The sequence below is a fragment of the Cyprinus carpio genome, chromosome B12 (genome assembly GCF_018340385.1).
Source record: "Cyprinus carpio isolate SPL01 chromosome B12, ASM1834038v1, whole genome shotgun sequence".
NCBI classification, from domain to species: domain Eukaryota; kingdom Metazoa; phylum Chordata; class Actinopteri; order Cypriniformes; family Cyprinidae; genus Cyprinus; species Cyprinus carpio.
In genome coordinates this window covers 10045289-10161821 of record NC_056608.1, presented here as the reverse complement: position 1 = coordinate 10161821, position 116533 = coordinate 10045289, and the positions used below count along the sequence as shown (strand labels likewise).

General features: G+C 35.9%; 4 protein-coding genes and 1 long non-coding RNA gene across 12 annotated transcripts; 3 read left to right on the top strand and 2 right to left on the bottom strand.

The window, feature by feature from the left end:
- Window positions 1-10659: 10659 nt before the first annotated feature.
- On the bottom strand, window positions 10660-26563 carry LOC109059050 (kinesin-like protein KIF20B). 5 transcript variants are annotated; one of them, XM_042735263.1, is made up of 30 exons: window positions 26413-26563; window positions 26094-26206; window positions 25904-25993; window positions 25575-25694; window positions 25325-25463; window positions 24852-25036; window positions 24691-24748; window positions 24361-24558; window positions 24088-24199; window positions 23927-23998; window positions 23689-23838; window positions 23392-23554; window positions 23022-23297; window positions 22799-22935; window positions 22425-22554; window positions 21895-22099; window positions 21758-21819; window positions 21527-21646; window positions 19843-20900; window positions 19502-19640; window positions 19273-19395; window positions 19123-19183; window positions 18894-19016; window positions 16081-16184; window positions 14751-14921; window positions 14422-14616; window positions 13101-13175; window positions 12854-12992; window positions 12605-12741; window positions 10660-11049 (listed from the first exon to the last, which is right to left on the bottom strand). In XM_042735263.1, the coding sequence occupies exons 2-30, from the start codon at window positions 26193-26195 to the stop codon at window positions 10942-10944; spliced, it is 4752 nt and encodes a 1583-aa protein (XP_042591197.1). In that variant the 5' UTR covers window positions 26196-26206; window positions 26413-26563; the 3' UTR covers window positions 10660-10941. The 5 variants fall into 5 exon arrangements, with proteins under 5 accessions (XP_042591197.1, XP_042591200.1, XP_042591201.1 ...); XM_042735266.1 differs by having other exon boundaries at window positions 14422-14613; XM_042735267.1 differs by having other exon boundaries at window positions 23037-23297.
- A 93-nt stretch (window positions 26564-26656) lies between these two features.
- On the top strand, window positions 26657-35638 carry LOC109059051 (ribonuclease P protein subunit p30-like). Of its 2 annotated transcripts, none has more exons than XM_042735268.1 (12): window positions 26657-26885; window positions 27303-27358; window positions 27437-27493; window positions 27574-27639; window positions 27729-27797; window positions 27929-28018; window positions 28408-28524; window positions 28606-28635; window positions 28727-28764; window positions 28867-28946; window positions 29153-29244; window positions 35149-35638. In XM_042735268.1, the coding sequence occupies exons 1-12, from the start codon at window positions 26804-26806 to the stop codon at window positions 35173-35175; spliced, it is 804 nt and encodes a 267-aa protein (XP_042591202.1). In that variant the 5' UTR covers window positions 26657-26803; the 3' UTR covers window positions 35176-35638. The 2 variants fall into 2 exon arrangements, with proteins under 2 accessions (XP_042591202.1, XP_018931798.2); XM_019076253.2 differs by lacking the exon at window positions 35149-35638 and adding an exon at window positions 30434-30593.
- Window positions 30459-31464, bottom strand: LOC109059064. The gene is made up of 3 exons (XR_006156069.1): window positions 30856-31464; window positions 30595-30693; window positions 30459-30501 (listed from the first exon to the last, which is right to left on the bottom strand). It is a non-coding gene; the product is annotated as an uncharacterized LOC109059064 (long non-coding RNA).
- A 7197-nt stretch (window positions 35639-42835) lies between the features above and the next one.
- Window positions 42836-62993, top strand: LOC109059065 (polycomb group RING finger protein 5-B-like). Of its 3 annotated transcripts, none has more exons than XM_042735262.1 (9): window positions 42836-43051; window positions 50732-51002; window positions 53666-53762; window positions 54290-54345; window positions 54438-54497; window positions 56665-56831; window positions 57526-57624; window positions 58099-58188; window positions 59138-59197. In XM_042735262.1, exons 2-9 carry the CDS (start codon window positions 50891-50893, stop codon window positions 59156-59158), a joined length of 702 nt encoding a protein of 233 aa, XP_042591196.1. In that variant the 5' UTR covers window positions 42836-43051; window positions 50732-50890; the 3' UTR covers window positions 59159-59197. The 3 variants fall into 3 exon arrangements, with proteins under 3 accessions (XP_042591196.1, XP_042591194.1, XP_042591195.1); XM_042735260.1 differs by lacking the exon at window positions 59138-59197 and adding an exon at window positions 61254-62993 and having other exon boundaries at window positions 42840-43051; XM_042735261.1 differs by lacking the exon at window positions 59138-59197 and adding an exon at window positions 61254-62993 and having other exon boundaries at window positions 42862-43051; window positions 56686-56831.
- A 9472-nt stretch (window positions 62994-72465) lies between these two features.
- Window positions 72466-99999, top strand: LOC109053069 (probable E3 ubiquitin-protein ligase HECTD2). The gene is made up of 21 exons (XM_042735259.1): window positions 72466-72950; window positions 78369-78495; window positions 79309-79447; window positions 79532-79634; window positions 80179-80268; window positions 80362-80426; window positions 80544-80589; window positions 81600-81709; window positions 81959-82107; window positions 82226-82349; window positions 83203-83299; window positions 83680-83787; window positions 84074-84206; window positions 85388-85476; window positions 87658-87816; window positions 95020-95094; window positions 95254-95341; window positions 95452-95558; window positions 99114-99229; window positions 99318-99461; window positions 99545-99999. Exons 1-21 carry the CDS (start codon window positions 72873-72875, stop codon window positions 99663-99665), a joined length of 2268 nt encoding a protein of 755 aa, XP_042591193.1. The 5' UTR covers window positions 72466-72872; the 3' UTR covers window positions 99666-99999.
- Window positions 100000-116533: the final 16534 nt, after the last annotated feature.

Sequence of the window (116533 nt, the reverse complement as noted above, 5' to 3'; positions counted from 1 at the left end):
AGATACATTTTTTAACATCACTTCATTCATAATATGTGCTGTGATTTGTAACAAGATTTGTTTCATGAGAGGCTTTATTGCAGATTTGTAATTGATTCATTTAGATAAGTAATTAAGAGAAGAAATAGGTTAATAGTGGTTCGCTGATTGTGCTGGGGCGAAATTAATGTGAAACTGTTTCTATTAAAATCAATTACCCTGAAGTGCTGAGAGACCCATTTCATATGGCCACTGGTTGAACCAAAAACATTATGAAACTGGTTGACATGGATGTCACTGGTTGACATGGATGACATTTGAGGTTGCAAAACTAAAACTAATTCTCAGTAACAAAATGTAATAATGTTCATGCACAAGAACAGTGTGGCAGACAGCCACAGACTAATTCAGTTTCAGCATTCCCTATTAGAACATATTCCCTATTAAGTCTTCTTATTGATTTGTATCTGTTTGGTGCCATTACATGGAAAAAAAATACTTTGATATGCACGTTAGCTAACAAGAACAAATAGTGCCATATCAGCACACAGCTAAAGAGACTTGTGCCATAAATTATTTACAGAACAGGCCCATGGTGCTTCAAAAGTCTTCTTAAAAATGTGAAATTCCATTTATGGTTTATAATAATTATGTAAGGATAAAATGCATTCTTGTGCTAAAACAGCCCCCCTGCCACATTAATCACAGAGTTGGTATTTCTTCTGTAGGTCTGAATCAGACCTAGACCTTAGATTTGGAGCAGCCAATATACACTTATGAGACATTAAGTCCCACCGTGCTCATTCATGCCCTTGTAAATCAAAACAAAAAAAAAAACAACACAACAATTACAACATTTCAAAAAAACATATCATCAACCATAAAAAAAAACACTTATAAAAATAAATGCATCCCAGATTTAAAAAAAAAAAAAAAGGTAGAACGTGGACTTGGTTCCACCCATAGTGTGTTGCACTCAAAAATGGAGGCAGGCAAACAGAATGTCCCGTAATGACATTTTAATTAAACATTAAATGGCTGAATAAAAAATAAATAATATAAACATGCACAGATAAATTACTGTATTACCAAGATCTCTTACATGAATTTAGAAAATAGATGCTGAAATAGACATTCTGTCTTTAAGGAGCAGTCACATTACTGACATTTCTGATAAATTCAAGGTCAAAAAATCCTTTGCAGCTTTCTATTGGTCAAAGTGACAAAAATCTGTGAAAACAATGTGTGGGGATATCTTTTGCACTCACACAAAATTTACAAAAGCATGGATTATTGATATGACTGGATTTTGACAGAAATTGTTCTGAAAGTGATTACAGCAATATCATTCTTCCATGTCGTTATCATTATAGTTGAGGTGCAAACAACCTTATTCTCATACAATTAGAACATTCATTAAAACCCAATGGTTATAGTTATCATCCTTGGTGTGAATGGGCCTTAAAGGGAGAGTTAACCCAAAAATTAAAATTACCCCATGATTTACTCACCCTCAAGCCATCCTAGATGTATATGACTTTGTTCTTTCAGATGAATACAATCAGAGTTATATATATAAAAAAAATGTCCTGGCTCTTCCAAGCTTTATAATGGAAGTGAATAGTGGTCAAGATTTTGAAGCAAAATTAAACATAAATCCATCATAAAACGTGCTCCACATGGCTCTGGGGGGGGGTGAATAAAGGTAAATTTCTGAAGTGAATTTATTTACCTGTGTGAGAATAATATCACTAACAGACTTGCTTGTTTGGTATTGCCGTTGCTTGAGCAAGAAGAGATACTACTAGACATCCAATATGCCACTGCATTTAAAAAGCAGTTTGCCACGGGAATGATGAGCTGCTTGTTTTGCTGAGGGATCTTGCGGTAATTTAGAGTTGTTGGGGTGGTGCAGTGACCCTTCTGATAAGAGAGTAATGAAGCTCAATATGGCACTCCTGAAAACGCTCAGAAGGCTGCTGGAAGGAGTATGGAATTTTCACTCTGAAACAAATGAAGCAGAAAATGAAACCTGACATGCTTCCACCAATTTCAATATTTAATGCCACTTTTAATAAGTCATTTCGCCTGCTGCTGTCTCTAAAATCGGACACCATCAGTGTTTACATTAGAGCACCTATGTGCCTCATCCATGAAATTACTGTGAGTCCACAATACTGTTTACTCCTGTCAGACTTAAAGATGTAGATGAGCTTTTAGTCCTAATAGTCAAAGCCATTTCACTGAATGAATGTTTTTCCCTAATATTTATCACCCACAGGCAATCAAAGATATAACACAATACCCAATGTTGCTTGAAATGATTGATGATCTTTGGCTGAAATTCCCAGCTAGGAAATGCACACTGACTTTTATATCATTTAAATTAAATAAAATTAGGTCAGACTAGATTGAAATGAGCTAGCGGCCACCAAATTTATCCCTCAACCTTCAAATGACCATATTAGCACACGGCACCATGCAGCGTTGCCCCCTCTCTGTTCAGTGATACAGGCAAAGAGTGGTCAAAAACATAAGCACATTCCCTTAATGGACCACTTGCTGCCTAGAGAGTGAGCTGATGAACTGCGATGACACAGTGAAGATGTCAATCAATTCATCACACTGTGGCAGGGGCAGAGACCAAAGCAAAGCCTGACCAATTAAAATCCACTTCTTGTGTGTGATAGTGTTAAACTTAATACAACAACACAGAGCATTGTAATGACATTTACACTAAAACTCATGTTGCATCGGAACTAAATTAAAGTTGCCATGAAATGAAAATTCATCCTGTCTGTTTTCTAAATGCATGTCATATATCTTACTCTGAACAATTCATCCGTGCATGTTATCGTAATAAGGTGACTGGAGACATAGTTCAGTCAAGTTAAGTCAAGTCACATTTATTTATATTCAATTCAATTCAATTCAAGTTTATTTGTATAGCGCTTTTTACGATACAAATCATTACAAAGCAACTTTACAGAAAATTAAGTTTCTACAATATTTAGTAGTAGCTTATCAGTGGTGACTCAGTTCATGTGCATATGGCAGAAATGTTCAGAAAAATCAATAAAAGACGTAAACAAACAGACGATTTACACTATTAACAGCAATTATGCAATCAAACTTAGAGCAAAATGTTGTCTCTGGGTTAGCATCATCTGAGGTCCTCTGAGGGGCTGGCATCATCTCTTCTCAGGTGTTCTGGATCCAGACTGGAGCTTGTGTAAATCCTAGTTACCACGGGATGTAAATCCCGTGGCAAATCAGAGAAACAAATAGAGACATAATTAGCATAGCTGCTGTTCCAGCCAAGTAAAATTAATTAGTTTAACCCAAGCTAAAGAATAATAATGCACATTTGATCAGATATAACTGCAGTCCAAAATTATGAGATGCATTATTTGAATGCTTGGCCAAAGAGGTGTGTTTTTAATCTAGATTTAAACAGAGGAAGTGTGTCTGAACCCCGAACATTATCAGGAAAGCTATTCCAGAGTTTGGGAGCCAAATGCGAAAAAGCTCTACCTCCTTTAGTGGACTTTGCTATCCTAGGTACTACCAAAAGTCCAGTGTTTTGTGACCTTAGGGAGCGTAATGGGTTGTAGCGTGGTAGAAGACTAGTTAGGTACGCAGGAGCTAAGCCATTAAGGGCCTTATAAGTAAGTAATAATATTTTGTAACTAATACAGAACTTAATAGGTAGCCAGTGCAGAGACTGTAGTATTGGGGTAATATGATCATATTTTCTTGACCTGGTAAGGACTCTAGCCGCTGCATTTTGGACTACCTGTAGCTTGTTTATTGAGGATGCAGGACAACCACCTAGCAGTGCATTACAATAGTCCAGTCTAGAGGTCATGAATGCATGAACTAGCTTTTCTGCATCAGGAACAGGTAACATGTTTCGTAGCTTGGCAATGTTTCTAAGATGGAAGAATGCTGTTTTTGTAACATGGGAAATATGATTTTCAAAAGACAAGTTACTGTCTAATATAACACCCAGATTTTTTACAGTAGAGGAAGTAACATCCATCTAATTGCAAATTGTAATCTACCAGATTCTGTGTAATGTTTTCTGGTCCAATAAGTAATATCTCTGTCTTATCTGAATTTAATAGGAGAAAATTATTGGTCATCCCAATCTTTTACATTTTTAACACACTCTGTTAGTTTAGATAATTTAGAAGTTTCACCTGGTCTTGTTGTCAGCATAACAGTGGAAACTAATCCCGTATTTTCTAATGATATTACCAAGGGGCAACATGTATATTGAAAATAGCAGAGGACCTAGGACAGATCCTTGTGGCACTCCATATTTTACTGGTGATAAATGAGATGACTCCCCATTTAGATAAACAAAGTGGTAGCGATCGGACAGGTAGGATCTAAACCATCTTAAAGCCTGCCCTTGGATACCTGTATAGTTTTGTAATCTATCTATGAGTATGTCGTGATCTATCGTGTCGAAAGCAGCACTAAGATCAAGTAAAACTAGCAATGAGATGCAGCCTTGATCTGAAGCAAGAAGCAAGTCATTTGTAATTTTAACAAGTGCAGTTTCTGTGCTATGATGGGGCCTGAAACCCGACTGAAATTCTTCATAGAGATCATTTTTTTGCAGGTAGGAGCACACTTGAGCAGACACAACTTTTTCTAAAATTTTAGACATAAATGGAAGATTTGAAATGGGTCTGTAATTTGCCAGTTCACTAGGATTTAGTTGTGGTTTCTTAATAAGAGGCTTAATAACCGCTAGCTTGAATGGTTTTGGGACGTGACCTAAAGATAACGATGAGTTAATAATATTGAGAAGCGGTTTTTCTGCTACAGGTAACAACTCTTTCAGTAATTTAGTGGGTACAGGATCTAATAAACATGTTGTTGGTTTAGATGCAGTGATAAGTTTATTTAGCTCTTCCTGTCCTATAGTTGTAAAGGACTGCAGTTTATCTTTGGGTGCGATAGATAAAACTAAAGTATTAGACGCTGTAGAATCTACATTTGTTATTGTATTTCTGATGTTATCTATTTTATCAGTGAAGAAATTCATAAAGTCATTACTATTTAACTGTGAGGGAATATTTAGATCGGGTGGCGTCTGGTTATTTGTTAATCTAGCCACTGTGCTAAATAAAAACCTTGGATTGTTTTGGTTGTTTTCTATGAGTTTGTGGATATGCTCAGCCCTGGCAGTTTTTAGAGCCTGTCTATAGCTGGACATACTGTTTTTCCACGCAATTCTGAAAACTTCCAAGTTCGTTTTTCTCCATTTGCGCTCAAGACTACGAGTTTCTTTCTTGAGAGCGTGGGTATTACTGTTGTACCATGGCACAGTACGTTTTTCTCTAACCTTTTTCAATTTGATGGGGGCAACAGCTTCTAATGTATTAGAGAAGATAAAATTAAATATGATACGAAATACCACTGCCTCCTTTCGTTTTCATTTAAACATAATAATATGTAAGAAATGTACTTAGTTCAGGGAAATGTGTATATATACAGCCATTAAAATAAAACGAAATATTGTATCAATTGCCTCTTTTTATTTTCATTTTAACATACAGATAAATTGAATACAGACCAAAGATTACCTGTTAGATTTACCCAAAACAAATTATATTTTTTGTTTAACCATTAAAGAGACATCAGAGCCAGCGGCAAATGTCAGAAGAACTAGGCGAGTTGAGAGTGCTCTAGGCAGATACATGAGCTCTGAGCTCCTGCTGATCGCGTGGAGCTGACCGTCTCCGAAATGGGCGAAACATATTTTTAAATAGGCGCTGTCTTTATAAATAAACCACAGATTTGAGTTTTAAACAACTACATTCTCGCCTGAAATACTTTTAAAAGTACATTTCATGACACAATAACAGTAATATTTAGAAAATGATCCAAATAAATGGTGGTTGAAATCACAATGCTGTGTGAACTCAACCAATCAGCATGTTTAGCACCCAAGTCCTGCCCCCAAAAGTTCCGGAACTTTGAAAAAGTACTACCTTGCCAGGAGGGACTTTCTCAGGGGCATTTTTTTTACCCGGAACTTTATTTAGATCCTGGTTCCTGCGGTGGAAACACACCGAGTACCAGCCCAAAGTCCCTAGTTCCTGGGTAAAGTTCCAGCGTTGGAAACGCGGCTTAATTAATGCAACCTAAAGATTTGGATATTAGAAGCATATTAGTGTGTTATTTGTAAGCCAGGTTAAAGAGATAGGTCTTTAACCTAGATTTAAACTGCAAGAGTGTGTCTGCCTCCCAAACAATGTTAGGTAGGTTATTCCAGAGTTTAGGCGCTAAATAGGAAAAGGATCTGCCGCCTGCAGTTGACTTTGATATTCTAGGTTTTTATTCTAGGAGTTTTGAGAAAGCAGCGGACGTGGAGGACTATAATATAACAAGAGCTCGTTCAAATACTGAGGTGCTAAACCATTCAGGGCTTCATAAGTAATAAGCATAATAAGATTTTAAAATCTATACAATGTTTGATAGGGAGCCAGTGCAGTGTTGACAGGACCGGGCTAATATGGTCATGCTTCCTGTTTCTAGTAAGAACTCTAGCTGCTGCATTTTGGACTAACTGGAGTTTGTTTACTAAGCGTGCAGAACAACCACCCAATAAAGCATTACAATAATCTAACCTTGAGGTCATAAACGCATAGATTATTATTTCTGCATTTGACATTGAGAGCATAGGCCATGATTTAGATATATTTTTGAGATGGAAAAATGCAGTTTTACAAATGCTAGAAACGTGGCTTTCTCAGGAAAGATTGCTATCAAATAGCACACCTAGGTTCCTAACTGATGACTAAGAATTGACAGAACAGCCATCAAGTCTTAGACAGCGTTCTAGGTTATTACATGCAGCGTTTTTAGGTCCTATAATTAACACCTCTGTTTTTCCAGAATTTAGCAGTAAGAAATTACTCGTCAACCAGTTTTTTATATCGACTATGAATTCCGTTAGTTTTTCAAATTGGTATGTTTCACCAGGCCGCAAAGAAATATAGAGCTGAATATCATCAGCATAACAGTGAAAGCTAACTCTGTGTTTCCTGATGATATCTCCCAAGGGTAACATGTAAAGCGTGAAGAGTAATGGCCCTAGTACTGAGCCTTGAGGTACTCCATACTGCACATGTGATTGATATGATACCTCTTCATTTGATATGATACCTCTTCATTAGTTCGCCCGGGGTCCCCCCAAGTTCAGCAGCATCCGCTTCACAACAGTGAAGGAGGCCAATGCTCCTATCTTGATCCAGTCCTACTGGTGAAGGACAAGATAGAGCCGGTCCCTCCAGCCAATATGAGGACGGGGTTTTACAGCCCTTACTTCATTGTACCCAAGAAAGGCGGTGGGTTAAGGCCAATTTTGGACCTGCGAGTTTTGAACCGGGCCCTTCATCGGTTACCGTTCAAGATGTTAATGCAGAAACACATCTTCAGGTGCGTCCGTCCCCGAGATTGGTTTGTCGAGATTGACCTGAAGGACGCATACTTTCATGTGTCGATCCTTCTGCGCTATAGACCATTTCGAAGGACGGGCATATCAATACAAGGTCTTGCCCTTCGGGCTGTCCCTGTCTCCCCGTGTCTTCACGAAAGTTGCGGAGGCGGCTCTTGTTCCCCTCAGAGAGCAGGTTGTTTGCATCCTCAACTATCTAGATGATTAGCTTATACTAGCACAGTCTCGGAATCAGTTGTGTGAGCACAGGAACCTGGTGCTCAAGCACCTCAGCCTGTTGGGTCTTCAGGTCAACCGGGAAAAGAGCAAACTTTCTCCGTCGCAGAGGATCTTTTCTCGGTATGGAGTTGGATTCGGTCGAACAGACAGCACACCTCACAGAGGAACGTTTGCGGTCGGTGTTGACCTGCTTGAATTCGTTCAAGGGCAGGACGACAGTCTAACTGAAACTATTTCAGAGGCTCATGATCTAATCTAATCTAATCTAATATGGCAGCTGCAGAGGCACTTACACCACTAGGGCTATTACATATGTGACCACTTCAGCACTGGCTTCATGGCCGAGTCCCGAGGTGGGCGTGGAAGCACGGCACTCACCGGGTCCAAGTTACACCTCCTCACAAAAAGTATTCTCGTAGCTTTATATAATTGCAGATGAACCACTGATTTCACATGGATTATTTTACAGATCTCCTTCCCAGGGTTTCTTAACAGTGATCTACTCTGATTGGATAGTGAGCTTTTGATGGACAGGTGCTCTCTGACCGGGAAGTACAGACGCCACTCAGTGTCGCGCATATTGGAAAGCTCTCGCGGTGATTTGTATGACTAAATATGTAAATAATATTTGGCCTTCGATCGTCTCAGTCTGTAAAGATGAGCTCTTGTCCTTCAAGGCAGCTTAAAGTAAGCTTGTGTTACTGAATGACAATAATAACCCACAACGAACTGCTGCACACTGTAACATGAATAAAACTTGTATCGATGTTATTGCTTACTTCAGTAACACAAGCTTACTTCAAGCTGCCTTAAAGGACAAGAGCTCATCTTTACAGACTGAGACGATCGAAGGCCAAATATTATTTACATATTTAGTAATACAAGGCACGATGTACTGCATACAAATCACCGCGAGAACTTTTTTTTTCTTTTTTATTAATGCAGAGAACAAAAACATACAAAAGTATAAACATACATCACATAATATCAACCACAAACAAACAAACAAACAAAAAAAAACAGTAAAAAAGGAAAAAAAATAAAACTAAAGAAAAAGAGGGCCAAAATCTAAACAAAATTACACAAGGAGATCAAAGGCAGAGCAAATTCTAACAGTCCTTATAGCTTTCTTATTAGTAGATACTGAGATTACATTCAAATAGTTTTCCATTTCTTTTAGGAAAACAGAGAAGACAGGTTTACAGTTGGAGAATTTGCATTTGTGAATCTGAAATTTGTTTAGGAAAAAATTTAAATTAATAACAAAACTGATACTTTCGTTTGTGGGGTCAGAGTCATAATACCCAAATATAATGTTTTTCATATGTACTGAGAAGCCTGGGAAAATCTTACTTGACAAACACACCAATATCATCCCAAAGTTTCTGAGTGTAGTGACATGACCAAAATAAGTGTCCCACAGTTTCTTCAGAACTCAAACAAAAAGAACTTGTAATATCAATGTCAGATTTAAATCTTTGTATAAACTTCTTTACAGGGTAGAACCTGTGTATGAGCTTAAAATAAATTTCTTTCACTTTGTCTGTGAAAAATAATTTTTGAGGTAGAGACCAGATTTAATCACCGCGAGAGCTTTCCAATATGCGCGCCACTGAGTGGCGTCTGTACTTCCCGGTCAGACAGCACCTGTCCATCAAAAGCTCACTATCCAATCAGAGGAGATCACTGTTAAGCCCGCCCCCACGAGAGGTTTGTGTCAAAACACCAAATGAAATTCTGCGAAGCATAAGCAAAATCTGTGGCAATGCATTCAGAATCCACGATTAGCGAAAACGAATCTTTGAAAAACATTAACAAAGAATGAAGCATATTTGAAGAGCCTGTTAAATTTGTGCGACTGAGATCATTTTTTTCATTTTCATTGTATTTTTCTTCTTCTGTAATGGCATATTTTTGATAGTTTCTGAAAAAGTTACGTTCAGTTTTATAAAGTTACGTTCATTTTTATTGAACCAAATGTAATTCCATATCTATGCAGGGTCAGACAGCTCACAGATTCCATCAAAAATACCTTAAATTGTGTTCCAAATTTGAACGAAGGTCTTACGGGTTTGAAACGACATGAGGGTGAGCAATTAATGAGGGAATTTTCATTTTTGGTTGAACGAACCCTTTAATTGGGTTCTAGACTCATTTTGAGCACAAATGCCTGCAAATGTAATTGTTCAGTTGATTATTTATTCACATTGGGGTGTACTTTGATGATAGTGATGATAATGGTGCTCTGTTCTCACCCAGGTTAAGTTTTTCATAAAGTAGCAGTAATCAGTGGCTTCCAGCCTACTATACTTGTGAAAATAATCACTGTACGATTGCTGCGGTAACCAGAAGGTTGTGTTTGTCAGATTTTTGCAGGTTATTGTTGTCATGCTATAAAATGGAGACATTTCAAGAGATGGGACACCAAAAACTGGGACTGTCCCTAGAAACTCAGAACATCTCAGAGTACATTTATCAAATGTGTTATTGAGTACATTAAGGACAGCATACTTTTACAACCCAGTTCCACAAATGAACTTGCAAATGCAAGCAACCATAGCCGCTACAATGATGACATGCAAACACACTCACATAAAAAATTTTTTTTTTTTCAATGTCACATTTATCTCACCTCGCAAAGTGAGGAGTGTATTAGTGCAGGTGTGACCTGTGTTTGTGTAGACTATGCAATGCTAAAGATCAAGAGGTGCAGGTAAAATGTATTACTTACTCTTCTCTGATGACAGCCACCCTCCATTTACTGACAGAGAAAATAAATGACTATCATACAATAAGTTGACCCCAAACATTCATCTGGAACATTTTCTTCATCCCATTCACCTTGATTGTTTGGAACTGCTTTCCTCACCAGAGGCTTTTTTTAAAGGATATAATGATGGGAAATCTAACATCAAGGGACAGTAATGTGTTGTGCATACTGAGCTTATATTTCTAAGCATAAGAAATGCACCCCAAACAATATCTTCGTTTAAGATTTTTTTTTTTTAATGAACAGCATTTTGTTTGTCACATTTTGTCATATAATCACAGGAAATCAAAAGCCGAATAAAAAAAAATTACATTTAAAAAAAACAAAATGGTTTTGAGTTACATTTATAAAATATTTACAAACATTTCCAGTGTTAATGAAACAAATATAAAAACTTCAACATTCAGATATTAAACAAAATGTATGATAAACCATTTATATGGAGAGAAAAAAACAAAACAAAACAAACAAAAACAAATTATACTTGGCCATCAAATTAATTTTTGGACCATCTCTGGACAGTTCTTGTTCTGAGTTTTCTCTTGATTATGAGATGATCGCTCTCTTTATTATCAACATCATCATCATCACTGCCTCCAATGATCTGTAAAATGATTTAATGAATTTAATACACATTCACCTGGCAGCATTGATGCATGGATTTTTAGTCCTGAACAAATACATTTTAAACTGTACCGCCATACCACAACAAACAAACACACATCTCAAAATAAATAATGTATCACTGATTTCTTTTACTCACATTCAACAAGGCTTTAGAACTTCAATTATTTCTACATTTCAAACTTAAATATATTAAAGAATGATTTTTCATAAATATATTAATGTAGTTTTTTCCTCAAAGCGTGACGATACCAGGGTAATGTCAGTGTTTCAATAAAGCATTAAACTTTTCAGCAAGTATTGTTTATGTATGATTTTAACATTTTTAGTTACATCTAGTGCCTAGGTGCTCAGGTTACTTAAACAACAGTTTACAGTTTTACAGTTTACAGTTTTACTGTTTACTGTTTTTTACCATTTACCATAACTGTTTAGTTAATTTTTCCTATTTAGTTTTTTTTATGCTATTAAAAAAAAAAAGAAGAAAAAAAAAAAAAATGCAGTACACTTCTGTATAGGACTGGAAGATTTGAACAAAAATTCATATCTCTGTATTTTTTGGCTGATTTGCTGTATATGGTAGCCTATATATCTCGGTCTTTTGTATTTGGATTAAACAAATAAAGTGAATGTAAGCATGTAGGCATATATTATGTGCAAAAAACGGGTTAAAAATCACATTACATTGTAACATTGCAATCTAAAAACAAAAATAAATATTTTTAAAGCAGAAGTTAAAGTTACTAAACTAAAAATGAAAATAATGAAAAGCACAGATTGAGTAAAAAGGCTATTTTGATTACCCCTTTACACTTTACAGTTAGTGCTATCATACAAATACTCTTACTTATAGGTTTAAAATTCTACATATGCCACATTTATTATCCAACTACAAATATTTCAGCAAAATGTATATTTTACTCTGTTACTGAGCTCCCATTTCATTGAGCGCTATCTGTTTGGTGTGCATGCGTGCGGCAGCGCTTGTTCTAAAAGAAGTCTTTGGAGTTTAGTGGAGAATCGCTAAAGCAGAAACTCATGCACTTCTGACAGCAAAATATTTCCATGGCTTTTTAACATTTACAGATGGAGAATATACCTGTGAAATGTAAGTTATGCATTATGGAAAACATCTCAAACACATTAAACAGCGCGTCTCTGTCAGTCTCACATGCAGCCTTTCTGTCAGAGCATCTGACGGGGCGAGCGCAAGCCATTTTGAACTGAACCTATAAACTATAGGCTACTAAAATGCAAAAATTATTTAAAAGCAAAACAAACAAAAAATGCTCTGATTGGTTGAACTCTTCCTCTTTTTATGTTGCTTGTTTTGAATACTGCGCGTGGACAGAGGCGTCACTAGATTTTTGCATAGTTTAGAGTGACAAATCGTACCAGCGTACTTTGAGGTCAAAATGCATAGCCGCTACGCAAAATGCGTACAGGTTGGCAGGTCTGATATCATTTTCATTGATTTATTCATACATGCTTATGATTCACTCTCATGTGACTAACGCACAGGAAACACTACTTACAGGATGAGAGGGTATGTCCAGCGGGGAGGAAACCTGAGTCTTGAAGAGTTTTCGTTTGGATTTCTTGGGTTTGTTGTTTTCAGAAGGATTCGGCGGGTCTGGGGATTTAACATTCACCATGCTCATGATCTTTTTAGCTGAGGACGGAGTTAAAAGTTAGGTCATGCTGAGATACAGTATAAAATACTTTTGGCAGAGAGCTCTAATCGATGCCATTGACTGAGTGTAAAATTAAGAGGCAGAGCTGACCTTTGCTCCCAAAGAGGGTTGGAGAGCTCTGGATAAAGTCACCAATCTTCTGCAGGGCTCCGTCTTTTTTACCTTTCAGGCTGGCAGGAGAGTCTTTCTGCTTTAATTGACTCACCTTTTTCCCTTGCACTGTGGGAGTCTGGTAAGGTGCAAAAATACAAAATACAATTAGCTCAGTGTATTATCGAATAAACATTACAGAGAAAGACGTGAGATGTCACAGGTGTATTAATGGACAGAAAGTCACCTCAATAGATTGCATGTTTTCCTTGTTGTTCACCTTCAGCCGTCGTTTTTTTCGATTTTCTGAATCCACAGAGTTCTAGAATAAGAAACACATATACCATATGTTATATGCATTATATGTACGATGACCAGGTTGTTAGCACATGATTCATGTTTTCATTGTTCATTTTTTTTTTAAATTTCTCACAATCTGACAAGAATTTCTAAAAATGGACCGGAACCTTCAGAGTTTACTACAACAAACTGTAGCTGCAATTAGGCATGGGCCGATTACCGGTTTCAAGGTATACCGCGATTTGAAAAGTCACGGTTTCAAAACCACTCATATTTTCCATTATACCGTTCCTGCGGTATGTGCTGTTATGCGCCACGAGCCCTCTTGATGACGAAAATAACGTAATGCCAACGGTGCGCGGACGGCCGAAATATACTCTGGCCTTTATGCGATCGGCAACCAGCCATTTTTTGCCTTATTGCAACTCTCTGTTCTGCACTTGCACAAACTGCCTTGCAATGCAGTTATTTTCCAAAATGTCATTTATGTGAAAATATGAGGTCTGTTAACGCCCGTTAATACAGGCCAGAGACGCTGAAGATGGACGCACACACGCACAGAGAAAAATACTGTAGCAGGCAGATCATTCACAGTTATAATTTCACAAAGCTTGTCAGAACATTCTGTTTTTGCTTCAAATTGGGTTATAATTAAATCAAATTATGTGTATGATTATTATTATATAACTAAATGATATGAAATTATATAAATTATATGTAGCCTATATGAATTATATAATTAAAATTAAATAACTGTAATTACAGATTTAGGTTAAATAAAGATGTCAGTCTTTATTTTTTCTTTTTAGGAAACAAATCAAAGAAAAAAATTAATTAATTCTACTGTTTCTAATATTATGTATGTTGCTTAAAAAAAAAAAAAAAATTGTGTCCAGTGGGGAAAATTTTTTTTTTTTACCCAGTCATTTAAAAATAACACATTTTAGAGCTGTAACAACAATAACGTGATACCGTGAAACCATGATATGTTTGCTTAAGGTTATCATACCGTCAAAATCTCATACAGGCCCATGCCTAGCTGCAATACATGTTTAGAATTAATCATATTTATATATTTAATCAATATTAATATTTAAATTAAACTAATCTAAACAATAAAAAAATGTAGAAGTATAGACTATAGAAATTTCCATCACATTTCCAGATGTAAAAACAAACACTTTTGAAATTCCCTGACCATGGGAACCTGTATTATTTTCAATTGTTTAGAAACCACAACAAAGTGTTTAGCTATAGTGTCTGTATACCTCCATCTCTGGGCTCCTTCTCTTTCTGGCTGTACGTCGGAGTTTTATCATGACAGACTCTGCTTCTCCTGGTTTCCTGACATTCACTCGGTCAGGTTTCAGTGGTGTAAAGCTGATTTCTAGCTCAGGTTTGGGGAAGCGCTCTTCTCTTAGACTCTTTGTGGACAGGATAGAGGAGTCATGTACTGCCACCTGCTTTGAGTGATAACCAACACATTATATATCCACAGTAACCAATTATCATACAGACCAGAGCTATTCCCATCTTTGTATTGCTTTAAGGCTTCTTATAAGCTCTATGCATTTTGCATTAATATCACTCTACTGACCTCTTGTGTTGGACTAAAAGAGTTGCCTTTATTCTCTGTCTTCACATTTGATGTCTGTTTGGAACTACCAACTTTCTGGGTATCAGATTTATGAGAAGCAGCCAAATCTTTTTCCCTTTGTAATTTCACAGTGGTATCCTGCTTCTCAGCCAGCTGCTGCTTTAATATTTCCTGTAATCAGTATGCAGCAAAGTGAAAAAAAAAAAAAAAAAAAAAAAATGTACTTGTATTAAAATGTTTTAAGATTAGCACTATCATAAAACATCATTACTGATGTAAAGAATTTTAAAATTCTTCAGTTTACTCTCATTTGCAATGGCCTAATAAGTGAAAGTGAAGTGACATACAGCCAAGTATGGTGACCCATACTCAGAATTCATGCTCTGCATTTAACCCATCCAAAGTGCACACACACAGCAGTGAACACATACACCGTGAACACAGACCCGGATTGATGCTGCAGCGCCCGGGGAGCAGTTGGGGGTTCGGTGCCTTGCTCAACCACACCTCAGTAATGGTATTGCCGGCCCGAGACTGGAACCCACAACCTTAGGGTTAGGAGTCAAACTCTCTAACCACTAGGCCACGACTTCCCCCAATAATTCTACATCATAACTACTGATAGGCTGTTACACTGGTTAGGGTGATCAATAAGGCAATATTTAGTTATTTAGTTTAGCTATATATTATTAGGTTTGGGCCAATAACATTCCTCAACTTGCTAAATAAAAATGGTCATTCCACTTAGTGTCAGTTCTAAAATACAAAATCTGGGTAGTGCAAATTGACAATTTTTGGTGGATTTTGAGCAAATACTGTGTAAAAGAAGTGTAATGAATTAATGATTGTGAAAGGAATTATTAGGTTCGCACATTCTATTTTTCTGCAGTGATATTAATATCCTGCTGTAGTCCTGTCATTCCTCACGTTGGCAGGTCACTTGGACCACAAAAATGATATTAACTCAGAAACCTGCTGCGTAAATAAATTACTACTCGGAGCTAAATCCCACACACAAACAAATAAAAAATATGAGAGCGAGAGAGAAAGAAAGAGAGAGAGAGAGAGAGAGAGAGAGAGAGAGAGAGAGAGAGAGAGAGAGAGAGAGAGAGAGACTGATCCTATTAACAGCTCCAGCTTGTCCTGTTGGTCACCCTCTAGTCGCCTTGCTACCTGAGTCACTTTCCCTACAGCTGCATCCAGCCCCTTTTCCTGCTTATCTACTTGCTCCTCATTAGGCTGCTGAAACATCAAAATAAATAATTTTCTACTGCTGGATAAAACCCAGTTATGGAAAAGTCGGAAGGATCAAAGAGTTCCAGGTTCTTACTTTTGTGTTTTCTGCAGGTCTGCAAGCTCTCCGTTCTTCCTGCTGAAGTTCATCAGAGACACCAACACTTGGTTTCCGATACACCTCCTGGAGTTTTGTAAGATCTGAGAAAAACAGATGTCTGAGGTTAGCTTCAGTTACAGGTGAACTGAACAGTGTGACCAAAGCAGCATTACCATGGTACCGGAATTTTGTTAGATGACACCAATACCAGTGAAATTTTAGGCTTCAGTATCACATAACATTTCAGAAATCATTCTAATATGCTGATTTGGTGCTCAAGAAACATTTCTTATTATCAATGTTGATAAATGTGTTGCTCTTTAATATTTTTGAGGATATTCAATTCTGGCACTTGTTTTTTGATGAATAGAAAGTTAAGAAGAAAAGAACAGCATTTATCTGAATTTTTTTTTTTTTAATATTAAATGTATTTACTAGGGCTAGGCGATAAATCGATTTTATCGATTAACTCGAATGTGTAGTTTACATCGGTTTGTTTGAATGAAAATCGGTTTTCTTTTTAACATCCACCGACGCTCCACTCAGGGCTCCCGTTGTTCCGATTGGGCTCAACCCTCCTCTGTGCATTTGCCATAAAGACATGCTGCCGAGCAAAGTATGTTTCTCCGGAGCCGCGGAGTAGAGCGGTGTGATTTTGACTGGAGCGAGGCGCGGGTTTTTTTAAAAGTCAGAGCGTCGTGGTTTTCACTCGCTCCAAGAGCACTCCTCCACTGCTCCATCACGAGTACAATTCATGCCAACGGCCCGTAATATAACTGCATATTTAGCAATAATTCACATGCTAAAACATATTTAGCTATAGCTTGATACAGATGAATCTCTCAAATCAGAAGATTATAATGACGGCAATAACCGAGCGGGAAGTTATAGGCTAGTTCTCAAGGAGTTTGTCTTTTCTTTTTTACTGAATATTTCTGGGTTAAAGCATGATTTACAATAATGCATTTCAATAATTCACTTTCACAATAATGCATTCAAACAAATGTAATCTTACAATACTTCATCTTTATCTGATTTTGAAATCTGTAAGAAATGCATCGATCTGTAGATAAAATAACTGACGAAAATGAACTGCTATTTTCATTACAAACAAAATTTGCACAGCAGAAAGCAGCAATTATACCTTTTTAATGCTGACAATGTTATTAGTTTGGCATGTGATAGGAAAAAAAAGTTTGCACACAATAGCCTAAGCCACTTTGAAACTCTACTGTTATTTTATTTACTTTTTATTTTAATATAGGCTATGTTATTAACATAACATTTCAAACATACTGAAATACTTTAGCCACGGAGCGAAGGCGGAGCGGTGTTTCTGGTATCAGTGAGCATGGAGTGATTATTAAATGCTCGGAACGCGGAGGGAAATAGTTGGTGAGAGAGAAGTTTTGCCCTACAAAATGAACAGGACCACAAAAGAACAACCATACAAAAAAAAAAACACCACCAAAGCACAAGCACAGCATATCAAACAAAAAAAAAACATCATCAATGCTCATTGCACGGCTCACCAAGCTTTACTTTTGTGGCTCGCATGGCAGTAAATAATACGATGATATGATCATGCAGTCAATACAGATATTTAATACAAAAATTAAAAACAAGCACAGGGCTGTAACATAACCCATTTAAAAACGCATGCAATGTCTACACCGGGCATGAGTGGTGCGATCCGACAAAAGACAATAGAACCCAGTGATGTTGTCTAAACTGGACGCGGCGTGATGCGACACGATCCCCATCAGTAAACTGATGCTCGTTCTATTTATGACAAAATGTTCTGACACTACGTTCAGATGATTTGCAACTGTAATGTGAGGTCAAGTTTAGACTTTTAGCACAGCGGGGTGCAGCACGACAACTCTCGCGTCCAGTGTAGACACAGTTAGACAGTGTCTGCTCTATTTACAAATAATTTAAATAAGAAAAAAATGACTCGCTGGGTAGTTGCCAATTTTAATTTTAACAGTTCTTAACGCCGAGTGGATGATTAGATGCATGATGGGCTAGTATTAAATAAAAAAATGTAAAAAATCATCTTCTCAGTTATAAATTTGACTGGTAAATAATAAATAATGAATTATATTAAAACGTGTTTTGAACAATTTCTTTGTCATTTGAATATTGTAGGGGGGGCAAAAAAATAGATTTAAATCGTAAATCGGATTTTTGGTGAAAAAAATCGGGGATTTTTTTTTTTAGGCCATATCACCCAGCCCTAGTATTTACTGTAAGTTTTGATAAATTTAATGCATCTTTGCAGAAAAGTATTACTTTCATCCAAATAAATAAACAAAGACATAAAAATAGAAAATAGTACTGTATATATTTTCAAAACAATATCAAGTACTTTAAGTAAACAGTAAGCAAAGAACAAAGAAATAAATTATTATTATAAAAGCAGTGTTTTTTCTTTTCCTTGTAAATACTGCTGTTTGATTAGCATTAAATTTAGAAATAAAATTACAGAAATAGAATGTGTTCATATAAATTAATGCATGTAATGATGCATTATAAAATAATTGAAATAGAAGACTAAAAAGTCAATAATGTTGTTTAATTAATATTAACACAGTAGATTAATATGACTAATAAATTAGTAGATTAATATGACTAATAAATTAATACTGCAGATACTGGAAAAAGACTGGCATATTTTTATTCTTGTATCTACTTGGTATTGAAGTAACTTCACGCTTTGAATCCCCTAAACTGAATATTGCTGACTTCTCACAGTATGATGTCTAGCAGAGATTTATACAAATTACAATTAGAATAGACTCAGCCACCTTCAGTTATGGAGCCAATCTCATTCAGTCTGGGCTCCGGCAATTCCTCCTCATCTGTCTGTGTGCAGTCTTTATTTAAGTTCACACACATCTTCTCAATCAGCTTCTGCTCTGCCAAAAGATCTGGAAACCAAATCAATCTTACTGAGGACATTACGCAAGCCGTTTTTGTTAACACCAATTGATACTGCAGAAAAAAAAGTTTTAAATGAAAAGACATATAGGTTACCCTGACAGGTTCTTTGGAAATTCTGAATGTTTTCTTCTTCTATGGCATGGTTAGACTTCACCTGTGAGTGAAAAGACATGGAATAATCCAGCATTTAAGACCTGATAACATCACAAACTGAACAAAGCTGAGAGAAAGAGCAGCACTCACAGTTTGTGGTGGCTCAACAGATTGCTCTGTACAGCTCAAACTGTGTCGAGCCTGATCCCTCATCTCATTTGCTTCACATAGTTTCTGCTGAAACATTTTCTTTTCTTCAATTAAGATCAAAATCTAAAGGAATAAAAAATATAAATTATAAAACAAAAATAATAAAAATAAACTGTTTAAATCACTTTTACAACACTAACAAAAAGACAAAAGCAGTGATTTTTCCAACCTGTTTCTCTAACTGTTTTTCCTGCATGTTAGCCTCAGATAACTGATCTCTGACATCAGATCGCTCTTTCTCCACCTGCTGCAAATCACAACTCATGGTCTTGATTTTATTAAGTCCATCGTTCACAAGTTCTCTCAACCTACAAAGAGACCAAAAGACCGGACCAGCTGATGTTTATCGCATAATTTTTCTCCGTTACATGTTTAAGCAACTATGAATAAATAGTTTAAGAGAATAAGCAGTAAAATCTAGTGCATCCAAAAAAAAAGACACAGACTCAACAGAAATTAGGATGTACTCCTCAACTTATCAAAAAGTTTGGATGAGAAATGAGAACTTACTTCGAAATCTCTTGTGCTTTAGTCTCTAATTTTGCATCTTTTTGAGCCAGATCTTTCTCCATCACAGTTATTCTCCTCTTGGCCTCATCTCTTGCCTTAGAGATCTCATTCTCTACAATCGTTCTCACTATGTTCAGAACTTCCTCATTCTGGTTCAATTTGCTCAGCATTTGAATGAGTTTGTCCTGCAGAGTTTTCCAGCAATCATCTCTGGAGACTTGCTCTTGTTCTTCTATCCTTCCCTGCTGATGTTTCAGAGCAGTCAGTTCTTCCAGGAGCTCAGAGTTGCTTTTTATTTGGGTCACAACAAACTTTTGAGCTTCATAACGGCTCAGTAGGCTCTGATACTCTTGTGCCTGGTCATCACGCTCATATTTAAGCTGATTGCAGAGCTCCTCCAACTGGCACATGTTTGCTCTGGTCTGGCTGATCTCCTGCTCCAGGTCATTGATCTGTCGGCTCTTCTCATGAGATAACTCCACCATCTTCTCACATTCAGCCTCCTTTTTGTCACGCGAGAGCTGACAGGCATGGAGTTCCTGATGCAAATTATCTGCCTCTGACATTAATGATTCAATAGTTTTGGACTGACTGCTAGACTCTGCTTGATGTTCCTTAATCAAAGCTTTGGCTGCATCAAGTTCTTCTGAAAGCTCATTAGCAATCTTTGTCTGAGTGTTCAATTCTATCTGCAGAGTTTTGAGCTTTGAGCTCATCTCATTGACTGCCTGCTGAAGTTCATTTAGCTCATTGGCAAGAGTCTTGTTCTCATTTGTGACTTTGTTGACCTCTGCTCTCTCCATCACCACAGTGGCTTCATGTGCATGAGTCAGCTCTGCCAGTCTATCCGAGAGATCACACACTTTTTTCTCAAGTGAACAACGCTCAAGTTTAAGTTCATTCAGCTGCTCCTCTTTCATTTTCATTTCTTGCAAAAGTTCCTGAGTTTCCTGACTTGTCATTTCCTCCCCTCTAGGTTTACCATCTTCTTTCAGCATACACTTACAGTTGTTTCGGAAATGTAGGATTTCTTCTTTGATATTATTAATGAAGGCCCTCTGTACATTGGGAAATAAAAAAAAAACCACGAGCCATTACAGTCCAAATGTATAACTAAATATATGTGTACCACACCACTACACCACTCTCAATCAGAGATTATTCCATAAGGACAAACCCTAACTGAACTGGAATCTGTAAACATGAACTACCATTCAGATATCTGGGGTAAGTATGAAATTTTACTTTTGAAAGAAATTTATATTTTTATTCATCAAGGAAGCATTAAATTGACAGTAAAGAGATTTGTGTCACAAAACATAATTCAAATAAATTATATTGAGAACTTCTATTCATTAAATAATCTGGGAAAAAAACATGATTTCCACAAAAATATTAAGGAGCATGACTGTTGTTAATAATAATGTATTTGAGCAACAAATCAGCATATTAAAATGATTTCTGAAGTATCAGGTGACACTAAAATCTGGAATAATGGCTGCTGAAAATTCAGCTTAGCAATCACAAGAGTAAAATACATTTTATAATACATTAAAATAAAGAATAGTTATTTAAAATTGTAATAATTGCATAATATCACTGTTTTACTATATTTTGATCATGTAAATAAAGCCTTGGTGAGCATAAGAAACTACTTTTGAACAGTATTGTATTATAAACTTACATCTTTAGTAGCTGCCTCCACATTTTGGTCCAAAGCAGTCTGCAATTTAGAGACCATGTCATCTTTCTCCTGGCAGATTGACATAAGTTCCTGACATCTCAGTTTCTGGTTTTCATAATTCTAAAAAAGACAAACAAACAAAAATCAACACAACAGAACCCAGACAGTCCATCTAAACAATCTATTGACAATAACCTTAGACATTTAAAAGAAAACTTTAGTTCAAATTACTCGATTTGTTTGAAGAAGCTGGTCATTTGATTCCTGCATTTGAACACACATTGCTTCAAACTCTGAAATTAGAAAATATAATTAGACTTATGTCATAAAACACAGAGCTTTCCCCCCTTCATGATAACTCAACACACCTTTAGTTTTAAGACTGAGATGTTGTTGGCTTTTGAGAAGCTCCTCTCTCATCTCCTCCAGCTGTGTTCTCAGATTACTAATTGTTCTGGGTGATTCAGGAACATTTGTCAAGCAATTCTGTACTGCCTCTGCATCTCCTTTTATCTTAGCTAAATCATCTCGCATTGCCTCGATCATGTTGTCCAAAAGCTCAATCTTAGCCTCCTAGAATGGTGCGGAGAAGAAGAAAAAAAATACATATTTTCCAATGGCATTTTAATGTCAAATGTGTGCCATGATACATATATGATAGAATTCGCTATTTTTCCCTTGTGCCTATAAAATGCATCAAGATTAATCTAATTTAGTCTATCTAAAGTCATAAAATCACAATGAATACAATGAAGCTAAAAGTTTGTTACTGAACCAATTTTTTTTTTTCAAAAGACAGCAGAATTAACAGCTATATTCACATAGGTTTTAACAGTGGACATAAATGGCACTTGATTTCGCCCTCTTTTTCTTATTAAAGGAAGCCCTCCGCAATTACCTTTGCAGCATTCTCATCACTGCTAACAGCAGCAATTTCACCGACAGTTCTGTTGACCAGATTCTTCAGTATCTCAAGCCTCCTTTCTGCTCTTTCCTCAACAATTTCTTTCTCTCTTTGAAGACGTTCACTGAAACATTGGAAAAAAGGCAACATACATTAATGCATCAAAAATAAATATAAGAGAAATTAACAAAAATTAATTGCACCCACTGACTACTGTGTTGTGTGCACTGTTATAGTGTCAGATTCACTAAAAGAATTAAAAGAGGCTCACAAAAACTACCCAAAAAAATCTGTGCTGATCACAATTTGAATGAATGAATGAATGAATGAATGAATGAATGAATGAATGAATGCATTGTTTGACTTACTTGTAGTCTTTTTCCATATTAGAAAACAGCTCCATAAACTCTGCAGTGACTTCCTCACGAATACGAGATTCCATAGTTAATTTTTCAGACTCTTCTTTGGACAGCTTCTCTTGGAGCTCTTTAATTTTCCATTGAAGCTGTGTCCAATGTATCATATTAGCATATCATATAGTCTAAAATAACATTGAAAACTAAAACACAATTATTGAAACTGAAAAAACACCTTAGCCTGGAATACCTCACACAGCTCTTGACTTTCTGTAGCCTCTAGGACAGTGTTGTCCTCCATGCTCTCACTGTCACTCTCCTCATCGTCATCCTCACCCATTTCTTCATCATCTTCATCCTCCTGCACATCCTCTAGGCTCATCTCCCAGCCCATGAGCGAGCTTCTCCTGGTCCAATCCTTCTTGTCAGCATTATTGATTATCATGGACACATCTCTGGCAGATCTCTTGAGTGCAAAGCTAGGAGCTGGTTTAGGGTTGAGGACCACCACCTATAAGGTCAAAAGGTAAAACAACAAAATGAATAAACAGCAAAGAGAGTAAAAATGCCTGATAATTCAATATCAAATAAAGGTTTCTGCAAACCTTCTGAGCCACTGCTGAGAACTTGAGGACATTCAGGGTTTCATCATATACTGAGGCACACTGGTTTATATTGATGATCATGCAGGCTTTTCCACGGCCACAGAAAAAACCCTGCAAATAATGTGTGAGTTTGCTCTCTCTGAAGGGGATATGCTGATGAAACCTGTGCAAAAAGACATATAAGTTGCGTTCTAAGTCCCAATTTCAACGGGAAATTCAAAGGACTAACGAAACAGAAGAAAAATGCATCTAATGCAGCCCGCAAATTAGTTGTTTTAAAAGTGGACATTTTCTCACTTGGTTTGCGTTTGGTTGAGCCTCAGAGCACTGATGCATTTCCCTAGCGTTAGCAAGGAAGTGTTGATGTTTCCAGCTTCTTTTAAGCGGTCTCCTCGGTTCTGAGTCTTTGCACATCGCTCAGATCCAGCCAAATCACATAATGACAGCCTTTAAAAACAAGTTAATTAATGAATAAATCAGTGGTTCCATGTTAAAGCATTGTTAATTGCAAACAGTTAGTATTGAGGTCACCTACTCGCTAATTGTCTGAACCCGAGGAACACCCACATCTTCAATACGCAAGATCCGAATGGAAAATATACTGTGGCTATGGAGAAAATGTATGTTATATCATTTCAAAACATAATAAAGTGATCAAGTTAAATATTAACACTACAGTGATTTAAAATCAAGCACCTTCTGCTAGAGACAATGTTGAGCTTGGTGGATGAAAAACTTTGATTTTTCCTTCCGATTTTCACAACTTTTAATGCTTCCTCTGCACTGTTAACTTGAACCCATTTTAGATCTGGAAGAAAAAAAAAATCAGACTAAAATGTATAAATAATAAAAGATGTACTTATTATAAAAAACTATATGCTGATAATTCATAAAATATTTGTATAAAATATTTAAATGTAAACATTTATTCAATTATTATTATTTTCAAGTCAGAAAACAGTTGGTTACCTTTGACAAAAGCATTGCCTTTAACATCTTGGGCTAGCCGCAAAACATTCCTTCTGTGAGAGCCATTTGGAACAACATCAAGCAGATCATGGATGTTTTCATTGTAGATTTCACAAAAGGAGACCCACACAGAGAATTTAACATAAGAAGACTCATCCAAACAGACACTGTCCCCATTATTGTCACTAGAGGTGGAGCCTGGCGAAAAAATAAATAAATAAATAAATAAATAAATAATTGTAAAGCGTTTATGCTCATATTTACTGACAGAATGCTCAAAAACTATTTCAAAAGCAGAGTAAAAGACATAAAACATTCAATAATACTTACTTTCAAATGATGAACAGCTGGAGCTGGACATGCTAGACAGGGTTTTCTGGGGGTCAATCTGATAAACATAAACAGTCGAGATGCGAGTGTTAGTACTTACTTTTCTGTGCTAAAAAAAACTATTTTGAGAAAATAGGAAATATATATAAAAAATAATTTACATCTTTAAATCGGCGAAGAAGGTTTCTCTTATTTGTAACTTCCTCATCCTGCTGCTCTTTGGTAAGTCTTATAAAGTCGACCCATCTGTGAGGCTTGATGTTGTTTTGAGAATAATTTCTGCCTTCTATGCTGTTAAAGATCACATTTAATGACCTGGGCAGAATTCCACCATCAGAATCAGGGCCTACAACATAAAAAAGACTTAAATGTATGTATATATAGACAGCTGAAAGTAAAGTGACATGTGGCCAAGTCATATTTGCTGCAGCGCCCGGGGTCTCCCCTCAGTCGTGGTATTGAAGGTGGAGGAGAGGGGAGGTTTTCCCCCCACCTACAATCCCTGCCAGACCTGAGACTCGAACCCACAACCTTCAGGTTACAAGTTGGACTCTCTAACCATTAGGCCATGACTGCCCCACCAATAAACATCACATACAAAATACAAAACAAACATCTCACACAAAATTTTTACCAAAAAAAGTAAACGTCTTCCCAGCATTAGTAACTCCATACGTAAAGATCAAGGAATTCCCTCCATCCAAGACTTCTTTCACAAGGCTTTTGGTTGTTCCATCAAATATCTCTCTTTGTGTCGTTTCTGGACCGTACACCTAAAACATGAATTCAGCAATCATATTACAGCAAAAACACACTTGATAACATTACTGAAGTCTGTTTGCAATAAATGACAATGCCACAGGTGACTGTGGCTGTCCTTATACCTGTGAGAACTGAAATCGTTGTGCCAGCTGTGACCCAAATCTTTCACTGTGTCTGGCTGTCAGAGATGCTCTAGGTGCCTTCAGAATCACGGTATCTGGAGGCTCAATTGAGATGCACCCCTTTTTGTAGAGATTACAGGCATAACAAATTGCATTAAGCACATTAAAAGTATAGTTCACCACAAAATGAAAATTCATCATTCACTTTTCATCCTCATGTTGTTTCGAACCCATATCAATAATCAATAAAAAAGCGAACACATGGGTTATGACAGTTATATTTTTTTTTTTATAAAAATGTATGAAATATGGTAGAATTTTGCTGGCACCTGTGATTCTCCTTCTGTTCTCTCTGCAGTAGTGAATGGGCGGACACGGAGATAGACCTGCAGATGCTCTTTTTCCAGCAATACTGAGTCCTGTCGAAAACAGAAATATGAAACATGAAATTCAACTTTACAGCCTTAATTCGAGGGCTATAAAACATGAAATATGTTTGATAATAATAAGTAACGTTACCCTTGATAATTTGGAAAACTCGACGAAAAGATCTTTCCTGAGGTCCTCAGCCGTTATAGAGCCAACTCTCCCGGGCTTATGATTTAAACACGATTCCATCATCTTGACGAAGCCTATCAATACGTTTAGCTAAAAATGTTATCGTATGATAAAACAATTTAAGTGGCTACAAACAAACGTGAAACAACAATAACGCATCGACTATTGAACGAGCTATTGTCTGAGATCGTTTCCAATTCAATTAAGCAACAATTTTGGACAACATGTAAAAACGTAAAATTATCAACTGTGTGTTTTCATTCTCGCCAATTTCACTTACTTTTTTGCTTTATTGTTATATAACTGTATCCCGTTTACATCGATAACATGCTTCTTTCCTGCCTGCCGTTCTCTCTGTTCAAAATCACCCTTCTCTCTATTCAAATCGGACCAATCGGAGAGTTCGCTACGACGTAGCTTCGCCCCCAAAGCGGAAGTAAATTGTACTGTAGTTCTAGTTGACCGAAACGATAAGCGATACCAACGAAAAAATGGCATATGCGTACTACATTACCCATAAACACAATTAACGTGGTCCATGCTTCTGGTTCAAGCGTTAAGGTGGAATGTGTTTGGGCATGTGGGTCTCAGTACATTCGTTGAAATGGTTTAGATTTTGGTGATAAGAAGTAAATTCTATATAGATTTGCGTTTGTAAAAACAGTGGGAAAATGTCTGTGTTTATGGATCTAAACATAATCAGCAGTAATGATAAAAACAGACTCAAAAGCATCATAGAGACAGCAGCTCACCGTAAGTAGCAGTAATAGTAGTTATATTTGCTGGAATTATGGTTAACACCAGTAGGTTAACTATCTAGTTTAGTAATTATTAATAAGATGTTCTTTAAAAATGCATTTTGATTGTGAAGGCTTAACCCATACCTTGCCAAACAAGTTAACGTTTTTGGAAATCCAGTAACTGTTAGTTCTGTTTTGGATGGGGTCTTCTAACTGGTCTAAGATGGTACTTTAGCTGGTTGTTAGTTTGTGTGAGCTTGCTCTAGCAACAAAACAGTTACCAGTCCAGTTGGTCATACCAGGTCTGCTAGCTCATGACCAGCTTGGCCCAACTTTGATCAACTAGAAGCAGGTTAAACAAATGCATAGATCTGATGTACTACTGACAAAAAAATAATTCAGTTATAAACTTTCACTCTTTATATTTTAGTTGGCTACTCAACAGTTGCAATAAACTATGTGGTTGAACCACAACAGAAGAAACAGGTATGATATAAAGTAGTTAGACTAACCTGTACACTTTAAGAGTTCATGTGATGATGCTCTTCGTTTCTTGTATTACAGGAAATTCCTAAGCCACAGAGTGTGTCAGACATATTTGATAAATTCCCAATAGTACAGGTAAATTACTTTAGCATGTTTCTAGATCATACTTTACCATAATGGATACTGTTAATGGATATGGTGTGCTTTTTTTATAGGGCAAATCTTCTCCCATCAAAGTACTGAATCGATTGACCATCATAGCCTCTGATGCATCTCATTTTGTAAGTTGCAAGTTTATAATGAAGAAACTATTAAGAAATTTACTAATGTTTTATTTATATAGTGACTTTTTTTATGCTATTTTCTTCAGAGACCAACCAATGAATACAAAAGCTTCGACCTTGTGGCAGTGTACCCCAAGACAGAAAAACTCTTTCATGTAAGGGAAATTGAAATTCTGAATTAGCTTGATTCTATTCCATTTAGTATTATTTATTTTCTTTATATTTCTGATGAAAACCAACAGTTGTGATATTAAAGTTTCTGTATATTTAACTTTGTCTGTGTCAGGCAGCCTGCATGACTTTTGATGTGGACATTATCTGCATTGCAGTGGCTGAAAAACAGCCCTTCCATTTTAAAAGGGCTCCAGTTAATGGGGTGAGTTATAGTATTTTATATCCATACCTGACAGCACACAAGGTGATTTTTAGCGGTACTGCGGCATTTATAGAACTTGGTAATAAAATAAGTAAAATTACAGTTGTGAATATGAGGTCCTAAAGAAATATTCCACATCAAAATTAATTAAAATTAATGTCCTTGCAAAATGTTGAGTTGCATGGACCACTTTAATGATATTATCATGGTGTTTTGCATTCTTTCCATAACTTGACAGCACAAGTCTTTCACTTTTTTATTATATGTTTAAAATGTCACCTTTTAATACAGGTTTGAAACAACATGATGGTTAATAAATAATGGTAATTTAGGGGTGAACTGTCCCTTTAAATTATGTATCATCACTGTTATATTGTTGATCACTTCAGGCTATTGACAGGGGGGTTTTCTTTGAGACCTGTTATGCGGCAGCCATCAGAGACACCACTATGAGGAGATACACCATTGCCAATGCCATCAGCCTCATGGAAGTCTGTAAAGGAAAAGTCTGTTGTCCCTTTTTACACACAAACACCTTTAAAATGTGTTAAGCTAGTTCTGAAATTAATTTCTTTTTTCTCTCACAGAATGTCATAATGTCCAGTGGAGCAGAAAGGGTAAAAAGTATTTTGTAAATTGATAAATAATTTTAGTGTTACTTTATTGTATAGTCAGTATGACATTGTTGTTTTTTGTTCTTTTCCTTAGCCTCTTGAATTGAGGGGTCCGTATGACATTGCCAATTTGTATCCTTTTTTCTAATTTGTGTATGAAGAAATCATATGAATATGCCATGTTACTTCTTAAAGGCACTGTATCTGTGTTATGTTCCTTCATTGAGGTTTCAGAGGGCTTGTGTTCAGCCTGTCTGAGGGAGATGCCAAAGCTGCTGTTTCTACTAACTGTCGAGCTGTCTTGCTTCATGGAGGTAAATGACTGGAAAGAGCTCAGCTATTTCCCATTTCTCCAGTACAGGCTTAATTCTATGCCACGTGGTCTTGTTTGTTGTTAGATTGCTAGCTGACTTTCTGAGTATGCATTTATACTGATGGGCATTTCAGTCAGTCTCTTTGATATTAGTTGTAAAGTGTTATGTGAATGTTCATTGGTAATTTTCATGATTCTTCATAACAGAGACGAGAGCCACTGCATCTGGTGTTGTTTACACCATGAAGAAACCAAAAACTCCCCAGAAGCAAGAAGAAGAATCTCCAGTATCTAAAAAGGCAAAAACTGAATTATCATAGCCAGTATTTCAGAATTCATGTGTATTATTTTTTTTTTAATTGAAGATTAGAATGCCTTGAAATCCTTTTTTCTCAAAATCTTGCAATCCACTTTAAATTGAAAGATGATACAGATATTTTAAAAATAACATTTTAGTCAAGCTTAAAAACAATTGCAAACAAAATGTACAGATAAATTAATCTAATACAAAATTGCCCATTTCACATTAAGTGCATTCTGACATAAAATATGATTTAGATTATCAAAAAAGTCCATCAATCATGCTCAGACTGAATCTTATCTTAGCAGTAGAGCTATTTCAGGCAATGCATTTCCATGTGAAGAGGAAGCTCTATGTTCCATTAAGTTTCTTATTCCTTTCTGCCTTATCTGTGGTTTAATAAAAAGTTAAAGTATTGTGCTTCAGTTTCCAAAACTCTTGTAAAACTTTCACATAACTTTTCGTTTTGCAAAAGGCATAATGTCATGCAGGGCTCAGTATACCTTCCTTAGATATCAGATTCTAATATGCAGACAATCTAAAAATGCAGGTTTTTGAGTGTATTATAGCCAAAGCGCACCTATGGTGATCAAGTATTGCATCTACTTTTTTCCATCCTTAAATTTTTCAAAGATGGTTTTAGCTCCATTCTGCCACTCGCAAACACTGTCCATCGGTGCCTTTCCCTCCTGGAGAAGACAAAGCAACAGTAACCAAACAATATTGATCCTAAGCCTTTACAAAAACGTCTTGGCTACTAAAACTTATTTTAGAGGGCTGTTTCCACACTAGCAAAAGTAATAAGCTTACATAAGTACCAGAAGATGGTACTGTACACAGCTTAAATAAGCATCCTAATGAAATTTAGTGAGAATTGATTTTCTACATAAGTTACCATTTATTAGTATCTGATAGCATCCTAATACATGAACAACAAGATAAGTTTATAGGCTAAGCATTACATTTAAGAAAACTTACACAATTCTTGAGTTTTAAGTCACCTCCGTGCAACAGAAGAAGATGGATGAGCTTAAAGCGATTCAGTCTGACCGCATCATGTAGTGGTGTGTCACCCTCCTGATGCAGAATGACATTTAAAGTTACCATTAAAATGTTAATTAACTGTATTTAATGACTGTGTTGCCAAATTTCTTACTATGTCTTTTGCATTGACCTCTGCGCCACAGTGTATGAGATGTTCAGCACATTCATGGTGTCCTGTCCTGACCGCTACATGAAGGGGGGTGCTGCGAAGCTGAGGACATCAAGTGTAACCAATAGAGACAGTATTTCAGACCACACCAGCTGTATTATTAAAACAGATTTGCTGTCAAATAATTGCTTTTACCTTGTCTCTGGAATCCAGTTTTGCCCCATGATTAAGTAGTGCTTCCAGCACAGGCAAACTGCCACCACGACAAGCCCAGTGAACTTCATTTGCTTGAAGCTAATTAAACATCCAAAGAATAAGATGATCCATTCTTATTATGCAATTTAGAAGTATAGCAACCGGTGTTTTTTATTTTATTTTATTTTTATTTTTTTGTAACAAAAAAAAAAAACTTAAAAATAAGGCTTTTATGAAAACACTGAATATAAAATTGCTTACCAACACACAAACCAATCACAATTGGGCTAAATTGGGCTAAAATAGAAAGCTCAGAGTGATACTAAATAAAGAACCATTTGGGAGCTGGAAGAGCCGGCTCTTCTAAGGGAGACGAGCCGAACTTCCCGTCACTAGAAGGTCATGCAGATATATCCATTTTGCTGTTAGGAGTGGGCGAGGCTTAAGCGAGTGAAAAAGCGCTGCTGCGCGCATGCGCGCTAACCAGATGAAACGCAATAGAATAATTGCGCAATATAAAATATGCATTCTGCTCAAATATTTGTTGTTGGACATTAAATGTGATACATGTAGAATTTTAATCCTGCATACAAGTTAATTTTTATCATAGCAGTAAATGTAAGCTGCTAATACAGCCCTACTATCTCAAATGTGTTAATATGTGTGTTTCTCTTATCAGTTAAATGTAGTCTGATTTCTATTATTTATTTTCATTTTTAATTCAGTGATTTAAACTTTTAATTTAGTGTTTTAAATGATTTAAAGAGCAAATTTAGATGGTTATTTAATGGTAATGGTAAACTGCTGATCAACTGAACGGGCAAGTAGCAACTACAGGTCCTTCTCAAAAAATTAGCATATTGTGATAAAAGTTCATTATTTTCCATAATGTAATGATAAAAATTAAACTTTCATATATTTTAGATTCATTGCACACCAACTGAAATATTTCAGGTCTTTTATTGTTTTAATACTGATGATTTTGGCATACAGCTCATGAAAACCCAAAAATTCCTATATCAAAAAATTAGCATATCATGAAAAGGTTCTCTAAACGAGCTATTAACCTAATCATCTGAATCAACTTATTAACTCTAAACACCTGCAAAAGATTCCTGAGGCTTTTAAAAACTCCCAGCCTGGTTCATTACTCAAAACCGCAATCATGGGTAAGACTGCCGACCTGACTGCTGTCCAGAAGGCCATCATTGACACCCTCAAGCGAGAGGGTAAGACACAGAAAGAAATTTCTGAATGAATAGGCTGTTCCCAGAGTGCTGTATCAAGGCACCTCAGTGGGAAGTCTGTGGGAAGGAAAAAGTGTGGCAAAAAAACGCTGCACAATGAGAAGAGGTGACCGGACCCTGAGGAAGATTGTGGAGAAGGACCGATTCCAGACCTTGGGGGACCTGCGGAAGCAGTGGACTGAGTCTGGAGTAGAAACATCCAGAGCCACCGTGCACAGGCGTGTGCTTTTGAACCAGAAACAGCGGCAGAAGCACCTGACCTGGGCTACAGAGAAGCAGCACTGGACTGTTGCTCAGTGGTCCAAAGTACTTTTTTCAGATGAAAGCAAATTTTGCATGTCATTCGGAAATCAAGGTGCCAGAGTCTGGAGGAAGACTGGGGAGAAGGAAATGCCAAAATGCCTGAAGTCCAGTGTCAAGTACCCACAGTCAGTGATGGTCTGGGGTGCCATGTCAGCTGCTGGTGTTGGTCCACTGTGTTTTATCAAGGGCAGGGTCAATGCAGCTAGCTATCAGGAGATTTTGGAGCACTTCATGCTTCCATCTGCTGAAAAGCTTTATGGAGATGAAGATTTCGTTTTTCAGCACGACCTGGCACCTGCTCACAGTGCCAAAACCACTGGTAAATGGTTTACAGACCATGGTATTACTGTGCTCAATTGGCCTGCCAACTCTCCTGACCTGAACCCCATGGATAATCTGTGGGATATTGTGAAGAGAAAGTTGAGAGACGCAAGACCCAACACTCTGGATGAGCTTAAGGCCGCTATCAAAGCATCCTGGGCCTCCATAACACCTTAGCAGTGGCCACAGGCTGATTGCCTCCATGCCATGCCGCATTTAAGCAGTCATTTCTGCAAAAGGATTCCCGACCAAGTATTGAGTGCATAACTGAACATAATTATTTGAAGGTTGACTTTTTTTTGTATTAAAAACACTTTTCTTTTATTGGTCGGATGAAATATGCTAATTTTTTGAGATAGGAATTTTGGGTTTTTCATGAGCTGTATGCCAAAATCATCAGTATTAAAACAATAAAAGACCTGAAATATTTCAGTTGGTGTGCAATGAATCTAAAATATATGAAAGTTTAATTTTTATCATTACATTATGGAAAATAATGAACTTTTATCACAATATGCTAATTTTTTGAGAAGGACCTGTATGTTAAAATGTTTTCATATATCTTTAAAAAAAAAAGTCATTACATTTTGGGCACAATACATTAAATATAGTTGGTTGTAGCCTATTTTTTATTTATTTGATTATTTAAGTTGCATTTTCTGTATACTTTTATTTTTGGACTAATAATAAAGTCAACTAATTGAAGCCTTTGTGAGAGAGTCAGTGGTATATCAATGCATTCCTATTGGTCAGTGTTAGAGGACCTCAGCTTAGCCTGACAGTTAGCCTGCTCCAGGCCAGGTTAGTTTCGTAGCATAAGTTGCCACAGTGACTGAGGTTGAGCTATGGTAATTTTGCTTTATGAAATCAAATCAAGTGAAAATAAGTCAGACTAAGTGAAATGAGCCTGGCTTATTAGGTAAACTTGTTTCATGAAATAGCCCCCAGTTGCATTTTCAGTTTAAACGTTTCTTGAAAATGGTATAAAAGAGTATATTTCTGTATTAGAATTGGCACATGAATTTGAAGCTTAGGTTTAAAATATTTTCTTTGTCTTGATCTTGTAGACATTTTCTCAAGTATTAATGTGTGTTTGTATTCATAGAAAAACTAAATACACTTAAGTATTATGTAAACATTATTCAATACCTTGTCCTTGTTTTCAATTGAAGCACCGGCCTCCAGCAGCGCTTGCACAATCTCCACGTTTCCTTGTGAGCAAGCTCTGTGCAAAGCTGTTCGGTTGAACTAGTAAAACAAAACAAAAAATCCTTTAGATTTAATTACTGTCAGGTGCCTTTTATTCAATATGTTGGGTAAACACTCACATTATCACAGACGTTTGGGTCTGCACCTCTGGCGAGGTAACTTTTGATCATTGGCAATTTGTTATCTAGTGCTGCCTTCAGAAAGTCATCCTCATCAACAAAATCATTCTGTGAGACAATGAGATGATTACTTGAGGGGTTCAAATCTCATTAATAATAATTGCTTTGAAGTATGCTTACCACTATCTTTTGTTTAGGCTGTGTTTTGTAGACTGGTGTGCTTGTTTTTATCTTCTGACTTTCTGTAATGTCCTGGAGGTCATTAGTACTGTTGTTAGTCTGCAAAATCATTCAAATATGGTAAAGAAAATGCACTTCTAATAACATATGCTTCATGAGGTATACAAATGAATGCTTAAAAACCTATATCTTACATTAAAACCATTTAAAATGACTTCACTATCACACTGAAGATTATAGGCTTTCAGATGATGTTCAACAGAGCTTTTGCATTCTTCAGAAGGATGCTGTGCCACAGTGTCATCCTGCTTTTTGTTTCCACTTGACATGTCTGTAACCTAAAATAACAAAATTAGAACACACATATTTTGTAGACCAAAGAAATAACCACTCAAAGCGATAGTTTACCTAAAAATCATATTCATCTTCATGTCATTTCAAACCTGTATGACTGAATTTCTTTTGTGATACACACAAAAAAAAAAAAAAAATGAATTGAATGATAATCGAAAAAAAAAAGAAGATATTTCCAAAAATATTTTTTTGTGTTCCACCGTAGAAAGGCCTATGCAGGTTTGGAATAACATGAAATTTTTGGGTGAACTATCCCTTTTAAAACACTAGTGGCCATTTTAAAACAGCAAAAGTTTTGTATAAATAGCCAAAAGAGGTTTTATATGTATATACAGTCTATCTCTATTCACATTTATTTACCTATCGAAGTAGTTTGAAGAGGATCTTGTTTTTAAATATTTCAAATAATATAATAAGTAGGCCTGGTATTATCTGTTTTTAAAGGTAACAGAAGCTCAGGACCTAAAAATCCAAGATGCACAAAATAAACTGAAATCTTGAGCCCAAAGCATTAAATGAAACTTTTTAAAATGCATAATGGAAATCACTAAATCTGCTTTTTAAATAGACATTTAGAAATAGACATATAAGCCCTTACCAGCTCATCGTCCTGTAGGATTCCCATGACTTTCCTTGAAAATTCTTTGTGCCAAAATTAAGACATCCAAGCCAAGCATCACTTATATATGTGGTGGTGACAGTTGGAGATCATGCTCCTGTTGTTCAACTGACTCCTCCCACCTCTGAGGTTTCCACGTCACTGTGATGTCAGATGCATTTCGAAGGGGTCTGAGGGTGAATTTTTCTTTTTTTTTTTTCAGAAGTCAGATGCCTTTGGGAACATTTGAAGGAATGGAAATTAAACCTGGGGGAACTTGATGTGCCGTCATAGAGCCCCAGTCTATCCAAGGGTGACTTACTGCTGACCACGGAGCCCAAGACACAGAACAACACTCCACATCACACACAAAGATGACAGGAATAATTTATGAAGTGATATGAAGACTTATAACATCTTAATCAGCTTCGACTGTCTCATTTATTAAGGAAGTTGTCTTTGTTTATGAGGCTATTTTCTTCTTAGGTTTCATCACTTGCATTACTTCTGTTACGAGAGCAGGTAAAATTGTCGCACCCTGTGACTATTTTTAATTGAGCAGCCCATGAATCACTTACAGTAATGAGTCACATGAGTGGTTGTCTTGCATGGCAGCTGCTATTTTACTAGTTTTCCACATGTCTAGGGCCTATAAAACTATGAAATGAGGCAGTAAAGATGTGAAGAATTTATCTATTAAAATTAATATTGGTAGCATTGTATCATGTCTAATTGAGTGTCATTTTCAAGGCTTTCTTAAGCACTGAGAGATGATACATACAGCATCTTTTAACAAGCAGAATGTTACACCGGTGTTAGACAGAGAGAGATTTCCCTCCATAAAATCGAATATTTGTTTGCAGCATTAGCACCAAAAATGAAAATATATTGCCAATGGTGTCTTACATGCAACATAAGGGTGTATTTGTTCAATTCTTAATTGAAACTTCACTAGTATCAAGAAGTCAAGTTAGCAGTGTTGCATTTAGTGGCTTACAAAAACAGAAGTTAAAGAACATTTTCTCATTAACATGTTTCTAATTAAATAACTATTAAGAAAACAACTGGATGGATATATAAAATTATAATGTTTGTTAGATGGTTTTCAATCTGGGTGCATCAGTAGGGTTTACAGAAATTTTGAGAAAAAAAATAAATTATAATTAACATTTTAGGGCTGCCAAAGGCTGTAAAACTGCTCTGGGATTTTGGATTTTGCAATCAATATAAATTGTAACCTGATATTTTGTCAAAAAAGAGGGTTGATAATTACGTAATCCTGTAAATACACTTATAAAAATACATAATGGAGACATTAATCAAAATAATTTTATTAATGACTCAAATAGAATTTTCCTAAGCAAACGTTCATGAATTGTGAACCTCCTGCACTATTAGGGATCCAAGCATCTACAGCCTTCCAATTCGGTCATTTATGATTAATGGAAGAATTATTTAAAACTGCATTTTAAACAGTTTAATCATAATACGTGCATTGCATCTCTCCGAACGGGTCAAATACATTGATATGGGAATTATTCTAATGAGATAATAATGAGACTTTCTGCATTGTAAATGTATCTTGTTAATGTATTTAGACCATAGGTCAGTAGGATATCTGATATGTGAAGCTTCCATGTTGTGTTTTTATCTGTCCTCTTAGTAAGAGTGTTACGAAAGTGCTTGTAAAAGATGATCTGTAACGAAACACATTGCCTGAATATCTATCAACCATTTCTAAAGCTTGTAACAGCCTCTACTTGCTCTTTTTAGACCTCAGGTCTGGCAGTCACATGCAATCTCTTAATTTTTTTTTTTTTTTTTTTTTAGTAAAGAGACCACTTAAACTTATCTATGGCTTAAAAAATTTTAATCAGTATTTTTGTCTGTAAAATATATAAATATAAAATATGTAAATATGTTTGAAAACCAAACCTTATTTTAAACATAACATTTTTTTGCCGTGTTGAGTGTGCCTCTAATCTGAAGGTATGTATCACATGTTCATGCTTTGAGTTTCAGTCAGGTGGTACTGTGACTGATTTATCTACTAAATGGCACGTGTGTGTTGAACTTGTCACCACACAGGTCTGGTACAGCATACCGTGAGCAATATTAATATGCAATATGAAATACTAACCTTGTGCTGACACATTTTTATGCACTAGGTCTACATCAAAGATGTGCCAAGCAAGTTTTCAAACCTTTCATCACATTGAGTGATAATATCATATGAAAAATTACTCAGTGTTGATGCATGAAAGCTTAGCAGTCATATTACAGGAAAAAAAAAAAATTGAGCATTGAAATAATTGGCAGTGCAATTCATCTGCAAGCATTCAGTGTCCTTTACTACTCTCTTAAAACACTTTTCATGCTCTTGCTAGTAGTATAATTTATCTAATAACAATGTATAACAGAATGAACAATATTTTTATGGCTAAGGCTACTTTTTATATATAACATTATCCTAAATACATAAATACAGCTAAATATTATTTCACTCTTTTTGTGTAATTTTCACACATTAATAAATAAAACTGACCCTGGACCACAAATCCATAAGGGTTAATTTTATGAAATTGAGTTTTATACATCATCTGAAAGCTGAATAAATAAAGTTTCCATCGATATATGGATTGTTAAGATTTGAAAATCTGGAATCTAAGGGTGCAAAAAAAATCAAAATATTGAGAAAATTGCCTTTATTAAGGCAAATTTACCAAACGAAGTCCTTAGCAATGCATATTAATAATCAAAAATTAGGTTTGGATATATTTATGGTGGGAAATTTACTTAATATCCTAAGAATTTTTGGCATAAAAGAAAAATCTATAATTTTGACTCAATACATATTGTTGCCTATTGCTACAAATATACCTATGCTACTTATGACTGGTTTTGTGGTCAAGAGTCACAACTGTGTTTTTGGCCTGTCCCACCATAGAGGCCTTGACCTTCTCGACTGTTTCCAGCGATTAAAATCATACCACAATTTCAAAATTGAGACAGTCTATTGAACTGATATTTATATTTAGCTGTGTACCACATTTTGCATGCAACCATTTTACAGCATTTATTTATTTGCCTATTGGTCTGTTTCCTGATATTAACATGTTTGTTAGATTGTCTGTTTGTTTATTTATTTATTTATTGGTTAATGTCTTTTTTTTTTTTTTTTTTTTTTTTTTAACTGTGTTTTTATTAAATATATAAACTTTTTTCCTTTTTTTAAAAAAAAAAAAAAAAAAAAAACAGCAAAAAAAAACCCCAATAACAACAATTAAAGTTAAAATAAATACACAAATCCTTGACAGCACTTCAAAGAATACACCACGTAGCAGTACATTCACTGCATTGTTCAAGCATTAACATATATTAAGTTCATTTATTTCCAGCAGATTTTCTATTAGTGTCCACCTCTGTCGAAAAATGTCCGATTTCAACTGCAAGTCTGCTGTCATCTTCTCAAACATGTATATCTGTTTCAGTCTATGTGTCCATTCTGTCACAGTGGGCTCACGCACCTTCATCCAGTTCACAGTGATTATCTTCCTAGCTGCCATTAACAAGATATGCAATACAAATAAGTGGGATTTACTGAACTGATCTGAGGGGAAACCATCAAGCAAAAAAAAATCTGGATGCATCAGAATATCTCTTTCTAAAACTTTACTGATTTCTCTTTTAACACCTTGCCAATACTCTTGTATTTTGGGACATTCCCAGAATATATGCACATAGTCCGCCACCATCCCGCAACCTCTCCAGCATTGTGATAATGTCGAAGTACTGTCAAATTTGGCAACCACCAGTGGAACTCTAAAGAATCTCATTTTCATTTTCCAATCAAATTCCTTCCACATTTGACTGCTGATACCCTTATGGCAGCTAGCACATATATTTAACCACATCTCATCCTCTATTACAGCATTTAACTCTAGTTCCTTTTGATATGAAATGTGTCATCAGATTGGTCCTGCATTAACTTCCCATAAATATGTGCTATATGATTTTTAGTGGGTAGATCATGTTCAATAATATTGATAAAATATTTTTCAATATTTGTTGTAGATCTTTTAATGATGTCCCAGTGTTTATGAGTTGTGATATAGTGCCGTAATTGTAAATACCTAAAGAGATCATTTGATCTCAATGTAAACTTGTCACGTAATTGAGAAAAAGATCTTATGGTTTCTCCATCAAAAATTTTATTAATTATCTTTAAACCATTCTTTTCCCATCTATTAAAGGCACTATCCCATATAGAAGGGAGAAAATCTGGGTTACCTTTAATAGGTATTGCACGTGATAGGGTAATGTTTTGTTTTGAATCATATGGAAAGTGCCCTGTAGTTCTTTTATAATAATATGTACGTAAATTGTATAATGTGCCTCAGATTTCTCATTTAAGCTTTTCTATCTTTTATGTAACCATAATGTCAAAATTGAGACAATCTATTGAACTGACATTCATATTTAGCTGTGTCCCACATTTTGCATGCAACCATTTTACAGCATTTATTTATTTGTTTGTTTGTTTCCTGTCATTCATTCATTCATTCATTCATCTTCTTTTGAACCATATTTATGGAAAGTGACCTGTAGTTCTTTTATAATAATATGTACAAGAACATTTGCATTGTATAATGTGTCTCAGATTGTAAACCTGCTTTTTTATGTTTTATGTAACACGTATGTACATATTCACGCTATCCGCTGGATGTAATTGTATTTTCATAGTGTGATCAGTGTGACTGATGTGAGGTGCTGAGTGAGCAGACAGCAGTGGGACTGGAATGTGTGGAATGCCTCCTAATGAGCTGAGTCGCTGTGAATCCAGTACATCCGAACCTTCTCCACAGAGTTAGTTAGAAAGAAACATTTGCTAATTTTTCTTTACAGCTTGTTAATCTACCTGAAAATTTTCATCATTTCTAACTGTTCAGATCCTGAGATTTGATTATAGTTAATACTTAACATTCAATTAAAATTGCGTGAAATTATTCGTCACTACAGCTATTTTATTATAGTTTTTCTCGATTGCTAACATAAAATAAAACGAAGGGGGTGAGGTCAAATTTCATTTGTTCCTGATGAAACACAAAGCACTATAGTTGACAGTGTTCCTCTGCATGGACTGACCATGAGGTATGTTGGCCTACAGGCTCATCTAAAAGGTTTCAATAATACTTACACAATACACATACAAATACAGTACATAGCAGCAGAACTTCAGATGAGAGAACTTTCATTATTCTATGTACAGTAAATACTGTAGCACATGCTGTACAATACACCCTCAAACTCATTACTGTTGGATTTATTTGTAGCCAAGTAGTCCTTACATGTACTCTATTTATGCAGAACTGAGAGACGACTGTCTAGGGGAGGCAGAGAAGTCTTTTGTCAGAAGACTAATAAACTTATAAAAAAAAAAAATACAACAAAAAAACTAAAACAAAATTTTACAGAATACACAAAATAAAAAAAAAAAAATATTTATTTATTTACAGTAACTGACAGTATACTCCAATGTATTTTCACTGTATATTCTGTTGTGGTTTTTGAACTTTTCTGTTGTAGTGCTTTTCATCTACTGTAAGATCACTTTAGAGTAGTGTAATGAAAGTAAATTTTTCTTAAAGTTTATTGCTGAATTTAACTGTATCTGCACCCCTCTATTTATGCTGCATACTGTAACAGACATTCGCTAGCAAAAGGATTCCTATTTCCCAAAAGGAGGTTTGTAACAGTGTTTTGACTTGATCTCACTAGTGTTCTCTAGGCATGAAAGTAGTCTGTGTATTTCACAGGTTTGTGTGTCATCTGAGGCCAAAGTTTCAGTCTGACAAAAGAGAATATGCTTTTGACTAAAATGCTTGACTTTTCAAGTGAACTTGCCAAAATTGTCAAGTCATTAAGTTCAAGCACTGATTGTAATTTTTATAAACTAGAAAATGACAGCAACATGTTGTTACAAATGTAACTTTATATGGTGAGATGGGAGAAGAAGCCCCCTTAAGAACAATTCGGATTTACTTTTAAATTAAAATATTAAAAGAGGGACAAGTTTACGCCCCCCATCTCTTAGTTTTGCATGAGTTCCTCATTTGTCCTCAGTGTTAAAAGATGGATTTTGGAAAGGGATCAAATATGCAGAAGATGCTGGAAAACCAAAGAAGTCAAAAATTAGTCGGAAGTGTACAAGCCCTTGGTTTGAATAACTTCAGCACATCTGTGGCCACAGGACATCACAAGTCTCTCACACTGTGCTGGTGTGATCTTGGTCCACTCTTCTTCCAGTCTCTTCCACAGATCAGTGACTGTAGTGGGTTTCTTCATTACTTTGTCACCAAGGATTATCCAGAGATCTTCTATCAGCTTTAGATAAGGACTTTTGGCTGGCTATTTTAATATTTCAATGCTTTCAGCTTCAAGGAACTGCTTTACCCAACGATGGAACCATATGTTGCCACAGGAAGTTCTGATAAACATTTGCATTCACTCTGCCATGTAGCTGTAAAAGAGGCACAACTTCTGCTGCAGAAAACATCTCCCAAACCATGACACTTCCTCCTCCACCTTTCACTGACTTATTTACACATTTTGGGTTCAGGCTTTCCCCAGTTTGACGACAAACATGTTTCCCATCGGACCCAAATAAATTAAACTTGCTTTCATCAGTGAAGTGAAGTTTGGACCAGTTCTCCTTTGTCCACACAACATACTCCTCAGCAAAGGTTAATCTAGCCTTTTGATTCTTTATGTTGATGAGAGGTTTGATCACTGCAGAGTGGGCTTTCAGTACAAATTCTCTTGAACGCTGAGACACTATATGCCAAGACTAAACTTACCCTGTTCAACTCATAAATAAACACCAATACCAGAAATATTGTTTAAACAAAATAACCTCGAAATTTAGGAAATTGTAAGTTGTTCTCTATATTTGATCTCCACTGTATTTATTTATAAACTCTTCTATTTGAAATTTTGTTTTGACAAAATATTAAATAATATCCCTATGCATTATAATTAGTAATACATTTTAAAATAATGTTTCTAGTAACAACATGCTACTTGGGGCCTTCGGTGCCAATTAAGCTAATCTTACCACAAGGGTCTAATTTGATCTTTTTGCTTCAAAATAAAAACTTTAATTTTTACTTAACATATCTAAAACCACTGATGTGTCCGCAGACACCAAAATGTTTGGTATTGAACATAATAAACTGTTGTAATTAACCATTTTTCAGAGACACAAAATTTTATAATTTAACCAAATCTCACAAATGCTGATATTCAGATGAAATGACAAAATTAAAATAGCGTAGACATTCATCAAACATGCTGACATGAGATTTTGTGCAAACTATGGTTAAGAGAAAAAAATAAGGTGGGGGGGGGGGGTCATCTTGCCCCAGGCTGCATCTTACCCTATCTTAACCTATTTCCACTTTTTTTTTTTACAGAAATTTTTATATTTTTCTTTTACCATCATTAATATTGTTTATTTAAAACTTAATATATATATATATATATATATATATATATATATATATATATATATATATATATATATATATATATAAAACACCAACCTCATTATTCCAAACATATGTTTATTTTTCTTTGTTTTTCTACATAACATATAACATAGCCTACTGATTAGTCATTTGAGGGAAGATGTTTGTGCATCATTTTTTAATGTAACATTATCATTCATGTCGCTCCTTATTAATGCAATCCTGTCTGACATGAACTGCAAGTCACATGTTAACAGCAGGTACCTGTCTTGAATAAGTCCATAATAACGAACAGAGCTGCCTGCCACACTTGTGTCTTCATTGATAAACTGGTTCTAAACTGTTACTTGACTAGCTGGTAATTGAAAGTTGCGCCCTAGTTTGTGTCCAATCAGAGACAATCAGCCATGAAATGAATAAAACAGCAATGCGTAAACAAGAACTGGAAAGTCCTCCGCCCCCTTCCCCATCCTCTCAAATGAAAGCAGTTCCGTATTCCGTGCCGCTACTACAACCATCACTTTCGACAGCCCAAAATCGTTCAAGCCTGTTTGTAAAAATCAGTGCGCATCATCAACATGAACCCACGATGTGTAGAAGGTAAGAGATGGTCGTTACTGTCTGACTGCAGCTGTGTGTCGTTTTCACGTTATCCCCTCATCGTAAAGTTTCGGGTGGGATGGGAATGCGGTCTCGTGTCATATATCAAGTTCGTCAGCATGTCTGTGTCTCAGTAGGATACTAGTTGTCAGGGTAGGGTACAGCTGGTTATTTAGTACGCTCTGGTGAGCGATAAAACACTCGCCTCTCGTTTACGGAAAGTGACACTTGTACAAATGGCAGCAAGTTAAAACGAGTGCGGCACTGATCGCACGTTATTCATTATTGAGGTATGTGCAGCACAGGGTTTTACAGGAAGATGACGCCCAGAATGACAGACGATGGCCAAGAAGGGATAAACAAAAAAATAAAAAATTATATTTTTCGCGATAAGCGACGAAGCTGATGAGGACCAACTACATTTTAACAAAAGATAAATATTGAGGATTTCGCGATAAGCGACGAAGCTGATGAGGACCAACTACATTTGGAGTATAGATCACATATAACAAAGCCACATTGGATCTGTTTGTCAACGCCTTTCATTTAATCTGATTGTAACATAAGATAAGGGACGTTATAAAAACTAATAGCCTATAGAATAAGACAAAATGCTCTTCACAGGCCCAAATTTTGTGTCGGCTGATAGCTACTTATAATACGATTCCCCCACTTTATACATAATTTTCTTTCTTTCTTTTTTTTTTTTTTTTTTTTTTTTTTTGTAACGATAAAAGTAGTTACACATTTATTGAAAGAGTTATATATGTCATTTTCGAAGCCGCTGTACTTTAACCCAATGGTTTCGTTTTGAAGATCGTGGGCGGGGCTTAACACGTATGTGTCATGATGCACCTGTAGACAAGTTCAAGTTTCTGAAACCTTAAAGGTACACTCAATAAATATCTCTAATAGTAATATATAAACTTTCATCAAGTGCTCTATACAAAACATAAACATAAAAGCATCTAGGAACAGCCAGACGATATGTGACCCCGGACCACAAAACCAGTCATAAGTAGCACTGATATATTTATAGCAATAGCCAACAATACATTGTATGGGTCAAAATTATTGATTTTTCTTTTATGCAAAAAATCATTAGGATATTAAGTAAAGATCATGTTCCATTAAGATATTTTGTAAATTTCCTAGCATATCAAAACATAATTTTTGATTAGTAATATGCATTGCTAAGAACTTCGTTCGGACAACCTTAAAGGCGATTTTCTCAATATTTAAATTTTTTTGCACCCTCAGATTCCAGATTTTCAAATAATTGTATCTCGGCCAGAAATTGTCTTTCTTAAAGGGATCATATGACGTTGCTAAAAAGAACATTATTTTGTGTATTTGGTGTAATGCAATGGGCCTCATTCATGAAACTTGCGTAAATATATGAGTAAATTTGCGCGTAAAACAGACCTTCCCGAAAACTCTCCTCCAGATTCACAAACTCTTTATAAACATCACATTTGATAGCTAAACATGTGTATGTTAATGAATTCCAGTCATTCGTAAATAGGGCGCTCGTGCACGCTTATTCACCATTAGCACTATATCCACATATGAATTACAGCTACGCAAATTGCGTGTCCAGGAACGCAGTGAAATATTCTGTTCTATTATCTCAGGTTTGGCTCCAGTATATTGCATAAATGCAAAAAAGACTAGGCCATGCACCTAACTAATAATAATATTCAATAATGTGTGACCACCAAAGAGTTTTTAGCCAGCTGAAAAGTGTAAGGCACTCTTCTTAAAACGACCTGCTGGTGGCGCTTGAGAATGCTATGGTGGCACAGCGTTTTTCCAGCTGAGAAAATTCTAATTTTTAATAATTTTATTAAATATAATAAAGCAGTAACCAGTAATATTGACTTCTCAATCATTGTAGGCAGACAGTCGTTGTACAAGTAGGATGTTTATGCTCCATTCCAGTCAGGTTTTTGAGGCCGATAGTCACGACTTCAAACGTCTCATAAATTTGTAGCGTTCCAGACAAGTCACGCCAAACTGCCTGAGCGCAAGGAATTTTAGCTAGATTATTAATTTTATTGCAACGTCATATTGTCCTTAAGTCTATTTCTTACCGTGTATGACTTGCATAAACACTGCATCCATAGGCAATATTATCCATAGGGGATGCCATTGTTGTTTCGCGGGCTATGTAACGTCAGAGCTCGGAACTGGGAGTACATCGATCTAGGCCCTGTCCCAAATGGCGCACTTCATGTGGACTTTCGGTCTCATGGACTTAAATTGCGCATGCTCACCGAGTCCGTAGGCCGTCCCATTCAGCATTTTAACGCTCTGAAGTGTGCTCAGCAGTGCCCTCTTTGTACCCTTGAAGCAGTCTTCCACGAAGCCTGCATAGATGCAGGCTCTGCACACTTTAACTACCCAGGAATCCTTGCGAAATGCCAATCAGACAATGGATGGGAGGAGATATTGTTCAAGAGCAATTGATGTCATGGCTGAGAAGAAAATATTTAAGTATAGGTATCATTACGGTTTTTATGACCTAGGTGTACATTTTACCAGTTGTTACCTACAGTTTATACAAACATTATGATCATCGACCAGTGGTTGATATCTCAAACATAATAATAGCGTGTTGAATAATATGATCGCATTATGATTCATTAAATAAATAGTGAACGCAAAAAAAATTATTTCTCTGCATGGCAAGCCATCTCGCAAACACAATGGTAAAAACAACAACAACAACAACAATAGGCAGCAAATTCTTTAAATATGAAAACATACTTACAGGTTGTGAGTCAGAACAGCTGGCATTGTAGGTTCAGGAAACAGTCCTACATTAAATGTGCTGCACACATCTGAATATTTGGATTGAACTGTTCTGGAACAGTGTTGTAATTGTACCCTCTTTTGGAAGACCAAACAAAGTAGTTTCGCTGTCACAACGAAACGCACAGCGTCTCCACGACATGGCAGCGGCAGCAGCAACAATACTACAGCCAGAATCAAAGTTACTCCTTCTTTCTTTGCGTGAACATTTGGGCGGTGTTATGCAAATCTTCCCACACAGTGACGTAGATGTGTGGGGGCGTGTTTAAACGAGGCATTTTAGGAAGGTGTGGTCGAGTCTTAACTTTTATAAAAAATATCTCTTTGGGTTTGAGACTTTAGTCTTTGCAACTTTAGGGATTTTATCTATTCACAATCAGCCTGTTACACTCCAAAGAGAAAGGAAAACTTGAAATTGCATCATATGACCCCTTTAACAAACCATACATAGATGGAAAGCTTATTTATTCATAATGTAAAAAAAAAAAAAAAAAAAAAAAAACTAAAACAAACACAACATATTACTTTATTAAAGGCAACAGCATAGTCTAGAGCAGTGGTTTTCAATCCTGGTCCTGGGGACCTACGTTGGAACAGGGGGGGCGGGGAGGGGCGGGGCCGCCCCCCCTCTCTTCCCCACCCCACCCCTCTAGGGGTCAGCCAGCTGTTTTTTTTTCGTTGTTTTTGTTTTCCGTATATATATATATATATATATATATATATATATATATATATATATATATATATATATATATATATATATATACAGAATCTGAATTAAAATGTGTTTGATTTAAGCCTACATTTCAAAATTTTGTGTCATAAAATTATATCGCGCATACAGCTCAACTAACGCAATCGTTATAAAGGTGTTTCAACAACAATACACTTCCACTTGCATGTATTTGACAATCGGAATATCAGATATTTCATGCCATAGCTAACCCATTTGTGAATATTCTGAATAAAATAGGAAAAAAAAATACATAAAAGCAGATCATCATTCATTCGTTCATTTCAGGGGTACTATTTAATTACCATTTGTGCATTTCATTCATTGCGCCTTGACACCAGTTCAAAACTGAGTCCCAAAAGTCCGCGTAAGAAGCATAACACGTACAGACTCCATGTAGGCATATGATTCGCTCTTTTGTTGTTCTGTTTTCTTTCAGGATCAAAAATACAACAAATGAAAGCGTTTATCTGTATTTCCGACTGATGAGAACTATGCATATACATTCATAAATCAGTCGATTTTGTATTTTATTATGAGATATTTTATTCTAATGTGATCAGTGATTCAAGCACTGATGGACCAAAGAGCGCGCATTTCGACATTTGCAGTAAAAACTTGAAATATAAATTCTCAGAAAATGCATTTAATACCAATATATTGAAACGTCTGTTTATATACTCTATTAATAAAGGAGTTCAGACATTGGAAAAATATCAGTCCACATGCGTTTTATATTTAATATGAGGGAAATAGACATGCACGCATGCGTGACACAAAAAATCTTTAACTTTTAGGTAGCAAAATATTTTTTAGTAATTCTGTCAATTACACTAAGGTTATTACATTGTCTGCTATATATTTGCTTCTTATTTATTAAATATGGGCAATTGATTGATAAAACATTGATCAAAATTAAGATACAATTTATATAAAAACGAAAATCTTTTAAAAAGAGTTTTCTATAAAACAAAACTTAATGAAGTCGTCAAAATCATGTTTTACCAAAAAACAGCGCCGTTGCTAGGAGGGCGCCAGCGCCTCTGCCTTTCAGCGCCTATGCCTCGCGAGTGGATGATACCCCCCTGAAGACGCCTAGCAATGGTATACCTTTAGTGGTAGTATACCTTTAGTTAAGTTATACCTGAAGAGTTTTCGTAGCGCGCTAAGAGACAATGTTATCGGGAAACGCAGCCCAGGTATGATGCGTTTCATGCGTTTCATGCGTAATTGAGAGTCCAAAGCGCTCTTCTTTGGTCAGAACCTTGGAGAGCGATCGCGGATAGGTCTGTCCTATGCACCGAAACTTTTAACAATGCAACAAAATATTTAAAGAGCATCAAGCTATTAAAATCTATATTATGTATACGCACAGATAATATAACAGTAATAAATAGCCTGTTATATACTATAACAGGCTATTTATTAGGTTAAGCAGTGATTGGATAAAGGTTTTTTTTTTTTTTTTTTTTTAATTTAACATTTTTAATTTAAGGCCCACCCACGATTGGTCTGGCCCATCCAAAACCGGAATCCTGGCGCCGTGCCTGGGCCACACTGAGCTGTGCGTAACGGCCACAGACGTGAAGTGAACGAGACAGAGGCTGTCCTGTACTGTCTGAAATGGTTAACTCTGTGGCGATGCATGTGCAAAACAGATTTAACTAATCATAAAGTCAATCAGGATACATAACACAGCCTACTATAGGCCTACACTAACAACCCCCCCCCCAACCCCCAAAGAATCCCGCCCCCCCCCTCACAATATAGTTCCCACGTCCCTGGGCAACAGCATAGTCTAGAGCAGTGGTTTTCAATCCTGGTCCTGGGGACCTACTGCTCTGCACATTTTTGTGTCTCCCTTATTTAACACACCTGATTCAGATCATCAGCTCATCAGGTGAAAGTTCCATGCACTGAACTCAGTGCCTGCGTCCCAGTGTGCATACTATCCATCCTAAATTCTATGTGATATTAGTAATTTTCAATACTATTTTGGGCAGATAGGGTGGATAGTATGCACATTGGGACGCAGGGCGTGTGTCAGATAGCCTAAGAGAGACAAAATGTGCAGGTCGGTGGGTTTGGATTGAAAACCACTGGTCTAGAGTATGGATCGGTATTATGTACAACAGGGATCCTCAAATCTGGCCCACAAGATCCACCCTCTGAAGAGTTTAGCTCTAACCCTAATCAAACACACCTGAGCATGCCAATCAGTTATGTCTTCAGTATCAATAGAAAATCACCGGTAGGTGAGTTTGATCAGGGTTGGAGCTAAACTCTGCAGTGCATTGGCCCTACAGTGCAAGATTTGAGGAACCCTGATGTACAGTCAACCAACATAAAGACAATGAATGAATGAATGAATGATGCATTTATATAACGCTTTATTGTGTATTGTTGTACACCCAATGCGCTTTACAATCAAGCCACAGGACATCGGCGCCAGAGCGCTCACCACACACCAGCTACAGGTGGAGAGGAGAGAGCATCATAGAACCAGTCACAATGAGCATGAATGGAAAAAATAAGTCCAAACAAACAGGTTACACCACAGATCAAGGATAACATGTAGTCACCTACTGTGTACTAGCACAAACCACCAAATCCTATCCACCTTTTTCCTGACATAAAAATGGGTGCCGCCATTTGTAAATTCTATGGGTAAAGCTTCCAGTCTCATTTGCGTCCAGCTATTTTTAGCTATACAAAACAGTTCGTTTTACTGCTTGATATTGACAATTGATGTGTCCTATCATATTATTTTAATCTGTTATCTTAATTAAGAACACACTGGTTTGTACTGCAAACAGTTTTCAATGACCATGTGTCATATGAGTAGTAGTAGTAGTAGTAGTAGTAGTAGAAAAACAGACAGAAAATAGAAAAAGACAGAAAAACAGACCTGAAAGGAAAACAAACAACTTTACTGTGCTTTTATAAAAATACATTAGGCCAGTAGGTGTCAGTATAAAATCCAAAATCATTGGTATTTTTGGCATGAATAAGAGTGAGCATAAACAACAGTTAGTACAGCGTTTTACTTTCTGCAGTGCACAATTAAACATGCGCAAAAAGTATTATGGGAGCAAAGTGTTCATCAGTTGTACCCTTAGAAATCCTTCATTCCGAAAGTCCCTTTGAAGTGGCCATTTTTTTTCAGTACTTTAGTTTAGAATGACCCTTCAATATGGCGGCCATGATTGTTCTTACTCCAGACTGCCCTTGACTGTGGTTAAGGCTAGAACGGATACAGCAAATGTCAAGTCAAGTCAAGTCACCTTTATTTATATAGCGCTTTATACAAAACAGATTGTGTCAAAGCAACTGAACAACATTAATTAGGAAAACAGTGTGTCAATAATGCAAAATGACAGTTAAAGGCAGTTTATTTATTTATTATGGGTCAAAAGCAAAAGGAAGTGAGCATCCCTATGGTGTGTGTGTGTGTGTGTGTGTGTGTGTTCCCTCTCTGCTATAAAAGTTGCCATCTCTTCTTTGAACCCTGCAGGTCACATTTACAATGCATCTACTATTAAACATGTTTCTTAAACTTAATATGAATGTTGTGTCATATATCATAACAAAACACCTTGAATTATTCTGTTCATACTTTAACCCAAACTCTCCCGCCAAAGGTAGCTGACAAATCATGAGGATAACACCTTGGGTCACATGACCATAAATTATAAAGTCCATCGGACTTGTGAAAGGGCCCTTCATGGAGGTATTGAGATGTTCACTTTCATTTGGAATGCCCTAACAAATGGCGTCCCCTTCCAGAAGTGCACTTCAAGGGTGCAATAGCATTTGGAATTCGCCTTGTGTCAGCCAGGACTGGAATTGAGAACCACTGATTTTTAATGGTGAATAAATAAGAAATTCAAAAGAAGTACCTACTGAGAGAGTACGATTTCAAACGCAGTCATACTGAATGCACCTTTAACAAACAAAGATTATAGGCTAATGTTACACAAAAATATATAATACTCAAAATGCAATAAAAGTAAAAAATAACTTAATTAATAAATAATAGTAATAATAATAATAATAATAATAATAAACTTTTCAACAACTTTCAATGATTTAAAAATGTTGATATAAAGCATCTGTTTTATTCACATCCACAGGTCTGTCTTAAGGGCATTTTCCATGATGTCATGAAGGAAGAAAAGGCCAGGGGCCCTTCAGCAGAATACTGCAGTTGAGCCACAGAGTGACTAAAGCTGCATTCCACTTCATCCTTACACCATCTGTTTTTCCTTCATCCCTCCTTTGGTAACTTGATAATGACATCACATAGGAAACACCTGGTGAGGGACTTCAACCATTTCATCACCTGTTATATCTGTAAAGGGTACTTGATCAAGCCCACCACCGTGACAGAGTGCCTGCACACCTGTAAGTATGTAATTATGAAAATTTTAATGATGATTTAGCAGTGGATTTCAGCCAGTGGGCTAAGACACAAAAACAAAATAAACAAATAATAATACATACATGAAATTGATAAATACAATCCTAATTTCAAGTAATAAAATGTAATTATCCATACAAAGTTAGGATAGCAGAATAAGGAAATAACTTTACATATCTGTAATTGTTAAATGTTTAATGTATGAATCAGTGTGTCCAACCAAACTATTGTACTTTAGTGCAGACCCAACTTTTCACTGATACAGTATTTAGACCAGTGTTTGTTGCATGTATTTAAGCTGATAAATCCCTCTCCTGCTGTTGTTAATGATTTTAGGGACAATTAATTTTATAATGCTTAATTAGGCACATATGTATTTCCACAGAGAGTATTCGAACATCAAGATTTAGTGTTAATTAATTGTCATTTCATTGTCAGGTGGTAAGTGACTTTCCTTTTTTGCATTATATGGGTCTGGCAAACCAGATGTGAAATCTCCATAATTTTTAAGATACATGACCAACATGCTGTCACTGTCATCTGCAGATCAGTCACCATGACAACAGATATTCTCCTCAAGCATAAGCTATTTTCACACAAAATATTTTCTTGATGGAATAAGTATTCATTTTTAATTTTTTCTCACTTTATTCACATAATTGTTTGATTGTGGCATATTAAATGAACAGTAAACCATGAGAAAGTTAGATAGTAAAATGTATTATTATTTATATTATTTGGTATTTATTTTAATAATTTTTTGCTTATATTTATGTTAATTAATGCCATAAAAGTAATTTAATATCTTGAATGTACTAGGCATTTGTTTTGGAATACACTGTATTTTACCCACCTGCCCAACTTACAGTATAATTACACACAGTGATGACCTGATTGTGTCGTGTGTCAATGTCAGTGTGTAATATGTGTGGGCAGTGGCTATTTTCTCCCCACTCACTCATGAGGAAAGCAGTTTGATATAGTTTATGTGTGTTGATAGCTTTGTATGTGTTTATTTACAGAGCAATAAGGTAATGAGTGTTGCTCCAATTTTGCTGGTGGAAAATGTTAGGTGTTTTACTGGCCAAGCAAAGCCAGCTAAAGCTTTATCTAAATACCAGTTTGTAAGACTTGGTTTTAATTGTAGTCTGTGGTCATTCTAGCAGGAAATTTCAACTGTGAAATTTAACATTAAAAAAGTATTGTAATTTTAACAGTAAGAAACTGTAAAAATGTTACAGTAAAATGTAACTGGTAAATGGGAAGTTCCCTTGCTATATATGGTAAAAATCTGTGATAGATATAATAGGACATCAAATACGGTAAAGCAATGTAAAAAATATAGTTTTTAGAAGTAGTGGTTCCCAACCCTGGTCCTGGAGGCACCCCAACACTGCACATTTTGCTTGTCTCCTTAATCAAACACACCTGAGGCTGCGTTTACACTTGGCATTAACATGTGACCTGTATCCGGATGTTGTCCACATACACAATGGAAAGACAAGTGTAAACACGCTTCTGATCAGAATGTTATCCGATCAGTGTGTCCTGGTCCAGAGGTAGTTGAGGATGCATTGTGATCGGATCTCAGTGTAATGTAAACACAGTCCAGTCATCACGCAAAACCCTGTCCCCTCTCTCCCGAATGATAAACACCCATGAGGAGCAGTAGCCCCTCACTGTGGAACACAAGATCTAGGGGGCATGGTTGGATCCACATTTACGGGTGGAGATTGGTAGGTTTAGGGGTGGAGATGGGTGGGTTTAGGGATTAGGGGGTGGAGATGGGTAGGTTTACATATATGTCAGGTGGGAGGAGTTGGATCTGCATCCAACCACGCCCCCTGGACTTGTGTTCTGCAGTGAGGACCATCTCGTGTGGAGTGCTAGTGAGTTTGATTTGTAAAATGTCCTGCGACTGAAAATGCTTTTCACCAGAAAACCCAACACTTCAGGTTGACTTTGCACTGGGCCATTCTCTGCAGACTTATTTAAATATTGCGTGGGAAAGATAGATCCGATCGGTTATCCAAATAGAGATGTCAGCTGATGTTGCCAAGTGTAAACGTGCCATGTTCTGATGATGGTCTGATCTGCTTGATCGGATCATGGTGATTGCATATTAATGCCAAGTGTAAAGCAACCAGAGAAAGGAGACATGCAAAATGTACAGTATTGGGGTGTCTCCAGGACCAGGGTTGGGAACAACTGACTTATAGGACGATGCAATCATAGTGGGGTAGTCATGGCCTAATGGTTAGAGAGTTTGACTCCTAACCCTAAGGTTGTGGGTTCGAGTCTTGGGCCGGCAATACCACGACTGAGGTGCACTTGAGCAAGGCACCGAACCCCCAACTGCTCCCCAGGCGCCGCAGCATAAATGGCTGCCCACTGCTCCGGGTGTGTGTTCACGGTGTGTGTGTGTTCACTGCTGTGTGTGTGCACTTGGATGGGTTAAATGCAGAGCACAAAGTATACTCCATACTTGGCTGTATCTCACGTCACTTTCACTTTCACTAGTCATCTTACACAAATGTTGTTACTGTATTTTTACAGTGAAGTTGCCACAGTTGCTGTTTTTTTTACTGTAAATTTGTGATTTTTACTGTTATTTAAGTATAATTTCTTTTTTTCTGCTTTTATATAGTTTGTAAAAGCTGTATAGTCCAGCATTTTGAAGACAGCAATGATTGCCCAAAATGTGGTATCCAGGTTCATGAAACAAATCCCTTGGAGATGTTAAGGTAAACCACACTAGTCCATGATATCCTACTACTTATTCAAAACCCCTTCAGCAAATCCGCTTCAAGTGGTCTGGGATCAGACTCAGTGTAGCATTGTAGAGCACAAAACAATACAAGCAATGATAAGGATTAATGAGATTAATATATTTGATTTTGAAGAAATCTGGAACAAAATCTAATAGCTTTCCTGTAATAGGTCTGAGATATTTGTTACCCACAGATGTCTGGTTTTGAGCAGTGAGGGGTCATAAAGTGGCAGTGAATTTGATATTGGTTGGGAGGCATTCCAAGCAACAGCCAGACTATGTTCTGGAGCCAGAGTGTCAGCTGTGAGACTAACCCTGCACAATATTGCCTCTCCACACCAGTGATACATGTTCATCCCAACACCAGAAAGAATGATAACATGATAACAAGAGCGTAGAGCAGCATTAACCTGAACCTGCTAACAGACGTGACAGCGACATTAGCATGGTTGGTGCTCTGGTACAGTAGCTCACATTTCTGTGTATTTCTTATCTCCAAAGGCTGGACAACACTCTAGAAGAAGTCATTTTCAAACTTGTGCCTGGTCTTAGAGAAAGTATGTATTTTGCCATTTGAAGTAACTCTTGTGTCATTTATTGATACCATATATCAACTGGAGTTTAATTAACTTTTTATTTTTTTTTCCAGAGGAACAGCAGCAAGAGATTGAATTCTGGAGAAGAAACAAATTGAAAGAAAGTCCTGATGGTAAATGACTCAAACAGTGAAATGATCTACAACTGCACTCACCTGATAAACATGTTAACTCAAAGCTTCACCATTTTAAAAGAATAGTTCACCTGAAATAAAAAGTGTGTCATTCATGTACTGTTTTCGCTTCAAACATGAGAGAAAATTGAGGGAATTTTAGCAGAGTGTCATATGAAAGTGAGTGGAGACCATGAACTGTAAAAATTACAAGTTCTGAAAATGACAAAAAGGACTGTAAAAATATCCCAAATAGGCAAGGGATAGAACACACAGGTTAATGAACTATTGTTATGGTACATTTATGCTGTCCTTTTTGTTGCTTAAAAGCTCCTCATCAAAATTAATTTTCTTAAGAAAATCCGGCCTATCATCTTCTTTTGTGGTTTACAGAAGAAAGAAATATGGGTTTGGAATAGCAGACTAGACTCAGTAAATAATGAGAGACATTTCGGTTTTAGCTGAATCCCACTCATTAGGCTCCCCTGGCTATGAGTCCCATGGGCCAGATTACTCTGTTGTATCAGCATTTAAACTTCTATCATCAGATTTTTGGTATCACTTTTGTTCCTTATCAAGTAATGTCTTCACAGCTCAAATTAATCTACCACACTCTGTTCCACTGACCTTGACTCAGAGGTGGTGGGTATAAGATGTGAGTATCTGTGTCACTTTGCTCCCTTGACTCCAGAGAGAACTACTACAGAGTCACTCTGTACAATTGTTTTATACAGTTAACTGTAAAGATAAGCACTGAAATTTTAAAACTGATAGAATGGATATATGGCTTTGCAGAAAGCTTGACTCGTATGACCAAATTTAGACATAATGTGGTGTTTTAGACACACCTTTTTATTTACAATAAAACAACGTAAATAAAATGTAAATATTGTGCTATATATATAATTGTAAGATAAAGGCAACTATGTAGTTAAGTTTTTTTTTTTTTTCAAATTTCAAATTGTCTAATTGACAGAAAAATCTGCCATGGTAAAATAAATTTATTTCTTGTTCTTTTTATTTATTTATTTTTATTTATTTATTTATTTGCTTGCGGTTTAGGCTCTACCCTCAGTCAACCTTTATCACCTATTCGAGGCATTACTACATTTTCCTCAGAGTGCCGTCAAACTTATTTTATTAAGTAACACACTGGCCAGCAAGTAAGAATTTGCTCTCACAAGGATTTATGTTACAAGATGACTTAATTTCTGCCTTAAGACCAAATTGAATTGAAGACACACAAGAACATGCTGTTCATTTGTTTTTATACATCATATCAGTAGTAAAATTACATGGCCCTATTTGTTTGGGATGCCCCATTTAGTTAAATTATGTTTTGTGTGATTTGTTGGAATTTATGAGGTTTTTTTTGTTTGTGTACTACAATCTTCTAAATCTGCAGCTCTTATGCTCAATTTATGAACCAAAATGAATGACTTTCATAATACTTGGGGTCTCCAAGGCAACTTGTAAGTGTTTGCAGCTGTAAGCAGTTCTTAATGATGAGATAATTACCACATTCATGATTTTCCCAAGAGCATCGTTTTGAATGTTATCTATTTCATATGAAAGAAAGCTTGAGAAAAGATGCAGATGCTATTTTGCATTAGCATATCTATGAGTCTGAAATGTTTAGCCTTTGTGCCCTACATTGTCAGGGGAACACATAATGTGGCACATATTTATTTATTTTATTTTTAATGAAATTTATGCAATTTTCACATAAAACCCAAATTATATTATTTTAACATGTAGATTGATACACATACAGGGATTTTGCATTTTAAACATTTTGGGGAGTCAGAAAAAAAAAAAAAAAAAAAAAAAGTAGAAAAAGTAACATTTATTTATGTAGTGCTTTATACAATACAGATTGTGTCAAAGCAGTTTCACAGTAATAAACAAGATATTAACACTTAACACATTAAATAACACATTAACACTTTATGTTGAAAAATTCATCAATTATGTTATAAATTGAATTTCAGCTGTAAAGCAGCTTTATAGAAGATAATAGTGTTATTATTTGGCTCAATTTAGTTAAACGTTGATTCAGTTTAGTTTAATAAAAAGTACAATTTAAGAAATCTGTCTGAAAGATAGATTAAACAACAGTTCAGACCTTTTGATAAAGAGATTTATGACAATCCTTTAACATGAGCAGCTATGATTTGTCTTTTTCCAGAGGATGGCCCTATATGTAAGAAGGCCCGATTGGATGAAGATGATGATGTTAAATGTGATAGAGACTACCACAGGAGTGATCCGCAAATAGCCATCTGTCTAGACTGCTTGCGTAATAATGGGCAAATGGGAGAGAACATTGTTAAGGTTACCCATCTTGAATTATCTTTCTTCCTACTATAATTTATGCGTGCCATTCCATGTCTTCTTCTTCTTCTTTGGTCTTCTTTCTGTGTTGGTCTTGCCCCCTTATTTCTTGTAAAGGAAAGGTGATCCAGGATCAGATTTCTTCCCTCAAGATCAGTGTGTTTGACATTTTAAGATTAAAGTCAAGGCTGATCCTTATTCTTTTCTAAAGCCTGCACTCTCAGAAATAAAGGTACAGGTACCTTTTTAAAAGGTACATATTTGTACCTTAAGGGTCCATTTTGGTACCTTAAAGGTACATATTAGTACTTAAAGTGTACATATTAGAACCCAAAAGGTACAAAAGTGTACCTTTTGAAAAGGTACCGCCCTAGTGATAGCTTTTGAACCTTTATTTCAGAGAGTGTGGTATCAATCAGTGTAAGTCCAAAGTTCAGTCCTTTCACTCGGCTCCCACATTGCCAGTATCTCCCTTGTTGCAAATAATTATCTTTTACTTTTATTCTTTTAAGTAATATAATGAAACATTATTACAATTTTAAAAAAATGTAATTTATTCCTGTGATGGCAAATCTGAATTTTCAGCAGCCACTACTCCAGTCTTCAGTGTCACACAATCTTTCAGAAACCATTCTAATATTTTGATTGAGTCATGTTTTGGAAATTTGTTCAAAGTTGTCTTTTTGTTTTCCAGGGCTTAATGAAAAAATTTATTCGCTGCTCAACAAGAGTTACTGTTGGAACAATCAAGAAGTTTTTAAGTCTGAAGTTAAAGCTTCCCAGTTCTTATGAGGTAACACCTGAATATCTTTAATCTATGTAGGTGACCATTTTTCCTGTAAGCAAAAAAAAAAAAAAAAAAAAAAAAAAAAAAAAAAAAAAAAAAACATTTGATGGATATTATATATTACCTTTCCATTTTGTCTATATTTCACTTGTCTATGTTGTTATGCATTTTACAGACACATTTATGCTAAGCTTAAAGTGCATACAGTGTGATAAAACCTACTGTATATCTTTTATCAGTACATGTGTTCCATGGTCGTCAAACTCATGACCTTGGCATACAGGAACACTCCAAATGAAATATGCTCTCCTAGGTCTCAAACATGTGTCTTTTACTTCATTGCATGTGTTTCAGCAGTTAACCACCATCTCATGTTTATCATGTTTCTACTGTTTATGTTTTTCTTGTATCATGTTTGCTTAGCTGTTTTGGTCTACCATACAATGAAATTTCTCTGACGGTCACTAACTTTTCCTGCAGCTAGATGTTCTATGCAATGGTGAGATCATGGGTAAAGACCACACCATGGAGTTTATCTACATGACCCGCTGGAGGCTTCGGGGAGAAAATGTAAGCTATGAGAATACCAGTGTCTCATTCTCTCCTCTCTTCTCATGTGTGAAATCTAAATCCTCTCATCTTTTCCACTGGGATGAGCAGTGTGGCAGACCCTATTACTCAAAGCAGGTTCATAGCAAGTTGTGTGGCTTTGCATGGTATTTACAATTTAAAGCCGTAAACTTTAGACAACCATAAAACTTTAAGGTTAATTTCAAAACAAGTCGAGTCAGTGCCACACCCCCCTCCTCAGTTGGGCATTCACTTCAGAGTCAGTACAGTACTAGCATTATGATTGTCACTTTTACACAAGGCTGTCATGGAGTATGGAGCTTTGAGGTCCAGGGTCAGGTCATGAATCGCTGTTGTGGGGAAGGGGGTTACAGACACCCCACTGTGGGGTCTCTACTCTGTTTTCATACCCAAGCATATCCTCTTGCAACTCACCGGGGGACTTCATAGGGTAATGTCAAGTCAAGTCAACTTTATTTATAAAGCGCTTTATACAAAAAAGATTGTGTCAAAGCAACTGAACAACATTAATTAGGAAAACAGTGTGTCAATAATGCAAAATGACAGTTAAAGGCATCATTGAATTCAGTGATGTCATTCATCTCATTTCAGTTTAAATAGTATCATTTGCAATCAAGTCAACAATATCGCTGTAAATGAAGTGTCCCCAACTAAGCAAGCCAGAGGCGACAGCGGCAAGGAACCAAAACTCCATCGGTGACAGCATGGAGAAAAAAACCTTGGGAGAAACCAGGCTCAGTCAGGGGGGCCAGTTCTCCTCTGGCCAGACAAAACCAGCAGTTCAATTCCAGACTGCAGCAAAGTCAGATTGTGCAGAAGAATCATCTGTTTCCTGTGGTCTTGTCCCGGTGGTCGTCTGAGACAAGGTCTTTACAGGGGATCTGTCTCTGCAGCTCATCTAGTTGTCCTGGTCTCCGCTGTCTTTCAGGGCTGTAGAGGTCCTTTCTAGGTGCTGATCCACCATCTGGGCTGGATACGTACTGGATCCGGGTGACTGCAGTGACCCTCTGATCTGGATACAGACTGGATCTGGTGGCTACGGTGACCTCTGAATAAGAGAGAAACAGACTAATATTAGCGTAGATGCCATTCTTCTAATGATGTAGCAAGTACATTGGGTGTTATGGGAAGTGTTCCCGGTTCACCTAATTAATGCAGCCTAAAAATCCTTTAATGGATTTGGATATTAGAAGCATATTAGTGTGTTATGTGTAAGCCAGGTTAAAGAGATAGATCTAGATTTAAACTGCAAGAGTGTGTCTGCCTTCCGAACAATGTTAGGTAGGTTATTCCAGAGTTTAGGTGCTAAATAGGAAAAGGATCTGCCGCCCGCAGTTGATTTTGATATTCTAGGTATTATCAAATTGAGTTTTGAGAATGCAGCAGATGTGGAGGACTATAATGTAACAAGAACTCATTCAAATACTGAGGTGCTAAACCATTCAGGGCTTTATAAGTAATAAGCAAGAATTTAAAATCTATACGATGTTTGATAGGGAGCCAGTGCAGTGTTGACAGAACCGGGCTAATATAGTCATACTTCCTGGCTCTAGTAAGAACTCTAGCTACTAATTCCACATCTTAATGAGGGTCCCTGTATACCCTGTTGATAAGTGTATGACTTTTCATCTGTGTGGAAAAGTAACCACTTAGGCTCTATTTTATTCAAAGTACAACTCATGAACATTTCACCATGTTTTACTATAAAATCAGAAAGTCATCCCTTATAGCTTTCCTAGATCTTGAAATTGACTTTAAATAAATTGAGAATTCAACAAGGATACACATAATCAGTTTTGGGAATCTGCCAAAAAAAGGCGCAACAATTTTTTTTCCTGACCAGCTCCTGAGGATAAAAAAGCTACATGAGGTTAAAAATGAAATCCTTGTAAATTGAAGTGGCACAGAACTGGGTCACAAAGAGCTGGCATCTCATCTCCTATTTTTCTGGAACAATACAGAAAACTCTTTCCCTTGCTTTCTATAAACAGGTTTCTGAGAGTGTTGTTTGAGTGTATTTGAGAATGAGAATGTGTGTGTTAGAGTTTTTCATGTAACCCGTTAGTACTGCTGTGAAGATGTTCTCGCATTCTCAGTGCAGATTGAAAATGTCTTAATATTTGTTTGGAACACAAAAGTTGTGGCTTTCTTGAAAAGAATAACTCAAAATATGATTAGATTACAACCATTACAATAGAGTGCTGCAATAGAGTTCCATATTCCATTCATTTTCTTCATAGAGAGATTGACTTTTAAAGGGATAATTCACCCAAAAATGAAAATTCTGTCATTAATTACTCACCCTCATGTTGTTCCAAACCTGTAAGACCTTTATTCATCTTCGGAACAAAAATTCAGATATTTTTGATGGATTCCGAGAGCTCTCTGACCCTCCCATAGACAACAAGGATCCTTACATGATCAAGGCTCAAAATAACATAGCAAGGAGATCGATAAAATAGTCCATGTGACATCAGTGGTTCAACCATAATTTTACGATGCTACGAGAATACTTTTTGTGCTCAGAGAAACAAAAATAATGGCTTTATTCAACAATTTGTCTCCTCCGCGTCACCCTATAGTGCAATTTTGAAGAGTATCACATACGTAAACAACCTATGCTGTTCTGTATCAGCAGCACCATATGCAGATATGCTGTTTACTTTGTTTATGCTTTCATATGAATGTAAACAACATATCCACGTACATACATTGCATACGTGGTTTATGTATGTGATACTCTCCAAAATGGTGCTACTGTAGCAATTAATGACAGATTTTTCATTTTTGGTTGAGCTATCCCTTTAACAGCAATGTATAAACATTCAAGACCAATGTTCCATGAGCTCAATGATTAAGAGAGAGTATATCAGTTTTTTTTTTTTTTTTTTTTTTTTTTTACAATTATGTTTAATCATTAAAGAAATACATTTCCAATAAACTTGACAATATCTGTATACAAATCCATTTATGTATTTTAAGTTTGCATACTGTATCGTAAAATGTACATTGTATACTCATCTACAACATGTCTCTTTCTCCAGGCCTGCCCAATGGTACTTGAATATCGACCACGCATTGACTTTGGCTAGGTTCAAATGTCCTGCACTAATTTCAGTCTATCACCAGACAGCGAATTGAATGGACGTGTGCAGTTCTAAAGATATACTCTACCCGTCTCTTCTGTTTAATTACTTTGGCTCACTTTATTGGGATCAGTTAGTGCATAGAAGCCACAGGGATTTGTGTGTTGTGGTTCATTTACCAAAGTGACATAAAAGTCATGTTAAAGGGAATTTACCAATTTGCATATGATGGCATCTCCTTTTTTTAAAAAAGTCATGATATAAAAATCTCACGTATATGCGGCAGTGCCTTTTCACATACATCATCTTATAAAGAGCTGTGGACAGATGTTTTATAAAAATTTATAAAGAGGTATTTTTGAAGAATTTTTCCTTTTGTGTTCAACAGAAGGAACAAAGTCATACAGGTTTTGAAAAACACGAGAGTGAGTGAATGATGACAGAATGTTCATATTTAGTGGTTTAATATTATAAGTCTCCTGATGTTTAAAGCGTTGGGCTGGTCCAGAGCCTCCAACATCCTCCAAGGGTTTGAAACTGGTCTGTTTTTGATTTTGCCCACTTAAGGTATTTTATTTATTATAGGCCATACCTCTGTGCTCACACAAATGCCTTTTCTTTTGAGGGTTTTGGTGACTTTTCTGCACATTTGCCTCATTTTTAAAAATAAATGTGAAATTAACTTAGCTAAATATGTTGAGTAGAGGTTTTACAATGTCTGGCATCCTAATTGAGAAAATAGTTGAGCTTTACTGTCATTTGTCATTATTTTGTGGTTTATGGTTGACAGGCAATTAGTTAAAAACTGTCTCACAATTTGTAGTAGTCTGCCCCCCTCCCATCCCCAAATTATAGAAAGGGTATAATGTTCATAATTGCTCTTTTGAATATTGAGTCATGCCTGCCTGTTTTATGTCACAATACAATTTAATGTCAGTAAATCCTGAATCAAAAAATGACAAAGTAAAGGAAGTATTCATAGTTTATACTTGCAAAATAAAATTAAAGCATTTACTTGACCACATACACAGGCTTCATTACAGTATATTAGTCTAGTTGTATTACACCAAAGACACTCTACATCATGTACACATGGGATACATGCTAAAAACTGTTTGTCTTACCTTACAACTATACTTATAAACAGAGGCCATGTGGCAAAACTTGAATTTCTGTGCATGGAACAAAAGTACCTAATTTCCCAAACACAGTTCAGAATTTTTCCCCCAGTACTTTTTTTTTTAATGTCTTCACAAATCTCCCTAAAATTTACTTCTGTAGAATCACACAAATTCAGTTTGAAAGAAATCTTAAGCAACAAGCAAGGTCCTTTTAAAAAAAAGCAAAGAAAGGAAAACGAAAATATTATTTTGCTATTGTTTTCACATTAAAGAAGTTGACTTTGAAGTATAAAATAATGTGTTTAAGTGGAAGCCGAATAATATGTGTTTAGAATAGGCTCTTGAATGTCCTTGTGCTGCAATGATCAGTATGTATTTTTGTAAAGAGCCCTTGTAGATATTTAAAACAATGGAAATGTATGTTATATGTTTAACAAACATGCTGCTTAGAATAATCTATTCTATTTTTCAAAGCCCCTGAGGTGATTCCTATAGAGATTAGAAATGCGTATATGACAGTTATTGTATTTCTGTGTCTTTGTTCAGAAGAAAAATAAACTCATGATTATTGATGTTATTGGGTGTGTGATTTTTGATTTCATACTTATGTCATGGTAATTAAAACTGGCAATATGACAAAACACAGTGTTTAATATATTGCATGTGTTATAGAGAGTTCAATTCTTTCTCCCTCCTGAAAATGGTCTCATTGCACTGTGGTGGGTGCGGCAGCACTGCCTCATATTTTCTCTGTGATTTCATCTAAGGTTCATCTGCCAAGGATGGAATTTCTCTACAGCCAAAATCCATTGACTTTTCAAGTGATTCGGCTTTCATTGCTTTTGATGAGGAGAAAATGCTGCCATAAGATCATTTATAAATGAGACACAAAACCCATTCTCTTACACACACACACACACACACACACATACATTTTATATCCTCTAACGCTAAGCATATCCCTCACACTGAAATTTTCTGAATTTTAAAAAACACATTTATTATGTTATTTTAAGACATTTGGTTCACAATGGTAAATCTTGGTAAACCATGTTTATGTTGTAATACTCATGTCATTATTCACATTTTTGTCTTCATAAACCATGTATTCAAGTGCACGCACACATTTTATTTAGAAGGTTTATGAGGGAATGTGTGTGTCCATCACTATTCATTCTCTAAATTTTAAAGGTCATAGAGCATCAGATACATAAATGTCCACCAGACTGTAACTCAGCTTAGCTTTCTGGGAGTTAATGCTCTGGAAGATCCAACAGTCTGCAAAGAGACAATGCCTAGGTTCTGCACTCAAGAAAGTGGATTTTTCCCACTTTCTCCAACAGGTCAGTCACAACACTTCTGGATTTACGCTCTGTGCTATAGCCAGCCAGTCAGTTTTTTCCAAAAGCACTCTCTTCTGTCTAGTGAAGTGTATGTCTCTTTACCTGTCCCAAATGCATTCTCCATCTGCACAATAGAGGATTATTGGAAATTTGCGTACCTTTCTCCCTTTTTTTGTAAAAGAGAACAGGGGTTAAATTATGAATTTGGAGATGGGAAAACACTTTTTTTTTTAAATTTTGTGGTGATACTGGTGCCTTTGACAAGATATCATCTCACCCACTCCAAACATTTTTTTTTTTTTTACCTACAGCTTGTTGGAAGGGTTATTTATTTTATTTTTTTAAAGACTGTATACTTTATGGGGAAAAATATGAAAAAAGTACACTGTTTATACACAATTCATACTATATGCTGTAATGTTCAGTCCAAAAGTGATGATAAAACTGATCAAAGAAAACACAGCTTATTAACACAAAAGAAGGCAAGCTACAAAACACTGTACAAACTGTACAGTGCACAAACAATACTGGACAAGAATAACAAGAAAATAAGGGCTTAAATACACAGAAACTAATGAAATAACTAAACGTAAGGTGTTTAGAATAAGCAATTAAACAGAAATTAAGTCAAATGATGAAACAAGGAAGACAGAACCAAAACGGATCATTGGTTCTCATGGATCAAACCACATTGGAGAACACAAAAAAAATAATGGAATTAAAAAAAAACCAACAAATAATTTCAATTTCCTTTTTATTTATTTATTTATTTTTAATCAATTAGATAATTCCAGTCAAATTAAACCACTGCTTTCAGGTTAAAATATACTTTTGTGCAGGCAGTTTGGGATCTCAGCTTGGCCTAATTAGTGTCTTTATTTGCTCAGCTGTCTGCATTTATATGTCTGTGTTGGCTCCCCTAAAGTTTAACAAAACATTTGTGCCACCCTTTCAACTGAGGTGCTTTTCAGTGTTTGACTGTATTAAATTAACATTTAGGAACACTGCTTAATGTGAGACTGAGCTGAAAAAGATCAAGAGCCAAATATATTGCACACTAGTGTAGTCAATCTTTAGTGTTCAGTATTAAGTCCCTCAGTTTTCATATAGCAACAAATACTTTCATATATTTGTGTTAGTGGCTTGACGTTTTTCCAGTCAAACATTCAGGTTGATGAAGTCCCAGATTAGAAAAATCAGTCTGAGATCTAACCCACTGGCATAGTTATGTTTGGACTTTTTAAAATAACTTTTTTAGATAACTTCATTCATCCCCTCAGTGCTCAAACTTTATTGTGATGGATAAGATGTTAAATTAGATGTCATCAGCCATTTAATCCATTAAGAGAACATGTGGCAGGCCCAAATGACACAAATTAATGGAAGTGTTTGTGCAATCTTTCATCTGCACAAACTTTTGGTTGAGCACCCTGTGAGCCTTAATGAATTTTTCATTAATGAAATTTTTATCGTAATAAAAATAATTGTGCTTTCTCCAAAGTGTGCCTCAGTTAATTTTAGTTGATTTGTCAGTGGATTTTTAGAAATACAGCATATCTTACTTGTTTTGGCACAGATGAGCAGACGATCGGATGAAGAGTACATTTTGTACTGTCCCTTATTTCATCGGGAGGTGAAAATACTGCACAAGTAGTCAACCGAGTTTGCTTTTCACAGCTGCTATTAACATGCATCTCAGTTGCATCTCCTGTGACCACTTGTGGTTGAATTTCATTGATGGTCTCTGATGTTGATATATCAATTACTAAGTCAGTATGTCACTGCATATTGATAGTAAAGTGTAAACAAGCACCAAAAATCACTGCACCTTTTCCAACCAAATGTGGACTTTTATCTCAATAAACTCATAATTTGCTGTTTATAAATAGTTAGGTAGTTGTTAAATTTAAGTATGGAGCAGGATCGAGGGATCTAAAATACTGTCATGCAGCATAATACATTAATATGTGCTTTATAAGAACTAATAACCATCTAATAAGTAATAAGTAACTAGTTATTAATAGTGAGAATTGGTCCCTAAACTAAAGTCTTACTGTATAAAATACTATTATAACTATTTATTTATCAATTACAGATGTTATGCATAAAAAAGATGACTATTACCATAAACAAATTCATATGCTTTATTTTGAATACCATTCAAATGTTTTTGAAAGAAAGAAAGAAAGAAATATTTTTTATTTGGCATGGATGCATTAAATTGATCAAAAAGTGAAGACACTGACATTTTTTAGAAAAAAAAAATATATTTCAAACAAATGAAGTTTTTTTCAGGAGGAGCATGTTCAGGTAATCCAACCAGTCAGTGCAAGAAGAGGCCTTTATTTATAACCGTCCCTTTCCACTGTCCCATAACAGCTTTGAGCAATGGCTGCTGAAAATTCAACTTTGCTATCATAAATTACATTTTTTTTAAACATATTTTAAATATAAAACAGTTATTATAATTTGTTATAATTTTTCAAAACATTACTGTTGTATCAAATGAATGCAGCCTTGATGAGCAAAAGAGACACTTCACGTCTTTTTTTTTCTTATATACTTTAGAATAGTATATGTTCAGGTTGGCCTGTTACAGAATGTACACATGATTAACTTTAAATAAAATATGATTTAACATGGTTTAAAATGTTGTATTTGCACTTGTGCGAGGATGGATGGAGAGGAGGACATAAATGAAGGCAGTGGTTTTTCTCTGTGGACAAAGACCTCCATTCTGCAGCACTCAGCTGCTTGCACTGTGAGAGCTAAGAATGAGCCAAGACTCCATACACATCACACACACACACACACACACACACACACGCAATCACAATCACTTCCAAACCCAAGATGCAGTGTGTGAAATGTGCCTTTGTGCTGCGACAAGGTCTAACAAGTCAAAATGATGATTTAGTATGGCTGAGATGTTAAAAATGTGAATCTAAGGCTACTTTGGGAAACCCTTTCTCACAGCATTGTTACTTGCAGATTTTTAGAGGAAACAAATGGCTTCTGTGACTATAGATGATCTTGTACAACATGACTGCATGAGTGAAAAGTCAAACTCAGTTTTGTGTCCTGCCATGCAAAATCTGCCAAATTTCAACCGTGATTGTGTCAAAAAGAGTTATTTCTTGTTTTTGTTTAGTTTTTTTCTCAGAAAATTCATGAGCAGCTCAGCCATAATATAACAATCTTCAGGCAACTGATAGCTGTCAGGATGTGTTGGGGACAAGAGCCTCTTGCTGGGTTTGGCTCACGCCACCAGGGTCCAGCATGACTGTGGAATGGCATGCAGCCAGCAGGATACAGATGAAAGTTCAGCGCGCTCATCAACGGTGTGAGATACCTCATGTGATGCAGTCAATGAGCAAGGCCGCAGGTCACTTACAGGACCCTCATGACACGCTTATTGTGTCATGTTAATGATGTGTTCACAGGCATTGTGTAAAACAGCTGCGATGCATCAAGCATGATGTCCGTTTGTCAAGGACACACAGTTGAAGTCCTCTTGTTGTTTTCATGCACATATTTGTTCATTTTAACAACAGATCCCAAAGAAACTGTATGAACATATTAGAACAGCAAGTTCTGGAGTTAATGAAACTGAGATGACCTCTATGTTCTTTTCCTTCAGTCACATTGATTACTGAAACAGGTATATGGGAGGTGGTGCAATGAAAGATGTTTCTGAGGAGGGCACATGAAACCTCTAAGCTGTCTGGGACATACAAGAGTAAATCATCACCTTATGCATGTTGTGTAACAGCGGTGAATCATACTGCCACACAGACTTGATCACTAAGGTCATTATCAGAAATGAACAAAATACTAAATATAATAAGGAATAAAAGCAGAAAGAATCTCAGATGCTGAATAATTAACTATTAACTAGTTGCTTCTTAGCAAAATACTAAATATAATAAGGACTAAAAGTAGAAAGAATCTCAGATGCTGAATTATTAACTTTTATTTGTTTGCTTACAGTTTTAGCATGCATATTACTGAAAGCTAAGAAAGATTTAATTTACAAAATAAATCACATTATTTTGTCCGGTTTTTGATAAATTGTGTCTTAACAACATTAAAATGAGACACTAGGAAAGGCAAACTCCCAAACATCTTTCTTCAGTTCATGTTGGATGTATTAATGGAAAGCTTGTACAAACTGTCTTGTTAATTAAGTCGTTATGATCTGGTTTCAATGTCTGTTCCATCAGTAAAGAAGAGCCTTTTCAAACGTGGTAATTTGAAGACATAAACAAATCAAGCAGTAAAGCATGGCATTAGTCAATGGCTTAAGTCATGCCGACAGGATCAGTTGTACGACAGGGTGTCTATCCAGTTCTAAGAGCTGCCAACGGCACCTGAGCCATATTAGTCAATGCCAACCACAGAATCCAAGTCGTGTACTCAAACACTCAGGTTACTGTATAGGAATGTTCGTCTGACTGGTGGGAGACAGTGAGGGCGGGTTCCTGATATGGTCAAAACAAGTGGTGAACATATATCAAATATAGAAATCTAGTGATGGTTTAGTGTAGGTTGAATACTGGAGATCATTTCAAGAGGAATATGCTCTTGAGTGGTTTGAATAATGAAAGAAGGACTGTTTTTACTTTATTTTACATAATTTTATAAGTGTTTCACTGAGGAAATAAATTATGTCAGGTGAACGTTATTTACAGTGGGTACGGAAAGTATTCAGACCCCCTTAAATTTTTCACTCTGTTATATTGCAGCCATTTTCTAAAATCATTTAAGTTCATTTTTTTTCCCTCATTAATGTACACACAGCACCCAGAAAAACACAGAATTGTTGACATTTTTGCACATTTATTAAAAAAGAAAAACTGAAATATCACATGGTCCTAAGTATTCAGAACCTTTGCTCAGTATTTAGTAGAATCAACCTTTTGATCTAATACAGCCATGAGTCTTTTTGGGAAAGATGCAACAAGTTCTTCACACCTGGATTTGGGGATCCTCTGCCATTCCTCCTTGCAGATCCTCTCCAGTTCTGTCAGGTTGGATGGTAAACGTTGGTGGACAGCCATTTTCAGGTCTCTCCAGAGATGCTCAATTGGGTTTAAGTCAGGGCTCTGGCTGGGCCATTCAAGAACAGTCATGGAGTTGTTGTGAAGCCACTCCTTCATTATTTTAGCTGTGTGCTTAGGGTCATTGTCTTGTTGGAAGGTGAAGCTTCGGCCCAGTCTGAAGTCCTGAGCACTCTGGAGAAGGTTTTCGTCCAGGATATCCCTGTACTTGGCCGCATTCATCTTTCCCTCGATTGCAACCAGTCGTCCTGTCCCTGCAGCTGAAAAACACTCCCACAGCATGATGCTGCCACCACCATGCTTCACTGTTGGGACTGTATTGGACAGGTGATGAGCAGTGCCTGGTTTTCTCCACAAATACCGCTTAGAATTAAGGCCCAAAAGTTCTTTCTTGGTCTCATCAGACCAGAGAATCTTATTTCTCTGTTTTTTAGCAAACTCCATGCAGGCTTTCATGTGTCTTGCACTGAGGAGAGGCTTCCGTCGGGCAACTCTGCCATAAAGCCCCGACTGGTGGAGGGCTGCAGTGATGGTTGACTTTCTACAACTTTCTCCCATCTCCCGACTGCATCTCTGGAGCTCAGACACAGTGATCTTTGGGTTCTTCTTTACCTATCTCACCAAAGCTCTTCTCCCCCGATAGCTCAGTTTGGCCGGACAGCCAGCTCTAGGAAGGGTCCTGGTCGTCCCAAACATCTTCCATTTAAGGATTATGGAGGCCACTGTGCTCTTAGGAACCTTAAGTGCAGCAGAAATTTTTTTTGTAACCTTGGCCAGATCTGTGCCTTGCCAAAATTCTGTCTCTGAGCTCTTCAGGCAGTTCCTTTGACCTCATGATTCTCATTTGCTCTGACATGCACTGTGAGCTGTAAGCTCTTATTTAGACAGGTGTGTGGCTTTCCTAATCAAGTCCAATCAGTATAATCAAACACAGCTTGACTCAAATAAAGGTGTAGAACCATCTCAAGGATGATCAGAAGAAATGGACAGCACCTGAGTTAAATATATGAGTGTCACAGCAAAGGGTCTGAATACTTAGGACCATGTGATATTTCAGTTTTTCTTTTTTAATAAATGTGCAAAAAAAACAATTCTGTGTTTTTCTGTCAATATGGGGTGCTGTGTGTACATTAATGAGGATAAAAAATGAACTTAAATGATTTTAGCAAATGGTTGCAATATAACAAAGAGTGAAAAATTTAAGGGGGTCTGAATACTTTCCGTACCCACTGTATGTCATTTTGTGAGTTATATTTTGCTATAATGTACATGTCAAGACATATACAGGTCCTTCTCAAAAAATTAGCATATTGTGATAAAAGTTCATTATTTTCCATAATGTAATGATAAAAATTAAACTTTCATATATTTTAGATTCATTGCACACCAACTAAAATATTTCAGGTCTTTTATTGTTTTAATACTGATGATTTTGGCATACAGCTCATGAAAATTAGCATATCATGAAAAGGTTCTCTAAACGAGCTATTAACCTAATCATCTGAACTAATTAACTCTAAACACCTGCAAAAGATTCCTGAGGCTTTTAAAAACTCCCAGCCTGGTTACTCAAAACCGCAATCATGGGTAAGACTGCCGACCTGACTGCTGTCCAGAAGGCCATCATTGACACCCTCAAGCGAGAGGGTAAGACACAGAAAGAAATTTCTGAATGAATAGGCTGTTCCCAGAGTGCTGTATCAAGGCACCTCAGTGGGAAGTATGTGGGAAGGAAATAGTGTGGCAAAAAAACGCTGCACAACGAGAAGAGGTGACCGGACCCTGAGGAAGATTGTGGAGAAGGACCGATTCCAGACCTTGGGGGACCTGCGGAAGCAGTGGACTGAGTCTGGAGTAGAAACATCCAGAGCCACCGTGCACAGGCGTGTGTGCAGGAAATGGGCTACAGGTGCCGCATTCCCCAGGTCAAGCCACTTTTGAACCAGAAACAGCGGCAGAAGCGCCTGTTGCTCAGTGGTCCAAAGTACTTTTTCGGATGAAAGCTAATTTTGCATGTCATTCGGAAATCAAGGTGCCAGAGTCTGGAGGAAGACTGGGGAGAAGGAAAATGCCAAAATGCCTGAAGTCCAGTGTCAAGTACCCACAGTCAGTGATGGTCTGGGGGTGCCATGTCAGCTGCTGGTGTTGGTCCACTGTGTTTTTATCAAGGGCAGGGTCAATGCAGCTAGCTATCAGGAGATTTTGGAGCACTTCATGCTTCCATCTGCTGAAAAAGCTTTATGGAGATGAAGATTTCGTTTTTTTTTTAGCACGACCTGGCACCTGCTCACAGTGCCAAAACCACTGGTAAATGGTTTAATGACCATGGTATTACTGTGCTCAATTGGCCTGCCAACTCTCCTGACCCTGAACCCCATAGAGAATCTGTGGGATATTGTGAAGAGAAAGTTGAGAGACGCAAGACCCAACACTCTGGATGAGCTTAAGGCCGCTATCATAGCATCCTTGGCCTCCATAACACCTCAGCAGTGCCACAGGCTGATTGCCTCCATGCCACGCCGCATTGAAGCAGTCATTTCTGCAAAAGGATTCCCGACCAAGTATTGAGTGCATAACTGAACATAATTATTTGAAGGTTGACTTTTTTTGTATTAAAACACACTTTTCTTTTATTGGTCGGATGAAATATGCTAATTTTTTGAGATAGGAATTTTGGGCTTTCATGAGCTGTATGCCAAAATCATCAGTATTTAAAACAATAAAAGACCTGAAATATTTCAGTTGGTGTGCAATGAATCTAAAATATATGAAAGTTTAATTTTTATCATTACATTATGAACCTGGCAATTTAAATAACACAAAAAAAAAATTTTTCCATAATGACATGTATAGACCAAATCTCAAGACATTATGCAGCCAAATTGATGTTCATATTTTCCAAAGACAGATCTCTCCCTCCACCTTCTGGCCGAGTGTTTCACCAGCAGCACAGCACAGCGGAGTAATAAAGCCTATAGAGACATAGCAAATTATTAAACAATACCACTAATTTAGTTAATAAATTCTCATATATATATATATATATATATATATATATATATATATATATATATATATATATATATATATATATATATATATATATATATATATATATATATAAATGCATTTTATTACTTAAATTATAACTTTATATTTCTTACAATGTACACACTGGCAGATTTGTTTTAAGTTAAAAAATAATAGATTAAACAATGCAATATTTATGCAGAATAGGCTATATGATTTGTCTGCTCTGACACCTCTTATCAAGGTCACAATAAGAGAAAGCTGATGCAAGAGAACCTGCCCCCTTGAGACTGAAGCTTGTTCACATCTGTCTGTAAATATGGCCTATGTGACATGCGTGGTCTTACGGATATTAAAAGAACCATAAATAAACATATCCACTATAGTGGAAAAAAAAATGTCTGAGACTTAGTGGACATGCGTAGGCCTTTCTTTATATTTCTTTTAACTTTCAAGTTTTTTTTTCTTTCATACTAGTCCAATCAAAATGTGATTTTGATGTTACATACAAACAGAGTTTAGCTGGGTGTATTTTAAGTTCTAGGAAATATCTTAATTAGAGGTGTGCGATAAATCTGACTCAGCACAGCACGGCCCCAGCGTTACGTCGAGGCAGCGGCCGTATCCAAGTCCGTAACTACAAACCACCTCATCATCATCATCCTCCTCAACAACATGGCGCCAGCGTACAGCTGGAACGCACATAGACGCCACGGCATTTCTTCAACAAGTTACTTTACTCACTAAACGCAGCGTCGCGAAGATCTTTTCTTTTTACCTTTCTTCTTACCTACTTCGTTTGTTCTCTTTGACAAGCAAAGATCAGCCTTTTTGGTCATCTTAGTCTCAAAAACTCACCTGCTTTAGCAAAAAGAACAGTCTGTACTGGACTCACTCACTGTTGCTGTATTTCTCAAAGTACAAGGAAAGTGAGCACTGAGATTACGCAGACGGGAAAAGTAAATTTTTTTTCCAGAAAAATAAGCCATGTAACTAGGCTCGAAAGGCTTTTCTTCAAAGGACATGCATCTAAACATGAGCGAAAATTACTGTCCATTTGAAGAAAGGGATAGAGACAGACTTCCTCCTATACTAAATCATGTAAGTATTTTTCAAATATTGCTGTACAAATATTGCTGACTGGTTGAATAGTACGTGAATGCATAATTTTTTTTTTTTTTTTTCACTTTTATGCACTGTATTAATCTTAATTTTGCTTTATTTTTAATGCACGTTTGCATTTGAATTGGTGTGGTTATCCTTAATGGAAATTATTTATATTGGAATCTTTACGAAGTCAGCCTACGGCTGAGACAACGACGTAGTGTTAAATAACTCCGTAAAAGTCACCGTAAAAGCGGCATATGTGATTCATGGAATATTTAGCTCAACCTTCTGCACGCACAGCGCATTTTCTTTTAGTGATTTTATATTTTCCTGGTGTTGAAAGCACATAGAAAACATTCGTTTCCGCAAAACAACACTGCTGCTGCAGGTTACGCAATGAGTGACACAATCTCAATTAATAAGGATTTGATTTCCTCCACTGTTGTTTAAATGTGCTTTAATATGTATTGTACGGTGCCCGGGAAGTGACATGTTCGGTTCACTTAGTTTTGTCGTGGCCACGACATAATAACTCGTGACCACGAGATATTAATTTGAGGGAACGCCATATTAACTTGTGGAAACATGATATTATGTCGTGGCCACGAGACCATTTTGTCGAGGTAACGTCCTTATGTTGTGGCCTCCAGATGCTATGTTGAGTAGGGATGGGTGATACCACTTATTTTGTTTTCTATACAATACCTATACTTTTAATGGCCAGTATCGTCAATATCGATACCGATATGATACTTCTAAACTGAACTTTAAAATTATTAAATTAAATTATTAAATTGCTAAGAGTACAATACCTACTTAACTTTATATTTGAAACGCATTTTAACATTCAATATGCTTTAATTGCAACTTATTAGGTTATATTTTTGTTTACACATGGATAAAATATGTTTACTGTAGTTACTGTATGTTTACCTTTTTATTCTGCAAGTGTATGATTTATATTAACAATACAGAATAGAACATGAGTAATATGAACTTTTAACATTCAAATTTAAACAAATGTACTGCACAAACCAAGGTACAATTTCAATATGTTTATTGTGAAATAACTCCAACATATCTGTTTTTTCTGCTTTGTTCTGGGCAGTCGTTCCCAAAAACATCAATGCTTTCTTGTTATAGGCTACTCTTGGGAAACGCAGCTTTATTTAAATGCTCTGTCAGAACTGAGTGAATGCTCTCTGTAATTGATTGATTCTGCCTTGCAACATTTGTGTTTTCAGATGAGCTGGAAAAACCCTCCCACACAATTATTTGCTAACATAGGTTATTCTCAAATTTAATGCATATTGTATGCATTATTTTTTGTTAAATAAACAAAATCACTGGTATATAAAAACATTTGAGTATCAATACTTTCAATACTCGCATCAGTATCGATACTTTCTGTACTCGTATCAGTATCGATACTTTCTGTACTCGCATCAGTATCGATAATTCAGGATCGATTCGCCTAACCCTAATGTTGAGGGAAAGACATCCATTTCTCGTGCCCATGACTGCTTATGTTGAGGGAACAACATATTTTTGTCGTGGCCACAAGTTTAATGCGTAAACAAACCTGCGTGACCATAGCAACCCAGGATTATCAGATATGGATTCATTAATTTTATTTTGAATTTAGAAATTATTATATTATTTATTATAGAAATTATTAAATTGTAATATTAATCATAGGCTTTGGCTACTGGACTATATTATGTGTGATCGTCAGCATTCAAATGAAGTTTATCATGAATAAATGTTACATAAAGTGCATAATATAAAATAGGCCTACAAGAAAACATTTTTATCCATGCTAAAGTCCATTAACTGATCGTCTTTTTTCAGTAATATTTGTATATTATTATTATTATTATTATTATTATTATTAGCCTATTATTATGGGTTATATTTTCATTTATTTACATTTTTTCCCTTCATTTCGATCTCTTTACTTGACGTTCTGAATATTTTTGTAAATAATAGCCTACTGTAAATGCTCAACATGCCAGTAAAGCTTTGATTATGACTGGAATTTTTGCTTTAATGCAGTTTAAATTTAACATATATTTCATTTTATTTCAGCTAATTAACAGACCATAATTATAAATACTATAGTGCAGTGCTTCCCAAACCTGTCCTGGAGGACCCCCTGCCCTGCACATTTTGTATGTCTCACTAATCAGACACACCTAATTTAGTTCTCGCAGTGTCTACTAACGAGCTCATGAGTGGAATCAGGTGTGTTAGATAAGGGAGACATACAAAAGGAGCAGGGCAGGGGGGCCTCCAGGACAGGTTTGGGAAGCACTGCTAAAGTGTTTCGTTGAGGAATAAATCATTCACATAGTTTCATTTGTAAATGAACACACAACACGCTCATTTATCATCACACATGGGCAAAAATACATTCATAAAGTCAAAACTTTATTGGCATAATTGTCAGGCATTTATTTGCAAAATATATGGTTGGCTAGCAAATGCTAGCATAATTATACAAAATGTTAACTAGGTAAAGCAATACACGAAAGGGGAAATTAGCATATATTACAATATAAAAATATAGCCCTAATAAGTTAATGTAATAATAATAATAATAATAATAATATTAAAATATTAAATTAAATGTTTAATGTTAATAAAAAAAGTTATCCATTTTTGATAATACCGGGTTGCTATGGTCACACAGGTTTGTTTGCACATTAAACTCGTGGCCACGAGAAAAATATGTCGTTCCCTTTCAACATAAGAAGTCGTGGCCACAAGAAATGGATGTCGATCCCTCAACATAGCATCTCGAGGCTACGACATATGGATGTCGTTACCTTGACAAAATGATCTTGTGTCCACAACATAATATCACGTTCCCACGAGTTAATATCTAATATCTAATAAAATACTGTACATTATTATTGTTTCTTCTCTATGCCCCGCCATGAGGGGGGCGGGGCCGAGAGCCGTGGGAACAAGCCCGGTAGAGTAAATGCTAATGCGCGACACCTTCGACACCTGTGCCACTCACCGATCTCGAGTCCCGCAGAGGAGCTCCGGAAGGATAAAAGGCCAATGTAACAAAAGTTCATAATCACAGGAAGGAAGCGGGAACCGGCGAACATTTAAACAAAAACTTTAATAATAAAATAAACACAAAATAGCATGCCAGCCCCTCGCGGACGACTGTCGTACACAAACAGAACCAAAAGACAAAATAAAGTCCAGGCCTGGTCCTTTCTCATCCAACACTGTCATCACTCCTCCTTTTATCCTTCCGGAGCTCCTCCGTGGGACTCGAGACCAGTGAGTGGCACAGGTGTCGCGCATTAGCATTTACTCCACCAGCATCGCTCCGTTCCTACGGCTCTCGGCCTCGCCCCCCTCGTCACAGTTTACGTCCCTTAACATAATGTGATGCTGTGTCCCAGTGTTCTAACAAATAATGCTACCTATCAGATTATGGTACCAACACTGTATTTATCCTACTGTAAGGGTAGGTTTAGGGTTGGGGTAGGTCAGCGATTCTCAATTCCAGTCCTTGCGCCCCCCTGCTCTGCACATTTTTTAAGTTTCTCTTATCGCTTCAGACGTTTGTTCTATTCGAACGTAAGTACCCTGCAAAGTGGACATCACTGGATATTCTGCCATGATTCCAGTTCAAAGGAACGTATATGTCCCATTCAAAGTGCACTGAAGTGTGCAAGACGTGAATTTAAATTGTATTTATTTACAGAGGTATATGATGTCACACTTGTTCGTGTGTGAAGACGTTGCACAGCACAAATCCGTGAATAAATGTTCCGAACTGAGATAAACTTCAACAGATTAGTAGGGAGCAATGAACACTGTGTAGGGACCATGATAATTTTGCTTCCAAATTATGCTACCATCTGTTTTAATGGGAGGTAGCAACATCTAAAGTTATGCCTTCTTTCTTTGCGTGAACATTTGGCCGTTTTATGCAAATCTTCCCACATTGTGACGTAGACGTGGGGGCGTGTCAGAGTGAGCCGTTTTAGGATGGCGTGGATGAGTCTTAACTTTTATAAAGAATATCTCTTTGGGTTTGAGACTTTAGTCTTTGCAACTTTAGGGATCTTATCTATTCACCAACAGCTTGTAACACTCCAAAGAGAAATGAAAACTTGAAATCGCATCATATGACCCCTTTAATATCTTGTGGTCACAACATATTATCACATTCCCACAAGTTATTATGTTGTGGCCACAACAAAAAAGCTAAGTTAACCGACCATGTCACCTCCTGGGCGCCGTAGTATTGTATTCTTTTCTGATACTTATTTTTATTCAGATATTTGAATAAGGGGGAGGGGCATATATTTTTAAGTTGGCTATTTATTTTTCAAATTTGTGCTTAGAGGGTTAGTTCACAAAAAATGAAAATTAGCCTGTGTTTTACTCACCTTCGAAGCATCCTAGGTGTATATGACTTTCTTCTTTCAGATGAATCCAGTCAGAGTTATATAAAAAATTGTCCTGGCTATTCCAAGCTCTATCATTGCAGTCAGTGGGTGTTGCAGTTGAACAGTCCACAAGTCATCAAATAAAGCGTGCGTATCCATAATAAAATGTGCCTCACACGGCTCCGTGGGGTGAATAAAGGTCTCCTGTAATGAACCCATGCGTTTTTGTAAGCAAAATATCCATATTTTAAACATAATAAACATTTTTATCTGACTTCCGGTATCTGTCATACGTGGAAGCCATTCTGACGGATGACGCAGGATGTGTGTGCAGCACGCATGCCTCTGAGAATATGCTAGTCATGCAAGTTTGTTTATAGGAGCAAAGGAAGCAAAGTTTCCTTACTTTAACAAAGGAAAACTAGTCTCCTCTTGGTTTATATCGAAATTCTCAGACATTTTTCTTTACAAATCCTCGGTTTGTACTTCTAATTTGTGACCAGCGTTTTGTTTTGTTCTCTCTCCGCATTTGTCACTAATCACGCAACACCGACGTCTTACGTCATCCACCAGAATGGCTTCCATGTATGACAGATACCGGAAGTGAGAGAAAAGTGTTTATTAAGTTTGAAATAGACTAAAACACATGGATTCGCTTTATTTGATGACTTGTGGGCTGTTCAACTGTAACACCCGCTGACTGCAATAATAGAGCTTGGCCAGGACAATTTTTAATATAATTCCTACTGGATTCGTCTGAAAGTCATATACACCTAGGATGCTTCGAGGGTTAGTAAAAAGTGAGTAATATTCATTTTTGGGTGAACTAACCCTTAGATGCTAATATGTCAGTCTAGTGTAGTATAGTAAATATAGTTCATTGCAGTCTCTGTTCTCTATTGCCATTTGTTTTATCAGAAGAGTACAGGTGTGCTGCAGCACAATTATTTTTTAGACATATAGGAATATAACAAGGATCTTTCATCGGCAGAGCTTGGATCGAGGACCGAAGCTCCCTTTCCCCTCTTATGGAAGCTTCATATCAACCCTGAATCACAAAAGAGAGTCAGGCAGCCACAGTCTTTCTTCTCCGCTCCTGCTACCTGCAGTCAAACAAGGTCAGACTGCATCCAGCACTGCCTGTTTTAGCTGTTTCTTGTTGCATAACTTGATTTTGTTGATATTTTTAAACAAATTGTATCCATCCATAGTCAGTGCTTTAGGTCTACGAGCAGGTAACTCAAGCAAGGTTTACTATGGTTTTGAAATGATATGCATGAGTGATTTAAAGGTAATTCCCTTTTGCAACAACAAAAAAACTATTTGCATTTCAAAGCAGTCCATTTTGGCTGCTTTGAATTGATAACCACTTCACTGTTTCAAGCAGATGTTTTCCTTTCTTTGTCTTGGAGATCAAAGATGTTGTCTATGTGATGCATTCATCAAGTATGTGACAAGGCACACGTGTGTTCACGTCTTTCTTTAGCACAGCTGTGCTGGGGACTTGTTAGGAAGACTCTACATGGACTGAGGCCTGATGCAGTGCTAAAGCTCGTTAAATGTTCCCACTTTACCTTATAAATTCACTGGGCGAACCTTGAAAATGTCAATTGTTTCTACTGTAGTCCACAAGTGCAAATCTTTATGTGAATCTTAACTCATCAGCTTTAATCAGTGCATTTGTTGAGAATTAAAGGACTAGAGTGCCTTTAAATATAAGAACTCACTGTTTTGATGGTGATTGCATGTTACCAGTTGGTTGCTGGGATGCTGAAAGTCATTGTTCAGATAGTTATTTCTGATAAGGTAATGACAAATAATTGTTTGCTGTAGAGTGATTGCAAAAATTCCCCTGGAGAGCATGAAGAACGGCCCACCTTGCTCATATTGTGAGCTGCTGTCTTATTCATTCTGTGTACATTTGTTTTCAGTGAGAGAGCTTCCCCCAATATGTCCAGATGTGAGACAGAAGCATCGTATCACTATTGATGTTCTCCCTCCAGAGGTGAAGGCTCGTTTTGTCTCAGAACCCATTATTCCCATTCGGACCAAAAGCGCCAAAGAGTTTCAGTACGTGCTTCTTCCTTTAGTCAACCTGCAGAATTCCCATGGTCAGTAAAAGTGTTTTTTAATTCTGTCTTTATCTGGCTGTAGGGACGAGGTTGAAAGGGCAACTATCTCAGGGGATTGGAAGCAAGTCCATGATTTCTACTTGACCACATTTGATTCCTTTTTGGAACTCAATGGTGCATTTAAGGTGTGTTGAAGCTCTCAATACAATGTCTTGTTCATGTTTTAAAAGTTTGCCAAAAAGGCCCAAATTAACCACATCTTTTACAGTGAATTAACAGTTAATTTAGTGTGTGTAAAATATAACAACAATCATTTAAAATATAATTATTTAAAAAACAAATATTTTACTAGTTATTATTAATAGCATATAATTGACTTGTCTAAATGTGTTTTTATTTAGGCTATTGAATAATGGTCAGTTTTATGGATGAAACATCCTTTTAAGTTTAGCCAAAGTTTTTAATGAGAACTCTTGGAAGTCGGTGGAAAAGGTAACCGTGAAAGTCAGAAAAGGAGGAAAACTGAACATTTTGGTCTCCAAATGAATCAATGAGCTCATTCAGGGAGTAAAAAACAACATCTGCACATGGTTTCATCAGAAAATGTTATTCTTATATGAGGTGAATGTTTTACCATCCATTTTATATGTGAAGTATATATAATATGCACCATGTAAGTGGATGGTAGAACGTATAATTAATGTTTTTATGTTTAAATTTTCTTTTCAGAAAGAAGCAAATGTTTCCTTTAATACTATTGAAGACTCAGGAATAAACATCAAATTTGTCAGTATTGTTTATGATACCTTACTCCACACGGTAAGTAAGAAACTTTCCATCGTGAGTTCTCTTATAATTGAGTTGTTTTGAATTTGGTTTTAACAAAATTGGTTTAATCTGGCTAATTTGCAGCCTGCGGACACACAGAAATCAGTCCTGAAGGGAATTATTAATAGCTTATTAAGAGAATGGAAAGGGTGAGTAGTGCATTGTGTTCTCTCACTGAAGTGCTAAAAGTGGACATGAAGTCTTTGCAAAAAAAAATAAAAATGATTAAAAAAGAATCACTGTCAGTTTTGTTTTTGTATTTTTAGGCCTCGCACAAAGGATGACCTTAGAGCGTATTTTGTTCTTGTGCAGGTAATGGCATTCTTTTTGTACACTTGTGTTTTCTTTTTATTTGGAAAGAAATTATTAGATTTGTATATCTCTTAAGACAGTTATGTTTTCTTTCACTATTAAATCTTGGCTTAATGGTCTGATCTGCAGTAGGTTATCTAAAAGCCCATGCCATTAATACAAAATTGCCTTCATTACACAGAACCCAAAGACATGTGATACTTTTTGCAATAACTGTAATTTACCTTTGCAAACCAAAGCAGTTATCTGCATGCAATCCTATAGATGGGCACTTACACAGCAAAATTGCTCTAATCTCTCTGTGATTTGCCCTTTGTGTTGGCAGCCATGTTAAACACCCCAGGCTAAGTAAAAGGGGAATCAGAGTTTCAGGAAACTCTTGATCTCCTCTCTCACCACATGGCCCATTGACTCCAGCCATAGCTCTGCTCTGGTGCAGACAGATCGTGAGCTAAGTGTTTACTTCACACATGACCAGCGCAGGCTGGCCTGGGACTGTCCAAATAAGGACACAGCCACTGGATTTAAGTCTGGGAAGCCGTAGACAGAGAGAGAGGCGATGGCTTGGTTAGTTGGGATTTGATTCGTTTTGGGCTTTCGGCTTTATGAAACATTTTTCTCTCCATTTGATGGGAATCAGTGGAGGTGAGAGTTAGACGTTTTCATAAACAGAAGCATGTACAGATGTTGGTCTTCTCCAGAGTTTGCATATAGTGGTATTCCTCTACAGACTGTTGATGGGCTCTCTGACCTACATTTCTCTGGAGGACATGATGAAATTGAAAAGCAGAGGCAATTATTGGGCTGATCTGTCTGCCACTAATGTCAGGCAGCCCATGTATTATTTTGCGTTTGCCGTGACTAAGGAAGGGATGAGGTCATACTGGAGAGGAAAAGAACTGGTTTCCGCTGCAGTGCCACATACTAAAAGCCAGACTTCTTTCTCCACTCCTAAATGAAAAGTTATATTTCCTTTTTGAAGTTTGCTGAAATGCCTTTCTGTGTCGCAGAATCCTCAGTACACCAGCCCAGCCACATATGTCATCTATGCACACTTACTGAGGCAAATAGCAGCCCTGGCTGAAGTGGACCACCATTTCCTGATGCACTGGTTTAAAAAGTGAGTCTGTACAAAAGAGCAGTTTACAATGGAAAAGTCAAACTCCTTTGCCCTTTTTTGTTTGTTTGTTTTTAAATAAATTAGCTTTTTGGCTTTTTTGCATTCTAATTATTTGTGGTTTTAATTGTGAAATGTGTAAATCTAACAAATAGCAGAGCCAGCCAATGTCAAGGCATTACACAAATTTACAGTAAAAAAGCAGTGTGTATGGATTATATCTTCTTGCTTACGATATGTTTCATCTTTCAGGCTGCCTCAGAAGCGTTTCAAACAGCTGGTGGAGCGCTTGCAGCTCTTCATCACTACCCGCCTATTTCCTGCCAAGCCAGAAGAGTTGCCGCCCATGGCCAAATGCTCCTGGTGGATTCCCTCAGCCACTAAAGTCCTTTCCCTGCTTAGTGAGTACTACTGTGCTGGCCACTAGAGAGAGCCTGGAGAAAGTCATGATGCTTTCTCGTAGTTGTTTACAACTGATTTTGAACCAAAAGAATCCTAACGTTGATCTTGTTTTAACAGATGCTGCAAATAGCATTTCCTCTCCCCCTATCATTCCTTTCACTGATTTCTACAACCTAACATTGGACCACATAGACTTTATGGAAGATTACCACACGTGGCAGGCTCACGGAAATTCAAACAGGTGTGAATATAAAAATATTATTTTAAATAACGCTTCAAAATTTGTGTTTTGTTTCTCTTATCTTAATTAGCATAATGACATGTTTTAAGCATAAATCATTTCCAACTTAAAAATGACTAAGTTGTAAGATTTATGTGTGAAACAGGTCATTAAAATATACTGCATTTAAAAGATTGGGGTCAGTAAGATTTTTATTAGTTTTGTTTATTTATTTTTTATTTATTTTATTAGAGTGAATGCATTAAATTGATCAATAGTGAAAGTAAAGGCATTTGTAGTGTTACAAAAGATTTAAAATAAATGATTTTGATTCTTTTGAACTTTCTAGTCATAAATCCTGAATCCTGAAAACAACTTTTTCAGCATTGATAATGAAAATAAGAAGAAATGTTGTTTGAGTACCACATCAGCATATTGAAATGATAGGTGAAGGATGCTGTGACACTAAAAACTGAAGTAATGGCTCCTGAATTTTTTCTTTAAATTCTTAAAATTAGTTACATTTTAAAACATATTAAAAGAAAAAAAAAGAGATGTTTTAAACTGTAATAGTATTTCTGTAATAATAATAATAATAATAATAATAATATACTGTATATACACACACACACACACACACACACACACAAATCAATAATAATTCATACATAAAAAAAAAAAATAAATATACTGCTTTACTGTATTTTTGATTAAATAAAGGCACCCTTTGGTCAGCATAAGACTACCATATGCTTAAAAAAAGAAAAGACTACTGTGATTAGAAGAACAGAATTTAAGATATATTGGTCTGTCACCAGTGAACACTTTAAATTTGTACCTAAGACCAAGTAATTTCTGATCTATATCTTGTTAGGTTCAGCTTCTGTCAGTTCCCCTTCATCCTGTCCACAGTGGTGAAGAAGGCCATCATCCAGAGAGACTCTGAGCAGCAGATGATCAGCATGGCCAGGGTGAGAGTTTACTTTCACAATGAGCACTTACTATAGGCCTAGCCTAGCTAAAACTGTCTTAAGATGAAAAAGCTAGTCTCTGTTTGGGAAAATGTGTGTTCTAGTCAGAGAGTATTTTCTGATAACAATCCTAGCTTGGGTGGGGCAGCCATTCCTATGGCTCCCTCCCAAACATATGTGTCCAGACTGTAGGATAAACAGACACGTGGCTGGAGAATAATATCATCATACACAACAAGTAGACAGACATCATCTGTCTAAGAAATGTGTTACTCAGAAACAAGAAATATAGAGACATTTGAATAGAAACCTAGATGTGGCCATGTTCTGCAAACCTGTTTGTTGACTGACAAATGCATCCCTTTCTATGTCCAATGCAGCAAACCCTGGTGGACAAGGTTTCTCGCAGGCAGAGGGTGGATATGAGTCTGCTGTTTCTCAACATTAAAGTTAGGCGTCTGCAGCTGGTCAGTGACTCACTGGATGAGGTAATACTGCTGGGTCCAAATTTGTAAACGTAGAATAGTGTCTGTTCCTGTAGATGTTACCAGGAGCTCCCTTGAACCACTGAAAACTGTTTAGCTGTAAAGGAGGAAATACTTATGTATGGGATGCATTGCTCTGTATAAAGTAACACAAATCTACATTTTCTTTTCCTAGGCTGAGAGGACTTTCAGCCAACAGCATGTACATTATGTTCTGGAAAGTTCTAAGTCTGGCTAAGACTTAATTTGGAAAAATGGCCCCTCCATAAATGTGTTCCTTTTTTAATAGCTTTCGAGAAAGCGAGCAGACCTGAAGAAAAAACTGAAAGTGACGTTTGTTGGGGAAGCAGGGTTGGACATGGGTGGACTCACAAAAGAGTGGTTTCTTCTCCTGATTCGACAGATTTTTCACACAGACTATGGTAAGACAGTCAGGACTAACAGTGCCAGTCTTTGACAATATACAGGTGGTAACCACTGGAAGAAAAAAGAAAATCTGAATAAATCTGTTGTCTCATTAAAAATGTCTAAGCATATTTTTCTTGAGAGGCAAAATAGCAAAATATGTTAAGACTATTTAAATCTTTACTCTCAACATCTTAACAAAGATGTCTCCCCAGTAACAAGACTGAATGAGGTTTATTTTAAAAAAAAGAATTTAAAAAAAGAAGTTGTACATTAATATTCAAAACAAATATAAAAAAAAAAAAAAAAAAACATGCATATATATATATTTATATATGTATGTATATATATGTATATGTATATATGTATGTATATATATGTATATGTATATATGTATGTATATATATGTATATGTATATATGTATGTATATATATGTATATGTATATATGTATGTATATATATGTATATGTATATATATATATGTGTATATATGTGTATATATATATGTGTATATATGTGTATATATATATGTGTATATATATATATGTGTAATATATATATATATATATATATATATATATATATATATATATATATACATATATATATACATATACAGTATATGTGTGTGTTTGTATTTGTTGTAATAAATAATTTATTAATGTAAATTTTCATACTCAAATCGCTTTATATTTAATTAGAGCTATCAAAAAATGAGCATAATTCGTGACACTGTCTGACAAAAAAACACATCTTAGAAAGTAATGTAAAGATTGTGGACCTTATGGGATTAAAGAAACAGTAAAGAAACCAAAATAAAGAGAAAGTAAAAGTGATATAGTTAGATGAACTTACAGTACATAATTAAATCAAAAACTACCTGCACAGCAATTGTGCGGTTGCATATACTAAAACTCTCTGTAGAAGCCCCCATTCTTATGTGGCTCAGAGACAGCAAAATGTACAGTCAGGTATTAACACTGCAATTATAAGAGGAAAACAATAAAGTAAAAAAAAGTTCATCAGTGCACTCTAGTAAGAAAGTATCTTCAAGACTTCAAGTGTCAGACTTGAGACGTCAATCCTCATTTGCATAATTTATTTAGACTGGTGTAGATAAATAACACAATCAGTGGGTGCTGTTTTTTCTTAGTGAATAGTAATTGTTCTTTTCTGCATCTTTGTGTCATGTTGCAGGGATGTTCACGTATGTGAAGGAGTCCCAGTGTCATTGGTTCAGCAGCTGGAAATGTGACAACTACTCTGAGTTCCGATTGGTTGGAGCCGTATCCTTTCATTTCCCTGCAGTTTATATAGTATAGGTGGCCACGTGTGGGTGTGACAAACTTAAAATAGCACATAAATACAGAGTCAGCTTCCATTTGGCGCATACATCTGACGTTCATTCTCGTCCTTCTGTTTTCTGGTGGGAAATGTATTTTCTGCCACCAATCTGTGCTGTGATGATGTGAAAATGGAGCATATGCTATTTTTATGCCATGTGATTTGTAAATGTCAAGAACACAAGGTTATAATGTAATATGACGCTAATGACAGATGCACTGATATAGTTATGGTAATGAAATGGTTTTGTAAAGTGATGTGGTGCGTGAGCGGGCACGTGTCAGAGTCGAGAACTGCTCCATACGGTGCTCTCGGGAACATGTGGGAAGAGACACGGTGGCAGCCAAAGCCTACCGTGTCCTGCTGTTACCCCTCTAATTGCCCCCTCTGGCTTAGACTTCTCAATGCAATGCTTCTGTTTTGTCTCGTTAGGAACAGCCAGGGCTCGGTTTGTGTTGTCTCATCGTTGTAGTCCTCATGGAAACTGTCCCGCCTGTCTGCTCTCTCCACTCTCTCTCCTGAGCTGAGGACTTTTTTCCATCGCCCTCACTGCACATATGGAGAGCACATGGGGCTGAGTTGTCAGCTACAGCTGAAAGCACTTACCTGCAGGGCTCTTCACATTTTCCTCTAAATCTATTGTACACCTGTTGGGTGTTCTTCCATGCAACTTACTGTGCTGCTATACTGTAGGTGATGTTGCGATATTAGCAAATCTAAAATAACTTGTGTAAGTTGTGCAACACTAGTGGCCAGTACATATGTTTATAAGTAATTCATAAGTGTTTCAACCATTCCATTTCTCTTTTGTTGGTATCAAATTTGGCTGCTCAAGCAGATTACAATTCCATTTGCTGCTACTAGTTCCACAGAAAATTAAATTGAGATTAAAAGGAAGTAGTGACAAATCTTTTCTTCAGTATTATGACATACTTTTGAGTGAAAAAAAAAGGTAGGGTGGAGGCTAGTTTCTATCCCCCGGTTGTCGATTGGATGTAGGCAGCTCTGAATGTGAGCTTGCAGTCGATTGTAAGAATGTGGCAGGGTTTAAGCAGACAAAATGCCTGGAGAAGTTTGCCATACAGTACATCAGAGGCATACAAGCCAGTAGACTTTAGTTTATGTTACAGCCATGAATCATTATTTGCTACTTGGCATTGCTTGTCAAAAGTGGGTGGTTTTAGTAGATGGGCAGTCTTATTCAAGAGAACACTAGTAAATTAGCATATAGAGTCCTTGAAGCTAACATACATGCACTAAAAGGCACAAAATTTCAGAGTTTGTAATGATTTAAATTTTCTACCTTGAAGGCATAGCATAAGAGTACATATATTGCATAAGGATTTTGTGTTTTCACATTGGTTGTGTCTGAAACCCCAAAAATGCCTACAGTATATGTGTCCTTTACTGCATATGATATCGCACACTCCTGTGCCTATACACTTTTGTTCAAAAGTTTGGGGCTGATTAGATGCTTACCAAGACAATATTTATTTGATCAAAAATACAGAAAAATAGTAATATTGTGAAATATCATTACATTTTAAAATAACTGTTTTCTGTTAAATAATACTTTAAAATGTAATTTACACCTGTGATGCCAAAGCGGAATTTTCAAAGCCAAACAATTTCTTACTATCATCAATGTTGAAAACTGTTGTGCTTCTTAATATTTTTTGTGGATTTTATTTCTTTCAGGATTTTTTGTTGAATAGAAGTATTAAAAGAAGAGAATTTATGTGAAATAGAAATCTTTTGTACTATTATAAATGTCACTTAAAAAAATCGAATGAAACTATAAATTCTTAAAAAAAAATCTCACCCCAAACTTTTGAATGGCAGTGTAGTTTGGTAGTTAAATTAAGTAAACTAATTTGTAGATATGACTAAAAATCAATTCACCTTGCATGGTGATCATTAGACGTGACGTTATGGAAAGCAGAGTGTTAAAGGCTTAAAGGCCTTCATATAAACTGCTGCTAGATCGCTGTTAGGTCATTGGCCATCAAGCAGTGAAGAAGTTGCCTTTGGTTTCTGACGCAGCCATTGTGTAACAGAAGGCTGGAGGTGTGTGTCAGATCTGTGAATCCTTCCAGCTGTGCACACTTAACCCTATCTGTCAGCTCATGGGCTTGGCTGTGTACAACAGCATCACACTGGACATCCGCTTTCCCCCTTGTGTCTACAAGAAGCTGCTGACCCCGCCCATTGTGCCATGTGACCTGGACACCCCCGTCGGCATGGCGAACCTCACCCTGGATGACCTCCAGCAGCTTATGCCTGTATGTACATAAGCTGTGATACAACACATGGTATCATATTCAGTCCTGCCAAATCTTGACGAACACATGTTTATCAGTCACTGATGGGTGAACCTCCTGCTCTCACAGTGTATTGTGGTGTTATTATTCCAATATAAAGAAATTCTGCCCCCCATATAGCATATATGTACTATTTAGGATGTGATGCTCATTATATGGTGATATTGGGCTCACTCAGCCATACAGATGGTAGACAACCAAAATGGGTACTACTGCCGCGCGTACCGCCACCGCAGGGCCGCGGCGTTAACTGCAAGTCAGTCGCGTGTTAAATTCATTCGCGAAACTACCGCCAGGTGGCGCAAAGGGACGGATTGCGAACTGAATGTAATTGTAAAATGAGATAAAAGGAGGAGGTAAAACAACAATTACGTTATGATATAACATTGTACCATCTTTAAAAACCATTAAAAATGTACAGTGAGTTAATTTCAAAAATTAAAAGAAAGACCTTTACACAAAGGATCTTATGCTTGCTATTGTTATTAAACAGTCATTAAATATAAGGCCTATATATATGGATAAAAAGCTAAATGTTTTCATTTCGGTTCATTCTTGGTTTAAAAAAAATCCTTCTGGTTCCATTTGCAGATCGAAATGAGAACGGTCCAGCATTTAGCAATAATTATTATTAACTCTGTTATTATTCTTGATTTTTCAAACTGCTAACACTTTGCATTTTTGTATAATGCTTTTACTGTGTGACCAAAAATTTCCAACCATCTCTATCAGCTGTCCGATCGCGCTGGTGCCTCGCGCACATTCATTGGAAACAGTAGCCGTTCACTCGTGCCATTCGGTGCGAGCAGCGGTCCACTTTGGCATATTTTTGTTAATTATGATTTTTTATTTTTTTTCCGTCGATACTGAAACACGCGTAAACTACAAAGCCTATTTTTCCTAATGAATAATAGTTAAGCTTGAAATAGGCAACATCACGAATATGGAAACGTTTGGATTTCTCCCGAATGAGAGCCCAACCTTACCTTATGGTTCGCTTTATATTATTATTAATTTATTTTTTTCGTTTGTTTATAGTTAAGCCTATATTATTATATACTGCAATTTTATTTATTCATTAGAATTATATATTTGTAATTATTGTTCTGTTCTGATAAATTTGTTAAATTTAAAGGATTTGTTGTAAAGTGAAGAGAACTAAAAATATCCTGTTGGCACATTATAACATTATTAGGCCAGCCGTTATTATTTCTTAATGTAATAAAATGCAACTTATACATGACTTATATATTTTTTTCCTCTCACAAAATTTATTTATTTTTTAGCCTGTTTTAATAAATAAATAAATAAATAAAATAAAATAACATGCAGCAAACGAAAATAGGCGATTAATCGGTTAAAATTTGTTACTGTGGGGTAATTATAATTATTATTATATACTTATAAAGAGTCTGGGCCTAATCTAGGCTATCCAGGTTTTTTTTTTTTTTCATTGCATCTGAAAATGACTTTCTGCAGCACATTCACTTCGCACGCTCAACCTGCCTCGCGCGTTGCTCAGCTGTGGACGATTTAAAAAATATTTGCTATAAAGGTTGCTGTCCCATTTTATACAGGAATTGTTCATTTAAAAAAAAAAATCGAATTAGATTGTTAGTTCTAATTATATTGTTAACACAATATCATATATAACATTCAACATGAAATTTTACACTTTACCCTAACTTATAAAATAAACTACATTAAAAATTAAATTCAATATAATAGAATTTCGAATAAAAAGTTTTTTTAAAAAGGTTTTAAATGCTTAAATTATTTCTATGAATCAATAATATGTTATCAGGTTTTAATTGCCTAAATTATTTCTATGAATTAATAATATGTTATCATGTTTATTCTTGTAGAAAATAAGTGTTTATTCTTTAAGAAAATAAGGGAAAAAATAAGGGACGATCCAAATATTATTCATATTTGTTTTGTTTCACCTATTTATGTAAGCTACAATTATTCTAAAAAAAAAAAAAAAAAAAAAAAAAACAATGTAATTAAAAGTGCCATCGGCCTGAGTAAATTTTACCATTATAGAATTGTGACTTTTTATAGGTTAGTGATTTAGGAGGTGAAAATACTGTGAAATTACAAATGTTATGGGATTTTAAAAAGCATAACAACTGAAGGTCTATGAAACGTTAGCCAATAAAGCATTTTTTTTAAAACAATGGCACTTAAAGTTTTGAACTAAAATATTATTTCAACCATATAGCCTGTGAATAAACAAAATGCATACCTTTCAATGAAAGAACACTGAGAGTTTGCTTCTGGTGTTTGGATTTGTACTTCAATATAATGAGCTCCAAGTTTAAGAATAGCCAACACAGGTTTTTTTCTTTCTTTCTTTCTCTCTCTCTCTCTCTCTCTCTCTCTCTCTCTCTCTCCATTTAACTCTCTATTTAACAGCATTAACTTACAATGAAATACATATTCCTTCAGGTAGACTGAATGTTTTTCTGTCTTGCTAAATGTTGGGCTCATGATCAGTAAGTTGTATTCGCTCAAACTGATTTAGTTAAATCAAAACTTGCGGACTTTGAAGCTGGGTCAGTGAGCGTGAGTCCCGCGTGCTGTGAAGCGGGAGCAGCTGATGGAGGACTCCGCTTGGTCTTAAAGCCTTCCGCAAACGCTACGTTCACAAATAACAATGATTTTCGTAAAATAATGTTTAATTATCAATTGATAATTTGTTATTATTATGGTCTTGTGAAAACAATAATATGGGCTGCGGGAAAATAATGAATAAAAAGAGTAGCTGTGAGTGCAGGCATGTTTCAGCCCAGTAACAACACACCGCTCCTCATAGCCCAAAAACAGACCGAATTCAGTTCAGCTGGAGGGGGTTGGGGTAAGGTGTGAATAAAGGTGTGAATCTCTTGGTCTTTCATATGGACCGTGTCTTATGAGGGTATCAAACTTGCAGAACAGGTTTAGATAGGACTCGTCATTTTGGTTTTAGGGCAACTTTGAAGAAAGGTTTTGATCCACTTCACTTTTGACTACTGTATAGCGCAATATAGTTTATTAGTTATTATAACTTCAGAGGAAGTTGCCTTAACTCAAAAAAAAAAAAAAACATTCGCAAACTGTTGCATTAATTTTCTTTTCTTTCGTTTAAACAATTTTTTTTTTAGACTATGAAATATAAATTCTCACAGAATGTAGCCTTTTCATAACCATATATTGAACCATCTCTTTGTGTTTTTCTAAATCCCAAACAGAGTCCAGACATCAGTATGATTCGTCTATGATGTTTTATAGGCTTTTTTAGATTTGGGAATATATGCGTTACAGACATGACAAAAAAAAATTTTCATTTGGAGTTTTTGGAGACATTATTATTATTATTATTATATTATTATGATTAAACTTTTTTTTTTTTTTTTTTTTTTTTTTTTTTGTAGCCTATTTACAATGCACAAACCAGAAGCAACAATATCTGCAGAGAAGGGTTGGCCATTCTCAAAACAAAAATATCAATTTTATTTAAATTTTCGTTTTTGTGTTATAGAGGAAAAATCAGTGTTAAGGTATCTCTTCATTACAGACCGTTCTGAAAGAAGAATTTATGCAAACGCGTATAAAATGCTTTAAAAACTTTAACAGAGATGTCTAGAGGGTATTTAATAGGTCTGCCTCCCATGTAAGATTTTTCTAGTTACTAGTCATTCATTTGTCATTATTCAACTAATCGCAGGTTTATATTACATTTACATCTATAATATTCATAATGAGCCTTAATATATTCCGCGCTCAAGCACATGCATTAAGTTTGCCCCCAAAGCACAGGCAGAAGTAGCCTAATAATTGTAAAAAAGGAGACATTTTAATTATTTATTAATAAACAAATGTTTTCTTGTCGGCTGCAAGATGAAATTCACAGTGCTGACTCTCTCCACATGGATGCGCCTTTAAAGAGAAATACAACCTTCACAGATTACATAATGCTTTTCGTTCTGAATTGATTCATTTAAAAGACATTTCAAGCTTTCTGTAGATATATTTATTATGTATGTGAGACACCACAATTTTAAGTTAATTCATTATCAGGAAAAAATTCAAGTGATCTAGAGGGCGCCTGCCTGTCCTGCATGCGCATTAATAATTTTCGCACAAACACTTAAATATGAATAATTATTCACATTTTGCATATGCATTACAACGTAAATTATTTTTTACATGCAATTATCCAAAATAAAACCAAACAAGATTTGTAATGAAGATAAAACAAATTAGAATAAATGCTGCGCGTGCACTCAGCATCACTGGCGCCGTGCAAATCTTGCACGCAGACATTTTACACACCTGCATTTAAATGCGGCTGCAATTTTATTTTTTTTACTTAAATTCTATGTAAGCAAGTAACGGCGGCTCCCTTTAAAATCACTGAAGTTGTCTATTAATGAAGCTCTTTTTTACATCATTTGAACTTTGGGTGATTATAATGAGAGAACTTGAGTTTAATCGTGAGGACGTTTTATTAATCAGTCCATTCTTTAGAATTTCAATGATTTAGCTAAATCGTGCAGGTTTAATTTATTCGTTTCTTGTTTTAATTAAACCTAAATAATGGGAACGAAATTATACAGTGCCTCACGTTTTACTAAAATAAAGAAAATAATTTATAAAACACGCAACAATTTCTTAATCAGTCTACAGACAAATATATTTTCCCAAGAAGTTGTCTGTCAAAATAAAGGACAGGTAACGAATAACAAAAATGCATGTTGTTTAATTAAAGGAATTTTAAAATATAAATTAAAATATAGGCCTAATATATGAGAATATTGACATTTTGTAAAAATCCATGTAGCCTAGCTCACTAAAATAGGCTACCACTTTTAATGCTACGATGCAAAGTAAACCACAATTTATTTTCAATAATATAACACATAATTCATATTATATAAATAATACTGCACACCTATTATATGTGTCAAATCTAAAATATGGTGTAAAACTGTGTAGCTTAGAGAAAATATAAGCACAGGCTCAAGCACAGGCTTGACATTTATCCTACTTGAATTCGTTCTAAGAAATGCACATAACTTCATAAGTACCAAACTTTCATCTGTGAATATTAAATATTTTAACTATAGTGTTTTTCTTTCATTTTCCCTGACTGCAGCCGTCAAATGTAACACACCAGCGAGGCAAAACTGACGTCTATTTGTGAAAATGTGCTTTGATGCGCTTGTTTGAAAACTTGTGATTAAAGCGCTACTCAGCGGTCAAAAGCTGCAAATGCACTTTACAGACGCCGCGGCGGCGGTACGAGCGGCGGTAGAAGTAACGTTTTGGATGTCCACCTACTGTATATAAACAGTGTAGATGTCTGACAGAATAACACTGAGTCAGAAAGAGCCCTTGCATTATCTTTTGCACTTCCAGGGTGTCACCCAGCCTTCGCAGACTCACACACCCCTGTTGTCTAGTCACCTGGATGCAATAAATAAGCCTCAGATGGTGCATTGTTCTGAGGACAGCAGTAATAGAGCTCTGTTGGCATTCAGCTCTGCTGATAAAGTCATGCCTGTCTTGTGAATCTCACAGCGGCCTTTGAAGTATCATAGTTTCTTGTGTTCTGTTTCAAATACAGCTAAATATCAAGTAAGAGTATCCCATTACTGTTACTTATTGCTGTTTAATGAGAAATTATTTTGAAAAAACAAAGAAGAATCAAATGATTGTCTGAATGGTTGCAACTCTGATTTTACAATTCAAATGTTTATGGTCGGTACAATTTTTTTTTTCAGCAAGGATAATTTAATATGATTCAATTTAACAAAAAATGCATCTGTAATGTTACAAATTTCAAATAAATGGTGTTCTTTTGATCTCTCTATTAATTAATGGATCGTACAAAAATGTATAGGTTCCTAGAAAAAATTAAGCAGCACAAATGTTTTCAACATTGATAAAAAAAAAAAAAGTTTCTTGATCAGCCTATCAGCAAGTTGAAATGAATTAATTACATTTTTAAATATATCAAAATAGTAAATGTTTATTTAAAATTTTAATAATTCTTCACAATGCTAATTTTGAATAAATAATGCATCCTTGGTGAGAATAAGACTTATTTAAAAAGCTTACCTAAAAATCTAATCTAAACTTTTGAATGATAGTGTACAGTAATTTACTTGTTTCACGAACTTTAAACTTGGATAAAACAAATTTTTAAGTAATTGGAAAACTTTTTACTCAATCCGTCTACTTACTGAGATACAGGTCTTGCAGCAACTATTTTCTGTGAGAACTTGTCATGGTTTCTCCAATATCATGCCAGTAGCTTTTTGAAAATGGTGTATTATTAAACTTAGCAAGATCACAGGCAAAATTTTAAATACATTTAATTTCGAACACATGCGATAAAAAAGGCTGAATGGTTCCAGTGTGCTTAAGTGTACAGTGTACTGTTTTCTTTTGGTGACATAATGACATGCCTGTTCAAATTCAGCTAGTGCCTCTCTTCATGTGTCCAGCAGAGGGCGCCCAATATTAGCTATTTCTTCTGCAGTAAATCTCTTTGTCATAATACAGACTATTATGTATGCTGAAATTTAACGTACAAGAGGTTGATTGTATTTTGAAATACTAGTTAAGCTCCGCTTTAATATTAATTCCCCTTCACTCTCTTGTTACTGCAGAGTCAGATTTAAATGAGCCAGATGTTCTGTTTTAACAGTCTCTGGCTTCCTCCAAACTTACATAACCTCCTGCGGGCGTTGTTTGCTTCCTTGTTTCAAACTTTTTTCCAAAGGTAATGTGGATGTGGAATCTCTCAAGCTACTTTCTTAAAATGAAAAACTATATTCCCGGAATTTACATCAAACAGACACAGACATCATTTGCTGCCATTTTATTAGCTGCACAAATTTTCCAAAAAATGAAGTGCTGCCTTTAACAGAATATACTATAATGCTCTCACAGTCACAGAAACCTCACATAATGCCACATAGGCTACATGATAAAATCTTTTTTTCTTCTTTTTTTTATAGTCAGTGCATTTTAATTTTATTATGATTTGTATAGATAGTGTTCCTTCTACTGTATTGTTTGCTAAAGTAGAAATGTACAGTATGAGGCATATAAAAAGCTAGGAATTCAGAAAATCACACATTTGTCAAATGTGAGTTCTTGTGTGCATTTTAGGATCTTGCTCACGGACTTGGTGAAGTCCTCAGCTATGAAGGAAACGTTGAAGAGGACTTCTATACCACGTTTCAGGTGAGTCCCCTCTAAACTCGACCTCAATGGTGTTTGCTCTCATAGCCTTGTTTCCTGTTCCATCGTATCTAATAGATAAGTGTGTTTGCTTGATTTAACCAGGTGATAACGTCTGAATATAATCAAAGCGGAGTTCATTTCTGTACTTTTTTCCTCTAGGTTTTTCAAGAAGAACTTGGAGTGGTCAAGTCATATAATCTGAAACCAGGAGGGGACAAGATCCCTGTAACCAACCTAAACAGAAAAGGTGAGAGAGTCTTCATTCTGTAGTTGTGACTGGATTTTCCCTTTTCAACGTCAATTATCTCATTGTGTTATTCCTGCTACTGAAGGATTGATCTGTTTGTCCCTGCACAGAGTACGTCCAGCTCTACATTGATTTCCTGCTGAATAAATCCATCTACAGGCAGTTTGCTGCTTTCTATCATGGTTTTCATAGCGTTTGTGCCTCAAATGCCCTGATGGTGAGTTTGTATAGTTTTCGCCAAAAAATTAATTAAAAGGAATTCTAAGGGGAATACTCTGGAAGCAAGTAAGTAGAAGCCAAGAAACAGCTTGACATTTAACTGCAGCTAGTAATTTTAACAGCTAGTGCTGTTGTGAGGCACAGCAAGCCCAGGAATATTCTACAAGTGGCTCTCAGACAAAGAGAGTTTCAAGGGCAAGAGAGGGCAGGGTCTTGTGGGCCGTTTTGTGTGTGTGTGTGTGTGTGTGTGTGTGTGTGTGTGTATGTGAAGGCTACATCTGTGTACGGGCTGTCCCTTCCCCCTCTGTTGGAAGGGTGCCCTGTAACTGGGCCTGCTTTGTTTGTTCAATCTCCATACCATATCCAGGCTCTTCAGCTACTGGGTGGGAGAGACCTCAGACTCAAGGTCGTATAGAATGAATACATAGAAACCCCCAGAAAATTGCAAGTCTCTTGCCCTGCTCAGCATGTCGATTGAAATCTGAACAAAGACTCAGTTTCTTACAGACCTTGCAAAGCTCATGAGTATGTCACTTAACATGGTCTCCTTCATGTTTAAACACAGCCAATGCTTACTCGGTGAACTAACTGGTTTTAACTAATTTTTTAATGTTTTCTTTTTCCTTTTCTTTTAAACATTGTGCACAGGTTTTTCCATTAGTCATATTTGTCTGTCTATGAAAAAGTATGTTGTTAAAAATAGTAATGTGTATTATTACTAACAAAGTAATTACTCTCTCAGCTCTCAGACCCTCCATAGAAAGCAATACAACTGCAATGTTCCCAGGTCCAAAAACATAGCAAGGACATCAGTAAAATAGTCCATGTGACATCAGGGGTTCAACTGTAATTTTAGAAAGCTATGAGAATACTTTTTGTGAGCAAAGAAAACAAAAATAATGACTTTATTCAACAATTCTTCTCCTCCTCATCCCATGTGCAGTGGTGTGCCACCATTGTGGAAAGAGTATCACGGCGCATGTGTAATAGAAATAATAATACAATATAATAAAATATAACTGTATAATAAACTCTGAGAGAATAATTATCATTAATAATAATGACAACAACGTGATTAGTTTGGGCTTAAATTATTAAATACATTATGTAAATAGATTTAATTTCATAACTGAATATCTGTTAGTTTACAATATTGGCTGAATAAATACCTAGAATAATTTAAAGAGACCAAAACTGTTATCACATTAGGTTATACTTTGTTTCGATAGTCCACTTTTAGTAACTTTGTAACTACGTCAACTACATGTCAACTAATTCTCATTAATTTGCAACTACATGTCTACTAACTCTCAGAGTAGACTGTTAGGGTAGGTTTAGGGTTAGTGTTAGGGGTAGGTTTAGGGTTAGTTTAAGTGGACGATAAGTTGACAGAGAAAGTGTTAGAAGATATTAAGCAGACAGTCTACTACTACTAACTGCTAGTTGACGTGTAGTTGCAAAGTTACTTACTGTTAGTAGAATGTCTAAAGTGGACTATCGAAATAAAGTGTTACCTCACATTATTAGGGTTCCTTCATGAACTCTTTAGAGACTTTTCTTTTTTAGTTTACTAATTACTGGACTCTGGTATCCTTATAATGTACATTATGGTGGGAAAATTTAATTAATGTGTTTTTGTTGTTGCTTGTTATGCATGTTGGTACTTGGTTGACATTCATGCAGTTAGCTAGTTAAGAGTTCTTAATTAAACTTCTTGTCTCTAACACATGTTGAGGAAGTGTTTTAATCTGTGTGCTGGAATAGTCTGTGTAAGAAACCACATTTTCTTTTTTTTTTATTGCAAAATTTTCTTTTGTAAGAACAATAGTGACTTGCAGCGAGCCTAAAATACGCAGCAGAGTGTTCAGGATGCTGTTTTGTAGTTGTTGGATATTTTTCTCTATGGACCAGGGAATTACACGTTTGTTTATCTTAGCAATGATTCAGCCTCGATTTAGACTTCCCAATATGGTGCTACTTCAGACTGCTCTCTTAATCAAGAAATGCACACAGAAAAAAAGAAAAGTAGAGGGAGCGTTATTTCATCTGACCATTTTAAGGAATATTCAGCCTGTGAGTCATTGGTTTCTCTCTGGGTTCACTGAACTGCACAATCACCAGTTGCTTTGCTCAGTTTTTTTTTTTTTCTCTCTTGCATGCTGTAGGATCAGCTTTACATGTGTTCGGTTGATTATTTAAACAGCGTGACAGCGGTGAAATAGCATCACAATGAGAATAGATAAACATGATTTCAGACCTCCTCTGGCCTGATTCCACTGGCCATGATCAACTGTAGACCGTCTTTAGCAATTACGCAACAGTGGACTATGTCCCTAGCTGCTTATGTAAGAGGCTCTGTAACAGTAATATCTGACTCATTGGTCTTGGTGTGATGTGAGGCGGGAGGGGTGAGGAGGAGGGTTAGGGGAGGGGAAGGACGTGACAGATTGGTTTGGACTATTGCTAACTACTCTGTGGCTTAAAGACCTATCTTTATCTTTCAGCCTTTCACACTGTCTGACTGTTTCTCAACACACTGCACAGCACGGTCTGTGTACGTGCAGGGTGTGGCAACAGTTGTATTTCGATAATATAGATATTTTACAAGGTTTCATACCAACAGACAGTAATTTTATTTTACTTTTAGTTCACTTTATCCTTGTTATCTTTTTCTTTTTTCTTTTTTTTTTTGTGGCAGGGGTGGAGGGGTGGAGGGGTTTGGGGTGTGAAATATGTGATAAGCACAAATGCAAAACAATATGTTTAATAAGCTGCTCTGATTGTGTCTTCTAAATAAAATGTTCAAATGTTTTTATTTTTTTCCAAACTATTTTACCAGGAATCTTCTGCTTTCATTTTTTCATTTGGTGTTCGATTAATATACGGACCAACATCTCTGGTTTATTTTGTTAACATTAGTTAATACATTATGTATCATAAACTAACAATGAACAATAATCTTTAAAGCATTTATTAACCTACAGTAGGTTAACAAAAATATCCTTTTCACTATAATTCAGGCTTATATTACTGTTAATAAATCAGGCTTGTTCATAATTCACTACTATTCAAACTTATTTAAGAGATTAATACTTTAATTCGGCAAAGACATTAAATTGATCAAAAGTGACAATAAAAGCATTTGTAATGTTACAAAATATTTATATTTTAAATAAATGCTGTTGAAATGTCTATTCATCAAATAATCCTAAAAACACAATTTTTGGAAAAATAGTGATTTATAATGACTGTTTAATATATATTAGCATATGTATAAACTGACATTAACCAAGACTAATAAATGCTGTCAAATTAATATTCATTATTAGCTCATGCTAGCTACTGCCAATGTTAAACAATGTCCTTGTATTGAACTTGTATATAAAGTGTTACCCAAACATTGCAAACAATACATGCAGGTGAGGAGGCATAATTAAATGCATTTTTTAAACATGATATTTAAAGTAACTTTTTTTTTTTCTGCAAATATGCACCAACATAATAACAACAATGGTATTACTATAAGGACTCATTAAATCTGTCATTTATGTAGCTTCTAAGGCCAGAGGAGGTTGAGATCCTAGTTTGTGGAAGTCCTAATCTGGACATGGGCTCTCTGCAGCGAGTGGTGCAGTATGAGGGCTACAGCAAGACTGACCCCACCATCCGGTACATGTCCTGTTTAGAATTGTTTATAGTCATGCTCTTACATGCATATCTATCAGTGGAAATGTTACTGTTCACTCTGGTGTTGCAGTGCCTTTTGGGACGTGGTGCTGGCATTTCCTTTGGAGCTGCAGAAGAAACTGCTCCACTTTACCACAGGAAGTGACCGCGTTCCTGTGGGTGGAATGGCCGACCTCAACTTCAAGATCTCCAAGATTGATGTCTCCACTGACTGGTAATCATCACATTGGCAGATTGCAGTGAAATGACTGCATGCAAGTTCATTCTCTACAGTTTATTTATCCATTTTCTTTGCAGGCTCCCAGTGTCGCATACATGCTTCAACCAGATCTGTCTACCTCCATACAAGAGCAAGAAAGAACTACGGCAAAAGTTAACCATTGCTATTTCAAATGCAGAGGGCTTTGGATTGGAGTAAATTACAGTTGTAGATAATTTAATCTGTGTTCACTGAAAGAATATGGGCTGTCATAGTTTTTTTGTGCTATTTTCTTTTAACAACCAACAGGGTTGTGCATCAGAATTGAATTGAGAATGCCTTTTAAATTCTAGTGCAATTACTTAATTTGAATTGTGGTAACAAACAAGATGCAGAATTGCTGTTTGAAATTGTATTCAAGAAAGTGGAATTAAAATCAATTAAATATTGAGCTAAATTATATATGCACTACTGTTCAAATATTTAGGAAATAAATTATAACTTTTATTCGGCAAGGAATGTGTTGATCAAAACTGATATTAAATACATTTATAGTAATACAGTAAAGACATATTACAAAATATTTTAAACAAATGCTTAACTTTCTTTTCATCAAGGAATCCTGAAAGAAATGGATCATGGTTTCTACATAAATATTAAGCAGCACATCTGTTTTCAACATTAATAATAATTGATGCTGAAGGCTGGTTTATTTTATTTTTTATTTAACCTTGCTGAAGGCTGGAATAAAGACACCTTTAAAAAAATCATGTGATGCTGAAGGCTGGAGTAATGACTGCTTTAAAATAAATGAAAATAGAAACCAGTTATTTTATAAGAGCCAGAAGCAGAGAGTGCTACACAGGTGTCTTTATATAGCCACTGGTGCTGATTAGATGTGATGGAGGTTAAAATCAAATTATGTAGACGAAATACTTCCAAGGCATTCATGTGGTAAGGAGTCCTGAAGAAAGTTGTTTTGCCGAAACACGTAGATTTACTTTTAACCAGTTGTAATGATTTAAGCCCAGTTGATTAAAGGCTTTTTTAAAGGCAGGAGAGATGTCTTTCAAAAACATTTAAAAATCATAGATAGATAGATGATATACAGACATAAAATTTTTGTGAACTTGTTGACATGGGTGAAAGAGCACTTTATTTCCCAGAATTACATTTCTGCAGTAAATTCCACTTCTTGTCATGCCAATTCAAATTCCAATTCATCTTCCTGTGATTGCGCTCAATTCAATTCACACTCACACTCATGAAGGAATTAGTAGATACACAATTTTACAATTCTGATTTTTGTGCAATCCTGACAGCCACATCAGGTAAGCAGGAGGATAACGCACAACATTGATAATGTAAGCTCTAGATGTTTAAGCAGTATGATGTATTGTGGATTGTGTGTACAGAGTAGTATTATTTGTTGTGAACCAGGGTTCTATGAGGAACCCAGTTAAGCTGTTCGTCTTTAGTCATTGTGTGATTTGCACACATCATTGCTGACTGTTTGAGTGAAGGACCAAACATTTTGTGTGGTATTAGAATATGTGGATTTATGGACAATATAGTGTAAATCTGTTCAAGAAGCTCTATTTTACTGCAATGTGAAATTATTATTATTTTATTTTTTTTTATTTTTTTCATCATGGGCCTTCATTATGTCCCATGCTCCTGTTAAAAGTAGGTCAATAAGGGGCTTGGTCTCAGCTAAAATAGCCTGGCAAACAGTCTGTCAAACTTGCCCAGCATTCTTAAAGAGGCTCTGTCTCCAGGGTTACAGACCACAGTTAATAAAAGCTCCTGTGTGAAACGTTCCTTAACGTTAAGCATTCCCTCTGCTTCTGATTAGCTTTTAAAATGTAGCTGTTAATAAACTAATGCACTTTTAAATTTAAAGGTCTGAGCTCAAACATCAGTTGAGTGTAGTTTAGTAATTGTTGGCAACTCTTTCTCAACCTCTCTTTGGCATGAAAGGAATATTGGTAATGTGACTACAATCTGTGTGTGTGTGTCTGTGTCAGCGATTGTTTCATGTTTGTTGACTAGCCATAACATGGAAGAACTTTTTGTGCTTATTTGAATTATTATTATTAGTAGTAGTAGTAGTAGTAGTAGTAGTATTTTTTTTGAATCACCGGATGGTGATTCCGGTTATTCTTCAAATAGAGTGGTTAACAGCAGTACTGGTCACAGAAAAAAACATAATTTATTTTTATGACTAATGCTCTGCTTTGTGCTATTAGTTTCACAATTCATTTACGACTCAAGGTCTAGTGATACTGCAGTATGTTAGTATGCTAGTGGATGACCTTTAACTAGTGGGGTGTACTTCAGGCGTCCTATTTATCCTGGCTTGGCTCGTGTGATTGGATACTTATAGGTGGTGTATTTTTGCATATTTCTGGCTCATCATGTCATGTGATTTTCATTGGGCTCATGCTTTATTTGCATTTATGTTATCTGTCAATCTAAATGCTATGGTTTTATGTTCTCCAATGACCGAATACAAATGTATTCACAATGTATTTAATTTTAACTTTGCTCATTCATTTTTAATGAATAAAGTTATACAGCAAAAGTTGCGTTTTTATACAACAGAGCATTTTTTTATGTAATGAAAAAAGGTTTCCTTGATCTTTATTTATTTATTTATTTATTTTTATAGTTAGATATATCAAACAGCACTGTATACACTATTCTTCATTTAATTTAACAAAGTCTCTTATGCTCTTAAGGCATTCATTTGTTTGATCAAAAATACTGTAAAAACAGCAATATTGTGGAATAGTAACATAACATTTTCCATTTTGATATATTTTAACATGTAATTTATTGCTGTGATGACAGCTGATTTTTAGCAGCTTCAGTATTCAGTGTCACACGATATTACGGAAATCTTTCTAATATGCTGATTTGGTGCTCAAGAAATGTTTCTTATTAATTATTATCATGCTGAAAACAGTTATGCTGCTGTTTTTTTTTTCCCTTCAGGATTCTTTGATGAATAGAAAGTAAAAAATAAAATAAATAAATAAATAATTTAAAAATAAATATATTTATAAATAATTATAAATATATTTATTGTCACTTTTGATCAGTTTGATCAGTTTTAATCATTGCTAAATAAAAACTATAACTATAAAAAAATCTTATAATATTCAAAAGTACTTATAATATTAAATACTTATAATATTACTTGTAATATTCAACCATCCTACTCATTTGGCCTACTGTAATAGAGAAGTTCACAAATTCAGATACAGAGCATGTCTTGTAAAACATACTGGTTTAAAGCATGACCATTCAAACTAATATTTTACAACATAAAAAAAAAAACATTAATAAATCATGAAATAGCAAAAATATATATGGAATATAATAAATGGTGTTTTTGTTCCACACATAGTCTAATCTTTTTGCTGTAAAACCCCCTGGTGAGATCAGTGCATAATCGGCAGCTGCTGTTGTCTAATGGTGCTACTCAAAATGAGAATGACTCTGTAAAGACTCTAAAACTAAAAAAACAGAAGTGCAGTGTGGTTCAACCAAAGCAGTTTGACATGTAATATCACAGACTCCATCTGTCCTTACCTGAGATAAAAGCAAGCAAAATAAACACTCCTGAAATCTAAAGAGTGATCTGACTGAGATTGTCCTAAGGTCACTAATGTATCAGGTTCTCATATCAGGAAACTAGGTGGGTAATAATATAACTTGTCAACATACAAGACATTTATGAAAGATTGCCAGATATCTCTGAGGGACTGGCTGCTGTCCAGTGTAGATGGATGAGCTGACAGTCAAGGGTGAAATGGACCCCTGTAGTCATGGTGGCAGTAAAGAGCAGAGGTGTTGGGCAGGTGATAAGTTGGGTTAACAGGTGTTTTCTGCATGCCTTGGCTGGGCTGACTTATTAAAAAAGGTACATTGACAGGTATCAATCAGTGGAAACCTTTGCGAAGGTTCTAGATGTATGCATGCACACAATAGTGAATCTGTCCTGTCCAGGTTTAATTGCATAGTTACAAAACAACAGAACATGCAGTAAACTGATTTAGCCTTCAGAAAAACTTGAAGGAAATGACTGCTGTTTCCTAGTGTGTCCAAGGCTGCAAGCTCAATGCATAATGCAATAATGGACAATCACACTATGAAGTACAGAGAGCCCAAAAAGTGTTTTATAGTCATTTATTTTTTTACATTATTTTTGGTATTTACATAGACACACACACACATATTTATATAGATGTATGTATATAATTTCCTTTTGTTCGTGGATGTACTGTGAAGTCAGTTCAGTTCATGTTATTCTTTGTAAAATATTACAAATGACAAATTACTGTTTGCGGCAACTGAATGTGCAAAATAACATTGTACAGGTCAGACCTGCTAAAGTAATAAATTTGTTATATATTAAATGGAAAGCTTGTAATCTCTTTTACATGGAACAGCTTAAATGCATATATTGATTTTCCATGACAACAGAGCATCGATCAAACCCCTAATCCTCTGACATCTTTATCTTTTGCCTTTAATCAAAAATTCTCATCAAGTTTAACTGCTTATTTTAAGGTATAATCATTACCATTATAGTTGTAATAATCAATTCTAGATATTCCTGCTTGTGGTTTATTCACAGCTGCTGCTCGATGCTGTGAAGTATTGCTGACATCCCTGCTTTAAATATCTACACTGCTGTGGTGCAATAAAAACCCTGGCTGCAGTGCTAGAGGGCTTGTTAGACATCCCAAAATGCAGTGCTGTGTGCACTGGTTCTGTCTGTGACACACAAAGAAAGAGAGTCAGGTTCAGGACAGATGCTCTGTGTGATTCACAGCATTGAGAGATACAAGCTTTAAAGGGACATTTTACACAAAAATGACAATTCTGTCATCATTTAATCACCTTCATGTTGTTCCAGGGAACATAAAAGAAGATATGTTGATTAATGTCGAAGCTGTTCTTTTCCATACAGTGAGTGAATGTGGACTAAGCATATCTTTACCACTTAATATTATGGAAAAGAGTGGCTTGGGCAGATAACCCTTGTATTCCACTAAGGAAAGAGGTTTGCAACAACATGAGGGTGCATAAATGATGACAGAATTATCATTTTACACTGAACTGTCTCTTTAAGAGCAGATACTATGGTCACATAAAAAGCAGCTGAGATGGCTTTATACCCAAGCCATTGTTTATTTAAATAGAGAAGACTTGCTAGGTTCATGTGTTTATTGTAGCTTTAATATAACTCTTTGCTCAAGGGTAGCTTAAAGGTACTTTCTCCTGCAGATATGTAGTTTATTCTGAAATATAATTCATTCTACTGTATCTTAGTCAGAATAGTCCTTTTAACTCTGGTTTGGACTTTTGACCCTAAGGTCCACTACCGTTACATTTATTAAAGTTAAATATATTAGTACTATCATTACATCATTAGAGTGCAAAATATGCTTATAATAGAAACATGACCTTGAGTGACTATAATAATTTGTGCTAAATGAGTGCATCTAGTCACCGCATGATTCTTGGTTAAGTGAGATTATACAACCATTTGAAACTGTCATGTGAATTCCTTCCCCTGGTTCTAAAGTATTGAACTTTATATATGATTAAACTATCGACCTGTCAACTATGTCAGACATGTTACTCTTTGGCAGATCACCCAGCCCTGCATGAGTCTAAGTTTAGAGTGAACTCAGACAACCTCTCTCTGGTACATGCCAGTCCCCATGAATTCCAGTCTCATATGGTGCTATGCCTATATGTAAACATGTGCAAGGCCTCATCTTGGAAACCTAGATATTGCATATTGTGGTCTTTCTATATACTGTAGGTCCCATTTTCATGCCAGCATGTATATCTGATGCGGTACTGTATGTGCATATATGATGTTTGATTGATTGTTAAATTGATTGTGTGGATACTAACTGCTTAAACAGATATCTCTTAATGGCTTTAATAATTTCTGTGTACTAAAACAGGCATGTCTAGTTAAAACTCTCTTCCCTACACTTGTGAAAAAAGTACACTAGCCTACTTAAGGGATACTCCACCCCAAAATGAAAATTTTGTCATTAATCACTTACCCCCATGTCATTCCAAACCCGTAAAATCTTCATTCGTCTTCGGAACACAATTTAAGATATTTTGGATGAAAACCGGGAGGTCTGTGACTGTCCCATAGACTGCCAAGTAAATAAGAGTGTCAAGGTCCAAAAGGTATGAAAGTCGTCATCAGAATACTCCATCGGCCATCAGACGTGCAATCTGGGTTATATGAAGCAACGGGAACACTTTTTGTAAGCGGAGAAAACAAAAATAACGACTTTATTCAACAATTCCTTTGTCAACAGTCTCCTCTGTGTCTCTCCATATCACCATATGCTGCGTATGCTCTTCTGTATCATCCGCGCCACAAGGATGCGCTGTTTTCTTTTCTTTTTAAAGCTAAATACATGTAGAAACCGCGCATCCATCCTTACTCACTTGACGTGTTTTATAATCATGTCTAAGTCCCACATAAACAAGCGTTTCAAAGAAAAAACAAGGCGTATGACACTTGATTACCTTATGATAATATACCAACAATCGTAAATGTAATTTAACTTTCACCGGCAGCCATGATAACTTTCTATGCAAGTCACTAACATTAGCCCGGAATGGATAATGAAGCACTAGTCTGTCAGCTCTGTTCTGAACCATCTGAAGTTTTTTTTAGATGTTTCTCAGATGCACTTGACCATACCATAGGGCAGTACTCAAGATGCGATAAAACTAATGACTGTACCACATCTTTTAAAACTAAAGATGTAATAAATGCAGAACATTTCCAGGCAACGCTATACCTTTTCCCATGCTTACTATATAATCTATATGTTTAGACCAGGACAATTTATTTTCTAGTATCACACTCAGCAACTTAACATTTGTTACTTGTTCCACTGGCACCCCATTAATAAATAAATTCAAATCAGCAGCCTTAGTCCTATTATTTGTATAACTAAAAATAATACATTGCATTTTTTCTATATTTAAAATCAGTTTATTAATTCGAACCCACTTCGTAATTGTTAAAAGCCTATCACTTAATTTTTCCTAAAGCTCAGTTAATGTATGTGCCTCAGAAAATATTGTAGAATCATCAGCATACATAACTATATTTGCTTTATCAACAACATATGGTAAATCGTTTATAAAAATAGAGAACAATAATGGACCTAAATAGCTTTGTTGTGGAACACCACAATAGGTATTTTTAGCCTACGAGAAAGATCCAATATAAAATACTCTCTGTCTTCTATGAGAAAGATAACTTCCAATCCAATCAAGAGCTGTGAGTGAAAAAACATAACATTTTAGTTTAGCAAAAAGAATATAATGGTCAATAACATCAAAAGCTGCTGTATGGTCAATTAAAACAGCACCAACCAATTTCTTATCATCTAGACATGCTAACCATTCATCTGTCATGTGTATAAGAGCGGTACTTGTGGAGTGTCCTGGTCTGTAAGCATGTTAGTAAGTAATCCATTAAGTCTAAAATATTGTAAAATTTCCTTAAAAATGATCTTCTCTGAGAGCTTGCTCAGAATATGAAGTATATTAATTAGCCTACAGTTAGAACCTGAAAAATCAGTTTTTCCTTTTTTTTTTTTTTTTTTTTTTTGGTAATGGTTTAATTTTAGATTCCAAAGATTCAGATATACACCACTAATGTAACATCTATTGAATATATGACAAAATGGTTGAGAGATCTGATTAGCTACTATTTTCTGATTGACTATTTTCAGCAATTTACCATCAAAATGATCAGCTCCACAAGATTTATCATCTGGAATTACTCTCTGGAAGTACTCTCTTTAAGTACACTTAAATGGTCTTTAATTTAATTTATATTATATTATGTGCAAGTACATTTGTTTTTATATAGTTATGATTTAAAGTACACTACATGTGCACATTCAGTAAAATTTAGCACACTTCTTTTTCACAAGGTTAGGGTTAGATCAGCACATGCTTTGAAAGCATCAGCCATGCTCCACACTATAATAGATGTGTTTCAAAAGAAATTCATGCATGAATTGTGAATTGCATTCCTTCAAAGCATTCTTCACAAAACATCTTTGTCATTTGCCTGTGGCAAGGTGGAGATTTTGAACACATTTCCTGTTAGATCTTATGAAATTTATCCAAAAGCTTGACACTGGTTAAATCAACAGGACTGAAAAATGCAAACAGCTGAAAGCTTGTAAATATTTTATTGTTACTCATTCTTGCTTCATGATCAGTGATTGTAACATTTATAGTGTATATCAAATACAGTGCAGGGTAAAAAACTTAGGGTTGAGGTTTTGTGAGATTAGTGTCAAGTTAAATCACATACAGAACTTAAGACTCTAAGTGCTGGAACAAAGCCATTTGATCAGCTTGGATCGTTATCGTGTGTCTCATGCTTTAGAAAACGATGACTCGCAAAGCATAGTTCTAACGGTATGATAATAACCAGAAAACTAGGTTAATGCTGCATTTTAAACTATGATTATACTGAGGCAGATGGACATTGCCTCGATCTATTAATTAAGAATAAACCTCACTGAGTGGTTATTTCACTTTCTCTGGTTCTGTAAAACATTATTTTATTCTTATGTACTGAGTCTTGTAAACAAACCAATTTGTCAGGAGATATCTGTGTTGATGGTGTTGTCATTCCTCATTCTTCAGCTCTTTTGAGCTCAGTGCTACAGTCAGAATCGATCATGTACTGGTGCTTGATGAAGCAGCACATTTTGGCCATGCCAGTGCCGCAGGCACTGAGGTGGCACTGTCTCCAAACCAAACCCTCCCAAAACTAGGTTGCTTTGACTCCTTATATACATACAACCCCGGACATTATACTCAGAGCTGTTTGCAATCCTTAGCTTCAAAATTGTGTTTCACCACTATTAATTTGTGTTATTTGAGCAATCACTACAAGAACTACAAGACAAATAACAATACTTGTGTAAATGCCTTATTAAAGTTATAGTTTATTAAGTTTATTAGCTTATTAGGTCAACTCTGCATCAATCTGTGTTGTATGTCCAGGTACATGTCAGAGTTCTCAGAAAACTTCAGTCCTGAGTTTACAAGTTAATTGTGAGGATATAAATGCTTTAAACAAGTCAGAATATCTTAATTAATTAGTAATTCTCTCATGAACACACCTGGGATACTGTATAAACTGCTCAACACAGCCAAATAACCAATGACATGAGTTTGGGGGGCAGAATTTGTCACACCAATGGCACTGTTTTTTTCCTTTAAATTTATGCAAATCTTGAATTACATTTATAAAATAACACTCTTCATGCCAGGATGTGCCTGATGGGTGGAATACTGTAGGAATTAAATCTAGTATGTTGTTTATGATTTATTTGTATCATCAGTCATTTACAGCAACAATGTGCCTTTTTTTTTTTTAGCAAAATCCTGCACAGTTACAAGTTAAAGAAACATTTACAGTATATATAGGAATAATACAGTGCATGCATAGTTAATCTGCAATGTAACATTCTTCATTTGTTTATATCTCAGAAGGTCTGGTATATGGAGTTCTAGTCACTGGGTTAAAATATGTTGTCCTGGAAAAAAATACCCTGACCTTTTGGGTGGGCTTGGCACCTTGGAACACACAGGACAAGCATGATCAGACAAATCATCCAGATGTCAAAACATGGTATGTGTCATGTGATATGGGTCTGCATTTCAACACCATCCCTGTGCTATATGCAGGAGGCATGAGAAGAGAGTTTGCCTTGTGCCCCAGTTCAAAATTAAGAAGCTTTTATTTTGTTTTGGTGAAGTCCTGGCTAGGTCACAGTGTCCTTGATTTGCTTGAGAAAACAAAAGGACATTGTAGAGCACTCTTTGTGGAGTATGTTTTGAGACAGGTTTCAGTTGTCACATTTTTTGGTCAGTTTACAGTCACAACAAAGTTTGGGGCAGGTGTAGAATGTTTTGACCTCTGTATGCCCTGCCATCATCAGGTGCTTTTCTTTGGCATGGCTTTATGTTGCCCTGTGTGTAAAATACAAGGGTGATGGAGAGAAATTTTATCTTAAAGTAAAGGATTTTGGAAGCCTCTGTGGAGCGTGCCACTAAGAAGGCAAGAATTCAGGAAAGACTTTCACTGCCGAACTTTTCAATTTCCGTCTCATCTCCAAAAGATTACAGTGGCTGGCCATTTTCAAGATCTTCAAAAGTTTGTGTTTGTGAAGGAATGATGTGTTTTCTATTAAGGCCATGCTGTTATTGTTATGAACTCTGGTTGCATGCTGGAGTAACCTCAGCGTTAAAGTAAAAAAATTATATTACATTTAAACACACTAGGAATGTTCCAGTAGGGATAGTATAAAAAAAAAAAAAAAAAACCCAGAGCATTTCTTTCTGTTGGATTCTCCAAGTCCAATTTCATACAGGTTTCACTAGATCTTTCAAAAGCAAGTAATGCTTTTTGTTTTAAGGGATTTGTTCTTCTCATTGCTCTCTGATTGTACCACCATAGTTTGGTTGCACAGTATTTTGTGGTATAAGATCAACCCTGAGGGGGTCTTCACTGCAAATGCAGATATAAACCGATTTTAACTGAATCTCAACCACATACAAGATCAAAGCGTGCATGAGGTCAAGAAGTGCAGTGTGTAAGTCTTAGATGGATAGTTTTAATATCTTAGTTTCAAATTATATTACAAAAATGCATTGCAGATAAAAATGTACATACAAGGGTATTATGGTATTTTGTTTTGTTTACGTATACGTATTAATGGTTTTCAGATAATACTGTATATTATTTATAAAAAAATTACTTATCAGGAATTAATTTTTCTTGCCACATTTGCTTTTTTCTTCTTGTTTTAAGTATAAATGTAATAAAATATATCTATTTTCTGAAAACTACTTTATATATATATATATATATGTGTGTGTGTGTGTGTGTGTGTGTGTGTGTGTGTGTATGTGTGTGTGTGTATTAAAAGTTGACAAAAACACCATATGTATGGTAATAGTGGTCAGCCAGTGGTCAGAGCATAAAGGGAGATAAACTAGGGAGATAAACATTGGCCACAATAATTTCTGGATGTGTCCTAGTTTAGAGGCCCGGCCCACTGTGATGTGTTATATTTAATCTCTTCTTATACAGGAGAGCAAATGATCTCTTGATTTCACAAGTACAGATTCACCTTTTGCAATTATAAAATGCAAAAAATAGATACTGACACTGTATGTTTTAGCTAAAGGTCAGAGTTATGTTGATTTAATTGATTTAAACTTGGATCATCACTGATTAAATAAAGAACTTTGGCTGGCATTTGATTTATATTTTTTATTCTACAGTAACCTTTCATGATTACAAATCATGAGGTGACAGCCAAGTTATTGTCAATTCCACTTAATATTGACAAATGCTAAAACACTGACATTTGCTAAAACTTCTAAACCAACTTTGGAATTATATTTAATTTTGACAATAATTGACAATAACTTGGCTGTCACCTCATGATTTGTAATCATGAAAGGTTACTGTAGAGTAAAAAATATAAATCAAATGCCAGCCAAAGTTCTTTATTATTTTCTAATCTCATTAGCATTAAAAAAAAAAATTGTTTATTTGTTTTTATGTTTTCTTTTTTTTGAGAAAAAGAATTCCAACTAATGTGCTGTATGTATGCATGGGCCGGTATGAGATTTGGATGGTATGATAACCTTAAGCAAAAATATCATGGTTTCACGGTATCACAGTATTGTTGTTACAGCTCTGAAATGTGTTATTTTTAAATGACTGGGTAAAAAAAAAAAAAAAAATTCCCGCTGGACACAATATATATCAAATGCCAGCCAAAGTTCTTTATTATTTTTTCTAATCTCATTAGCATTAAAAAAAGTTGTTTATTTGTTTTTATGTTTTCTTTTCTTTGAGAAAGAGAATTCCAGCTAATGTGCTGTATGTAGGCATGGGCCGGTATGAGATTTGGATGGTATGATAACCTTAAGCAAAAATATCACGGTTTCACGGTATCACAGTATTGTTGTTACGGCTCGGAAATGTGTTATTTTTAAATGACTGGGTAAAAAAATAAAAAATAAATAAATAAATAAATTCCCGCTGGACACAATATATTTTGTTTTTGAGCAACATACAGAATATTATAAACTGTAGAATTAGTTTATTATTTCTTTAATTTGTTTCCTAAAATGAAAAAATAAATAAATAAAGACTGACGTCTTTATTTAACCTAAATCTGTAATTACAGTTATATAATTTTAGTTATATAATTCATATACATATCATTTATATAATTTCATATAATTTAGTTATATAATAAAAATCATACACATAATTTGATTTAATAATAACCCAATCTAAAGCAAAAACAGAATGTTCTGACAAGCTTTGTGAAATTATACCATGTAAACTTTTCAGCTCCCCTCAGAAACACATTCATATAAGCCCCCAAATCAATATTGAGGATTTTCTTCCAATAGTTCGTGCATCATAAACAGTGAGCGATCGTCCTGCTACAGTATTTTTCTCTGTGCGTCCGTCTTCAGCGTCTCTGGCCTGTGTTAACGGGCGTTAACAGACTTCATATTTTCACATAAATTACATTTTGCAAAATGATTGCATTGCAACGCAGTTCGTGCAAGTCCAGAACAGAGAGTTGCAATAAGGCAAAAAACGGCCAGTTGCCGATCGCGTAAAGGCCAAAGTATATTACGTTATTTTCTTCATCAAGAGGGCTCGCGGAAAGCCGCGCACCCCGTGGTACTGCGCATGTGTCGAGGTCATCCGTCCGTGCTAATCTGCGGGTGATATACTTTTGAAAGCGGACGCGGCTGTGAGCGAGACGGAAAGGAACGCTGAATGTGAAGTGTAGACCTACCCGGGCCTTAAATTCGGCCACCCTACACACACGTGACTGACCGCTCGCTTGCACCAGCAGGAGGAGGAGGGGTCAGTGTTACTCTCTACACTGCACTCAGTCTGAGGGATTACTCTTTCAGTCATTGAGGAGACCTGGAAAACAGCGCATACCGCAGGAACGGTATAATGGAAAATATTAGTGGTTTTGAAACCGTGACATTTTCAAATCGCGGTATACCTTGAAACCGTTAATCGGCCCATGCCTAGCTGTATGTGTGAAATTATTGGTATGTGTATGTAGAAATGTCTGACTCACTGTGAAAATCAGCAGCTCCGTATTCAAGCAGACATGTCAGTTCATGCCTGTCATCTCTGTAAATTTCAAGCACATTAATAGTTATATGGCATATGCCATTGTGGTCAGCACCTCACTTTATTCACTCTAATCATTATTGCATAACTACAAAATGTATTTAATTTTAAATTGATTTTTTTTTTCATATCTAATTTATGGCTAAATATACTAATTTTCAGAGCATGTGCTGACCATAAAAATTCAGAAATGTATGTTTATGTAATGTTTGAACTAGAAATACTTAATACATAATAAAATACAATAGTTGCCAATGCTTTATTTTACATTGCCCTGGTTACACATTACATGTAGCCTATTTACAACCTCAATACGATTATGCATATTATTTTTTTAAGCAGTTTAAAAATACCATTTGGCTCAAACATCATCTTCTATTTGAGTTAATTTTAATCAACTTGTGCAATGATTATTATTAGATAACTGAGGTAATAGTTTTCAGACACAAAGCAAATTGTGCTTTTGGATGTGACATTTAGTTCAGTTGCCAGCATGTCAAGACTAAGAGGTATGAGCTTAGGAACTAAAAATAGATACAGAAAGCAATGGTTTCCAGCTCTCCATACCCAAACACTTACCCAGCAGGCCAATCAGTGACACAAGTATGCTTGGGATTTCAAGTGCTGAGTAAAACTGGGCTCAGTGTCCTCAACTGGCCTTTTAAGCCTGAGGTTGACCATTGAAGTCATACAGGGGAGTGTAAAATTCTGGAGCGCTTCCAAAAGGTTGTATGTTACCTAATGTTAATGATGTTCAGTGCAACACTTAAGACTAGAATATGCAAGATTACTCAAGATTCAACCAATTACTGTACTTGACGTGCCTATTTTGTGCTAAATGTACCCATATCCTCTCAATATTTTTTACTAGTAATGAACCATGGAGCAATATCACATGGAGGGAAAAAAGATCAAATGGCAGAAAGAATTTTGTTTCATTGCTTTTACAATTATGCTTCAGTTTTATTTTTTGGTCAAAATTTTTTGTTCACAAAGATTTAGGGGAGCACAAAACTTTTGAGTGAATGCAATAGCAATGAAATCTCATTTATTCAGTCTCATTTCATATTATTCTCAGTCACCATGGAACATCAGCATCTCTGCAATGAACTCACCAAAAGTAGCCAAATGGTTAGACCATTGTGCATTGCTGTTGACTAAGAAAAAAAAGTCTGTCTCTAATGATAATTTTTATGCATTCAGTGAAGAAATAGACTTGTTTACTTCAAAATTATTTGTGATAAACAAAATGATGAAAAGCTGGAATTTTAATCAGCCATTTGTTTTGTGTAAAAGTCATTACAAACAACATAGTGGCTGCAGTGAATTTTGTTGGAGAAACAGTTTGTGACTTCATGCAATTGTGATCCCTATAGTAAAGTTAATTTATTTAGCAGTTGCTTTTATCTAAAGCAACTTACAATAGATTTATTATGAGGATAATCCTGCTCAAGGGTTCATGGCTCAGTACTTATGGGAATTGAGCCAGTAACCTTCTGGTTATTAGCCCTGTGCTTTAACCACCACACCACAATATCCTGTTTAAATGTTAATAATCTATACCCACTATTTGTGTAGATTATTAGAGAACTATTATTGCTCCATCTTGTGACAAAAATTTCATGATTTTGCACCAGGAGATTCAGCAGCTCTGATTTAATGGCTGAAGACTGGTTTGCTCTGATGCTTCTAATGGAAGAAGCCTGTAATCTAGCACAGTGCCAGCACTTTTTCCACATAGACTGCCTTTCTTTAATGTTCTTTTCCTTGTAACACACGATTTGAATTACTGCATCACCTTCATTACTCTGAACACAATACTATGATTGTGGAATAATGCTTTGCTGCTCGTTTGCAATTTGGTTCAATCCAGTTTTAGAATTGTAACCCTTTAGGATTGCGACTTCACATCATTTTGAATTACACTCTGATTATAAAGATCTGCAAACTTTTTTTGGATTCCATGAATGATAATACAATTGACAATTATTCGCTAGAAGTGATGCATGTGGAAGATTTTGCGTATTTCCAAATTTAAAGCAGGGACGTGGGGAACTATATTGTGAGAGGGGGGGCGGGATTCTTTGGGGGTTGGGGGGGGGGGGTTAGTGTAGGCCTATAGTAGGCTGTGTTATGTATCCTGATTGACTTTATGATTAGTTAAATCTGTTTTGCACATGCATCGCCACAGAGTTAACCATTTCAGACAGTACAGGACAGCCTCTGTCTCGTTCACTTCACGTCTGTGGCCGTTACGCACAGCTCAGTGTGGCCCAGGCACGGCGCCAGGATTCCGGTTTTGGATGGGCCAGACCAATCGTGGGTGGGCCTTAAATTAAAAATGTTAAATTAAAAAAAAAAAAAAAAAAAAAAAAAAAAAAAAAAACCTTTTATCCAATCACTGCTTAACCTAATAAATAGCCTGTTATAGTATATAACAGGCTATTTATTACTGTTATATTATCTGTGCGTATACATAATATAGATTTTAATAGCTTGATGCTCTTTAAATATTTTGTTGCATTGTTAAAAGTTTCGGTGCATAGGACAGACCTATCCGCGATCGCTCTCCATGGTTCTGACCAAAGAAGAGCGCTTTGGAATCTCCATTACGCATGAAACGCATGAAACGCATCATACCTGGGCTGCGTTTCCCGATAACATTGTCTCTTAGCGCGCTACGAAAACTCTTCAGGTATAACTTAACTAAAGGTATACTACCACTAAAGGTATACCATTGCTAGGCGTCTTCAGGGGTATCATCCACTCGCGAGGCATAGGCGCTGAAAGGCAGAGGCGCTGGCGCCCTCCTAGCAACGGCGCTGTTTTTGATAAAACATGATTTTGACGACTTCATTAAGTTTAGTTGTATAGAAAACTATTTTTAAAAGATATTCGTTTTGTATAACTTGTATCTTAATTTTGATCAATGTTTTATCAATCAATTGCCCATATTTAATAAATAAGAAGCAAATATATAGCAGACAATGTAATAACCTTAGTGTAATTGACAGAATTACAAAAAAAATATTTTGCTACCTAAAAGTTAAAGATTTTTTGTGTCACGCATGCATGCATGTCTATTTCCCTCATATTAAATATAAAAACGCATGTGGACTGATATTTTTTTCCAATGTCTGAACTCCTTTATTAATAGAGTATATAAACAGACGTTTCAATATATTGGTATTAAATGCATTTTCTGAGAATTTATATTTCAAGTTTTTACTGCAAATGTCGAAATGCGCGCTCTTTGGTCCATCAGTGCTTGAATCACTGATCGCATTAGAATAAAATATCTCATAATAAAAATACAAAATCGACTGATTTATGAATGTATATGCATAGTTCTCATCAGTCGGAAATACAGATAAACGCTTTCATTTGTTGTATTTTTGATCCTGAAAGAAAACAGAACAACAAAAGAGCGAATCATATGCCTACATGGAGTCTGTACGTGTTATGCTTCTTACGCGGACTTTTGGGACTCAGTTTTGAACTGGTGTCAAGGCGCAATGAATGAAATGCACAAATGGTAATTAAATAGTACCCCTGAAATGAACGAATGAATGATGATCTGCTTTTATGTAATTTTTCCTTTTTTATTCAGAATATTCACAAATGTGTTAGCTATGGCATGAAATATCTGATATTCCGATTGTCAAATACATGCAAGTGGAAGTGTATTGTTGTTGAAACACCTTTATAACGATCGCGTTAGTTGAGCTGTATGCGCGATATAATTTTATGACACAAAATTTTGAAATGTAGGCTTAAATCAAACACATTTTAATTCAGATTCTGT

What these genes read in the sequence shown, in the direction of transcription:
- LOC109059050 (XM_042735263.1), bottom strand. Translation starts at nt 26,195, where the DNA reads ATGATGGAATCGTGTTTAAATCATAAGCCCGGGAGAGTTGGCTCTATA. An exon ending in CTCAACCAAACGCAAACCAA is followed by an intron (nt 23,555 to 23,688) that starts GTGAGAAAATGT and finishes CTTTTTGCACAG; the next exon opens with GTTTCATCAGCATATCCCCT. An exon ending in GAAGGAGCCCAGAGATGGAG is followed by an intron (nt 13,176 to 14,421) that starts GTATACAGACAC and finishes TTCTTATTCTAG; the next exon opens with AACTCTGTGGATTCAGAAAA.
- LOC109059065 (XM_042735260.1), top strand. Translation starts at nt 50,891, where the DNA reads ATGACATCACATAGGAAACACCTGGTGAGGGACTTCAACCATTTCATC. An exon ending in GACAGAGTGCCTGCACACCT is followed by an intron (nt 51,003 to 53,665) that starts GTAAGTATGTAA and finishes GCTTTTATATAG; the next exon opens with TTTGTAAAAGCTGTATAGTC. An exon ending in AGCTTCCCAGTTCTTATGAG is followed by an intron (nt 57,625 to 58,098) that starts GTAACACCTGAA and finishes CTTTTCCTGCAG; the next exon opens with CTAGATGTTCTATGCAATGG.
- LOC109059051 (XM_019076253.2), top strand. Translation starts at nt 26,804, where the DNA reads ATGTCTGTGTTTATGGATCTAAACATAATCAGCAGTAATGATAAAAAC. An exon ending in ATAAATTCCCAATAGTACAG is followed by an intron (nt 27,494 to 27,573) that starts GTAAATTACTTT and finishes CTTTTTTTATAG; the next exon opens with GGCAAATCTTCTCCCATCAA. An exon ending in CCGTATGACATTGCCAATTT is followed by an intron (nt 28,765 to 28,866) that starts GTATCCTTTTTT and finishes TTGAGGTTTCAG; the next exon opens with AGGGCTTGTGTTCAGCCTGT.
- LOC109053069 (XM_042735259.1), top strand. Translation starts at nt 72,873, where the DNA reads ATGCATCTAAACATGAGCGAAAATTACTGTCCATTTGAAGAAAGGGAT. An exon ending in GTGCCTCAAATGCCCTGATG is followed by an intron (nt 95,559 to 99,113) that starts GTGAGTTTGTAT and finishes TCATTTATGTAG; the next exon opens with CTTCTAAGGCCAGAGGAGGT. An exon ending in AAGACTGACCCCACCATCCG is followed by an intron (nt 99,230 to 99,317) that starts GTACATGTCCTG and finishes CTGGTGTTGCAG; the next exon opens with TGCCTTTTGGGACGTGGTGC.